At 44.5% G+C, this 122,492-nt stretch overlaps 3 protein-coding genes across 23 annotated transcripts in view; all 3 read left to right on the top strand.

The window, feature by feature from the left end:
- The first annotated feature begins 3,001 nt into the window (after positions 1–3,001).
- LOC119464242 (fibronectin-like) lies at positions 3,002–29,079 on the top strand. The gene is made up of 11 exons (XM_037725145.2): positions 3,002–3,164; positions 4,613–4,673; positions 6,037–6,333; positions 7,455–7,739; positions 9,046–9,333; positions 12,764–13,048; positions 14,211–14,513; positions 15,751–16,014; positions 16,884–17,168; positions 21,002–21,116; positions 28,956–29,079. Exons 1-11 carry the CDS (start codon positions 3,075–3,077, stop codon positions 29,029–29,031), a joined length of 2,349 nt encoding a protein of 782 aa, XP_037581073.1. The 5' UTR covers positions 3,002–3,074; the 3' UTR covers positions 29,032–29,079.
- Positions 29,080–30,651: 1,572 nt separating this feature from the next.
- Positions 30,652–68,530, top strand: LOC119464240 (uncharacterized). 8 transcript variants are annotated; one of them, XM_037725143.2, is made up of 11 exons: positions 30,652–30,924; positions 41,163–41,484; positions 44,131–44,232; positions 45,632–45,787; positions 47,459–47,677; positions 50,063–50,224; positions 52,957–53,001; positions 57,292–57,420; positions 58,104–58,736; positions 60,298–60,325; positions 65,887–68,530. In XM_037725143.2, the coding sequence occupies exons 3-11, from the start codon at positions 44,131–44,133 to the stop codon at positions 66,162–66,164; spliced, it is 1,752 nt and encodes a 583-aa protein (XP_037581071.1). In that variant the 5' UTR covers positions 30,652–30,924; positions 41,163–41,484; the 3' UTR covers positions 66,165–68,530. The 8 variants fall into 8 exon arrangements, with proteins under 8 accessions (XP_037581071.1, XP_037581072.1, XP_037581069.1 ...); XM_037725144.2 differs by lacking the exon at positions 65,887–68,530 and adding an exon at positions 60,439–60,641 and having other exon boundaries at positions 30,656–30,924; XM_037725141.2 differs by lacking the exon at positions 65,887–68,530 and having other exon boundaries at positions 30,657–30,924; positions 45,632–45,781; positions 60,298–64,802.
- Positions 68,531–72,933: 4,403 nt separating this feature from the next.
- The window catches only part of LOC119464238 (uncharacterized), a 92,459-nt gene continuing 42,900 nt past the window's right edge, over positions 72,934–122,492 (top strand). For 2 of the 14 annotated variants that reach the window (XM_037725135.2, XM_037725134.2), the window contains exons 1-11: positions 72,960–73,251; positions 75,896–76,217; positions 79,900–80,001; positions 81,575–81,703; positions 89,571–89,789; positions 92,591–92,749; positions 94,876–94,917; positions 97,139–97,180; positions 107,061–107,138; positions 110,702–110,791; positions 121,483–122,139. In XM_037725135.2, coding sequence (XP_037581063.1) covers positions 75,984–76,217; positions 79,900–80,001; positions 81,575–81,703; positions 89,571–89,789; positions 92,591–92,749; positions 94,876–94,917; positions 97,139–97,180; positions 107,061–107,138; positions 110,702–110,791; positions 121,483–122,139 — 1,752 coding nt within the window. In that variant the 5' untranslated portion in view covers positions 72,960–73,251; positions 75,896–75,983. Of the gene's footprint in view, positions 73,252–75,895; positions 76,218–79,899; positions 80,002–81,574; positions 81,704–89,570; positions 89,790–92,590; positions 92,750–94,875; positions 94,918–97,138; positions 97,181–107,060; positions 107,139–110,701; positions 110,792–121,482; positions 122,140–122,492 lie in introns of all 14 variants that reach the window. The other 12 variants (XM_037725133.2, XM_037725132.2, XM_037725127.2 and 9 more) reach the window with 11 other exon arrangements.

Raw genomic sequence — 122,492 nt, 5'->3', positions numbered from 1 at the left:
ATTTAGGAGACAAAGTTGATTTCTAATTTATGGCCACAAATATTTTGCAAAAAATTGCCGAAAACTGGTAAGTTTTTAAAATTAGGAAGCACGAAGTTTACTAATCCGCAAATTTGCGGCAGAAACACACTAGCCCTCAACTTTTTAGAAACTAACATCGCTAACTTTTTAGCGATGTACCGACTGTCCCAGACATGCATCGCAGTACTGGTAAGTGCCTGTGTTAGAGCATGTCAATCGGACAAATGGGATATACCCTTCAGACGATGTTTGCTTAATTATGTGCATCACGCTATCACACCGAAAGCAATAGCAATGGTGAAAATAATCAGTTTTAACGTGTCTCTTGCGTCTTGACGCACTTTTGATCGGACCTGTGCACTAGCGAGATCGGTCAGATATGTATTTTTGTAAAACAAGGCAGGATGGTTGATGGCTGCGGAGCTCATTATGCCGTCATGCGGTGGGTTCACTTCTTTCTTTGTTCTTCACAGTGTATCACATAACGCCTGTTTTTCCAGTGGCTCGGCTTTCCAAGTATATATTTATATGCTAGACATGAAATAATTGATGTTCTCATATTGGTTGTCCCTATTGACACTTCTTGTATGGTGTGCACATTCTGTAAACAAACTCTTTCAACAGCAGTATGCTTTTAATGTTTCTGAAGATTTAAAAAATGTGGTGGAGGAAAATTTCAATGGACAGAACTATTTGGTGCCTCAAGCGGATGTGTTGACCGATAGCTTACGTAAAATTGTATTACAATGTTTGCGAGGGTTCTGCAAAAGTCACCACATAGAAATTAGTGTTATATTTAGGATCGTGAATATTTCTTAAATTTTCCTAGCTTTAGATGTCTCAATAGGTAGCGCTTACAAAATAGTGACGTGTTTTATGAGTTATGACTTGTAAACCTAATTCTTTAAGTTTCTCAAATTTAGCTATTTTTAACAGTCATAGTAAACAAATCAATGGCCATAATGAAAATGCCACTTTCTGCAGCACGTATAGGTTGACTGTATGTTTTTTTCTTTTGACGGCCACAAACCTCATGAAAGCCGGTGCAGTTTAAGCCGGGAGAAACAATTTCTCCCTTCCCATAAATTTAGATGGGAAGCTCATGATGGTAAGCTCCCTCTGAAACACTTTGGAATCGCTATGAAAATGTTCATCGCAAACTTTTTACCTTTTTTAAGGCGAGTATGCGCAGAGGAGCAGCATGTGCCATATCTGGGTGCCAAGCGCTCCTACATACACGTAATTTTCAAAGCAGTAGTTTTATTAAAATGCTTACAGCATTGTGTAATGGAGCCTTGGGGCTTCATTAGCGTTCGTAGGGAACCCTAAAGGCACTTTTCACACTTTAGGGCTTATCTTTTAACCGTAGCATAAGCCTCATCAATCTTAGGTACTCGTGTGTCGTTTACGACTCCGTCCACGATAGCTTTTCCGTCAGGCACGCTATGTCATGCTCACATACGCGCATGACTTTCGTAGGAAATGCGCGGGGAAAAGATTAAAATTATTTTTGGTACACAAGATTAACACTGAAGAGTGCAAATATTTTTAAAGTGAGCAGATGCGCTGACGAGGCAAGAACAACAACTCGCCCTTTCATCCGCTCTTAGGGCCCATTCGGGAGGTTGACTTCAGAGCACTCTGGCAGCTTGGCAGTGCAGTGAAAGTAGCGAAGTACTGCTTTACAGTTGCATTGATGAGAATGAGCGGGACAATTAGCGCTAAGCTTACTTCAGTGTCGTTGTGAGAACACGCGCTTCAGCATGCTTGCACAAAAGTTGGCTTGCTCTCTTACATCTAAACAGACAGGCCAACTTAGTGACACTTTGAGCGAGTGTCACTTCGAGGGCGCGCTGTCATACAAGCAAGTGTCGTTTGTAATCAATGGCAGTGTGATGGGTAAGTCAGCCAGAACATAATTTGTTTCTTAATTTATGGAGTGTCTAGAGAGTTGCATTACAAGGCAATGTGGTAACTGCGTTCAACAAGTTGTGCTGCATGTGTGTGTAGGTGCTGAGAGTGGCGACGCAATTATGCCTGAGAAACGAGACGACTGGCACCGAAGTTTGGAACTGCGGTTTCCATGACCAGGCACGCTCATAACATTGGAAATCCCGAAAGATAGTTTCAGAATTCATTCCGTCACTGAAATGTGTATGAGTTCATTAGTTTTTGTATCGGTGCTGTAAGTTTGCACACTTGAACGCAGCGAAGCGAGTTCCACAAATACGCTCACTGATGAGTTTGTTCTACATAGAGGGCTCGCTAAATCTTCCGTGTGACAGCCTGTGAGAGATACTAACGGTAACGGGCACTCGTCCAAAGAGACACTAGATTTGCCCGTCTGACAAGGGCACATTGTAAAAATGTTTGCGCCCTTGCAGGTACTGATTCGTCCCATGAATAAACCCTAACCTTTAACCCCCTAAGATTGTTTTATTGTACACGACAGCGAGCTCAACCGCAAGTTCTGTGAGGGAAGCCGTTGTGGAGAACGGCCTAATAATACAGACCACCTGCCACGCACTAAAATATCTCAAGGGAGTGTTTGATAGCCATGGTTATTAAAGCTTATTTCGTGCATTTTTCGTGGCATCTGTTGCTGCTATTGTCATGTTTACTTGGTGCAAAAAGTCGCCAATGAGAAAATCTTCATTGGTTCTCATCAACGATTTCATCTCACACTTGACTGAGGGTGTTAGCCACGGGACAAAAAAGCACCCTCAAGGGTGCAATTCTTTTTTTTACTGCTCATTGCGGCAGTTTTGTAAAGCTAATTATGTAACGCTTTTCAACGTAACTTTTCGAACAAGCCACTTGTTTCACTTTATGGGCGGATGCGAGGTGAGACCTCGCGAAATGTGGCTCAGCTCTCTTTGAAAGAATGTGGGAGACACGACGCAAACTCTCGAAGGTATCGCTATTGCGCTACAGCCTTGGCGTGCGGCCCCACCTTTGCCCAGCAGATAAGGGGCTCCTGCAAAAAATCGCGCCGCGCGTGTCGCAAATAGCGACGATGTGTGGGTGAGTTACACACCGGTGGCGTCATCCCCATGGATTATCAACGGTGTTTGGTGCAGTTGATATTCGTTTTCGGCATCGCCGGAGCGAAATCTCAGGATACCGAAGCCCTTACCGATGCCGTAAGTTCATGTCTTGAAGTTGCCGGCCGTGCTTTTTTGTGTGGACTCGCGAATCTGCAAGGAACCTGCTTTTATTTTAGCAAAACGTGTCCACGGGCTAGTGAGCTCGTACTTATAGGAAAAGCTACAGCGTTAACACGAAGCACGCGAGCAGAGCTTAATTCGGTGCTGTCACCTTCCGTGTTCCCGTCTTGTTGACGCTACGTTTATTGGTTGAACTTTACATTACTTGAAGGTCATCGTAAGCTGCAAGACTGTTTCCTTTCGTCATAGTATCAGGCTGTGTAGAAAATGGCATACGTAATTTTTGCTGTATGCTTCATTTGCAAGTTATTATTCCACGTTTCGCAGCCAGCTGCTAACAACACCTAAGCATTCATTTCACTGATTGCCAACCTTCGTTTATATCAAAATGTAATGCTGCGGAGAAGCAGGGGACATGCTTTATATGCTGCTAAAATTTCTAAAATATTAAATAAGCAAAACGAAAATAAGCGGAGAATACACATAAACGAAGACAATAGACCGTTAAGTTCCTTACAGAAGTGGCATATATGAACTTATATAAAAAAATGCCAGACACTTTCGGGAGCAGGAAATATGTACTGCCTTTTCTGCGATCTGCGCAAAGTTTCCTTACAGAAACACCTCTGTTGCTTTCAACCTCGTCAACTCACTTACTACTGGAAAACAGTTCTATATTTACATAATAGGCCAGATTACACCGGAAACATATCCCCAACTGGGCATATTATTCCCGCGGCAAACCATGCACACCTAGGTACAACGAGTATGCACAAATATGCCTTGTAGTCATATTGTTGTATGAAATTATTGGGCGGTTTTGCCTAAAACAAGGAACAACTTTGAAAGGGAGCGTAACACATAACACAAAGCACTCCGTCTTCTTTCGAAGTCGCTACTAATGAGTTTTGTGCAAAACAGCGCGTTCATTCATACAATGTTGAATAAATTGGCTAAAACGTCAACTTTATCCTTCATAGTCACCAGTGATAATTGATACACAGCGAACCCAGCTACAGGGGTTTGCATAAAGTGTATGCGTCTCGTGCACTCGGAATCGCATTATGCATATTATGAAAAAATTCGTAATATAGAAGCTTCGTGGAACTCGTTGAGATAATAAATACCTGCGTTCTCCAATTTTCTTCCCCTTATTCAAAAAAAGAAGGAAAGGTGGAGGGTCAAGCAACAAAACCCCGTCACTAGTCGCCTATTTTGTTGGTTTCAATAGTATTTTTTTCAGCGGAAGGTATTCTTATACTACTGCAGATTACTGATACTGTCTTCAGATTTTTTGTCTCTTAATTGCCAAAGGAAAGCTTTCTCCGTAACATGCATTCTGCTTTCAATAGTCAACATGCCAAGTGCCTAACGCTGCAGCCTGACAATTGACCAAAATTTTCCTCCTCCGAACACCACCCCAGACATCCACCGGAGTTACTGAAGCATTGGAGCAAAGCCTTAGTTCTTCTCCGTTGGAAAAAGGTGAGCCAAGCATTGCGGAAAGCTATTAGCAAAGTGTTCCAAGATTTCGTAAGGTGCTGCAATACTACTATGGCAGTTTCATCTTTTCTGATGCTTCAGTTCTACTCCGTACGCCTCTAATCGATGCTTTCACATCTCCATTTTTATATGCGTCATTGTTTTTTTTAAGACATACATTTTGCTTGTGCCTATCTTTGATACTACCCCCATGAGGATCTGTTTTCGTTTGCACGTTTCCCAATTTCCTCATTATTACTCCATATGAGAAGCCTATCACAAGGAGGTTCTTCTTTATACTAATCTTCACAGTTGTAGTCACCTTCATCTACCCCACGACGATGTTCAATGGATGTGCAGCGCACTGTTCAAGCATACATTATGTTCCCCGTTTTCACTGAAAGGTATCGAAAATCAACAGACTCGCAAATACGGGTATTTTAGGTTCCTTGAGCAACGCGCTGTTATTCTTCGTACAGCGCATAGCCTGCACAGTCCGATTGGACCTATATATTAGGATATATAATATACGTATGGCAGCTAATATCGGTCACGCGATGGGGCACAAGAAACAATGAACCGTTGGGGAATATCTTGTATGACAATGAAGTGTCCCACTGGTCATATGCGGTTTGGCTTGAAAATTGAAAAATTAGCCATGAGTGTTTATCCAATCATCAAGCTGAACTTATTTGAAGTAGCGCAATCACTCATGTTGTTAAACATCAATTCAATTTACTGATATACTTATGAGCTACACACTTCAGTGCTTCCTTAAAATCTCCAATGTGAGCAGACGCATCTGATTGAGGAAATGGTCACGTGCAGCTGACGTTTCGCAGGGTAACTGAGTTTCTAAGGCGGTATCGGGGAATATAATGTCTTCATCTAAAACTGAATGATGCGCATTCAGCCATCCGCAGCTGGCCACATGAGCGTGAATATATAGTTTGTTGACCACCACAATACAGCCTTGTAGGATAATATGTTAATTCCGAATGATGTTGTTCTGAATATGAGAAACTCTGTGCAGAAGTTTTAGTAGTTAACTATGCCACCTTCCCACCGGTCACGCTCAAACTACTGATGTAGAAATCGTACCTTACAGAATATCTGACCATATTCCTGAAATATATTGAAATTTGTTTCGATGAATACGCTAAAAGATAGCATGTCCAGGAAAAATACCTGTGAGTACCATGGTACAAGTACCCAACTAGTGCTTACCGTTGTATGTATAATTCTAAAAGGAGTAAATAATACTTCCATGTACAACTGTTTCGGGTCTTCTGGTAATGGTATTGTTATTGGTGTTTCACCTTGCAATATTGCTGCAGTCCCAAGACTTACTATCGTTCTTTTTCAGATGCCGAGCTATTTATTAACTTGGAGCGAAAAGTCGCCAATGGCGTTGTTCTGGACATTAAATGGGATGCACCACACGACATCACACCAATGTACAATTTCTCAATCATTTGTAAAGACAATGAGACTGGATACCAGCGTGAATATAAAGACGCAGCACCTTCACGACACGTCGCCTTGTCTCTTTACAAGCCATTGACGACATTCGAATGCTCCATAACCACACTAAAAAGTGACGAAAGTGGCGTACCTGTTGTTGGGCCGTCAACTACATTTAGTGTGTCAACTGGCGAAATCCGTGAGTAAAACATGTGCTAAATGTATTTTTGATGCACGCCATGTCTATTCTTCTGTTAGAAATAAATTTCCATTCCTTTTAAATGAAAATGCAGTGATGCTATTCATCCGTCAAAAGAAATAACGGTTGCCTCAACAATGTAGGTGTGCGAAATACGAAATAATGGGTCTAATTTGTTCTCTTTTTGTGCAATGTTGATGATTCTTTAGAGCACCCAACCTACGAGATCCTGGCGTCAATTATTAAAAGCTTCGTTTCGCCTCAGTGCAGCCATTTCTTTTTCTCTAGGCTCAAGTGTAAATTTGGGTGCTGTGTAAACATGGTATCTGTTACAATGTGAAAAATATAAGGACTATAGAGAAGCAGTAAAAAAAGAAAAATCCGCCACTTGCAATGAATGCAATTCAATCTCTTTAAAGTGGTTTTCGTTGATATGGCAAAAGCAGTGCTGGTAGTAGTCTTCATATTTGTCATAGTGAGTGATGAACTTATAATTTTTGTTTCATATATATCTTCGTTTATATTATGGGGACGCCGGCCGTATGGCAGCGCGATCATCACCATCGGGGCCTTGCGCATGCGCTTGTGCCACGCTGGTGATGATGGCGGCAAAGCGGCGCTGCCATGCGGCCGGTGTCCCCATTATATATATATATATATATGAACGAGAAGAAAGGGAACCGCGGGGCCCGATTTTAGTAATCATATCACAGGAAACTCACAAACAAAGACACCAAGGCCAACATAGGGAAAATTACATGTACTTACCAATTGAAGTAAAGAAATTACAAATTCATGAAAATTAAAGTGGATGAAACAACAACTTCCCGCAGGCGGGGAACGATCCCACATCTGCGCATTATGCGTGCGATGCTCTTACCGTTGAGCTACTGCGGCGCGGTAGCTCAACGAACAATTTATGTTTTTACTGCTACAACCCTGGGAGTGTTAGCCAGCGCCACCACTCACAAACCATGGCGGCGAATATGGAACATCCTTTCTGCCGCAGGCGTCACGAGCACGTGATGTTTTTGGGTGAAGTCAACTGGTGATGATGAACCAACCAGCTCCTTTGGACACGCCGTAAATTTTCATTTTACCTTACTTCGGTATTCTTGCAGTTCCTCCAACAAATGTTACACTTCTTCAACGTACTTCAACAAGCCTTACATATTCCTGGTCTGCTGATACTACCCCCAGTACGTGGAAGGTTTCAGCAAACCTTATAGGAGATGGGGAGTGCGGCATTGATGATACAAATGACCATGGGGAGAGCCAGGAGAAGATGGTCGTGTACAACTTCACCGATCTCACACCGGGATCGGAATACAATGTTTCCATTCGAAACTGCCACGACGTGTTTTGCAGCAAACCGACGTTTGTTATTGGAGCTACTGATCTTCCAGGTGAGCAGTTTCTCCAAAATTCGTGACTATGTCTTTAAAAAATTGCATTACTCGTATTTACGCTAACATGTGCTGAATGTGTGAATGCTTTTTCTAGACAATAAAATAAATGACTAAGGTATTTCAATGTGTATAGATAGGAGTGTATATTCCGAGCTGTGTATCCCCATAAGGGGGTAACAGCGCCCACAGACGGGGATGGAGTGAAGAAACAACAGGACAAAGCGCTAGATCCTGTTATTTCTTCATTCCGTCCTCGTCTGTGTGCTCTGTTATTACCCCCTTAAGATACTTTACCGGCTAGCCCACCACGCCATCCTTGTACCCCTCTTGGGCAATTTTTCCCTGCATTATTTATTTGCACTGTAAGCCGACAGTGCAATGCGTATATTGTCGTAACTATGCTGTGTATGGTATGTCTATGTTCTTGATGTTTTTTTTTTCACACTATATGTTCTGTATTTATCTTAGTGGCGCAACGTACTCCATATGTACGAAAAAGAATTTTTATCGACTGGATTTAGCTTTGCAGAGATATATTCTGTAACAGGCCAACTATGGTCGGGTACAACTTTAGATGGCAGGGGCATTTACCCCTCAAAGGCCGATGCACGCGAGCCTCCACCAATGGGCGCGCACTCTGGACTGACGTCATGAGCCGGACGGCCGGTGGCCCCGCCGACGGAGAACATGGCAGCCCGCGCTTCGAGCTGGGTCGAGTCCGAGGCTATTTCTTTAGTCGCGAAGGCAATCAGCCGCCACGCTACGGTGATCTGGGCGGGGCCTCCCCTGTCTACTTAAGTTTTACCCGACTATAGTTTAAAATGCAGGTGTGGTAAAAGTGGTGTAACGCGCGTAATTGTGAGATGATGGTTTAGGAGAAAAAGACTACCCAACATAGCGAAATCTCGAAGGTTTCTTCGATCGGTCGTGAAGACTACCAACAATGGCATATATGCAACGTTCGTTGAAATCTGAACGTCTCCGGGACAGCGTGCGTTGCAGTTTTAAGTATCAGGCTGGTACTTTAATTGGCACTTTTTCATGGTTTCTTCACGTGCGCATGCTGAAGCTTTTAGAATAGTTCCGTTTCTACACTGCACGAAAGCGAAAGAATGCTGCACTTTAACAGAAATATAACCTCTGCAGCAGTGAGAAAATGTGAGAAAATATCTTTAAGAAATTGCAATTGTCATGGAAAGAAAAGTTATATGTACCAAATACGAAACGAAAATTGTATTTGTGTTGGTTGGCATAAGACAGCGATTTCACAGACACTGCTTTTTTATTTCTTATGCAACTCCAGGTCCAGTTACAGGTTTGAAGCAGAAAATTGTGAACGGCACAGTTCTAGACGTTTCCTGGGACGCTCCAGATGGTTGCAAGGACTTCGACGGATATACTGTAAAATGCCGGGGCCTCAGTACTGGTCAAGAAGCGTCTAAAAACGTCGACAGTGAAACCCAAGTTTTACTACCTCTCCTCAAGCCTAAGGAGACATTTGAATGTTCAATACAGCCATTCGTTTTGAACTCAGCTGACCAGCGCATAAATGCGACGACACTCGATTTTCAAGTTTCCACAGAAGGACTATGTAAGTAAAGTCACCCGCTAATGTCTTGTCGACCACGATTTCGCATATTTCAATGTTTCAAAATACTCACAGACCACAGCGGTGTAACCAGCAGTCGTAGATTGAGGCTTTGCGGCAGAACTTCTTTAAAGTCATGACATTTGCAAAAAAAAAGTTGTCGCAGTTTCACCTGAAAGGCGAAGCATCAATTGCGATAGCAAATTTGTAGAGAGCTATACGAAGTAATGATATTAGCTTTATCAGCTGTATAAACTTGGACATGCAGCAGCGCCGGCAACACGCAGAACTGTTGTCGACGCCGTCGGCGTTTTGCCCGCGTTCGATCAAAATGCGTGCGGCGTTGGTGACTGTTGCCGGAGCCTCTGATATAAATAGGCACTTGTTGCCGCAGCTAAGCGTCGCCTCCCTCCCTCCCCCTCCCCCCCTCCCCCACGGCCTCTCGCGCGTCAGAAGAAGGCGCGTTTGCTCTACATATATGATGATTGTAAAGGAGGAAAGAGACGCCTACTTCTGCAGCCCTCAAGGGAGCACGGCGCAGAACGCGCGTTTGTTCTTCGCCGTGCGTTCACTCCCCGTGAAAGCGCGCGCCCCTCGCGCCCTTTCACTCGCACATACAGCGTTCGGCGATCTGGCGCTGAGCCGTGCTCCCTCAAGGGCTGCAGAAGATAGCGCCAACCTTTCCCTTTCCCTCAAGAACCACTTATCATCGGCGACGATTTCGCTGAGCCGTGCTCCCTCAAGGGCTGCAGAAGATAGCGCCAACCTTTCCCTTTCCCTCAAGAACCACTTATCGACGATTTCATCTCCATTGACGTCATACGGAACCTCACGGCGACGGCGACGCCGACGGCAGAAATCTGCTTTTGAGTGTCCATATAATTGCTATCGCAATAAAACGCAAAGCTTTAAGACCTCAGTGCCTTAAATTTAATCTACGAAGTCTCTGAAACACTGAAAACTCTGTAGGCCGGCGTACGTGACATATGACCGACGAGGTGTTGTGAGTTAGCTCAGAATTTCTGGATAGGTTTTGGTTAAGGAGAACAGACTTCGCGAATAACCTCGTAATACGAGTGTTTTGTTTTTTAGTGGCTTTTGGTGCCTGTCTTGTTTAGTTTATTGCACTTTATGTTGCTTAATTGTATCCTATTCAGGGTCAGTCAAGCATATTCAGTGTCAGTTCCAGTTTATTGTTCATGAACATATAGTGAACGGGTTACAGATAATACACAGACGAGGTCCTCAATGTCAAAGCTACAGCGGGACCCACGGGTAATAATAAAAATGAAGAGGCATATGAGAATATCAGCAAGCTAGGTAAAAGAAAGCAAAAATGTAAAAAAGGAAACAAACACAATCGCGTGCAATTCAATGTAATAAAAATTGCGCAAATAAATATTACACATACGAATCGTACACTCTAATGTACAGAGCTGTGCAGCAAAATAAGAGAGTGCTTGAAGGACAATAATGGGTACTATCAGCGTACTTGTGAGTCAATGTGCCGGCCGCAGTTATTTTTTCGCTGCGCGCATGAAATGCGGAAGGCATGTGCCTGAAAATAGTTTCTATTGCAGCTTAATATAAAGCTGCATATTATTCAGCCCTAGTACTACTGCTCGTGTGTTAAAGTCGCAAACATTGGTTTAAATGAGTCACGTATATGTCAAACAAATAGAAACATATGCATTTACTGGTTAAACACTTTTGTATATGAAAGAAAAGCCGTAAGCTGTACTTGGCGAAAAAGAATTAGGCAGCAGCTCTTAGAGCCTATGAAGGTCCCTTAATAATGCTTCTAGGGGAGAGAGTGAGATATCTATTATGAGAGAAAATCTCACAAGTTGGACTTGCATAAAATGTGTGCAAATCTGGAAGCCTGCCATGTACAGTGATCGTGGCATAGCTGCAGTACGCTGATTGTGAGAAGGAGGCAGCCGATGTACACCCGTGAGCAAAAGTATAGGGACCACAGGGTCGCCGAAAAAACTGAATTTCTTGGTAATTAACAAGGATAAACTGAAATTGACGAGTACACTGGAAAGTTCGCAAAGCCAAGTTTGGACTGCAGTCCTCAATTTCCAGTTTCATTCGCAGGCAGTTGAAAAATCGGCTTTTTCGCGCAATCCCTGGTCCGTATACTTTTGCTCACGGGTGTACATGCTTTCATGCGTTTGGACACTGTGGATCCCGAAATATTTGTGTGCTCAAACCTGCGTCGCCTGTTATAGTTTGTTTCGTCAGAAGTGTTACTGGTTACCCTTAAATGGCTACCTAAAGAAAGTAATTGAATTACAGTGCGCTATACCGAGAAAACAACATAATCGGTATATTACAAAATTACCGCGAAACATAATTGTTTACAAGTTAATAATTACACGTAGTTACGTACAAATCTGAATCTAACGCACACCTTCTGTTGTCATACTGAAATATAGACAACATGGGTGGCGATTTGGGCTTGTCCACGCATCTTGACTAGAGGTGGTTGAGTGCCGGAAAACACAAGGACCAACATAAGGCACATTGGACGCCCATGCGCTGTGCGTTCAACGTGCTCTATTTTTGCCCTCGTGTTTCCCTGCGCTCAAATCCCTTAAGGTAAAGATAGAGTTCCGATAGCTGTCCATCGAGCTGTTGTTACCTCGCGCTTGCGATCAATTACATCATTGAAGTCCATTTGGAGTTCTTTGTGTGCAATTGATTTGTGGGTTAAAAGCAACTGCTCAATCTCGCTTAAATTGGGGGCAAGATTCTGCCGTCCTCCTTTATCTAGCGTTTCGCAGCGACCACGTAGGATGTATTTGTGATTCTTATTTCTGAATTCTGTGAGAATGGTGAGTGAAATAAGAAAATCAGAGGGACAAACATTTCTGGATAACTGAACTATATAGGCAAAACGGACCATAATGCCTTTAAAAAGCACAGGAAGAATTAGTTATGTCCATTCAAAATGTTATTATATTAATATATTAAAAACTTACTAAAAATCTCAAGAACCTAAGGCAAACATTAAATGGTGTGGTTGATGCGCGCCTATTCTGCATCGTCATCTATCGCGCTGTTGCCTACTTCAAGATAAGGGGCATAGCTTAGATGGTAAAGCACGGGATGTTTAGAAACCAGTCACTAAATTGTTTATACTACCACTTAATTTCTTTCATTCGCATTTGCGGTAAAGCCTAACCGGTACAATATACCGCGGGGGTAACGCTTAATATTTGAGTTCTGCTCCCCCCCCCCCCCCCCCCTGATCTGCTGCAACTTATTTCGTCAACTTTCATTTATTTCTTTTTCCTCAGGATTTCCTTGCTTATTTTGAAAATAACGATAATTTTTTATGGTTTTCTCTGGCTTCATTGTCTGTTTACTTCTCATCTGTGAGAAGGCACATGACGTGCACTTTTCTTTGTGCATGCTGCCATTTCAGTTCCTCCGAAAGACGTGAAACTTGTGGAGCGCACAGACACAAGCCTAACTTTCTCATGGTCAATGGACTCCGATGCTCCTACGTGGAAACTGAGAGTGACTCCTATAACGCCGTTGGGCGATAAGCATGGTGATATTCAGTTTGATGGTGAAAGTGAAGGCGGGATGGTCGTGCACAACGTGACGAACCTTGCGCCGTGGACAAAGTACAATGTTTCCGTTCTTAACTGTGATGAGAGCTACTGTAGCGACCCTTTTGTCATGATTGGAGCTACGGACGTTGCAGGTGAGTGCTTCATTGCGTCATTTACTCTAGGTGACGTTACAACGACACACTTAGGGAACAGCACAACTATGTTAGGCTATGTATGCGACGTATCAATTCTTTGCTATGCCTGACGGTCGCCTATAGTTTAAAGGAAAACAAATGGACAGGCGCATCAGCAAGCGGGGGTTATTGAATGTATTATTAGTGAAGATGGATGTATAGGACTAATTTGCGCGTTTTTGGTTCAAGCTGTAGACACTATTCTCTACGCGTGCCTCTTAAAATACAAAATCATAGCCCTCTCCAGAACTTACCTAACTTCGTAGAGAATGTGGACATCTTTACAGCGCCTTGTTATTACGCTGTTGGAATATAGTTGAAATCGAATGTAATCAGCTCGAGTGAAGATTCCTTATATCAAATACGCCATACTTTTTCGGTGATATTTAATTAGAATGGCTGTCTTGGAATGAACTGAACATCCAAAATATGTCGACCCCTGCCATCCGCGGCCAGCCCTTCTGACTAAGGAGCCGTCTCGCTCATCGCTACGAAATGCACTTTCTAGGGCGAAGGTGTTGCTGCGGTGCTGAACCTAACTGTACGAGTGGGAAGTGGACATGGAGCTCGTCTTTACAATTTAGGCCCTCGAGAAAGCCATTCTTGGTGGCGCTTGGAAACAGTTATCATTTGCCGGGCAGAATTACTGCTTATTTTGCGTACTATTGTTGTCGGTAGATCCTATTCCGTCTCTGCTTCTTTTCTGCACCCCAGATAACAATTCTGTATATCAAGAATGCATAAAAAAAGTTCATTTGTTTCGTTATATCTGCGAAGTCGAAAAATGCTAGTTACTTGACATATCGAACTATTTTTTGCGCATAAGCCTGTTTGTCATAACCGCTTCGACTAAGCAACTTATATGTTGAACATGAGTTTTTGAGTCCATCTTACGCAGAGAACCTTAAAAGCCAACAATTTTACTGAGCCATAATCCAGGTCGTTTTTGTCTTAAGCCCAGCTTCCGCCTTTATAACTAAGGGAAATACAATTTCACTACACCTGAAAATAGACTGATTAAAGTGTGTCAAAGATAACAGAAACAATGAGCATGTTCTTGAAGCAGCCACACGTGTTCCGTATTTTCAGATATCCACTCACATTGCACCTTCCTTTTCAGCTCCATCAAACGCACGAAACCTATCATGCATTATCGAAAACGACGTGACCGCTCTTTTTACATGGGACAAGCCCGCCGAGCCCAATGGCCCCATTGAAGGCTACAGCCTTCGCGTCTACAACCAAGACCGGGAGGAAACAAAGCTGTTCTCTGTACCAGGAAATGCAACCAGCACAACTTTGAACTTGAGTAACGAATTCAATCAGTTTGTCGCATCCTTGAAAGCTTACAACGTTGTCGAGCGGAGCGGGGAAACAGTCTACGGTCCTGAGACAGCAGTCCAGTTCAAGACTCTTGGCAAAGGTAGCTCCATGGCATTCTCGTTTGAGGCTTTCGTTTAGAGATAATTCTACTTTGGCCCGAACGTGGCCTAAATGGTATCAAGCAATACGTAAACATTATCTAGTACTCTCGAGGCCTCAAATATTATTTAATATAATTTCTTTTAAAGTGATTCCGAGCCCTGAAATTGTCAGTAAAAGACTCGAAGCAAGCATAAAATCAATTGTGTTTGACTACTGTGAAATTTAGGTTATACATATACACTGACGATATAAAATTGACCTCATAAGACCAATACATATCTGTTTGTAACGAACAACTGTTTGTTGCAGCTTGAAACTAGTTCCGAGAGCTCTTCTTCGTAGTGTTTGAATTTCAAAAATGGTGCCAGAAGTTTACACCACAGCTGGATGACCTACGAGCTGAGCCCAACAATTTCCGGTGTCATCAAATGCCTTTTATCGATGATTTTTGATGAAGGTTGAAATCGGTTTAACTTTAACATAGTTAAATAATTTTACTGTTTGCATGAATTAACTACACTTGTTTTATCAAGTCATACTGCTGCTCCCATGTTCAATAAAAAAGTAGCGTTACCTGCTGTCTGAACTTTCATAGAATCTACAATAAGCGTACTAACTAGATGTTTCATCCTTATGATAACTGTACCTCTTACCCTTAGCACATTTTGTATTTCCTTCTAAATGCACCGAATGAGTAGATTCGGGAAGTTTAATTGAGAGCTTCGATATTCTGATGCCTGTTTCCTTGAACATTAAAGAATGCTTATTGGGAGATTTGCACTACGTATGTCAGGTGTCTCTTGACTTAATGTAGCGAAGCTGAACTTTAAGCACAGCTCTCGTAAACGCCAGACCTTTACGAAATCTTGCGCAGATCTCATAACAGTGTTCTAAATCCACTACACTCATACAATGTTAGAATGAAGCTTTTATACAAACATAAATGAAGTGGCAAAACAGGTAACGATATCGACAGCATAGCTTTGTCGCATTGATACTGTTGTTAGGCCAAGTTGGTGCATTCTTCAACACATAACGATGCAGCGCGAAATACAAGGACGAAGAAAGGAACGTACACTTGCACCCGTCCTATGTACGTAGTTTTCTTCGTACTTGTTTTTCGCGCTGCCCTGTTAATTGTTCAACATAGCTTTGTCGCCGGCAGCTACAAAAATCGTCTGGTCAGGAAAATCCGCTTTAATGATCAAACTAAAACCAGCTATTCTGTATTTCAGGCCCAGCGCCTCCACGTCCTAAAGTCAAGGAAGTAACAAATCATGGAGTCCAATTGTACTGGGAATGGCCACAAGATCCCAGATACCATATCACACACTTCATCGTGAAAGTTGATGGCCAGCGCACTTTGTCGACTGTCGAGCGACAGGTGGCTATCGATAACCTGGATGCATGGGCGCAGTATGAAATACGTGTCGCCGCTTGTGTGAACGAGACCACGTGTGGCCAGGAGGGCACAGTGCAGTTTCATACGGATTTCGGAGGTAAAGTTCCTATAAGTAAAAATATTTGACTAGGCAATTGATGACTCGGCGTCTAAGGTAGCAAGTCCATAAAAATTTATCCACTAATTGCGTTTTCTTTAGCAATGTTGGCTACGGAAGTATATATGAAAAATTCATTTAGCAATGCCTAATTAGCCAATTGAATTAACTTCTTTCCTCTACGGCATGAATTGCAACCATGTGGAATTTCTGGCACATAGTATGTGTTCGGCTTAAGCAACGTTCACAGCACGTAGAATAAGCGATGTGTTGACAAATTTAATGATGAAATTGTGCTCAGCAATCATCTTAAGTATTCTCCTCGATTTCGTGCGACCAAGAGATGTGACAGCAGCGCCATGTTTTGTTGTGATAACGAAAAAAACAAACAAAGTTATAGCAGAACGTGCCACCAGTCCCGTCCTGGTAAGCTCGGTGATAAGACCACACATTCGTGTAAGTGAGCCTGAATAAGATAAAGGCCACTATGAACTGGCTAAGTTGTGTTGTGTCTAGACCGCGTGCCAAACCCAATCTGATATCACGCTTCACTGATAGGTAAAGTTGGTCATTTTTTTTTTCATCTCAGTGCGGCTGAGAAGTACATTCTTAATTTCGTTCCTCATAGCTTTCATATGTGCAAAAATGTTGAACTTACTAAGTGTAGCTTGTGGAACGCTACTAGCTACTACTATATATGTCTCTCTTTATCGCGTTCCACATAAGTTCCCACAAGTGGAGCCCATCTGCGAGAATGTGCGTGCCACTTAGTTGTACTTATGTGGAACTAGATTAGGACTGTGTGCAAATTGTAAGCAAGGGAGCCGTAACCACCAAACAAAATTTACTTTTGCTCCACCACCATTTAGCACCGTCTGAACCACTGAATCTCACGGTCGAGTCAGCGGGCACCCACTGGGTTCTTGCACGTTGGGAGGTGCCGCATGTTCTTGACGGGCCACTGAGCGGATACAACGTGAGCTTCAGCGACGGCATTACCTACTTTGAGGTGACGACCGTGGAGTTATCGTACAACTACACGGAGGCAATTCCTGGAGCGATATACAATGTTTCCGTGTACGCTTTCAACGAGGTCAACGGCGTTATAAAACGTGGACCCACAGCGTCACAGCTTACTTTCAAGGAAGATGACCGTAAGTAGCGCATCCTTTGCTTTTCTTCAAAACTCAAAAATTATCACGAGATCAATTTCAAGAGCCACCTGATCAAAGATCAAGAGCAGCCGGGTGTGTAAAGAGAAAGGACGTATAAATAGGCAGCGAGGTTAGCCAGTGACATACGTCTTGTTGGCTACGAAGCACAAGAAGGGGTTAAGTCTGTAGGTAAGGCTATAAAGGCCGCGTTATTAAAGTCTGTCATGTATTTCAGTAGACCTCCGGACCTTGAGAGGTACTTATAGAACGATGCTACACCAAAACCCAATGCTGATCTATCTTAAAGAAAGCTCCGAAGTCAACTAAAAATCCCTCTTAGTCATGGGATGTAATCTTTACCAACCAACTGACCGAACCAGGAGGCTAGCAGATTGCTGAGGAAGGCCGAACAATTCCGCAAATTGGAACACACCCAACTAATCAGAATACAGAGTGAAGCACAAATTCAAACTAATCAGTAACATAGAAACGCACGTGCGTTTCCATTTCTCGAATGATTTGAAGATTGCGTGTTTTTGAATGCATGTTGTTTTGTGCTTCTAAAATAATAAAATAGGGTCTTATCTGATGAGTGGCGCTTTCTACTAATACACTTTAAAAAAGGTAACCCTTCTACTTCAATTACTATGGGTAAAATTATACCCGACAACAATTTTCACACGGGACGTACTCTGTTTCTTCCTGAATCATGGTGGTTTCTATCTGATTTGAGCACTTGTACAATGTGTAATATAATTATTGTAGGCCAACTAACCAGCTTTCTTGCTTAATTCCTTGGGTCTTTCAATGGCTTTAGTAATTATCTCACAGAATCATCATTTTATGGCCGCATGCTTTATGCGACATTTACTGTGCGCATTGTCCGTACACATTGAATATCTTAGATCTGTGTGTGTTCTGGGGCTCCTTGTATTGATTGGTAAAGTATTCACTCGAGAATTTATTTTCGTAATTGTATTTTGTACATGTAATTATGATGCTAACCTTATTTTATTATTTACTCATTTTATTTATTATGCACAGCAGACTCGAGATCTAAGTAGGGTGGGCCATAATAACGGAACAGATCATATATTGTAAGCAAAATAGCATTGAACAGTAATTTTTTGAGAATGTTTACTGTAAGCGATTCTAGTGAACAAGTTTAACTGAGGAAAGGTCAAACACTAATGTGTTTGTTTTTGGACAGTATGCTTCAATATCTGGTGGAGTCGTGTATGTGTGATTAATAGAGGCTGACACAAGTGATGAGGGCTTAATTGCTACTTCTTTAATTAAAAGCACATGAAGGCACCATATTGTCAATATTTCTCATCCTTCTTCTAGTAGCTTAATTTCCTTTCACTGCATTAGTTCACTGAGAGTGTTGTACGTAGAAAATTCGGTAAATAGAAACCTCGTAGTGTTTCTTTGGATTCGTTCTGAATTGTTAACGTTTATTTTGATGTGAAAGCCCCAAACGGTATACATGCATCCACATGTACACAACACGAGAAATACTAGTGTAAGAACTCGCCAAAGACAAGGCGCTGCTGCTCTCTTTTCCTAGGCGACTTCGATCATAAACAAACCAAACATCACGAAGCTTTCCACTAAATTTATTTAAATTTTTTCCCTTACTGCTTTTTCCAAAAAAAATTGCTGGCCCTCCCATAATCGAGAGTAGATTTAAGCATGAAATGGCTACCATATGGCGTCTTTTTCTGCCTGTGGTGCCACCGCGTTCAACCGCGTTTCTTCTAGCAACAGTCCAGGGCGCTCAGCGTCTGGCGCCACATTGTCTTCCTGTCGCATCTAAGTGCTCAGCTGCAAATTGGCTGCCTTAGGGCCGCTGTATCTGCTTTTTGAACGTCGCTATCGGAAATGACAAATAAAACTTCAGCGTAGAAGTTATGGCTTGAGTGATATTGTGAAGAATGGTTAGGAAGAACTCGGAAGCAATATTTTCTGTAACTTCTTCTTTCTAGGGTTTTACGTGCCAAAGCCAGTTCTGATTATGAGGCACGCAGTAGTAGAGGGCTCCGGATTAATTTTGACCACCTGGGGTTCCTTAACGTGCACTACAACGCAAGCACACGGGCGTTTTTAATTTCGCGTCCATCGAAATGCGGCCGCCGCGACCGGGATTCGATCCCGCGACCACGTGCTCAGCAGCGCAATGCCTTAGCTATAACTGAGCCACCACGGTGGATAACTGTAACTTGCTTGTAGAGTAACTATCGTATGTATAAATACAGCCCTGTACAAAGGGTTGGGAGCCAGAGACCGCATTTTGTTAAGTTTTGACTGGTTGCCCGGATGACCTCGTTCTCGCAACTTACCGGCGTGTTCTCGTTTTGAGTGCGCGGATAACGGCTCTAGCTTTTGGCTCAAGGTCACTTGAAGGCCGCCGACAGCGGGAGCTGAAAGCATTTCATGCTTAAAAACGGATGTTACTCTCATTTCGGTTGTTTGCTTTGCGGTATATTAAGAGACAGGAAGAGAGCGGTGTGGATCAGAGAACCAACGGAGATAGCCGATATTTTAGCTTGACATTAAGCGGGAAAAGTGGAGCTCGGCTGGCCATCGCCAGCGTTGCTCACGCCAGCGTTTTGACAGTGGTTGTCTGCGGTCATCAAGTGTGATCTATTCATGGTTGCTTGTGCGTGCTGACACCAGGCTTGTTATTTCAGTTAGTGCGCGCTGACACCAGGCTTGTTAAATCGGTTACTAAGCGAATTTGTCCAACTCAATGCAGCCGATAAAACTACTCTCCTTGCACCGTATAATTCTTTGCTAATTTGCTATCGCAATTGATGCTTCGCCTTTCGGGCGAAACTGCTACTTCTTTCGTAAATTCCACGCTCCAAAAATGTCCAAAAATGTTAGCGTTCGGCTTACATAACTTACTTTTGTAAATGATGTCCAGCAGGAGTTTGCAGGCTGTTGAGAACACGTTCATATATTTAACTTCAAATGTTTTCCTACAAGCACAAGTTTCGGTTGCCTGGTGCCTTTAGCTCACGTTCGTTTGAATAAGGACGTGCATATTGCAAAGAACGCCTAGTATAGAAAAAAGAAAAAATGAAAAGGTTGAGGCGGTTAACCCAATAGCAACAGCGGGCTTGCTATTCTGCACTGAAAGTAGGACAAAATGACTAAGTTAGAGGGTGTATTTGCCAATAGGTATAACTTGTATTCGATTGCCATTTCTGTATTTATTGGGCAGGTGCCTCAAAGCATCCCTACATTTTTCGCGTGTATTTATGTGGTATACTAATATTGTCACTTGAAATGCTTGCTTCCTGGCAGGAACATTCATGTACACATTCTTTTAGGTCCTTGTCGCGGCCATTGTATTGCTCAACAATTCAACCGCGTTGACGCTAGAAGCTCGTTATGATGTGTATGTGCTAATTTACTCATTTACTCGAGTAGTTGCTGTAGATTTGTTGGTAAATTAAATCTTGTGGACGATCCTGCCATAGAAGTTGCCCACACGGTTTCGATGTCATCATATTAACCCATCTATCGAGATCGTACAATACCGTCAGAGTGAGCATAACACAGGCGCGAAAGAAATAACAATCTGATGTGTGTCGCTGTTTCGCGCAGTGAATAGTTCCGATGAAGCGAATCACCTTCTGTGCTGAAAACCGGTAAAGCCGCCCTTGGATCTTTGGTGCACGAAATCATGCTAGCTTGTGCGGCATTTCTCTGCTCATGGAATGCCAGCATTGCGCTGAGTGTTTGAAGTGTAGATATCGAAGGTGATGCTTGCCGATTTATGCTATGTACACAAAAATAAATACTGCAATATTCATTTCCCTCAGCTCTGAACACTGCTGGACTTTCGACAACGAGGCCTCTTTTGGCTTCTCTTGCTGCCATAACGTTGGTGCTTGTTGTGGTCGCTGTGATCCTGCACAAGAAGTGCCCGGTGACGAGGTGAGTAAAATTATTGCGTTTAACGTTTCGAAACTGCTGAGGAGATTATTGTAGAAGTTGTAGTGGGGGGTTTTCCATTATTTTCTCTGCCTGTGGTTAGTTGCCACGCAATTAAATTTAAGTATGGCTGTTCTTTCGCATTTCGCAACCGTAGAAATGCGGCGGTGGCGGCCGGAAATCAAGCCCTCGAACTCGTTGCCATAGCTTCTGAGGTTAATTACGCGTGGGTAATGGCATATTAACGCGATGGCGTCAAGGGGCGCGTGTCGCAGAAAGTTCGGCGTCGGCGTCGGTGTCAGAGTTGGCGCCGGCTTCCGTGGCCGAGAAAATCATCCCCAACCACGCAGGCCCTCCGAATATATGTAGGTATATCTATAGCGCACGTCTTCTTATATAAAGTGCGATATATGCGGGCTATAGTGCCACACCATTCTATCACTAATGTTGCTCATACCTTGTCTCACATTCTTGACACTGCTATTCCTCTGAATTTTGAGAGTGACAGTCCACAAACAAATGTCATGAAACAAAACAGCCACAGCGCGTTCCTTTGATGTTAAATCTTCTCAGACTGAAATCTTAAAAGTGCGAAACAAACACGGAAACTTGAAAATTATGTAATTTCTTTGGCGCGGTTGTGCACTATCTCCGGGATCGGCCCATGCAAGAGGCCGCGTTTCTACCAGAAAGCTCACCTACGCGCATAGCGTTCGCCGCCAGTGTTTGCCGGTAACCATCATGGTTTCGTAAGCTGCAGTCGTCGGGAACCGTGAGAAGCAGTCAGGGATCTTTGAATGCTATCGCGTTCCACTCCTAAAAGCGAAGCCTAAGCGTCTTCAAATTTTTAATGCTTACACCTAAGACTGCGGCTAATCGTGATAATATAAGTTGAAGTTTAAACACGACCTTTCCAGGGTATAACCAAGTTACAAAAGAGTTTAAAGTTATAAGCTCACAATAAGAGAGTGAATTAGCACTTTGCTCGGCTAGTACTGTTACGATTGGCATGTAACACCTCGTGCTAATAGGATAATCTAAAGACCATGCCTAATCGAATAGCAGGGTGGGTCCCAAATTTTTTATAGATGTCTGGGGTGGTCTCAGGTCTGATTGACGCCCCAAAGTGATTATGGGCCCCTTTGTGTGTGCGCCTGACAGGAGGAGGGAAGGGGGTGGGGTGGGGGGGGGGGGCTTCCGCGAACTGTGCGAGTCAAGGGGAGACCCCTTTCCACGAAAAAAAACAGGACCCACGGGTTGCCGCCATCGCAGGCAAACACATGCCACGTCGCCTAGAAGAGAGAGCAGTCGCCAATCACCGACCGGACTCAGTACGAGTCATGTGACATAGGCGTGAGCAAAATCCCGCCTACAATTTTAGCGGGCCTATTTAGGCGGCCCCGCAATGTATCGTTTAATTATTATCTTCTTTTATTTCCTACTCGGTTACCATGGAATAAACAGTGCAAGTTTCGCACTGGAAATCGTCTCGCCCCTGCTTGTACGCCATGGTCTCCCGGACACCTGCAGCCTGCCGACAACGCAGTACTACCCAATAGTAACGCCGGTCGAGATTCTAGCAACCAGCGTCGCAACAGTACACCCGGACAAGATACTTTTTCACTTTGGTTCATGTCAGCCTTGCCAATTCTTTTCGTACAACTCTTAAGAGGTTCAGAACATACTAAAACTTAATTCAAGTGTCGTCCACAAACGTTATATAATTTCTGAGTACGTCTATAATTGGCGGTATTTGCATACCACAGAAAAAACATCTAAGAATCCGCTTCCGCCACTGTAGCCTGTCGGCGTTGCTGCATTGCGTGCCAAATAGATTTCGTTCATAAGAGAAAGAAATGAGAACTAGTAAATATTAATACCAAACATGCACATCCACTTGCTCATTGAATGTATTTATTTATAATATTTGACAACTTCGTAATTAATTAGTAATGATTATGTAACTAGGCGGAATGCAAAAAAAATATCTCAGTATCTTCAAGCGACGGCAAACAAAATTACTTGGTTCAGTCCAGCTACGTGGCATTTGCACATTTAAACACGATTGTGCGTGATATTTGGGTCACCCTGTATAGACCTTTTCAGCAGGCGAGGAGGAAAGGGCGCGCGACGAGGCTTTCCTCCTCTCTGTTGCAGGTCGACGCCCCGATTTTTTCGCGATGGCAAAGCGGAAACGCGGCAGAAAGTCGTTCTGCTTCACTGGCCAATTCGTGTCACGTGGAAGTTCGCAGCAATACTCGCGATCGTCGCGCGACCGGAGGGGCGGCAACGAAGCCTTGGCGCTTTCGCGCTTTTGTATCCGCGTGTTTATTCATTTTTCTAGAAAACAAGTCTTTCCAGCGCGCAGACTGTTATTCTCGGGCCTGTGTACGGTATGTTGCAGAAAGTGCTGTACGTAGGACGCGCACTTTGGCAAGCCCCAACACAAGAGCCAGCCCGGGTCTGTGGTGTTCCCGTTGCCCCTTTGGTGTCCTGGAGCGCCGACACGTTTATGGTATTACAAAAACTTTAAATAAATAATCACGCTAAGGCACCAACCTGTGTGCCCGTGTGCGGAGAATGGCACCAACGAGGAACTGAAGGTCGCAGATGCTGCGTGAAATGATCCTTTTGAAGTACGTAGGTCAAAGAATGAACATACCACTCGAAATAATGCGAACCCACCACGACAAGTACGCACACTAGAGGATCTGCAAAACGGCAGCGGCGGCCGCGGCGGTTTTTTTGGTCGCTTTGGCCTTTCCGCCCTCTTGCCGCTTCCCAAGTGTGAACGTAGGCATCCGGAGAAACGTGTTTGCGATTGCTCCCCTACGGAACTGTTAATTACTTGTGTTGTTGAATCCCAAACCAGCACACTTGATATTTGCGCCGAAGCGGTCAGCAGTGAAATTCGCATAGAATGCACGAAACAGACAGCCGACAAGCATCGCGCGCGCAGTTAAGTAAACTCTTGTTGCACTTCTAAAACGGCATTACCGGAGTTCATTCTGCAGACCCAGTCGAGATACTGTGAGGTACTTCCCGTTTGCACGGCGTAAGTGAAGCAGAAATGAGTTGCGCGCGCTACTTAAAATGCGTACACATGCCATCTATGCTGTGCGCACAATTCTGGGCGCGACGGCTCGAACAGTTTTCCGCAAGAAATCAGCGCGACGAGGCTTTCCTCCTCTCTGTTGCAGGTCGCGCGCCGCGGAACGATTCGGAGGTGTTTTAGCTAGTTCTGAATGCAATTTACGAGATTTCAGTTCTTACGAGGTCGTCTAACAACCACTGTGTAGCCTTTAGGTGTAGCAGCAGCTACAGTATCTAGAAATTTCTCTTGCATGTGCAAAAATGCGACGCGCATTATCAGCCGCAGTGTGCGTATGTGTAATGAACTGTGTTGAATTTATCGGTTTTCACTCGACGAAGAGTTGTTGTAAAACATTTGCATCAGCTACCGGCATCGTTCTCACGCATTTTAAGTCTAGTAGACTTCAAATCACTATGTGTATGCGTTAGCCTCGTGCAAGGCCGAAGGCTCTGCTCAGCACAGCGAGCACTGCAGTTGGCAAGCCAACATGATACACACAATTGCTTCGTGCTTAGATCGCATTGCCTTTTTTTGCCCTGTAAGGCACAATATACAAAGGGGATCGCATAAAGAGAATCCAACAGCTATTTGTAAGGACAGAATTTCCGTAAGATGGGTGAATGCGTCGTACATGACTGAACTTACGAGACTGAAAAAAAAAAAAAAGAGTTCATATGTCCTCCTTTTGCGGCAAAATAAAACAGAACACAGGTATAACGACGCAATAATACTCCGCATGGTCGTGCCGCATGCTTGGACCACTTGGACCGTACGCTATATAAACAAACAGATCTATAACACAGCATTTAGTACTGCCTCTGGCGCTCGCACAGTCTGTAGCTGGTCGTTCGACCACTCGAAAATTGTGATTCACACTGTACGGTATGCGGTTATTATTATTCAAACTATTTTATTTGTAGGCGGAAACCTTGCCCAGCAAACAAGGCAGTCGCCCAGTGTATTTACACATACCATCTTGAACGCTTGTCAAAGTAAACAGCACGACTTATTCTCCAGCAGAATGGTACCCACGCGGTTAAGATCATCAAATGTTTCGTAACTAATCGTTGCAGCTAAACCAGAGCTTAAAATGATAGTGCTGAGAATGCTGCAGTAAGGTAACATTCGTGAAACGAATTTTCAGAAATACCTAACTGATATCCCAGGCTGATTGTAAGCTCGAACAAAAGCGCACACCTCGCGCTGGGTGCTCCGTCCGCCCTAACACCAGCAATTACTCCAGCCGCTTAATTACTTCAGACTTAAATTCCTTCACTACGCCTCACAGGACCGTTCCCCACGTAGAAGACGCCATTTGATGCTAAATAGACCGCGCGAGTGCGAATAAATCTACCAGAAACTGCCGCCGAGCGTATACCACAGCATACAACACGGGCGTTTAGCCCAAGCCAGCATGCCAACTGCCCATAAATGGCGCTACTGCCTACGCAATGGCGGCGCCCATGAAGAAACGGTCTATATTCACACACTCGCCACGCGCGCATATTGCGGTGGTGTCGTCAGATGGTGCACCGTGTTCGGTAGGAAGTGGGAAGATGAACCAGGCTGCATACAAGCCTCCTAATGGCACGTACACACTAGCGGCAAAACGCACGCGGCGCGCCGCCGGCGGCAAGGCGCGCGCCGTGAAAGCAGCCGAGAAACAGGTTTTTCTTGCCGCGGCAGCGATCGCTCCTGGACCGATTTTTTGCGGTTTGCCGCGTGCCGCTGATGAAGGAGACCCATTATGGCAGGTACACACTAGCGGCAAAACGCGCGCGGCGCGCCGCCGGCGGCAAGGCGCGCGCCGTGAAAGCAGCCGAGAAACAGGTTTTATTGCGATAGCAATTATATGGACACTCAAAAGCAGATTTCTGCCGTCGGCGTCGCCGTCGCCGTCGGCGTCGCCGTCGCCGTGAGGTTCCGTATGACGTCATTTGGAGATGAAATCGTCGCCGCGCGCCGAACGCTGTATGTGCGAGTGAAAGGGCGCGAGGGGCGCGTCTTTCACGGGGAGTGAACGCACGGCGGAGAACAAACGCGCGTTCTGCGCCGTGCTCGCTTAAGGGCTGCAGAAGTAGGCGTCTCTTTTCTCCTTTACAATCACCATATATGTAGAGCAAACGCGCCTTCTTCGGACGCGCGAGAGGCCGTGGGGGAGGGGGAGGGAAGGGAGGCGACGTTTAGCTGCGGCACCAAGTGCCTATTTATATCAGAGGCTCCAGCAACAGTCACCAACGCCGCACGCATTTTGAGCTAACGCGGGCAAAACGCCGATGGCGTCTACAACAGTTCTGCGTGTTGTTGCTACCAAAGCCGCTCACCTTACTTCGTATGACATTGCTGTGTTGCTATCGCATTCATTGCTTCGCCCTTAGGGCGAAACTGTGACATTTTTTTCTTGCCGCGGCAGCGATCGCTCCTGGACCGATTTTTTGCGGTTTGCCGCGTGCCGCTGATGAAGGAGACCCATTATGGCACGTACACACTAGCGGCAAAACGCGCGCGGCGCGCCGCCGGCGGCAAAACGCAGTAGCGGCAGGGCGGCCACACCAACCGGCGGCGCGCCGCTGCGGCAATCACGTGACAGACTAGACTCTTTCCCCCCTTCTCGAACTATCCGTCAGCTTGGTCCGGGAGCTGATGCGTGCAGATGATACTGCGAAACGAATTTCTTGCTAACAGCGGACGCGAGTACAAAACGAGCGGTCGGGCGGGTCCGCATGTAACCAGTTTCCCGCGCCACGTCACGGAAGCGGGCCGCTCTCATTGGTCTCCTTCATCCGCAGCACGCGGCAAACCGCAAAAAATCGGTCCAGGAGCGATCCATGCCGCGGCTACAAAAACCCGTTTCGCGGCTGCTTTCGCGGCGCGCGTCTCGCCGCCGGCGGCGCGCCGCGCGCGTTTTGCCTAAAACCCCTATATTTATAAAAGTAGCGCCATCCACTTCCCTCCTTCTCCGTTCCACTATCGCGCTCGGCGCGACCAGCGCGATCGAGGCGCGATATCGACAGTGGCGTGGCGCCGCCTGCGTCGGGCCTGCCGTGGCAGACGACAGCTAACGCGCTACCAGAGGAAATCCGAGGAAAACTTCGATCGCGCCCTGCGGAGACGTTTTTGAGGCGCGATTTTGCTTCGTCAGTCAGCAACTGGTCTTAATAATGCCGTTTTGGAAGTAAAAACGCGACGATGCGAGACGGCGCAAATATCAAGTGTGCAGCAAGCGTTTGCGCACGCCGGATGGTAAACAAAAAAAGCCTTTTGCCCTCGCCTTGTCGGTTGCGGCAACTTAAGGCGCAGCAGCATGCCATCACAACGAAGTTCTTGTCCCTAACACGTTTGATCCGTTTGTGCGTACAGCACTTTCGTCGCACAGGCCCGAGATTGGCAGTCGGAGCGCGCTGGAAAAAAATATATATATACAAAAGCGCGACGCGAACTTCCACGTGACACGGATTGGCCAATGGGGGAGCGGAGGAGGCTGGGGCGACAGGAGGCGGCTAAGAGAGGGCGAGGAGGAAGCGCCGGGGTGAGCGCGGTGGCGGCAAGATCTAAGAATGGCGCTACTTTTATAAATATAGGGGCTTTAGTTTTGCCGCTAGTGTGTACATGGCATTAGAGCGACGCGCTTCCATGACGTGCGCGCGGAAACTGGTGTCATGCGGACCCGCCCAACCGCTTGTATCTGTACGCGTCCGCTCCCAGACGAGCTGACGGATAGTGGCATCTTCGAGTGGTCGCTTCAGAGCGCTCTGGCCGTGCTACAAAAGTGGTGAAAAACGACTTTAAAGCTGTTTTACGACAATAACCGGGTATGAAAGTGATGATACTGCTTCGTTATCATCAGAGGGACCCATTTCTGCAAACGGTAACGCTTAGTAACCGTTTTACACGACCAATTGTAGCGCTACCAGAGCGTTCTAACAAGACCAGCCGAAGATGCAATTAAAGAAGGGGCACGGTGTAAGATATATGAGTATATATCTTACACCTTGAGAAAGGGGCAGGATTCCATGCTGTCACGTGACTGCCGCAACGGCGCGCCGCCCGTTGGTGTGGCCGCCGTGCCGCAGCTTCGTTTTGCCGCCGGCGGCGCGCCGCGCGCGTTTTGCCGCTAGTGTGTACGTGCCACAATACATCTTTCCGAGCGCAATATTGACACGTATACATGTTTATCCTCTCACCGGTGACCGCTTTTCACCGGCTGGTAAACGTTATCGCTAGGTACAGGACGCGCCTGCATGTATCGGAAGTTTCTCGAACGTTACCGATGCTTTTATCCGTTGTCTCCTGTCACCGACGCTCATGTAATCTGATTGTGTGAGCGACGCGAATTGTCTAGAACTTTTTGGAAGACACACGGGTACCAGGGATTAATCTCGAACCTTTGATGACTCATGTATAAAAACCGACGTGTTTCGCCGCTGATCAGATTTCGACGATCATCGACTGTGTTCGCCGCTATCGTTGTGCTTCGAGTGTAGCTTGCTAATTTGTGGGCACAGGTTCGCCCAATAAAGAATCAGTTTCGTCATACACAGCTTTACGACTGTTTTCTTCAGCGTCACTACTACGTGACAATATGATGTGTCGCTACAGGGCTTCAATGCAAATAGCATAACCTGGACCTTAATATGCGTTCTGCAGGTTGTGCATTCTTTCTTTCATTTCGGAAGTCCTACTACTTTCACGCGATCTTTGAAAAATTGTGCCTGCTATTTTTGTTTTTCATTCTTTTTCATTTGCAGGCATGCAAGAATAGAGAAGAACGTTCGCATGGAAGAGAAGCGGCGGCGTCTGTACATGGACCAACTTCGAGATTAAATTTGAAACTTGTGAAATGAGTGAACGTTTGCTCGCCTATATTAGCAATGACATTGTTCGACCTCACAATCATTTTTATTTTTTTGCATCTTCGCTCTTCAGGGCTGCGGAAATATCCACAATTTCTAACGTGGCGAAACACTTTCACGCCACGGGCGCACGTCTGAGCCTTTTGATCGTATCCGTATTTCCCAACAGATTATTCAGTGAGAAATTCAGTGAGCAGCGGAACAATTCTAAATCTTCTTGTCCTTGAAAAGCGACGCGTACCCATGCTGTGAGACATACTGAAATACTCAAGTCGGCATCATAGATGGTCATTGAAGAGGGGCACCCATAAGAAGCGACCCAAGTTGGCGTGAAACAGGTTTATCGAAAAGGGACACATAGCTTGTGGCACTTATCCAATGGCGCATACCCAGGGATCCACAGCGAAAGCTTATCGCCGGAGCCGAAAGTGCTGCCACCGCCGCTGGGGCCCTGGACTGAAGGCTCCACCCACCACGGAGATCGACGCTTCTCCGTGCCCCATCAAAATAAAGTTTTGTCTCTCTCTCTCTCTCTCTTATACCCAGGGATCCAAGAAGGCATTTCAGAGCTTCGTTGAAGCACTGCGCATACCCACTTGCACACACCCAGTGACATAACTTGACAACAGAGATGTTCACTGAAGTGTGGCACATACGTGTAGTTTTACTTGGCCAGTGATCCAAGTGGCAATTGCATGCCAAACCGTACTGAAATTGAGGCACACTGTAGTGGGGAACTCCGGATTAATTTTGACCACCGGGGGATCTTTAACGTGCTCCCAATGCGCGGGACACGGGCTTTTTTGCATTTTGCCCCCGTCGAAATGCGGCCGCCACGGCCGGGATTCGATCCCGTGACCTCGCGTTTAGCAGTGCAACACGTTAGCCGCTAAGTCACCACGGCGGGTGACCCAAGTTGGGATGAAAGAAGTTCATTAATCAGCAGCACGTACTCAATGCCATACTCGGGAACTCCAGTTGGTCCAACAGTATGTTTGTAACCCGGTTCCTGTATCACAGAAACCAGGCGCTCTAACTATTAGACCATGGACCCCACAGTGACCCAAGTTGGAGGGAAAATGGTTAGACACACCGAGAGATAAACAGAAAGATCGTCCGCGGAATGTTTGATAAATATCCTCAGAATGCTAGTCACATTAATAAATTTTGGAGTCTTACATGATAGAACTACGACATGATTATGTGCCACGCCGTAGTGGGGGACTCACGGTATAATTTTTACCACCTGGGGTTCTTTAACATTGTTGTGCCGCACTGCGGGCCTCTCATTGAGGCAACAAGAGTCCGTCTCTCGTCCTTTACCCCGGAGTCACAACATGCATCTGTTGCAGGATACACGGGCGCTCTTGCAATCATTCCACCAACGGAATGCGTCCGCGGCGGCCGCATTTCAGTGTTCATTTCCAGACGCATCGGTGCTCTGAAAACAGCTAAGCTAAAGCCTGGTAGATATGAAAATAAATGAACTCCTCAGATTATACTTGCCGCTTTTCTACCGGTAGGTGTAATGGTGCCAGTAAAGATGCGCCGAAAGAAGAAAAAAAAATTATGATCAGTCGCTCTACGAGAAACGCCACTGCCGCAAGGCCAACAGATCGACAGCCACGTTCTTATCAAAACGGTCGGTTTCCATGGCGACAATCAGGCAGACCGACTGGAAACGCCAGGCGCGGTTGTTGGTGTGCTCGTTTCCGCATCGTGCTTCGTCGAAGCCCGCCAGCGAAGGAAGCCGTAGCTTCACCGAGGGTGCGGACGGTGATTGCCCCTGGCAAATACGTTGTGGCGCTCGAACAGTTGTGGATACATCTACCCTGGAAAGGTACCCAAATCCTTTACCGCAAAGGTAAGTTAGTGGAGGGAGCATTTGTAATGCGAAGCCATTGACTCATTGTACCGTAGTCATGCTTCGAGGCAACACCTAATTTGTTTTGAAGCAACGATTACTTGTGATATGCGCATTCCAGTCTCACATGGTAGTATGTAACAAGAAGCTTGTTCGTAGATCATGTGGTTTCGCTGAAGAGTGGTATGCCGGACAAGTATGTCAACAAATAGCCGCTACGGCATCTTGAGGGAAATTTGTGCGTTCAACTTCATAATGTTCGAGAGGTTACAACCGTCACCCGTCTGTCCAAAGCGCTGGAACAACGCGTCGTACGCAGTTAAAGCTTTTTCGTACTGAATTTGACGAGGATAACACGTAATTGCGCGCTACTTCAGTCTTGTGTATACTTAATATGACGTCGCGGTCGGGTACGAACGTGACGAAACACGTTAGCCCCAGATACTTGCAATACAATCGTGCCACTTTGGTGAAACCAGGCGCTAAATGCACTCTAGCAGCTGAACTATGCAGCTGTGGCTGAATCATGTCGGTGTCAAGCACACGCAGCCTATTGTAGGAATGATTTAAGAGATTGTTCTTGCGTTTGCGCTTCGTTGCAGCAGTAACACTAATTTTAGCGTGCCAGTAAATGCAAGTTAGAAACCCACTTTCACTGCCTCAGATTTGGTGGCTGCGTACGGATTGACGTCTGGCCTTGTTGGTGTGACGTGGTTGATAGTGTTTCAGCAGGAATAATTTTTCAGACGGACACACGAAGGGATACACTCAAGCGCTAACTTTCAACAATGGTTATCGTAACCAGCCGCAGTGGCTTAGCGACTATGGTGTGGAGCTGCTAGGCATGAGGTCGCGAGATCTAATCCCGGTCGCGGCGGCCGCATGTTGCTGGAGGCGAAATGCAAAAACGCCCGTGTCCCATGCATTGGGGGCACGTTCTAGATCTCCCAGTATTCAAAATTAATCTAGAATTTCCTACTATGGCGCGCCTCATAATCAAATCGTGGCTTCGGCACGTAAGAACCCCAGAAATAAATTCAATTCTATGTTTATTGGAAGCCGGGTCACTCATGCATGCGCGAACAGAGATGAATTCAGATACGATAATAATTTACTTGGTAAAGATAGTGAAGGCGTGCTAACACAGTCTTGACTAGCTTCTCAATAGTTGCACTTTCAATTATTAGTCTGGGTATTTCATCTTTGTACTTGAGCACAACGAAACATTCTTGGAACAGAGGCGAGCAACCACACGTGCGGCAGTGGGCTGCTAACCCGCTAAAACCACCTTTCTTTACTGTTGCAGTGCTCTCTCAGCCTATCAAACATCGCCCGGTTTGCCAGATGTAGTATTATACCACACGATAGTGGTATCTCACATACGACGCCTTCTTTGCAGAATACGAACCATGTTCAATGGTTCTTGTCACAGCCTACCCTTTTATCAGCAACTCGGTTGCTGTTCTTGCATAGTTTATTCAGCTTGTTCGGGGCCGGGAAAACCACACTAATGTTTGCCCCCGCACCCACCTTTTCGATGTTGTGGGATATTTTGCGTGTTTTCAAGTTACATTTCACGTGTTCTGAGGCTTTTGGTTTAGCTCATGTTTTAAAGGGGCTGTCCGAAATATATTTGCACAAACGTTTGGCAAGAACTGGACCAACGTACGTAGTACCGTTAAAAGCTTTATACAAGCAAGGCGCTTTAGCCAGAGGCTGGCGGGCTCTCGTAGTTCGTACCTTTAGCGGACGCACTGCCTCCTTGTGCTTGATCGCGCGGTTGCCGGCTGTGGTAGTTACGTCTCTGCATCTGGAATTAAGAGCGCGTGCGCATAAAGCCCTTTTTATCACCCAATCGCGCAGCAAAACAGCAAGCGGTTGACAATGCCTCTTGACAAAGTATTTCTTTCACAGTGGAAGTCCTGTGAGATGTGCATCCTTTTCTTTCTTACGAAGGAAAGGGGGTAGGGGAAAGAGAGTGTAAAGCACACCGTTCTTCACGAATGCCCGCATTATGATTAACTGCTGCAGACTGATGTGTGATTGAACGCTATCGGGGAGTGGGTCCGCCAAACGTCCAAACTATGAGAATAATCCAGCCCCTTGCTAGACTGCTCGGCATTTACCGAGCGGCACGTGGTCCCATGTTTACATAAAGCTTTTGATTGTAGTAGGCCAATATTGAGGTCCAAGAGAATGGAAGCGCTGTCGAGGTGGACGGCAGAGAACTAGGACGCGGAGGAATTAAGGAAATTTGCAAACACAACTTGGAATCGGCTAGCGCAAGACAAAGGTAACTGAAGATCACCGGGTGAAGCCATTCTGCAGTGAATATAAATAGGCTAATGACGGCGATGAACTGCAGGATGACATTCTCTACGCCGTGCTGTTTGTTGCCTCAGTCGTATGATGGCGCGTTTAGCACCCATCGATCGTGTTCGCATCTACAGGATGGCGCATCTATCATGTGTCGTATTTTTAGAACAGACGGGCCATTCTGAGCAAATATAACCAAGTGAACATTGTTGACAGGTAGGGCAGAGTAGCCGCTAGTAATTTTTCTGTTGATGCCATTTAGTTTATTTATTGTATTTAGCTAATTTCTAATTACTGCTATGAATGGCGTGTTGTCGATGATGAACTTGTAGAGAATTGAAAGAAACTGAAAGCTGGCATGTTTTCAGCCAGGTACATCTTCACTGTTTATTTTTTCCGGTTGATGAGGAATGCCCGTGAAGAATGAAAAATATCACATGACTAACCGTTCGCCTGCATCAAAACGCAGAGCCCTCAAACACGCTCCAAAGGCGTTAGTGGTCGATCCGTCACGCTCTTGTCACGACCCAGTGACGCCTTGGTGTTGCTGAGGGACGAGCGCCGGCACTTATGCAAAGTGCTATACAGCCCGCTTGAGGGCGCTGCTTTTGGATGCAGTTGGACGGTCAGTCCCGTGATATTTTTCATTTTTCGCGGGTTTTCTTTATCGGCCAGGAAAAAAAGTATACTGGCAAGAAGTACCTGGCTGAAAACAAACGAGCTTTAATTATGTGCCAATTTCCTACAAACTATTCATTGACAGCACGACATTCATAGCAGCAAATAAAAAATTGATTAGCTCGTGTTGTTTCTTTTTTTGAGAACGTTATGTATGATAGCTCGGACACTGTATATTTGCTATGCTTTCATGCGTTCAGGCAACCCAGACTTTATTAAGGCTCGGTGGTGGCTGAAAAGGCGTACGAACATTTTTTAAAGGGGTCCTGAACCACCCTTCGGGCTTGGCCAACAAACACACTCCGCGTATAGCCTACGCTGCTTTGAACAACTCAGCCAAGTTTTGCAGTCGTGCGCGCTGTGTGGAGCTCGCTAGCGGAGCGCGCAGTAACCTTTTTCTCAGACGCTCTCTTTTCAACAGAAGCCTCCGCGGGGTGCTGCGATGAGTTCGCTGGCTGAGCGCACTGCCGCTCGCTGAGTACAACCGCGTTTGGTTAAAATCCGTATAACTTCCGTAAAGTACCGCCGTCCTTTGAACCAACGTTGCTAGAACCAACTCAGTTCCACAGCTCCGCTGAAAACACGGGTCCCGTGGCGGTCGCGAGAACTAACGGCGCTGCGATCGAGTCGCGCTTAAGGTCCCTGTATTATTCAAAGGTAGCGCAAACTCCTCCTCTCCGCGCCGTTTCCTCCTCGCCCAGTGAGCGAAGCGCGCGGCCGCTACCGCCCGCTTCATACCGTATCGCATGCGGCGCGTTGAAGCGCTTGCATGAAACGCGACTGTTGTGGGCGCAATTTCACAAGGCTGTTCGTACGTGAGATTTCTGCGTAATATATGTAGTACCTTCAATTATTAATAGAATCTGCATCGCTCAGACAAGGAAAACGAAAGGTAGAACAAGTTAAACGCAATCCTAAGCAGTCTTTACCACTGCTGATTGTTTCTCGGAATCGAATGGTGTTCTGTTTACCTGACGCATTTGCGAAAACAAAGAGGTACATCACACTATGCACACACAACACGGCATGTGCTAAATACCCTCAACGTATTTTTTTATTTCTGAAATGCATCCGCGCGCTTTTCTTTCTCTGTCAGTTATATGCCTTGGTTTTCGTGCGTGCGCGCGCTTTCTGCGTTTTGCTCTTTAATTGTGGACTCTTTCATTATGCTCATTTTATTAGAAGTCATGCTGGTATTCATATTGCCAAAATGCGCCCTTTTGTTCGCCGCAGAGCATAAACCGGGACTTTTTTTTTTTTACTCAGTTCTTGGCTAATGGTGAACTCGCGAACGCACCCATCTTACCGCGTTGATCACTAACTGGGTGAGAAGAGCGATCAGAAACCTCCTCAGTAATGACCTCCCTTGGTGGCAGTCAAATTCCTTTCTTCCGATACGGTGCCGCCATATCGCTCGCTGTTTGACGTTTCGTTTGCCGCGAGGAACCGCAAAAAGCGAACATCCAACAGCACAGCAAGTCGGCATCGTGCTGCAGCCGAGCGCGTCTTCAAACATGTAAAAAGCCTACGCTCACGCACAGCGCACATGTGTCCCGGTGTTCCTACGCTCACTAATGGCGCCCTTTTGCCTCGATAACGAAAGCCGCGTGGGTTATTTGTCACGTGTCAAGCGTCATCCAATGGGAGAGCGGAAAACGGCGAAGTCAGGAGAGGGGTAGAGGGCGGGGAGGAAATTCTCCTTTCCTATTTGAACAGTGGTTTGCGCTACCTTTGCAACATACAGAGACCTTAGTCGCCCTACCGGCAGCGCTTCCGGTTTCGCGCTTTCTTCACTGCGGGTGCGTCCCGTCCGGTGGTTGTTACGTTGCTGCGCATTTGTTGCGTCCTGCAGAAGTTCGTTCGGAGGTTTGAGTGTTAGGAGCTCGCGCTGGTCTACGGCGGTGTGAAGCCTGGCCTGTGTCGAGCATGCGATAAGCTGACGTGTTTTGCATCGCGTTGAACAAGCGGCTATCAAGTCGACAGCTAAGCGCTACTTTTAATGCCTAAACAGTCTTTGGCGAGTACCACAGGTCCGTCACGCGAATAGTGTAATGCCTTGTGTCTGCACAAAAAGGCGTAATTTGGGAGCATGAAAGCTTTAATCATTATAATAATACAAATTTAGATGATTGGTATCTTTATAAGAGATAAGGAACGCTGTGAAAATTGATCCGAGGGAATACTCATAGGGATACATAGGGCTCTATAAAAAATGCATGGGGAAGCTAATAGTAGTGGTGGGCCAAATGAAATTTGGGGGTCCGCCAGTGCGCAATACGACTAACTTTCTCCAAGGAAATGTCTCAACCATCATCCACCAAGATTTAAAGGGACACTAAAGAGAAACCGGAAGTTGAGCTTAAATGGTAGATTATCCTTTCACAATCACAGCCATACCATTCTTACTGCAAACAGATGTTTAATAGGCGAGAAAATAGCGAAAAACTGAAGGATAGGTGCTGACGCCCCTTCGAATTTCCCGCACTACACGTTCTGACGTCGGAGATTACAAATGCAGGCCGGTCGCGATTGGTCGAGAGCGATTTATCGCTGTTAATAAAACGCAAAATGAAGTACACCTTAAACGCACATAAACAGCATTTGCCAACTTTTTTAACAGTTTCAAGCGAGGAAGTACAAGTTTAGCACAAAATTAAATAAATTAGAAAAAATGGCATGGCGATACATCCGGTCGTGATAGTATCGTAGTTTCGTTTTTGGTCAATGCATCGTCGCGCACGCCTGTTCCGCTCTACGGTGTTTGGTTGCGTGTTGCGTGGCTCGAAAAACGTTGACTTCGCGAGAAACAGCCAGCAAATGCCTCGTGTGTGTATTGTTGAGGGCTGTATAAATGGACCAAGGCGCTTGCTCAGGGGCAGCGGCTGTGTTGACTCGATTGTGTCCTTTCATGTGGTGTCGCGCGGTGAGCCCCGGTTCCCGGCGTTCGCAATAGCTCAGTGCTCTGCCGATGATAAAACGGCAAAAGAGCCAGAGAAACCGATGGTGTGCTATCTGCATTTCTCGCCCTCGGAAAGTATCTTGGCGTGCCCCAGAGGCCAGTCCTTTCTCGAGCAGCTGTTCCCTCAATGCGGCCTTCATCAAACCCCCTTCCGGTGCCCCTGCAGCAGCAAACTGGCGGCTCGGTGAGTGCTGAATGTCATTAAATAAAGCCACGAAATAACCATACCGAGTACGTGCGCAACTTTCTACGCTTGTTCTGTCGGGAACATCGTCGCCTGGCGGACTGGACGCTTCACCTTCCGTCGACGAAAACGAAGCTCTCCGCCGGCGCGGCCGGCGGCTCACCGCCATCGCACGCGGAAACACCTACCGCTCGAGCACGGAGGATAATTTCGCGCTCCGTTTCACTGAATATCGCTGAAATGTAGTCCTGCTTCCCTGGCGAGCTCTTCGTTGCAAGGTTTAGCTGCAACAACGGTATCCATCGCGGCGAACGCAAACGCAGCGACCATGCACGCAGCCATGATGCATCCAGTGCCTCGGCCGTTACGCAAGCGGTGACGTATCTTGGCGCATTCTGATTCGCCGAGAGCAATGAAATCTGTGACGACACTGCTTCAGCGCCAAATCTGGGGTGAGAGAAATTGAGGAAGAGATATTTGGTCTTTGTTTACGAATTTCTCCGCTAATAACTTATATTTTTGCACCCAACAAAAACTACATACATTCCTGAAGGTCCCTCTTTTATTCCAGCTGAACTGCCCGTTTCTCTTTAGTGTCCCTTTAAAAATATGCAAGTGCCGCGTAGCTGGAAAGAACCAAGATAATGTTGTTTGTCATCGCTTGTAGATACTCAGATTATTTTTGCGTGCCGTCTGATTAGATAATTAGTAAGTAAATAATTAGCTTCTCAAATTTATATAAATTAGGTGGTAATCAGAAAATTGTAGAAGAACATGAAAAACTCCCGATACATCTTTCTGTTGCTCAATACGTGCTACATAAAAGTGTTTTTCCGAGTGTTAAAGAAGCCCGCGAATATATCCAAAGTGCCTCCAGCGGCCAGTCGGGCGGCAATATTACGTGTATTTACGGGCTTCTTTAATGCTCGGAAAAACTTTCATGAAGACGTATTGACCAACAGAAAGCTGTATCGAGATTTCTCTCATGTTCCTCTACAATCTTCTTATCGACACTAATTATCTATTTATAATATTTGAGAAGTTGATTACTTATTTGAGGCTAATTATGAATTTAGCAGGAATGCAAAAAAAAAGTAATCTGAGTGTGTCCCCGTTCTTCTTCTACGTCCGTGTGTTTTTTGCGCTACAAGAAAATCTGCAAACTTGTTACACCAACAAGCCTAAATGTCTACACTGATGGATAACCAGTGGTTCAGGGCCCCTTTAAATGGTACCCAATTGTCCCCGCATAGCTTTTTTGGAATGAAGTCGATGATGATAGATCGAACCGTGAAAGGCAAGTATTGTATGCGTGCGCAAGGCAATAGGGCATTTCTGTGATGTCACTTAGATTGCCACTGTGGAAAAAAAATACAGTACTTTGTGTTAAATGAACTATGAATGCGCTTCACCAATGAATTTGAGGACGTATTGTATAATACGGGTGTCAGGCGCCGGTTTTCTGCAACATCTATCACATCATTACAGCTCGGATTGCATTCCTGAAGATACAACGTGCGCTGAAATTTTTAAAAAATGTACATATAAACGCTGAAACAATCTTTAATCCCTGACTAGATAAAAATTGCGGAATATACCACAGATAACTTTCAATAGTTATTTTTTCGTTAAAACAATCATGTCGAGTGACATGCCCTGGATGCAAATCACTGGTTAGTACTTCCCTAATTCCTTTCGTAACACATTTAACCGAAAGGGATGTGATTGTTTTTCATATCTTGTCATTTCGCAAGTGAATAGGTTGACGGAACTTTCGTCACGTTCGATAATGGGTGAAAGGGGCTGTTTAAAACACGCTTCATACATATGAGCCTCATAACAGATATGTTACGTGTTCAGCATAGCCAGTCATTGAAGAAATTTATCAGTTGAACACCGCTTTTCTTTTCCAAGATAATGCAGCACCAATAACGATGCTGATGGTGCTACTGCTGTTTTCATGCCGAATTGCTCACAGGTAGGAAAGCACTCACTAAATCTATCGTCTTATATGTCGTCATCTGTATTACTCCTTCAAATGAGCCGGCTGCATGTTCTCTTCTGTACGAATTACGCGGCAAAGCTACAGAGCGCAGGTAAATATCCTCAGTGCAATGAATATGCGGCTTGCAGCGCCCAATTTCTTTACTAAGTAGAAGCTTTCCTTATTGCTTTTTCCGACGTGGTTTGATGCGCCTGCTCAGTCGGATTCTTGCCGAGTATGTTGAATGAGCCCTTGAGATAACGCAATAGTAAACTGGCCTGATTCAGTACACGGCACGACGGCGCTCAGGCTAACTTATCCGCGGTCACTTGTATCACGTAAATCGCATAATGATGGTTTCTGCGTCCTGTTGATTTGCCGAGCAGGAACGTAACGGCTATGTTGCAAAGGAGTAGCAAAACATCATCAGTTTTATGCACACAAATAACCACTTCTCAAAAGCTCCGTGAAGCACAAATTAGAAAATGCGCTTTGGATGTGCATAATTCGTCGCTGGAATTCCAAAATCTCTTTGCATGAAAATCACAAAGGAGGCTCTGCATTGTGGCTGGAGATTTCTAACATACCACCAATAGATTTGCAGTGCAGGATTCTACCTCTAAGCCACTCTACCGATGCTACAGCAGTGGAGGATACAAAACTGGAGAGGGCGATCGCGCCAGCCGCTGACACGATTGGCTAATGCCCCCTGAACATGCCCCCTGAACAGAGCTGGCGCGCATTCTCGTGTTCTAGCACGTCAAAATCCCAGTTGCGGAGGCGGTCCTCAAATCTTCTTCTTTAAAGTCTAATGACAGCGACTCAGCGCGTACGTCTGCTTCGTCTTGCTTAGTCTTCTACTAGCACTCGGCTTCTTATGTTTACTAGATGGCGCTGACGTATTTCTGTTGTTATTAAAGACAGCGTGAGCCCCTATAATGAGGCAGGTCAAATATAAATTTGAGGAAGTCGAACTAATCTAGCAGTTATAAGCAACCGGGTTGATTTAGTAGATACCAGTGGCTAAGTCTGGATAGGTAAGGGGATGAAGGAAAGCCGAGCCTCTGATTTTCAATAACGGGACGTGGTACTCTGACAAACGACTACGACTTCCAATATACTTTTACTCCTAGAGTGAAATTGCACGTTCTCGCCTGCGATTTTTCACGGCAACAAACGCTGCACGAAGCTGTGAGGCTTACTGCGCACTATATTTCTGCAGCTATTGCCTCATGGGTAGGATTTTTTGCGGCAGAGTCAACTGCAAAAAAAAATTTTTTTTTAAATGGGGAAAATGCAAAGTGATCGGCCACGAATATTTCCATGCTCCTTGCTCAAGTCCGGATAGGGTGCAAAAATATTTCGGAACCATCTATTACGGCCTCTCCTCTAGCTGATTTGCGAAGTGCGAGCTCTGAAATCTTTTTCGGGCAGCTTTGGTAACTGATTTTTGTCAATAATGTCCAGCAGGAGTTTGTTCTTGGTTGTGAATAATCACTTCACATGTTTTCCCATCAACAAAATTGTTGGTAGTGCAGTGCCTTTATCTCACTTTCACGTGCACAACGAGGGGCTTTGCTCAGAGAGAGAGAAAGAGAAAAGAGAAAGGCAGTATAAGGTTAAGCAAAACCGCCGAGGTGACTTAGTGGCTAGAGGCGTGAGGCTTCTGAGCTCGAGGTCGCCGGTTTGACTTCGGCCTCAGCGGCAGCGTTTCCGAGGAGAGTACATGCAAAAGCACTTGTGTACTTAGATTAATGTGCACATTAAAGGTGGTGAAAATTAATTCCGATTCTCCAATTACGGCGCGCCTCATAGTCAGATCAGGGTGCTGGCACGCAAAACCCCGAAATTTAATTTACGTAATTTAACCAGATGACAAGATTCTGTACGTTATCCTACAGTAAAGAAGGCGAAAGAAAGAGGATAAAATATAAATGACGTAATAAATGGGAAGCATTTCTTGGCCTTTCAGCTTCACTGTTGCGAGGGTACTTCAAAACATCGGATAAGCATTGTTTTATGTCACTCATGTGGTGTTTATGTTAAAGATTTGTTTGCGCATCGACTTCTGCTTCTTTGACGTGCGAACGGTCGCCGATTTTTTCTCTCATTCAAAGGCCGCAATCTTCTAGTCGCGCAAGAAGACGCACAGCCATAGGCCACGTCGAAGAGCACGGATAGCCTCAGTGCCCACGACAAGCATTATGGGCACGTTGCTGATGTACCGGGACCTTCCCGGTGGCCCGACTAAGGTCAAGTTCGCGGACGAGATATCCCGTCACTGCCTTTGCGTTCAGTGCGGCATGCTCTCGCTGTCCATGTTTCATGACCCCGGCGGCCACATGTTTTGCGAAGCCTGTCTGCACGAGCAGAGCTTGAAGCATAAAAGATGTCGACATCTACTGCACGTACGAACGAAAGAGGATCGATATTAACGAGGTAAGTTTCCACGGTGTACATAACTGAACAAAGGTACTTACATCAGCTTAATCAGCACTAACAGAACTAAATGTCGGAGAGAAATATAAAGCAGGGAAGACAAGCGCCCACTTATGAGAACGTTTCAGTTTATCGACTACCCTCAGGGTTAATGCCATTACGCAGAGGAGTGGTTAACATCGCGTAGTAATACCACGTGACCTTAATTAGCAGTCTTAATCCTGTGTATCTATGCTTCCTTTCTCTCTCCCCTCTCTCTGCTGTCACTTTATCTCCCCCTCGCCTCTCTTCCCAGCATAGGGTAGCGAACCGGATCTTCCCCTCGAGTTAACCGCTTTGCCTTTCCCCTTTCTTTTGTCTCTCTCTCTCTCTTATCCATGCCTTGGACGAGGTGGGGTCGTCCACGCGTTTCTGGTCTAAACTTCTAAGGACGAGCTCAGCTCTTCAGCAGTAATTAGCATTTTGTAGCAATGCCCCGAAATAGCATAGTTCAATCTAAGTGTTTAGTCGTGTTTTTGTTAGATGGCAGCACACAGACCTATGGAACAGCGCAAGTGGAAGCGAATTTATTATTTATGATGAGCTAAAGCTTGTCGGTAATTATTTTTAATAGGATGTCTTTAGGCATGATTTGCGAATATTTAAACGAGAGATACAATTAGGACAATTAGATTCAGCCCTTATAAACTGGTGGTCGTTGCGAAGCGAAATGAAATATGAGGATGCTGTGAAAAGTGAGTTGCAGAGGACGGGGTTGAAACTGTATATCTTTGGGAAAAGACACAGCGGAGCTAATTTACATCGGATTAAAAAATCGAGCACAAGAGACGGTTTCAATAACCTGAAAATCACGGTGCGACAGTAGTTAGACAAAATGAAAGGCGCAGGACGATTTTGGTGGGCTTTAATGCAGAGTAATAAGGAAGTAACATGCTGATTCGCTGTGGCAAATGAAAGCCAAAAGTAATTTTGATTGAATCCACCCAAAAATGTAAGACGTTACTGCTACGCGTGGGCTTGTTGCAAAATTATTCCCAGCTTGCCGTCGCTTTTTATAAAAGCGATACGCCAGTGGTTTATTTTCTTTCCTGTTCTCGTGTTGTTAGTGTGCTGGCGTACGATGTTATTTTTACGCAGAGTCCATGATTGCGTGCTGGCACAGAGATCACTGTTGGTTGCAATTCAAAGCAACAAAACATATTTTTTGTGCGTTTGTTCCGATATGCCTTCAGCGCAGAGCTGTTTCCAAAATTCACTACTCTTGTATACATGAGACTTCAAGCCTCTACAGAAGCATGTACATGGCCGTACTTCAACTATAAGTTTAACAAGATTTTCGGCCCAATTACGTGAAGTTTAACGCAAACTCGTCCCATTTACTGGTGAAGAATACGCAACGTAAATGATTCAATAAAGCTTAGATTCCTTCGCCAACCCCGTAGAAGAAGAAATATCACTAGACAGTGATCTGCGACGTGGAAAAAGTGCGCGCCCGCTCGGGCTTCATGTGCGCTGTGGTTTCGACGTTTAGTTCGCGTTGAAGCGAGAGCCGGCACAAATGTCAATTCGCTCGCTGGCGCGCCTCCGCGCTCCAGCGTTTTGACAGCGAGTTTCCGCGGTCATCGAGCGAGATGTGTTCATGTTTACCTTTGCAAGCGTGACACCGTGCTTGTTAACTTAGTTAGCAAGCGAATGTTTACAAATTTACACGCGGCCGATAAAACTACTATTCTTAGTTCGTTTAGCTGTCTATTTTGCTATCGCAATTGGCGCTTCGCCTTTCGGGCGAAACTGCGACATTTTTCTTCTCACGCTGCGTTCCGCGTTCGTTTTTATCTTTCGCTAGCTGCACACGGTTACGCCGTGGGACAAGGCCGACGCTCGCTGGAAGAATGGGCGCGTAAGAACTGCGCTCTAAAACACGCCTGACGGTAGCTTATGGCAATGCGCTGGTGAGCTCAAGGCCACGCGTTTGGTCCCGGCTTAGGCGACCGCAATTCAATGAGTAGGCATTCGTAAACAGTCGTGTATACCTTAATTTAGGGGCACGTTAAACAGCCCCCGGTGGTCAAAATTATAGCGTAAACAGTCGTGTACCTTAATTTAGGGGCACGTTAAACAACCCCCAGTGGTCAAAATTATACCGAAGTGTCCCAATAAAGCGTGCCTCATAATAACATCGTAATTGTTGCCATGTTATATTGCGGAATTTACTTAGGTAATTTTTTATGTGCAAGTTTTGGTTGGAGCCCGACCTTCAAAATTGGCCTTTACGTACATTCAGGTAAGGATTTAAGTACATAAATATGGTTGCATAAAAGACGCAAGTTCCAGCAGACCGACCTGTGGAAACACTGCAGGCTGACCTCAAAAACACTCAGTTAGCGCGCCTCTCTTGCACGTAATCAAACAAGCAAAATATAAAGCTTCTACAGGTAATGCCACACCATAAGCGCTTACTTATAATCGCTTTTTATTGTTGTCTTTTGGTATCTGTCTTCAAGGAAACATATCGATGTCAATAAACGACGCCGGCCGCTCATATTACTCTGACAGATAAGCCACAGAATTATTGAAAAGATTGAAACATCCTTCTTTAATTGAAATTTACGTTTCGCTTCATCTTTTTTTTTTTTTCTTTTGCAGATGTTCGAAGCTCGTGACCTCATCATTATACTCCGCGAACAGTACGTGGACTGTCCGAATCAACGAAATTGCAAAAGAAAAGTGCAACTGCAAAATCTACCAGTAAGATTTCGTATGACCTAGAGAGTACGATTACTAAGCGCATCTTATCACTCTTTGCAGAAGCTCATAGAAATACGTTGCGTGAGTGCCTGCGTTGGCTCAGCGTGAATGGGCTCTTTGAAACTGCATGATGGTAGTTCAAATCCAGCGCTAATGCAGCTCCACTAACGTGAAACCTGGGGAAGTGCGAAGCAGTGATATGCCAGAGTTGTCGCTCGATGGGCGCCTGCGCGTTGTAATGCACGTTAAAGAACCCCAGGTGGTCAAATTAATCCGCAGCCCTCCACTACGGCGTGCCTCATAATCAGAACTGGTTTTGGCACGTAAAACCTAGAAAGAAGTAAGATGTCCGCCTGCAGCTCGGCGTCCATGGCACAAAGGAAGTTCCGGAGCGCGCTAACTGCTTATAACAGTTCCTGTTCCTTCTCTCTTGCTACACGGCGCGCGCGCTGATCGGGTGCTGGAGTAGCGCTGGAATGAGGAGGAATGTGGGGAGGTGGCGCCCTCTCTTGTGGTGCGCTGGTACCAGACTGGCGTTTGGGAAACGATTCTCACAATTTTCTGCTAATTAATGCGCCTAATACTTGATTATTCATATGTTTTAAATTATGCTGAATCATGTTAATTTATTTCGAACCAGTTTTCATCAATTCTGCACTTGTGTTGACCCTGCTTTGAGAACTTGTTCTTGGCGCGACGACGATGACATGAGGTCATATTACGAGATTTTCACGAGTCCCTGCTAATAATGGGCTTAATGCTTGATTATTCCTATCTTTTACATTATTACGAATCATGCTAGTTTATTTTGAACTGGTTTTGATAAATTCAGCACTTGTTTTGACCTTCTTTTTGCGCGTGACCACGACGACATGAGATCACATTGCACGCCGACAGCCTCGGGCCCCTAAAGTGCTCCGCACTTAATAACAAGTGTGCTAGGTCAACCGTGGTTATATCCATTGACGGGCATTGCCGTTGGCCGTTTTTTGCATTCCCAATCAACAAAAAGTTGTAAGTTCCAATAAGTAAGAAGTAGGTATTTTTGTTGATTCTGTTTTTTTTTTTAATCTGAACAGCCCTAACAAGAAAGAAGACAGAAGAAAATGAATGACAACGCAGCATACAACCTTCCATTCTTGTCATATAGATTCTTCTGTCCTCGACATTTGTGGCGGTGCTAAAACATATTCGTGGCACCGCGTACCTGGGGTAATCACTTTATTGGCGGTAGCAGCATTCGCTAAATAATTGCCTCATAGCGCAACCGTGGCTTGCACACGCGCCAAAATGATAGTACTCAGTGCAGCATTAAAAAAGGTGGTGTACAGTATGTCGAAAAAGCAATGGAAAATTATCACAGAAAAAAAATTCTTTTGAACTTTTTTTTGTTTCCCAGGATCACTATGTTTTATGCAAGCAACGTGTTCAATGCCCCAGCTGCGACCAAAGCATCGAGACCAAAACGTGGATGGATCACCGCTGCGCCTTCAATACACAACAGGCTATAACCGAAGCAGCAGAGAAATCCAGCGCTTCAGAGAAGACGGTAAAGGTAATAATAAAAATGACATAATTTATTTATGTGGGTTTTTTTAAAGATACAGGTAATTTTTAACAATAATTTCGGATGAGATACTTTGTCAAACGCTTTCGCGAAGCCTAGAAATATGTCGACCTGTCCTCGGGAGTTAATTGCGGAAGAGCGATTGTCAACAAGTTCTACGAGCTGAGCAATCGTAGATAGACCTTTTCCGAATCCGTGTTGCTGTGAGTATATTGTAGTCGTCAAGGTATGTCAAAAGATGCTTAGAAACAATACGCTCATGAAGCTTAGAACAAGTACTTGTAAGCGAAATGGGACGGATATTTTTACAGTCTCTACTACTACCATCTTCGTGTATCGGTATGACCTTAGCTGAACCAAGAGATAAGTAATTTATGATTTAGCCTTGAGAGGCATTGTTCTTATCTATTGAACATTCGTTATTCAAATTATGACAATCATAATGATAAAACACTAGCTCAACAGACGAGAACGTGGGACGCGTGCTCATCACTATCAGAGCCAGCAAAAAATAGCAGAGCACAGCTGCACTGGAAGGCAAGCGCTCAATTATATTCAGCTTTAAGGTGAATGCCGGCTGTGCCTGCAAGCTTCCAAACGTCATCATCCCGATCCTCGTCATTGGCCCTTTTAAAACCATTACTTCAGGACAAAGCAAGGACTGTGATCCGCAATAACGCATTTTTTGGTAAGCTAACTATATCTAATGCCTACCGATATCCAATATTATCACACAGCATAAATGTCTGCCTTCATCAAAGGCCGTCTCCCTTCTCTTGACAATCTGCTGCTGCAAGAGCTCACAGGGTAAATCTCCTCTAACGATTTCTAGATTTGCCCAAATTCTTGCTTTCGTTCAATGTGGACTAGAAGATCTGATGACCGCATCCGAACATCACGCCTCTATTTAATCCTCCTCATTTGTTACCTTCCCGTCTACCTCATTCTGGGACCCTAATTAGCCATGTATGTCTTGTTTCATCCCCTCAAAATTATCATCCTAACCATTATATTCACCACAGTCACCTTGCATTTCGGGTTACTTGCAAGATGTAGGTGTGTGTCAAATGGTGTGTGTCCGGATCCAGCAGGTCACATAAGCCCCTATGCCAACAAATTTCCATTTTGGATTACTCTAACCATCAAACGATGTATAGTGCATTTCCCTTTCATTGGCAGCTACTCTAGTACTCCTGTAATAAACCTGTTACATGTCGAATGATCTAAAGGCTGTAAAGGCCTGCCCATCTTCAAACCACAACCCGAACGTTACCTTTACGTATCCTTTATTCTCTAGCTTTTACTGCTGCCCTTCTATCCTTTAACGTCACATCCTCAAATTTTCCGTTTCAACAGAGCAGGAATATTCATTTCAAAATTTAGGCCCCTACAGGTCATGTCAAAAAATTTTCGCAGCTGAAAGAGGCTGGCATTTCTGAGTAGCGATTATGGTACGGCGCCTGGCATGTGGCGTGTAGCATTATGACTGTCACACCCCTATTGCACGTTTGTCAACAGATACTTGTGAAAAGTTGTCACATTGTCGTCACCTCATCTCTGGCGTCAAGGTTTCTTCGTATGCACTGGCATTTGTAAGATCCGCGCAATCATTTCCACATCATAATTACCGCCATGTACCGCAACGTTTCTATCTCGCAGGAAGAAGGTCATCAAGAGGAACAGAAAACTCTAGTCTTACGTTCTCACGATCCCCGCACATCTAAACCAAGCGCAACCCAGAAATATTCTGACATTGAAAGTGCAGCAAACTCTAATTATCCTCCTGAAGAACGTCGGCGTGAAGAGTCGGATGCCGCGGCTATTCAACCCCGTCATCAGGTTATGTCCGCAGCTGGTGCTGCCTTGGCACCAGTGCAGGTACGTTTAGCTCTTACTAACAATTTCTAGGTTCGTGCAAGTTCTTAATTACATTTAATAATGCTTCCCCAAAGATTTCTTGAGAAGCACGAGTTGATGGCCTAGTTGGTTCGGCAAACTTAATGCATCAAGGCCGTAAAGACATGAGACTCAAACCGAGAAACTGACGCAATAAGGGATTTTCTTTGTCTTTGCTACGCTGCTGCCTTAGTAGTTGACAATTCATGGTTTTGTTTGACTGCGCTACTATTGACAAAACAAACATCATGAGAGAGGATGAGAACACTGTTCTATCTATCCGCTTTTTATTGACGAGAGAGGGATTCATAGAAAGACGTATAGGCTTGAATCGTTCCACCCTGGTCCAGCAATGTGTGTTGCTGTAGCGAACGTTTCGACAAGGGGACTCACCTTTGTTGCGGCAACAACTTCTACTTCACAGCGTTGCTATAGATCCATCTCGCATCCGCAATGGGTGAGATAATGAAACGAAGTAGATTGAAGTGTAAATTTTTTTTAAAGCGTGGGAGAGGGGGGAGGGGGTTGTCGACAGGTTGTGCTAGGTTCAATAGGGTGGGGTGAATGGAGCCCGTGTGAACTTTAGGAAATGGCGCGACGTGTGTTCGATTCCACCCAGCCCCGGAGATATTTTATGATTTTTTTTATTGAAGAGCTGCGTTAAAGAGCCTAGAGATACAGATAGATAGACAAATAATGGCGGAAGAACTTGGAGCTAAGATTTAATAAACACCGCGAGCAGTGGACTTGTTTTAGCGTTAACAAATTCTGGGAATCAATTTGCATGTGAGATAGACGGAAGACTGTCTGAAACGTACCTAGACCCTCCCGTTTTCGAAAAATATTAGTAAATATCAAGAAATATTTTAAACATGTTAGCAATATTTGTTGTTCTGCCTTCCATAAACTTTGCTTATTAAAGCACAAACTGAGAAATTCACCTGCCAGCATTTAATTAAGTTAGTTGACTTAATTAAGCTATTGGACAAATGACATTCCCTTGCTCGAGACACGGAGGCAGGTACATCGCCTGAATTTCATAAAGCAACTAATTAATCGTGAATTAACATTAGACCCCGCGGTATACGTGGCCCCTTTGTCCACAAGGCGTACACGTCATGATCACACATATGCATTAACCCCTCACTTTGCCATGACAAATGCATAGAAATCTTCTTTCTTCCCCAGAACAGTGTCTAAGTGGAACTCCCGACCCGCGATGTAATAAAACCTTCCTAATGAAGTGCGTTGCTCATATGTTCTCCGTTGTGTACATTTATTTGTATTGTATTTATATTTGTATATTTGCCTATTTTTGTACTGCTTGCCTTGTTTCTTTGTCTTTGTTTACCTACTCAATTTAATTATTTGCCTTGTACGCTTAAGTGCACTTCCTGCAAGGACCGATTTGTGGTCCGCAGTATGTTATAAATTTAAAAAAAACGAGTTCTCCCGTTTTCGAAACACTTTAGGTAAGTATTCTTCATTAGGAGTAACCTACTCGTACGTTCTTGTTTCTTTTTTTTTTCATTTTCTATGTGTTCCTATGCTCGGCACTTTCTGCACTTTGCATATCTGTTTAGTTGTTTTGAGTGTACCTGTTCCACTCTAATGCTGCCAAGAAGTGAGGGTAATAACAGATAAAATGAAACGAGAAAAACAAAAGGCAAGCAGTAAAATGTAAACGTTAACAAGGCCCAGCAGGAAAAGCAGAAATCGCCGAGTTATCCTCCTCGGAACCTAAGCCCACTCAAGGTCATAACTTTTCAAGCGGGTTCTTATTACCCGCTAGTATATTATGAACGCGAGGACACCATTTTTTGTTTACCTACCCCGGTTAAGTGCTGGAGGCACCATCTCCACGTAAATATAGAAAGCAGCCGTCTTCTTGTGATTCTTGTCATAAATACCGTTTGTATTAGCCAGAAGATCTAACACCATGATGTGGGGCTTCCAAACCGCCGGAAGGCGCGCGCGAAGATCGGCGCCATAAAAGACGATGAAGCGCGTAAGGTGCATGCTCTTCCAGTTATATAAATTCTAATAAACATCGTTGAAACCGCCTGCTTCTTGGTCAACCCGCCGTAGTGGGTATGAGCTAATGTTTGGGAGATGAGATGAGATGATCCGCCGTTAAAGTGACAGCGCCTTTTTTGCCGGCCTTCGTCTTTAACCTAGGTTACAATATTTGTTTAATAAATGGGAAAAATCTGCGATGCTGCCTTCTTGTACAGCGTTCAGATTATTGAAACTGCTGGTATGGGAAGTTCCAAAAGTGCAGATGCTGTGTCAGCGGTCAATATTAGTCACTCCGCATAATCGCACAACCACTAAACGCTTGTTTTTTATGGCCTTCTCTGGTTTCAGCACAGCGAAGGAGAAAATGGCGGCCCTGCCATGATGCAGGTATGCGAATTTTGCCAGAGAAACGTTAAGCAAAGCAACATGCCACGTCACCGGGAAAATTGCGCCAAAGCTCCGAAGCTTTGCGTCTACTGCGAGAAACAGTTTCAACCCGAAGATATGTTGGCAAGTTGGAACATTTGGTGATTCGTTATTGCCGTGCAATCATGCCTTCTCACCTTGTTGATTTTATTTTAATTCGTAGGCCTGAAGGCATTGCATGAAAGCGGATGGAGGGGCATGTCCAGAGGTTACATGCGTTTTAATAACTCGGAAAACAAATGGCAAAAGTTGAGATTAGGTAAACACGAACAAGATATTCACTAAAAATGTGAGTGCGGAGTATGTCAGTTCCTCTCAATATCCCATAATTATTCAATTTATGCTCAATTTTTGTTAGTTTATATCTTGTGCCAAATATTACCGCCTGAAATATAGCGCGAAGTATTTTGCGGTCATTGCAGGACAACAGACTGTCGGTTACAGTGATTTAAAGCGCGCCATCCCGAGGAGCAAAAATGGCCCACGGGTATGCCGGAGCTAGTTAAATAACACGAAAAAACAGTGTTCCTGTGACCAACATTCGCGCATTACAAGCTCATATTTATCATGCTAACAAGCTGTCTGACTTCGAAGCGGAGCAACGTGCATTTAGCGACGATTGTGAGAAAACTGGTTAGGTATATAAGGTAAACAAGGTCGACTAAATTCGATTTTTTCCTAGCATGTTTATCCCAATGCTATGCTTACCTAATTCATTCTGTATCTCCAAATAAGAAAATGTTGGCCTCGACTAATGCGGCAGAATTTGTACTATGCAGCTGGCAGTAGACTTAGAATGCCTAACAGCTATAACCCTACCAACGCTACGGACTTGAAGTACGCTTGCAAGGCTTCTCAGAGGCTTCAACCCTGCATTTAGTTTTCATTGGCAAAAGTATATTTTTTTTATTCAAATTCAGGTTGGCAACACAATTACAGTACTGCCATCAGATGTGGCCACTGCAGCACGGACGCATCAGACGGTGTCACTGTACCTTGTTCAGACGAATAACAAGTGAACGCCATTACTTTTTCTAGAAAGACTAATTCTAAATGCTAATTTGAGCTATTTATACCAAATGGAGCCATGCTAGTTAAAATAACTAGCTTCAGTGTAAGCGCTCTTTATGTTAATAATTTCATTCTATGTAATCATCATTATCATAGCTCTCATATTCTCTCGTGGGCTCTGTCTGGGTGTTGCCGTGTAGAAGCTTTCAATGGGCCTCGGTCTTACAATATTACCATGGGGCCCTTTCGCAGTGCCAACATTCCTTACAGAAAGAGAAAAGATGCTGACCAGGCAGAAGTGGGGGATGCCACGTGCAGCTACTACATTAGCTCACCCTACTTCTGCATACTGTGGCCCTTGCCTATCAGTAGAAATATTTATCACATAAGATTATAAATACGGAAATGGCTTAAACTTGTCAATTTTGTTCACTTCGCTCTCCGAACGTGTGGTCACCATAGCATTAATATAGTGATCCCTCACCCACCGATGACACCAGTGTCCCACAGCAAGACGTCGAAATTTTTAGAAGCTTGGTTTTAATTTTCTTTGTCAGTAAGCGGCGTTCAGTTTTTTAGAAGAAATGGAAGAATGTATTTGAGAGAGGAGCCCTGGGGAGGCGCTGAATTACTTTTATTTTGTTTTGCTAAGAAAAAGTTAGCTTGGCGATGTCGATAGTAGTTGGTAGTTTATTTCGTCTCTTCGGAAACTTCTGTAACAAGTGCCTTTTTAATTCACTAGAAAGAAGCCTTATTTTCTGGTTCAGTAAACGTGCGGGCGAGGGGTGAGCGAAGGAACACATCCTCCGGCCACTAAAGACTGTTTGGTGGTTAATTACCCGCCGTGGTTGCTTAATGGCTATGGTGTTGAGCTGCTAAGAACGAGGTCGGGGGATCAAATCCCGGCTACGGTGGCCGCATTCGATGGGGTGAAGCGCGATAACACCCGTGTACTTAGATTTAGGCGCACGGTAAAGAAACCCAGGTGGTGTAAAAAACTCCAGAGTACACCGCTACGGCGTCTGTCATAATCAGATTGTGGTTTTGGCACATGAAACCACAAATAAAGTTTTTAATTAATTTTTGGTTATTTGTTTAATAAGTTACGGTATTCATGACTATATACATATGCCTTATACGCAGGTTGCAGTATTTTTGGAAGTTTCTTTCACAATTCTATGTTTGTGAAAAAACCGTAATACTCTACACTTGAAACGACCTAAAGATGCCATTATTTACCATACAGATCTCTAAAAAAAATCAGAGCACTCAGAACACTTGCAAACAGTCAGCACAAATTTCAGCAAAAATGCTCAATTACGGTGCATTCGGCGCGTGTGAAAACTTCAGTAAAAATAACCAAGCCGGCATTTTAATGAGGTAATTCTTTGTCCGAACTGCCCGAGATTGGATGCAGGGCGCTTTATATCTCCCATCGATTGTTTTGACTCGTCTTTGTAATGTCATCATCATCATCATTTCCGCCCTTTATGTGCCCACCCCTCATGCGATGTCTTAACGGGACACTTGAGGCATCAAAAAACAATAAACAAAAACCAATAATTTTACCACGTAAATATCTCATACTATAATTTTAATCTTTACACCACATTTACCTCAGCTTTTGAAGTCTTGGACGGCCCTCTTGTCGGAATAATCACGCAGATACCAAAGTTTTCGCTCAAAATCTAATTTCCGAGTGCGTCGCATAACAGGGAGCCTTAAAGCATGAACTTGTTTCCTTATGCCCCGAATAAGTTCTCGACTCAAGGCTGATTACTTCTTCTCTTTTTTTTAATTTATAGTCGCATATTCAAGAATGTCCTGTCAACCCCGACAACGTAACCCCGGTAAGCTTCGATATTTTTTGGATATGCACAACACTTTTACAACAAAGGCAGATGTGATTGTTGAAACATAGCGCTTTGGCGACGTGTATTCAGACAACAATAGTGATTTGCATTATAGAGCGTGTTGTCAAGAGCTGTGCCCCTTAGTCCGTATCAAGCCAATTACACTCTCAAACAGTTTAAGTATGCCTCTTCGGCCTATTTAGGCTCTCAACAATTGTCACCGGTCTTGCTGTAAAACGTTTTAACAATGCAGCAGAAAAGATTGTACTTATATAACACGATGTTTTCAGTGGGCTACCGTTCTTTTTTTGTAATTTTTTGGTTGAAATGGAGGCGCGTGTTTTGGGTTACTCTTTCTTAAAATGCCACATTTACTCGTGAAAGACCTGAATAGTTGTTTAGGCTGCCTAAATAAGTGCGGTGATAACCATTTCTTTTGTACTTTATTTATTATGTATTTATTTATTTCGTACTGCCAGCTAATAACATGTGAACACAAAAAAAGAATGTAAAAAAAAGAATGGTGGAAACAAGCAAAGCGTAATCTCGGTACAAAAAAAGAAGAAAAAAAACATTGAAAAAAGAAAAAAAGAAAGCAATGAGGATATCGAGGAATTCTGCAATACAGTACACATTTACACAATGGCTTACACACACACAACAGTAAGGGTGCCCTTAACATGTTTTGATCTATATCACACAGTATATGGAATAGGACAGAGATCGTGGGAAACGTTTCGGGTCATAGATTAACGAAAGCCTGGACAAAGGATGATAAGGTTGAGCTTTGAAGAACGTTTTCAGGCAGAGCGATCCAATCATGAATGGTTCGAGGGAAGAACGATTGCTTAAATAAAGTGGTATGGTGCGGATACTCGTCTAACCTGAATGAATGTGATGAACGCGTTAGGCGCCGGCTACAAGGTGTAATATACAATTGCTTATCTAGTTTTACGCGCTCCCGATGAATTAAATATAACATTTTGAGCCTCTGTCGATATCGCCTTACCTCCAGGGTTTCCAGGTTCGCCTCCTGTAAAAGAGCGCTAACTGATGTATGACGGCGGTAGGAATTAAAAAAAACCTGACTGATTTCCGCTGTATCATTTCAATAATATTTATGTTTGCTTGGGTGTAAGGGTCCCAGACAGGAGTAACGTATTCTAACAATGGTCTGATGAAAGTCTTGTATGCTAGTAATTTTATGTTACTTGTAGATTTAGCCAAGGTCCTCCTCAGGTATCCGAGCTTTCTCATGGCTTTTTTTTATGTAGGCTACATGGCTATTCCACCTAAGGTCCGAAGTAATTACTACACCAAGATATTTATATTCTGTAACAGAGGATAAGTTATGGCCACTAATGCTGTATACAAAAGGTAACGGCTTCTTTTTCCGTGTAATGATCATTGATACTGTTATCATGTATCGGTATCATTGATACTGATACCGGTATCTTGTTATTTACTCTAGCATGCTTAATTCTTTCATTCCTATATTCTTTGCTAGCTTAGTTTGCATTCAGTCTTACGCCATTTGTGTGCCTGCGCTACTTTTTTATATTCCTTGTGAACACAGTGTTCTTTTTCTTTCGGACGATTACCTCGATTAATGATGCTTGCATGCTCGGCAGGCGTAACAGTGAGTCAGGTAATAGAATGTACAGCCGCATTCAAATGTAAGTTATATGCGGAAAAAAAGTCATTGCAGGTTTACAAATCTATAGAAACACTCAAGGTCGTTAAAATCACCTGCAATGTTTCAACTTAGACACCAATTTTAGATGAGTTGCATCCTGGGCACAAGAACTGCTGAATAAACAACTAAGCGTCCACAAATATCACCACAAACAGAGCGATTTAAATACCTAGCTCTTTCTTTAAATATCAAGCACAACATTATGTCTGCAGCATGTCCCTAATGAAACGTTTAAGATTGTTCATGGTATCATCGCATTTTTATTGACATTCACAATTAGTGTCGGAAGCCCGACCAGCAATATAACGCATTTCACTGCTATTTGTCATTGCTCCAAATGAATGCGCTTTAAAAAAGGATTGCCCCACATTTTCTGACAATAAGGCAGCGCGTTTTCCTTTCCGTCTCAATACCGGAAGCAAGCATTGCAGCTACATTCTTATATATGTGATGTTTCCTATCCAGAAGTATAATTTGCTAATTTTAGTGCATGTTCCGTCCACAGCAACCGCACTTCCGCAAGAAACAATGTACAGTCCAATAGACGACGAAAGGGACTGATTTTCTTGCGTAGGAACGCGAAATTTTCTCTCACCGGCTGGTGACTGACACCTGATAATCTAACAAGCTGCGCCTCATAGCTTGAGGCCAATGTACCTGCTGCTATTTTTATCCGCACCTACAAGCTAGACACAAATAAGCAATTGCAAATCTTTCGCCGCGGTGGTATTTTCTGTCTGTGAAGCGAGCATAAAGGCGGGTCTCTCAACACCAGAAAATGCCTTTGAATGGCAACAAACAAATTATTGCTGTCTTCCATCAAGCAGCACTTTCTTGTCAAGCTTCGCTATTGCAAATACAGTTAGCTTCTAAATTCTGGCGGTCAGTTTATGCCTATAAGCTTTGTGAAAGTGAAATAGCATGAGGTCTACATGAATTATTTCTATGTTTGTCACGGTAATCAAACTTGATCTCTTACCTAAGAGATATATTGATCTGATCTGTAGCAGTTAAAGTTATTAAATTATTGTTTGTAGATACGCCATGCAAATAAACGGCACCATCGTGCGAAAAATTTATTGTATCTCGCGTCACTCTTCCGAGCAACGTCACTTCAAAAACAATAAAATTGTATGAATACTTAGTTCAGAAAAAGCACTTAGGTTAAGCCCGTCCACTTTCACTGCGCAGCATGTTTCGTCTGTAATATTATAAGTTGCGCGAAAACAAGGAGTACCTACTGAAATCAGTACCGAGTGATTACAAAGTGGTGTCTTCGTTTCAGTCGAGGTGTAAAATAGGCTTGGGCGCTTTTACACATGATCGCCTCACACCCGAGACACGTTGAAAATAACAGAAAGCTTTTGTTCAGTTTACAGTCAGCAGTACATGACTTCGTGTAGCATTGGCTGCCTTTAATCAGGACTAATTTGTTGAACAAATTCACTAGCGACAACTTTCTGCAACCGCTGCGAGTGCAATGTTGGCACTGTTAAGAAGTATCAGTTCAAAATTGCTTGCCGAGCCGCCACGTGAGTCATGCTTGAGGATAGAGAAAATGTCGAGGAACCCCAAAGTGTCGTTTTAGAATACGTGAACTTTACGCTTCACGCGAATACGTGCCACAGCGACTAAGTGGCTGTTGTTTTGACCTGCTGATCTGACTGACGCAAGCACGACAGTTTTGATTGCAAGTCGAGCTCTGGCCTTTTTTACGGGCCACTGAAGCAGACATGTGACACAACGTTATTGTCATGACAAACATCAATCATTTCTGTCGTCGTTCTGCTCCTCTAGCATACAGATGCAGGCCAGATCAAGATATATCTCGGGCCAGTTTATTAGCCCTAATATCCTATGTCGCTCTCTTTGTGTTCACAATACATTTGGAGGTTAAGCTTGTGGCAACAAAGCTGGCATAAAAACGGCGCTACAAATCCAAGATTTATATTTCAAGGGGACAAGCTAGTATAAAAAAAAGCACAAGAGCCATCCAACTTTGTGGCACCTAATCAACATTGTTGTCCTTGTCGGCTAACTTTCGTCCACGACAAATAAATTTATAATAAATCAATCTACAAATCAGCCGATCAGCACGTTTCCACGGGTTCATTTCCAAAGCATGCAGCTGCAGTTTGATCAGAAAAGAGTGCTAATCCATTCTTCTGTTCAGAATGGCCTGAATGTCCAACAAGTAATTGTGCGGAAAGGCAGGCGTAGGAGGAAACATGCACGCAAGAGCAACGAGAAACGCTACAGGAATGCCGGTGCGACGTTAAAAGCACGTCAGGAAATCGAGCGTGGTGACAATCTTACACGGTGAAACAAAAAATTCGGGTGAATCGCATTATGGCATCTCTTGTAGCCCACTTTTCTTCTTATAGTTTTTATGTTCCATCAGAACGTGGTCAGGGGACAAACTTCGCTCGTTGAAACGAGCGCCCTCTAATACCTCTATGCATCCGTAATTTCCATACTTCACTATTCTTCGCCGTGCTTATCCTCTCTTGCGACGCTCAACTTTTAAGCTTTAAGCATTGCCACGCACAGCTTTGCTAAATTGTTTGGACACGAGTATTTTTAAATTTCAGGAACGCGAAACAAGACGTCTGTTAAAAATCGTGACAAGCCAGCCAACATCACACGGGGGTGTTGCAGGAAAACTATGCGAAACAAGTGAACCACCTTTCCGTGACCAACTTCAAACGCCCAACAGCAGGGTTAGTTCCTGGTTGGAAGCACTGGTCTCTTGTATGATACACTGCAGTTGCTCTTAAATACGAAGAAAACAGTGACATTACAACACGCTGACTTTTCTTACAGATATTATTTTGTTTTATTTCAGCGCATGTGGGGCACCCTCATGGTGAAAAGCAAACATGACTGTTGCACTTTACCGTTCTCACTACTTCTAAATGAATGGAGTGTTTGACGATGCGGAAAGTGAAATCTGACAGCTGTGGTAATCATACGCTGTACCCTCTTAAAAATATATGCCCCTGATTTGCCACTTGGAATTTTTCCTCACGTTCAGAGTCACAATTTCACAAAAAAACGCAGTGATGCATCGTAGGATTTAATGAATTCATCTAGTACTGTCCGCTCTGACTTGGAATTTCTAGCAATAAATTTAGTCTTGACTTTTTTGCCTCATTTTCTCTCAACATAAATCTCCAATAAACACCTTTCAGAATGTGCTCCGTTGACAAGAATTCCTCATTCATTCAGTTAACCGTCAGTCATCTCGTTCGCGTTGTTGGCGTGCTTGAGATTTCAATGAATATCTACAACACCACGATATTACGATAAGAAATTGCTAGACATTAAGAACACCGAAGAAGCGTTATTGCAGTCTTTGGCGGCCACCTAACCGCATTCGTACTGACGGGCTTTCTCTTCCCAGTGCAAAGCAGCAGCAGCAGCTGCAGCAGCCGTTCCCGACCCCGTAGACCACTCATCAGCGCATTCTCCCTTGTATTTCGACCACGGCACCAATGTGGGTGGTACACCAACCTGGTTCCAGTACTTGGCCTCAAAAGACTGGCTGAGCGCCTTCGTGGCTATGGAAGAATCGTTCAGTACCCAAAGATTGGAGGAGCACGACAGATACGCCCGCTTAGCTCCCGCACTGGTTACTTTAAATCAGTACGCCTGCGTGCAGGATTTCTTGGCGCAGCCTTCTCCAGTGCAGACGTTCGACTGTCTGTTAGCGGCACTGTTTGTGCGGGTGTACCTGCCACAAAACGCATGGCCGAGAACGCAGGAAGTGACGTGGATGCAAGCTCAACAATACCTTCCTCATTTCCTGGCATCCAGGCTGAGTGAAGAGGCCGTAGATTACCTGCGTGCGTTCCCTGTTTTCCTTGAAGAAATTGGCTCGCTACCGGTTGATGAAAACTGGTCGCGTACTACGGAAAGTCAGCCGGGCCCTAATGAAAAGCCAGTCATCCTGGAAGAAAGCACATCCACCACCACTGCTAAAACTCTTCAGGGAGAGAAGAGAGCGGAAACGGAGACATCGGAGAGAGCTTTACGGGTGAGTTGCATGAATTTTACACACGCGATCCCGGCGTGCTAAACCGTGACGCGATGCATCCTTCTAAAGCCGAAAATGCCCCTTGTCCGGCAAGTTGCATAAAGCTACGTTGGCACTGAAACACTTTATGAATATGGTGTAAGAGAAGATTCCCAATCGATGGAGAATGATGCCGTGAAGATGCGTGCCAGATATAATTCCGCTGCGTGCAGCATTGAGCCAAGTGTCACGCGTAATAGAGCACTCTTCGCAGGGAAATTCAGAACCCCGCTCTTTTTCCATTGACGACGTTACAATCCGAGAGATGGCCCATGGGCGCGAGCCATATGGTGATCGTTCATGACACTGGATTATTCGCGAGCAGAATCTCGCGTATACCTTCCCACGATTGCACATTTTTTCTGAAACGAAGAAGCGGCAGCTCTTATTGCGTCTTGCCACCGCACATTTTTCAATCTCGAGCACCTTTTTCGGACACTAGTTTCGGACGACTGTCATAAGCGCACTTAGAGGGAAAAAAAGAACAAGGAACGCTGCAGCACGTCATTGCTATCGGTGCCACTCCAAATTAGCGGTACAGATCAGTTGAAGGAAAATGGATAAGAAATGCATATGAATAACATTGAAATTAATATATTTCAGTGCATTGTAGGTACCTTGAGTAATATGCAGCCATTTTCAGTGCGCGAAGTATGTCATTTGCAAACAGCTTAATGTCCTCGCTACTTTTCCCCCTGTCACCGCTCTGCAGGTCTTGCGCAATCCGCACTTTCATATATATTTTCACCGGGACGAAAGGCGACAGTGTAGCAATTAAAAACCATTCGCCAAGCTATTGTTGTTGTTGATGTTCTTATAATTATTCTTATTGTTAATATTATTACCCACTGTGGTTGCTTAGTGGCTTTTGCTCTATGCTGCTAAGCACGAGGTTCCGGGATCAAATCCCGACCACGGCGGCCGCATTTTGATGGGGGCGATATGCAATAACGTTGGTCTACCTTGCATTGGCTACACGTTAAAGAACCCCAGCTGGTGAAAATTAATCTGCAGTACCGCACTACTATGTGCGTCGTAATCATATTGTGATTTTGACACGTGAAATGCTAGAAATTAAAATACCGATTCTTATTAATAATCATGTAGGCATATATGTCTGCCGGACACTTATAAACAAAAATAGCGGGCTAGAAATTGACTCGTTCAAAGTAGAACACGCCCCCCTCCTCCCCTTTAAAAAGGACAGAGAAAAAAAAATCGAAAGACAAGTGGAATGAGGAGAAACGAAAGTGAAAAGGAAGGCCCACCAACACAGATCCCATTACACAAAGGGTATTCATCGCGTTACACACAGCGTATGAACACTGCAAATGATAGTGTAGCCCCGTAGTTAGGACACTAAAAGCCGACATGAGCCCGGAGTTAGACTGTATTCTTGTAGTTTTTGTTTTCGTAAAATCCCAAGCGCTCTCTACGTCTCTCATTTCCATTTTTCATCTGCATACTCACCGAAATATTTGGCATTATTTCAAATCCTGAAATAATTCCTGTTATTTTACAGGGAGAAGCGGCTGCATCGGATGTATTGGGTAAGAAATATTCTGCTCCTCTACAGGATGAATCAAGCGCGAAGCCATGCCACTTACTAGCGGATTTTGGTCCTTATCCGATGAATACTCTACATCTAAGTGCCCCATTTCAGAAAGACACGGAAAAGCTAAGCGTCGACCCAAAAAGCGACGACAGTGCAAGAGGAGAAGACGCTGACTGCACTATATACTTGAATGTTCCTCCGACAGCGCACACGGAGACCTCTCAGCAAAGCCGAAGTCATTCGCATCCCATGGCCAACGCGCACCCATTGAGCAACAGGGAATTGTTGTATTCGGCCATAGAAGCATCCTCTAGACATCGGCGTGGCTTGTTGAGTGCATCTTCGCCCAGCTCCCTACAACCAAACCCAACCTACAAAATTCCCCCATCTGTCAGCTCCATCAGGGGCAGCAACCAATGCACAGCTGCATTACATGGCATCAATAGCACAATGGGAATTGTGACCTCGTCGGCCGATTCGACTGCATCTGCAGGAAGCAGTGAATATACAAGCACCGAGCAGCCACCCAGAAGGACTGATAGCATAGAAAGCTCTTTTGGAGGAAAAGCAGGGCGTGGTGTAACATGCCGAGAATTTGCTGCTAAGCTCGAAGAAAGGACCAGCAGTGAGTGCGCCACTTTCACGGAGCCTGAACATTCCGATGACAGAAGTCTTCATCAGCTGTGTACGCGTGGTCCTCCCTACAAATGCAGGTCAGCCACGTATGTGCCGAAACAATATCGTGACACTGAATTAGGCACTGGTAGTCGTGCGGAGCGTTCGAAACCATATCCGGGTAGAGCAAGGCTTGTCTCAACCGAACTGCAGGCACCTGCATTCGATGAAAATAGTTTCACTTTCATACACAGCCTCGGTAGGGGCTTACTAACATCGAGAAATGGAACACGGAGGCCCTGGGATTGTTCTGGTGTGACCGATCAATGTGCATTTAACGTAGATGGAGTCAGGAATCCGAACTTTGAAGATGCTCAAGATGTACAGGAGTAAACATTCGTTGTAAAAAAAAACTGCATCTTGAATATACTTTGCACAATTCTGGAAACACTTGACAACCGTTCAAGTAAAACTCCATGGATGGGCTGCTCAATTTCATAAAACGCACATGTTAATTCGCTTGCAACAAGAATCAAGCCACTAACAAAACCACAAAGGTTTCTCAGGAAGCTTCGAAAATAAGTTTGCCCTGGGTCGAGTACCGAATAAGGGACCACCGAGTTATAAGGCTTGTCTATATCCACCTACGTAGCTTGCCTGGAGACAATCAAATGACCGGGCAACATCAATGTGATCTTCAAGAAAGCCTCCAAAACAGAAAATATGCAAATAAGTGTCTTAAAGATCAGTAAGATCGGTTCCATCAGCTGGCTTCTCAGTAGAGCAATTGCCTCTGAGGTGTTAGTGCTGCTTGCAATTCCGCGACGAAAACCAATCTTTGTGACATTGAAAACGTCGAAGCGCAGTGTGCGGCATCCGTCGGTCCTTTTCTCTAGAACGACGGGTCGTCGTTTTCCGTCAAGACGTTGTTTTAAATGTCCATACTCACCGTCGCTCCCACCTTATAGTAAATAAAAAAAAATCATAGAAATTGTGTAATCGGGATACTTCATGACGCTGCTGCATTGCTTACGCGAGGTATTGAGCTGCGCACTGGCAATGGGAGCGCCGATGTTTCTGCGCATAATTCGTATAGCCACAACAAGCAATATTGTAGAGTGCGCAAACAAGGTTTCGTACATCGCAAACGATCCTCCGTGCAAATGTTCTTGAGGAGATGACGGTGTTCACAATGAGAGAATGTTTCTGTCCAATTAAATGAGTTTAGAGGAATGACTGAAGGATGATTAGTTTGTTTGGACGACGAAGGCCTTTGTTTCGAGTAATCCGCACGAGTTTACTTCCATGCTACCTGCTACTCAAAAAATCTGGCAAACGAGATTGTCCTCCAGCCCACACTACTACGCGGAATGTTATCCGCCATTTTACATTTACAGTCCAGCTCTATTTACGTTCAACGAAGATTTGAAGAGGATAAATACTGAGTGCAATTGCCAAGCCATCGTGGAATCAATGGTCAAATACTTCACAAGGCAAGCCAATTGATGTTGCGGAAAAGGGTTGTTCTTTTTTAAGTTCAGTGCACATTTATTTGGTTGCACCTGGGTTAGTTAGTTGCCACTGGCCCTCAGTTATTTTTTTATGTTAGCTCAGGCGACATTCCAAGCCTGATTGTTTAGTTGCCTGGACGAGGTATCGAACTTGGTATCTCAAGTATCCAAACCCAAAGTTCTACCTTTACTCTATACCGTGGCTACCACATAGACCATATGATAGCTAGTCTATTAGAGTTACGGAGTGGATGCTGGGCGAAGGGAAGCGTTGGCTGGGATGGCCGAAACTAGATGGTGCAATGAAATTAGGCAATTTGCTGATTCGTGGTGGTGTCAGCTTGCAAAAAAACTGGTTTTATTGAAGATTGCCGGGAAAAGCCTTCGAGCTGCAGGCAACATGTGTAGCCTAATGGTCAGGATTATACGCAGCGCTGGTTGTTCTGCCTTGCCTCACCCGAAATCACGGGTTGATATCTTGCCGGGGAAGTCACCTTCCAGTGGCAATGGAAAGCAAGAACTCAGTTGCATGCTTATATGCACGTTAGTGGCTGCGAATTATCGATAGGGCGACGCAAAAAAGGCTGCCGCCACAACACCTTGTTAACAGAAATGGACAGGGTTTGAAAAGAACTATAGTCGTTGCGAGACACATTTTTGATTCTTGCATCATTGGAGTGTTCTGCTAATTCCCGGGAAAATGTAGTATTGCTTATCTAATTCTAAGGATTTTTTGGTAATGAATTGGAACACAAGTGAATAACAAAGTAAAATGAGGGTGGAAAACAAGGTAATTGCAATAACAGAAGCTAGATGTATAGTACTCGTCTTCGACGTCCTTGTCAGCCTGCTAGATGAAATTCAGGCGAAACGTCAACTTTCCTGACGAAAGTTCTTTGAATGTTATAGAAACGTGGCAAACGTTCTTTTGAATGCAATAATATGTGTAGTGGCGTAAACGCTGCAGTCGGACAATGTTATGATCAACCACAAGGCAGTAGGGCCTATATGGACAAGGAAAAACGCGAAACAAAAAATTTTGATCAATTTATTATAATGACAATCTTCGATAAGAATTCACGCCGGGACTGTCACCTAATATAGACGAGATTTCCCAAAAATGGCTCTTCGCGAACGAAATCGCACGCGGTATTGTCAGCGGTCTTGAACAAACATTTATCGTTAAGAAACATGTCTAATATGATCCAGCAAATTTTTAGGAATTTGAGGCATAGTATGATCATGAACACATGAACATGCATTGCTTCCCGAGTCTTCTGTGGTTACGCGTTGCAAACTTTGAACAGGAACTCGCTAAATACTACGAAATCACAGAGCTTTTCCTACTTCCTGTTCAGATTGCGCCGCTGATATTCGCGCTTTGAAAGAACAGGTCACGAGCACGCAGTGTGCTCAAAGGAATTACGTCAGCACAACTGTGCGAAGGTAGAAAGCGACCTTGCCAGTGGAAATGCTCATAAGTGGTAGGCCGCTTGCGAGTTATCGCTGTTCACATAGTTACCTTGCACATTGCCTTTTCTTGTAGCCACTGAGGCAGGACTGCAATAAATATTTGGGTTACATTTCATTTAGGCACGGCTAGAATAATTGCAGCACTGCATTAGTATTTTCCTGATGGGTAAACGTTTAGACCAGATGCCACATCGGTAAGAAGTCAACAGGATAAACACAAGAGTAAAAAAATCCAACGGTATTAACGATCGACCCATTCAATTCGCAATTTGATGCAAGCACTCGGTCTCATTTGGCCATTGGTGCAAGGGCGGGGCCAGGCACAACCATTGCCAACGCTACGAAGGGCCTGTATTTGTCTTTGCACGTGCCTTCTAGCTAGAGCGTTGTTCTTTTTACATCGCTACTAAAACCTTATTGAGGCTGTCGTTAAGTACTCAGCAATGCCTTGAGCTTAACGGTAAACTCGCAGCTTTTTTGACCGTGAACACTGGAGAGTGGACTGCTCCGTAAAGGCGGTTCACTTGGCCGTGCGATTGGCGCATGCTTGTAGTTTGTAGGTTTAGGTAACTCACTCCGTAATTGCACTCTCGTGTCTTCTGGCAGAACCTGCTGCCCGATCACAAGTCTACGCGTATTCGCATGAGATTGCTTTATTTTACATCGAAGCTCTTGAGCTCTAGCCCCCGTACTCACGCCCTTCATGCGTTCCCAGGGGGCTACCCGGGCCTGCCTACGTCCATATAAATGGCGTGTGGGTCGAATGCTTGTGTTGATCTGGGAGATAGAGCAATACCGCGGGCCGAACTGCGGCGGAGGTGAAGCAAGCTTCAAGCACTCCGCCAACTTCCAAACATAAGTTTAATATCTTCGGCATTGCAAGAGAAACGATATATATATATATATATATATATATATATATATATATATATATATATATATATATAAAGTAGACTTTGTGGAGCAAGTTGGCCTTCATGCGGTTTATTTGTTTTAAATTCTGTATGACGAATAATGAGCGCGGAAAGAGTGTGGGGACGGCGCCTGTGCACGTGGCCTGTGCTTGTTCGGTTACAACGTCAGGCGCGTCGGAGGTGCCGGCACGGCTGAAGCAACGGTTGCGGCAGCTGCATAGGGGGTGCGGTGACCGCGGTGGCGCTTCTGTCTGCGGCGCAGTGTTGTGCCGTATGGAAAAAAAATGTATGATTGCATAATGAATTCAGCCCATGCATGTTGCCAGACAGCTTCGTTGGTAATCCGTCCCCATATGAATGTTGTCGACCCAGGAATTTTTTAATATCCAGACGCTATTCTGTAGGGACGACAGCAGGTTACTATGTGCCTCCGCAAAACGAACAAAAACCATATTATTTCTTATTAATACAAATGCAGGCAAAGCTGACATTGCGATCGTTCAGCTACGGTCAAAATGGTTAGCACATGGTCTGGGTCATCTTCCAGATTGTATCTTCAAATTTTTGGTGACTTTGTTTACTACGGTTCATCTGTTTATTCACCTAATTTCTGAAGCAATCCAATATTTCTTCTACACAGACGGCAATATTGCGCTGCCTGAATGCATGTTCGCTGTGAATGGCATTGATAGATGCAATATTTTGCTTAAAATGGGCAATATTTTAAGCCACAAGGCCGTTTCTAGCTAGAAGGTTGGAGTATAGGCAAATCCATGCACTAACCATCATTCTCATGTTGACTGAACCGCCACGGACACTAGCCCCAGAGTTCTGTCTAGTAATTTTTGTAAGCAACTCTATATGTATATTGGCAAACTACGTGGTTGTGCCCGCCACTCACCAGAGCGCTCTGTGTGCATTCAGTTCACGCGTTCCTTTGCACTTGGTCAGAAAAATTGCGACTGCAACAGTGCTACATTGAGAATACGTTGATGACATCCAACGGCCATTGGACTCAGCACTGCATAAAACTTGCAATGCAGACCGGCGATGCAGCGGACGACCGCCGCTGCGTGGCTCTCGATGCGCTGAACGGGGTCGAAGGTCACAGGCAACGGGGTGCCACCGGCGTGGAGAACCAGCGCGAACTTCTCGCGGCAGACGCTCCAATGTTACCGATACTGGACGTATCACTCGGAGAGTTGCGGGAGTGGCACGACGCCGTAGAAGAATACTTGGCCAAGCTCGGCGTTTCCGACGACTTGCAGAAGTTTCAACATTTGAGATTATTCTTGTCTCCTGGTGTGTTGAGCCAAGTTGACGATATACTTACGTTACCTCCCCCAACGCACGCATACGAGTGCCTTCTTATTGCTATATTCAAGAGAAGCAAAGCAGCAAGGGAAGGCCTTCAGGATGAGTTTTTTAGTGACGAATTTCTTCAGGAATTGCCCCGTCAACTTAGAATGAAGTTTTCCGACTGTTTTGTGGCGTTGAAGTGCCTCTCACCGACCCTTTACTCGGAGGAATCTGATTTTAGTATTTTTAGCGATAGGACAAGGCTATTTGGAGACGCCGATATGTGCTTCGAGCTCTAAAGAATGCCTTATCAAATTAACTTCTCTTCATAGCACGTGCGTGAATCGTGCTGGTGGGGTAATCTGATTGTCACCTCGGCGGGTAGAACTGAAGTGGTGTGCTTCAAAATTGAAGCTGATTCTTTTCTCACATCAAACTAAATCCTGCAGTCTCGTTGTGCTCTTGAACCTTTGAGCACGTACTACCCGTCCAAAATCTTGAGTTTCGTAATTCAGCAATACCCTAAGTTGCAACATCTCCGTTTAAATATGTTTTTTAGGTAACCTTGATTGCTACACATTGGTTACAACACTCGTTGCAGGCGCCTTGATGAAATGCTCTTCGCGTATGTTGCGCTTTCGGTTCTTAGCATGAAGCTGTCTGTATCTTTTCTTACTGCAATTGGCCTTGACAATGTTTTCAAATATAATTCTTCTAACAACATTTCATGCCATCAGACAGCCCCCGAGAGGACGCACGAAGACAGTGACCAGGTCATTCACGAGGAGATTAAAGTCATGTATCAGCCGTTCATTTACTAAGAGGTGCATTTGGTCTTGTCCCTCTTCAGTGAAGTCATGCAGAACACACAATTATGTCCGCAGGTAACAGTGCAAATCAGCAAGAAACGCACTCGTCGCATGCTTCCTGGAAAAAAATGAGTATCGGCTGGGAAAGCAGATGTTCGCACTAATATTTCAAAACCGTCAGAACGACACTTCTCAATTGCGGCAAAGTGCCAAGTGACTATATTGCGTTGATGGTGGTACCCCTTTGTATCTGCAATTTTCGGGCTGTGTCTTAAGTCCTCTTGATAATCTTCCTAATGACTCCTACTATAAGCATGGGCTATGGTTAGGAAAGCCGGCACAACACTGACGCATATGAAATCAACAACATAACTACCTTTCGCTGAGCTGCCGTGAATACTAGAAAAGTGGACTGCCCATGTCTTCCTAAAGCAGCTATGCAATGATGGTGTAACCTAAATGTTCAATGCAGCGAGTAATGCAGCAGATATCCCAACAAGTCAGCTCTTATCAGTCACAGCAGCAAGAAAGGTTGCACACGAAAGCGCACACAAATGCATGAATGCTTATGGTGCCAAAACTCCGAGTAAATAGGTCTTCTAAAAAAGTTTAATCATGGTGCAAAAAATATGGCATAGGGAGTGATGGGAGGGGTAGGGTGAATCTGGGCTTCGAGCATTTGAAATCAGATGTGCTGTGTGGATTGCAACAACGTTCCTAGGTATGCATGAAACGCTGCGACATTCATATATCTGTGCCATAATAGATGCTTACGCGTCTGTACTATCCTGCTAAAGTACCAATGGAATGCAACGCCGAGAATAACATTTGCCTGGCTGTTGAGAGGAGCGATCACTCAAAGCTCCTGACAGCATCACAACAATACTAAAAACGTGCGTGAAGTCAGTCGCCTAAGACCTCCACATCTCTGGTTCGCCCACAGGGCCACCCAGGATGCGATAGTTGAAATAAAGACCTCGGTAATTTTGCCATGATGTGCATGAATTCTCAAAGCCAGGTGGCTGTGGTGATAAAGAAGAAAGCTGACATATTTGTTTTGATTTTACGCATATTGTGTTTTATGTTTTTATGTTATTAGTTTCTGTGAAAGTAAGAATTGTGCGAAGTTTATGACGGGGGTCAATAAGGGTTGGGTACTTGCGGTGAGCAATCTCGCAGGGCAGATGCAGCTAACTCAAATGCTAGGTCTGGTAAATCACCAACGAATTAGAGGTTGAGTCACTAGCTTAAGTACACAGTTTCAGTCATGTTTACACGACGTTCAGCTTTTGAAGTCTGTGCTGCTAAGCTGCGACTTCGGTGATATTCCTAGAGTTCTAATATTAAAAATATTTAGATAGTGGTATAAAAGGATTCTGTCATTCTAGTAGCCATCAGCACCTCCGTGTTTTATCAGTGCCCTAATGAGTGACAATAATTTCGGAAATAATTGGGAGGGTGAAGAAAATATTTGGCTGGCAATTATGGGCGCTGGTTAATTTTGCGGGAGGCTCTTTACGGACATAGACATTCGTTGTAATAGTTACACACCTCGAGGTTTTTCGAATAAATATTACTTTTACTACTTTTATTGCACATATTCACTGTGTCTGGCGTCTCTCTTACTTTATTTAACCTTCACAAGTGTTTGTCTAATGGTGTCGTCACATATAGTGCCGGCTGCCACTACCGTAAGGTCATTATCCTCTCGTACGTTGCCGTTCTTCCCTGAATTTTTGAGAAACTGCATCATGACAAACTTATGCATGAAAAGTATCTCTCATCATAATTTTTGTCATTTGTTTCAAAAGTAGCGACGACGCTGACGTCCCACAAACGCAGCCCAAATTCTCTGAATTAATTTTTGTGGGCCACACTATGTCCATTCAGTACATATTCTCAAGATGCCGCCTGTGTTTAGCAATCTATTCCCAGAGCTCGCTGTCGAATACAATAAATTGCTGATATTATTTTACTATGTTGAATAACATGACATTTTGGTAAAGAAGTGAATAAAGCACCATTGTTTTACGGCCAATTTCATGGGGCATATCTCGAAGCTGATGCATTCCTGCAAATTATTTTTGCATATGCACTGCAAACTCACGAGCTACAACTAGACAAAGGCAATATGAGCTGTCAACCCTATTGAAAAATCCATGTGCCCCATAACTCCCATATCCAAAAATACGATACCGATCATATGGGACCCCATATAAAAACTCGTTTTCCCAATATGCGATATGATGCTATTGCATATAGGAGTTAGGAGGAATACGAGGTTTTTTTTATTTCAGTACAGAAAAACGCGTTATAAGTTTGTTAAGAGAAATTATGTCAGTCAACTATGCCTGAAGATTTATTTCAGCAATCCATTTCAGCATAACTATAATTGAGCTATATGTGTCGGGCAACTTTCTAGCATCTGTATATTCTAAAACACCTGGTATAGTTCGCATTGCCTTGCGGACAGCCGTAACCGGGGTTGGTAATTTGGTCACTATCTATTTGCCCCATGTTGCCGAATTCTGCCATGTTTACGGTTTATGGAAATCACGTAGAACAGAGCCGTCCATTCAGCACTTAACGGCTTGCAAGATGGAGGATCGAACACTATGGCGAAACTTCACGTCTCCTGAATATCACACTAGGCAACAAAATCCAAGGATATTTTTTAGCAATGGTCGACCAGTTCATCATCACCAGAATCTAAAGGAAAGAAGGACGAAGACGAAAAACAGGAAAGGTAGAGAGGACAAACACGCGCGTCCAGTTATGTCTCCTACGATGCCAGAATGGGTTTTATGGTTGAAAACAGAAAGAACAGGGAGAGAACATTAGTAGCACACAAACACGTGGAGCTGCCCCTCACGCATACAAGTGGTGACGGACGTCAGTTGATTTTTAAAGAAAAGTAACGTACGCGTTATTCTGTAAGCCTTAGGCACACAGGATCATTGTCGAAGCACCTTTGTCTCCGAAAATAGTCTACAATCTAGCCTCGCTAACGCTGTCCGAGGAACGTCACGTTCGATGTTATAACGATGACACAAAAAGAACAAGAATTCAGTTCTCTCTTGGAAGTTGCACAAGTGACAGATGGGTGTGTCTGGCATTACAATATCGAATGAGTAGGCGTTTCTAATAGACACCCCGAACCAGAGGCGACACAGCAAAGTTCCATTAGCGGAGAAGAAGTGCGGCAGAATTCGCAGCCTGAATGAAGGATTTGGTGAGTGGAAGCCAGAGCTCGATGGTTGCGTCTTTGTTTGAGTGAGCAACCGAAGACCCCTTGACATGTTTGTTTTGGACAAGGGTGAGACTGTGTGGTTTGCTTTATGGGCTGACCGGGCAGAACATTGCCGACATTACGGCAGTGACTTGGCAGGCGTTGGAATATATGTCCATCAGATTGTCTTGAAGAACAATACGTCTTTCAAGAGTTACAAGTTGCTCGTGAGTTCTGCGTCATAGACCTGCTGCTCACTTTGAAGGGCTGCCTTGTAGTAATAAAGAACTACAGGTGTTTTGAGGTTGATGTTTTTTCGAGGCTTGTACGATGTAAATATGGCAAATCAGTTCTGCGCAACGCCGCAAGGTGGAGGAACTATAGTCAAAGTGAAAATTGGCATCCATTCGAAGGTAGCACGAACCTACAAAGGAAATCGATGTGATTTTCTTAGAAAGAAAGCTTCGCAGTTGAGGGTAAATTCGTCCTGGTCCGGGATTCGAAACCGGGACCAGCGTCTTTCCGGGCTCTACCATCTGAGCTAACCAGGAGGCTAGAAGATCGCGGTGGGAGGTTGAATTAGGTCCGCGTGGCTTCGTGCTACATTCGGAAGGATGACAATTTTCTCATTTAGGATGTAATTAATAGCAGTACGCAAAACAACAAGTTCTGTTGCTGTAGACATTGTCATGTGAAACACTTCGAACTTGCTTGTGACTAGAAATATCAATATGAGAACATCGCCAGTAGAGTGGGTGCCGGAGGGTAATCCATCAGGGTAAAGGCGTTTTTTTCGCCATTTGCCATCGTGCAGTTACAAAAGTCGTCTGTCGTAGGGACAATGTTGAGCGAATAGTCTTCTTCGGAATTGCAGGAATCGTGAGGCGCATGTTGAGGCTGCCGTATGCACCAAAAAGTTGTCATAGGTATTGCGGCTGGTGTAAAACCGGATGGAACACAGTTTTGATGCGTTACAAGCTGAAAATGTGAAGTACAGAAATATATGGATTAGTATCTCGACAAAGCAGTTGAATTCTTCCAAAGTCTAAAGGCTGGGTGCCTGGCGATTGAGTAAAATAGTCATCTTTCGTCTGCATCGCGTGGCTCGTCGTCATAGGTAAGTACCTCTCACAAGCTGCAACTTAAACAATTTAAACTCTCCGCCGAGTATTTTGTTCTTATCGTCACCTATTTTACGTACCATTCCTTTCTGTGACACTTTGCCCGTGATATCTTCCTGTCAGGAACGCTATGCCACGCTGATAAGCGCATACCGCTATTGACTCAATGTAACGCGATTGCAGTGGCAAACTAAAAAAATAACGCATTCAAGTTGGCGTTCATTGTTTGGTGACACTAAATTTGGAGAAGATGAAGTGTACTGAAAAAAAGACAAGCTGTACTTATCAAAGCAATGGCTGCCGACAAATGACAAGAATTGCGAGGCAAAAATTGCTTCATCAGCCGAGGAGTAGTAAGCGCTACACCTGCTGTGATGACTTCGCTGGACTAGGCTGGTCGTGCCAAATATGCGCATTGGCGGCAAATGTTTCTATCCGTATGGCCAAGGTGCTAGTATGTGACATTATGCATCGCAACAACCAAAACATAAATGCAATGAACACCTTCACCGTTCGGTGATTTCCTCATGCACTCTCCACTTGAGATAAATGGTCACATTAGTACCCTAGAGAGATTTGTAGGCATCAAGAATCGCGTGCCGACTTACTCGAAGACGTCGATGATTTAAGCCACACGGTATCATGGTAAGTGTACTCGCGGAAATGCGACTTCAGTATACTTGTGTGTCGACGTTTATGCAGTTTTGGAAATATGGGTAGTGCATACAATTTCCAACACTTTCTCCTCCAGGCTTTGCACGACCTTATGAATTTATAATGTAAAGGTTAGGTCTCAAACATTATTTTTCCTCATAAACTATTTGAACGACTGCATTCAGCCTGATTTAGGAGAGTTTTAACGGAGCGAGTTAGTTTTCGTTCAGCTTGAAAAACACGCTGATGAGGAGACAATTAACATTGAACAGTGCAGGTGTGCTGTCTCCTTCGTTGTCCCACTATCTCGGCTGTTTCCCATTTCTGCTATTCGATGGTTCACCCTGAATATTGGTTTTACGAGATTATCCACTTGTGCGCGTGAGGGAAGGCCTGAACTATACGAATATAGATTTTGGATTTGAATTTAATGCAGTGCAGCATTAGCAGCTCTTACTACTGTTTTTCTAGCACCTTGTGCCTGAGGCCGCATAGTCTAAGCCTCTTTGACGCAAATAAATCTAACAGAAATAATAATTTTGATCAGAAAAATACGAAGACATGGGCTCCTATCCCACCAGTAGGCAGTCAATCTTCGTTCTTCCGCCCACTTTCATTTCTCTATCATTTCCACATTGCATAAAAACAAGTAATTCACAATATGTTTTCCTTTGTGACATTATCTGATGGCTTCATGTGACAACACATTGTATGGGTTACTTGCCGAGACCAAGCAAAACAGACACTCGAATTAGTGACACATATTAAAAGAAATGTTGTGATTTATGCTGTGGTTTCTTCAATGCTTTTGAGAAAGGTGAAGAGCAAAACATCGCATGGAACGTTCATGTACACCTGTGACCCCCCTGGTAACCAAACAATTCTCGCGCCAGATTTTTCGTCCAGTACGTAAGGCCATAGTTTTAACTAAACTTTTATTTTCTTCGGTAGTAAGCGCCACTGTTTCCTTTCGACAGCTGATGACGTCGACTGTCGGCGCGGCGGCCTCCCGCCTTTCCTGATCATCTGCGCGCTGCTGCTGGAAGTGCCGTGGCAAGCTGGCTTTATCAAAATGCGTTTCCATGGCAACAATCTTGTTCACCGATAGAAGGCTGTCGGCGGCGGCGGCGGCTGTTCGGGGTGCGTTCCGCTTCGCTTGCTCTCGGAAACCAGGCAGGAATGGCCGTCATGGCTTCTCGAAACACATCCCCTATATCGTAGACGAGTGAATGCGAGAGAATTCAATAGGTGCATGCGGGCCTGCTTGGTGGAATGTTTCCTTGCTTCTGAGAAAAGGTAAGCAACTGTTTTGCAGAACTTTGGGTGTTGTGAAACGTGGTACTCGTTGATCAATCTGTGGCTGGCCCTTCATGTATACATGTTATCAGGAAGGCTGGCCAGGTACAGCCTGGCGAGAAATGTCACTGGTTATTACCGCATACCTAGCAAAACGTACTGGCGGATATTGCTCATGTGGCGTTGATTTTGGAATGATTGGTTTTTTGCGTACCTGCCATGCATGCAAGAAATGCGTGAAAAAGTTTATTTGATGGTGCCCACGGTAGCTCTAATGGTACGATACATTCACAATTGTCGCAACTAATCTGGAACAACAGCATAATTAGTAATATTTGTGCAACGCACTTGGACGGATTTCGCACTTTGACGTCCGGGTTATCATCCGCATAGTGCCTGCATTTCGGTTTCCACACCAGGAAATGAAATTTCGCTTTGACCGTCTGTTATGCTTAAAGGGTGGGTCCGCACTTCACCGCAAAAATTATCATTCGTTTCTATCAAGTCCTGCCAGCTCTCAACGGCTGATCAACATCTTAACAGGAAATGGTCCCTTTTGTTTTTTGGCGATGACCCCTCATATGATCAAATCAGTAACTCGGTCCTACCTTAGCAACTGCGTTTAGCATATAAAATAAATCCGCCTTGGAGTACGTTCTTGTTAGCGGGTGATCTACAAACCTAATACTCGAGGTGTTTTTTTTTCATACATTTCGCGAATAAAATATTGACCCTCCACAAAAAGTTTGATATCATAATATATTCACGTTTCAAACAGTCGCTGCTAAACGTCGAAAGAGAATATTCGCACCTTATATTTTACTACACCAACATGCTTAACCGCTCATTACAATAACTGAACAGCGTTGTCAACAAAATACGACTGCATGGCAACATCACTTGAGTTTGCGAGCCGAGTGTTTATGAGAACGTCATCACGTCCGTTGAGCTTAAGTGACCTAATACAGGAAGGATGATATCCGATGTGGTGTCTCAGTAGTAATAACGTTGCGTTACTGAGCACAAAGTAATCGGTTTGATTCCACCAGCTTCAACAGCACTGAGATATGTGTGAAGGGCAATAACGCTGGCGCACCTAAATTTAGGTGCGCGTGAAAGAACCTCGGATGGTCATAATTGACCGCGAGTCCCACACTAGGGCGTGCTATATACTGAAATTCTAGTTTTCGCACTTAAAGTGCCAGAACTTAATGTTTTATAGAATGCAGGCTGGGGCAGTCGTTACAAGCTCCGTCATTTGGGTTGGTGGTACAGCATATGATGCCCCTGCGAACTGTCCAAAGCATGCTGCTCCAACATATGCAGCCAGTACTGACCTCTTGCTTGTGAATCAGCTCAATAACGAGTGGTACCCGACAAATAATACTAAAGGCGGCTTAGCTACGAACCAATGCAACAGATAGTTACAGGTGCTGGTTCATGGAAGACAATTTTGCTAAGCCACCACTCAGATTTCTACATAAGAGCCTCAACGCTTTTATATAAACATACGTATATAATGCAGGACAAGCTGCACGAAAAAATGTCACAGGCCTGCGCGGCACACGCAGCACAGTCACAGCGTAAGCTGGTGGAGCGGCTTAAGAGTAGCAATTTCGGCACCACGCACAACAGGCTCTTCGCGGCAGTCTCTTCGCCTCGTTTTGACGAGAGCGATCTCAACTGTCCGCCTGGCGTCGACAGCGAGCGGCGGTTTGTAATGCTCTCTGCACAGCAGTCTGCTGAGCCCGATGATGCTTTGGTGTAGCCGCGCACGTAGCTCTACAATTCGCTTCTTCAGCAGCGATTCGTACCTTGCGAGGAGACGCCATGACGTGTACCGAAGAGGTACCGAGAATACGTAGCGCACATCTCACATCGGGATCGCGTTTATTGCACGCCTCGTCTGAATCGCATCTCGTCGTCTGCGCCTGTGCATGCGGCTTTTGCAGGCGCCTTAACTAGATGGCGCCACCATACTGGCGGAGGCTCGGATCGTATGCGCCTACGCACCTGTCTAGGGCGCGTTTATAGGGCCTTTTTCTGACGCTGATTGCAAGCGCTTGCTTGGCTCAGTGGTAAAGTATCCGATTTCCACACAGCGGGCCTGGGTTCGATCCCGGTGAAGACCGGGTACTTTTTTTCGCATTTCAGGCGATAGCGGTTACGCGGCGGCGGCGGACAACAACGCAAACCGAAACGGCGATTAGAATAAGCCCATAACAACTTATGCTGTAAAAATGCAACTGCAACTTTTTACGTTCTATTTTTACGTGTATTATTGTGCAAGTATTTTTATTTTTTTTTATTCTGCGTCACCAGGCGCTTACGGCGCTTACGGTGTTTTGTTGTGCTGCTTCCTGTTATATGTTAAGATCAGTATGTTCTGTCAGCTTTCGCAATAACTAGTAGGTTCCCTGTGGCTTTTGTATACAAGAACACTCTTGTACTGCATTCGATTAAGCTGCTAACCCTGTATGTGAAGGTTTGCGCGTGCAAATTAAAGCTTCAATCGGTAGACATCGCCTGTTACCGCTAATTACGTCCCCTTGTCTTATTATATTTGTGCTGCTTCGAAATCATGAATGACAACCAACCCGCCCCAATGAATGTCTCACTTCGGTTAAATTATCCTTACATCCAGGGTTTGCCCATTGAAAGCCCATTGACGGACAGCGGAACGCTCACCGTAGTGCGGACACCCCGTTGCCTGGGAAGTAGAAGACTGCGTCATGGGCACTCTGGTGACTTACCGCGACCTTCCCGGAGGTCCGACGAAGATCAAGTTCGCGGACGAGATATCACGACATTGCTTGTGCCGGAAGTGCCAAATGCTGTCCCTCTGCATGTACACAGATACTGCTTCCCACATGTTTTGCGATAACTGCCTCAACGATCAGAGCTACAAGCACAAAAAGTATGAAATCTACTGTCCGGATGAGCGCAAGGAGGTTTCCCTCGCAGAGGTAACGTACTTCCCCTGGGCCCATTTTCTTCAGGTGCCATTGAATTCTGTCGTTTGAAAATTGTTTCGCCAAATTTCCTCCATCACCAAAACAGCATAAAGATACCGTACGGATTACCATTTCCTTATAGCGAAGCTGTCTTTGCAATCCCTTAGCGGACTTTTCTGGCAGGGGCAGTTTGGTGCTGCGCCTATCTAGCCAAAAAGCTGACGCTGAAAATCTTCAAAAACCTGCCCGAGGTTCACCCTCAGTCCCCAAGCATAGCAGCCCGATGATCTAACCTTTAGGTCACAATCACACGTACAATGACCTCTTCGAGTTAATTACCACATGTGTCACATTAGGTATCACGGTGTCGCGAAAGAACATGCATGCGCCAGTGTAGCTTACACCAGAGAACTAAGAATGAAATGGCCAAATTTATAGCACTTTAATAATGACTTCAGGAAAGATTCGCTTCAATTAGATTCCAAGATGTGCGTTGTGTCTGCATTGTCGTGAGGTCGTTTTGTCAAGCTTAACGAACGTGAGCTCCAAGTGAGAAACCTCGACAGGAATGTAATATACCCGGTGTTTCAGCAGGCAGCTTCAAAAAGCTTTAAAGGTTGCCTGTGGCAAGTAAAACAATTGTAGTTGATGATCTGGTCTACTCGAAGAGGAGGACATTACTTGCAGAAAAAAATTAAAAGCATAATCGGCTAATTCACAAAAAAGTCACTAATTATGTTTTACCTAATTACCTTCTGGCCCACTTTTCAATTTACAAATTCTAGCTGGAGAGTTCGCGAGGCGGATCCACTTGTTACGAACTCTCAGGATGACACCAATTTCGAGATATTAATTCCCGAACTTTTGGGAGAAATGCATTTAGTTACTTTGTGCTTCAACACGCAAAACGACTTTTGTTAAGAAAGTAACTGGAACGCCCATGCATTTCGCCAGAAAGTTTGGAATTTAATATCTCGAAATTGGTGTCATCCTGAGAGTTCGTTCCAAGTGGATCCACCTTGCGAACTCCACGCCTGGAATTTGTAAATAGCAATATAAGCCATAAGGTAATTTGTCTAAAACCTAATTAGTGAATGTTTGTTAATAAGTTGATTATGTATTTCATTTTGGGGGGAAAGTAATGTCCACCTCTTCGAGCAGATCAGCTCATGAACTAGAATTGTGCTATGTGTTACAGAGAACCTTTAAAAATTTTGAGTCTTCGCCTAAAGTTTATTCTCTGTGATAAAATAAAAAAATTTCGGGCCTAGCAACTAGGAAAGCACATACAGCCACTTGAAAAATATGCCCAATTTTATACATTGTGAACAAATAATAACGTTATTCAAACCCCTGCACGATGACATATTGAGACCAAGTGCAAAGACCAAGCGATTATCTTCCAACCTGTCTTACTAAAAAATAATTTAGGCATGTGATTCAAACTTGCAGCATGCGTCCACAAAATAGTGTTTGATCATGTCTTCAAGAAGTTTGAACTCTCTATGTTTTCATGAATGCTGTTGTTTTTGACGCACTGTATTGCTAAGAGTGCACGAAGCGCCCGAATGTGCTAATAGGCGAAACGCACACTGGCTGACACTAAGGAGTCCTCTCTCTCTTGCTCAGTGACTGTAGCGTTCTTCTGCTGTGCACGACATCATGGGTTCGACTCTCGGTCGCGACGGCTATATTTCCGCAGGATGCATGTTAAATTTAAGTGTATGTTAACGCCACGAGTCAAGATTATTCCTAAGCACTCCACCACGGCCTTCCTCATAACCCAGAGTGAAGTTCCTGGACGCGAAACCCCCAAATTTCAGATGGCACTAAGGCTCGTTTCAATTCTGGACAGCCGTAGAAGAAAGTACAGTGGGGCTGCTAGTAAGACAGTTCTAAGACAAAGTAATAAAGTGCATTTGGAAAATGCCTCAGCGATCTGACGCCAGTTCGCAGTCGACCAAATAATTCTGAGGAAAAGAAGTGTTATTGCTGGTATTTCTCACTTTTTCTGTACGAGCCTTTGAAGAACAAAACTTAGCTAAGTTCAAGTGCCTAAGTGAGCGTGACAATTTTTTTGTGCCCAAATGACCTTCTTGCCAGCTTCTGGGCCAGCTGCGCAGCCGCTATCTTTTTTGGACAGCAAGGTAGTCAGTATCATTTTTGCCTTCGTGGCTGTCTTCGCGATAGCTTTGTTCATTTTCTGGCTTCTCAGAATTGAAACGATATCTTTGTTGACCGCTGTCTGCCTTGCTGTCTCTTTAGCTGTCTATGGCACCGACTTCAGCTATGCTGTTGATAGTTTAAGTAGACCGAGGAGGCAATAGAAAGTCAAGGACATAAACAGATGTGCACAGTTGCAGCGCACTTTATATACATCGATTAGCTATCATGGGCAGTAATCTTTTCCTGACTGAAACGTCTGTGTTGAATATATCCTGCGGTAGTTATAGGGATTCTGTCGCATCAGCTGGATGAGGTTTCGAGGCGGGCGCTACTTGCAAGAAAAATCGCACACGGACTTTAGGTTGGCGCCATATTGCTCTAAATATACTTAGTTCATAAATATAGAGTACGTAAATTTTGGAATGAAATGCGAGCTATAATAAGGGAATATCAATTTAGCGAACATCCCTCCTGAGCAGCAGTTGCAATAAGTAAGTCTTCAAAATATGACGGAATGAATTGACGTTCTATTTAACAGTCATCAACATTACATTTCGCGCAGCGCTGATAAATATACCAGAACATGCCCAAATACAGCTTAAACTCTCTATACGACAACCCTTCAGGGGATCCTGTATAAGGAAACACGGCATTTCAACTGTCTTTTAATATGACATGGTGCATTAAAAATTACGTGGTTTCATACTCTTTACAAAAACGTGTATATAAAATATTTACACGAGGTGCAAGCATACCAGTAGGCAAAATGGTGTGGAAGATCGTTCATCTCCTTGTCGACCCGTTGATATTTTCTCGCAAGATTCTCTTGTCTTCACTCTCGCTACACTACCCCCGCACCTAATCACTGAAGCGGGGATGGCCAGCATGCTTTATCTGGGGCCGGGTTATATAGCTTGAGTCGAATGACGTGAACAATATCACTCAGTGGGCGCTTAGACGCCACCATAGGTTTGACTGGGTCGGTCTCATGAGTGACGTCTTTATGCTGGGGCAAAACAATGTATAGGATCGCTTCAGCTGGTAGGAGCTTCTCTGAAGACTATTTTTCGTGTCCGGACCAGAGGAGCAATATGGAACCAGGAGAGCTATGGGTGTTTCCCTGTGCGATCAGTGACAATATGATCAGATATGACCTCGATATTCGTAAGATGGCACGCATAATGCCTATTTGTTGTCGGGGAGAGCTACACAACACTTTCTGATAACCTAGCGGTGGCTTGACAGTATTGAATCCTAGAGAGTATTATGCTTTCAGAAATGAGTGCCAGATGATATTAACCTGTGTACCAATTTCTAAATGTGAAATGCCCCAAAAAGTTGAAAAAAAAGCGAATGTTCCTTTATGAATACCCTAAATATATTCGATAACATTTTCTTTCATAGGCTATTCTCCACTTCGGCATCAAAAGTCTGTGCACGTAATTGTGAAGCCTTGTATACTGAATTAGTATTAAACGAAAGGGGAAATGTGGTCTACGATTTATATGCACCTTTCACTTTATTTCAGATGTTTGAAGCTCGTGATCTGGTCACCATACTTCGTGATCAGTATGTGGAATGCCCTAACCAACCAAAGTGCACTGTTAAACTTCCTCTCGGGCAACTTGAGGTATGATTAGCATGTTCTGTTACTTGTGGCTGTATTAATCTATTTTGTTTTCTGGAGAAATGTGGAAACTATGAGAGCCTCGTGTCTGACATAACTTGGCATCTGAGACATCTTCGTTGATAAGGTAAGAAAGCAAAATGTTGAAGACCCCAAAAGAGGACAGGAAGGTTGCAGGTCTTCAGCTAATTTTACCGCCAAAAAGGCTCTAATCTAGAAACCTAAAGTGTAGCTTGACGCACTCAACAAGCAGAGCGTTGCCATTTCAAACTACGTGCCTGACAAATTTCCATAAAAGCAAAATACATATTAAAAAATCCTTGTTTTGCAAGAAATGCGAAATCAATCCTGCTTTGTACCTATATAACATCTTGGGAAATCAGGAGGCACGACGCAATGTTTTTAATGTGACACATTTTGTGTGTTTTAGCGCTCATAAGCTCTAAATAATGTGAATATACTGAATGTTAGCCCAGTTTGAAAACTTGAGTAATGCAACCCTACAATAAAAACAATATCTTAACTTTGATACCAACAAGATCTACACTGAGGAAATTCTTTCTCAGAATTTCAATATCTCAATGAGGCCCTTAACAAATTTGAATTCATGTATTAAAATGTTATAGGACTCGTATTTGAAGTGTGTTTACAGGCTTAGAGCTTTTATGTCTGCTGTGTAGCTCTCCTCGAAAGCCTTTCTTAACATTCGCAACTCTGCAATTTAATCTCGGATTACTGCTACTTACAGCCAGATGCTGTGAAGGAAATGAATTGGTATGATTTGCAATCAGAAAGACAAGCTTTCCGAAGCATCTCGCTCTTTAATGGTAGCTAAAAAAACTACACGAGCAGTAAAGACTAGAGATGTATTAGCAGTGTTTGGGCTTTCGCATTTAAAGCCGAAATCAAATATACACACCAGAGTAGACCATATTTTGAAATCTTCGTAGTTTGAACTAAAGACTGAGTTGGCCCTGTGATTTATGGCCCATAAATGATAACCGGTGGTGTCTTAAACGGACTGAGCGAGTGTTAAGTAAGAAAGTGACATTGAGTGGCAGTGGAGAAGCGCAGCATAGACTGTTCATAAAGGAATATAGTCATCCAGGTTCACAACGTATCGGTTTGGTTGCCACTGACAAGGTGTTTCATTTGTAACTAGAGTTGCTCTCCAGTATGCTGGCGATGGCTACTTCTTTTACGTAGGGTGTTTTGCTGGGCGAGGTGGGACCATTCGCTGCTTCTTTTGACTAGCTAAATAATATTAAATTACAAACAAACAAACAAACAAACACAAATTCCTGCACTTATAGCTAAATAAAACTGGAGGAAATGTAGCCAACCTGTGGGAGGAAGTTTATCGCGAAAAACTACAGCTTTAGATAAAACAAAGTCGGCGAATGTCGGAGGTGAAGAAACATGTTCCATGCGTACGCAGAAGCTAGACATTCACACCTACGCACGGTGCTGTGGAGCCAACGTTAAGGCGCTATTGGATGCTTTCAAGAAAAGCATTGATCTTACAGTGGACTGAGAATGATATTCTTTGGTACATCATTGAATTCGTCCATTACAGAATCATTACATAGAATGCAAGGAGATATCAAGCATCAAGTGTACCAAGTGTGGCCAAGAAGTACCATCCACATTGTGGATCGAGCACAAAACTAAATGCCAGGTGACGTGCGACGAGTTCACACTTAAGGTAAGCTTTACAGTGGACATACTACAACTGTCCTCTTGCTTGCTCAATAACACGTGCAGACCATGAGATTCCGGGATATTTATTTTGAAAAGATGTTCGAAACAACTCGTATTGCAGAGAATCTATTCTAGCGTCTTCGTTTTATATAAAGCATTGTATCTGAAAGAGGAACCATCACACAGTCCGACGCAAAAATAGTTTTATGTACAATCAAGATGGGCGCTATCGTTTTCCAAAAGTGGGAAAGAAAAACAAAAGAATTGAGCAATTGGTGGTAAAATCTTATTCCGGTTTAAAGAGATATAAATCGGAGCGATAAGGGAAAGGCAAGGAGGTTCACCAAATAGGTTTGCACATTGGCGCTGGTATTGATAGGTTTCAGAGTAGCATAGTTCCTGCTTTTACGATAGTAAATTATTGCACCAAATCATTATTTCCTTTAATACCTTAAATCCTTAATGTTTTAATGCCTAAACTATTTTCTTAATTGCCTCAAAGAAATCATGCGTTCATCTGCTGCGAAAGAGTTTCGACGAGCAAGTTCACCGCCTAACTGAAGCGGGATACCCGCAATAATGCTCTCACCAGTTGCAGAAACAATGCTTCAGGTGAAGAAGCAAGGCACTAATGCCAACCGTGCGGGAGCACAGGAAGGTACAAAGAATGTGCCCGCTATTCCTTGCATACATTTTGTTTCGCATAACCTGAAGAAAGTTGTCGAAAGGGCGGAAGTAAAGACGCTTTTTATTGCCGCAGCTGACAAGATAGCAAAAATGTGCAGAGTGGTAATGAAGGAGATAAGGAATCTTTGTGTACTAAGAATCATCGCGATAAGCCTGTACAGTGCGCTGAAAACGTAGTGTAATCAATTACTTTGGATTGCGGTTCGTCTTACATAGGCCAAATGGGGAGATGCCTAAATGACAGATTGAAAGAGTATAAGTACAACACAACAAAATAGTACCAGTACATCTTGGTATTCGTTATAGGGACTGCGGCTGCGCACAATTATTGGAAAAAACTAGCCTCATGTCCAAATTAATAGAAAGGCTAACAAGGGAGATTGCTGAAGCCCTAGAAATAAAAAATCTGAGTCAATGCTGTGTCAGCAAGCCGTCCATCATGCTCTCACAGAAAGACGTCACATCCCCTTACAGGAACCGTTTTTCACACGTAGTAGGCTTGAGCATGTTATGATCCTTCATTTCTCTTATATTTTCCTATCTTCTCTTTAATCATGTTCAGCCAGTACTTCTTCTGCGCACCCAGTGAATAACCCTTCAGTAATTAGTGCGCCCCGTGTACGTGACGTTCTTGTTCGTCTGGTCCTTGTTATCTGCATGGCGCTGTTTTACTCCGGATATGAACAACTAGCTCAAAAATACGTCTTGGCTAAATTAATCAGCGTTATAATAACCTGAAAACATCAAACAAAGCGTTCAAAACGGTTCGGTGCAATTACAGTGCTGTACGATAGCACTGCTTGGTATTTTAGAGTGACAACCGATATGGTCTCACTCCCGTGATAATATTAATGGCCGCTGGTGTCAGTCTCTAAAAAATTACAAAAGCAATATTATCATCCTGCTGTGAGGATTCGAAATTATCACCAACATATGCGAATTACAAGAGTATTTACAGCCTCTCTGCCACTTTTTGTTAATAATTTTAATTAGATTGCGTTAGCTATATAATAAGGTTTATGGTTTCAGGAGTGCACATCTTGAGCACATTTGCATTGTGTGTGGATGTATTCTGTATCTCAAACTCTTCTCAAAGAGAAAAAAACTCAGCTACTCTGCTGATCCTGGAATATTGATCCTGGACTAATCGAGATGATGCTCAAATGGCTCAAGCCCGCTCAACATCTGTGTGCTGAATAGAGCTAGCATCTGCAACTTCTTCGTGTTCTATAATAACTTTCCGTCTTCAACATGTTCTGACAATGATTCAGTGTGTCAGGTACATCCACATTATTTATGTTCTACCACTCGACATCTTATCATATTTACGGGATGGCACTCACGTCGTCTCGTTTTCTTCAAGGACTTCATGAAGCTTAATAATGGGCTAGACCAAATATAAATTTGCAAAAGAAGAAGGTCACAGGATTCGACCCATAATAATCTAAAACGTCGTTTTAGTAGAGACCAGTGGCTAAGTCCAGATAGGTAAAAGGAGGAAGGAAAAACACCCCCCAAGCACTCCGTACTGATGGTTAACCAGCGAAACTGAAGCGTGCGGCCCCGGTGTTTAGCAATGGGTTAATCCCGGCGCTGTATTGAAGCGTTTCTCAATTATTGGTTACGTGTTTGTGTTTCTAGTGGAACGCAAGCGCCAATGGCGGGTGGATGCTGCCAACCACGACGCCGAGCTAACTCGAGATATCGAACGCATGCGACAACGGCGAGTCGAGGAGGCGGGGTTGCGGGCAGAGCAGCGTCAACGTGGCAATGGCGGGAACGCGTTCGTAACGACGTCACTAACGGCACTGCCAATGGCGCACGCGCTTGGGTGCGACGTAGAGAACGACGTAACTGACGGTGTAGCCAATGGAGACGTTTATCGAAACATGTGGCGAACGGTCGTTTCGCCTAGCCATATACAGCTTTCGCTGTGAAAAAAGATCACACATTCACCTTTACCGCAGGGGGCCGCAACTTCCACGAGATAATCTGTAAATAAAGGGGAAGCGCGAAGCAGCCATAATGAAACGTAGAGCACTGTGGGGCCACAACAAGTATGCGATGGTGCGTGGAATAAGGAAAGCAGTAAAATTGATGGTGCCAGCACTAACGTTCGCAAATGCCATTCTAACTTAAAATCGGATATCTTGGCGGGGTTGGAAGTTGAACAAAGATCGGTAGGCCGGTTGGCTTTGGGATCCCACTGTAAAACCGCAAATAAGGCAGTGCAGGGTGACATTGGTTGGGCCTCTTTTGAAGTCAGAGAAGTGAACAGCAGAATTAGTTTTGAAGAAAGACTAAGGAACTTGGATAAAAATAAATGGGCGGCGAAAGTGCTTAAGTATCTGTACCTGAAAAGCATGGACACAGAATGGAGGAAGAGGTCAAGAACGTTGACACCCAAGTACAAGATAATTGAAAGCGTAAATAGACAACCGGGAATCCCAACAACGAAAGTGCGAGAAACGGAGACACTGACTTGGATGCAAAGAACGGAAACAAAAAAAAATACAATGGAGGTTTACAAGAATGTGAAAAAAGAAATTAGACGGTAAAATCTGTGCGATTACACAAAAGACAGTGCCTTGCTATTTGAGGCTCGAGCCGGTTGCCTAAGGACAAAAACATACCGGAACAAATATTCGGAACTAGCTGAGGCAAGTGTATGCTGCAGCAAAAGTACGGAGACATCTCAGCACATCCTAATGGAATGCGAAGGGAATAACCGAGTGAGAACCGTAGGTAACGTGCACTTTCCAGAAGCGCTTGGATTTAAAGTTGACGGAAGCATCAACCAGTCAGCAGTCGAGATAAGCAAGAGACGGCATTGGTGGAAAAAAAAGCGGGGAATAGATTGGTACGACCGGATCTGTTAGTCATAGGTAGTGGTACAAGGTATATTTCGAAGGAAAAAATGAAAGATGAAGGAGATGTTTAAAAAATAATAAATTAAAACGTATATTGCTTACCTGATTAAATCAAGCGGGCTAGGCGACCTTTTGTCACCGCCCCATTACAAAGAGGAGGCCATTAAATCATCAGTATCGAATACAAATCAAACGCTGTTTTTTTTTACTTCTCGGAAGACGACTGCTGGTTCTCAGCTTCAACAAACACCGCACGACACAGGGTAACGCTTGCTGTGCGCCTTATACTTCGCCTGCTCTCGCATCACTGATTTGCACTACAGTCGAGGCAATAATCTTTTTTCTTTTCTGAAAAGTCGAAGCACTTGATTGTCGATAACAGCAGCCACCATAAAAAAAATTGCTTCAAGAAGCTTATGAGACAGACCATCACACTCTCGGAGAGCTTCTTCATCACAGAAACGCATCCAACGTCTCAAGACTCTTTTAGCACACTATTTCACTATGTAGCTGCATCAAATGGCGTCATTATTTCAGCTACACGCTGTTTCTCAAATACCAACTTATACACAGGGAAGAAAAATCGTGTAGCCATCGTCAATGCTAAATTTTCTTGAGGCGAGTATTTGACGTCACTTCGGCAGTGGTAGAGATGAAACTATGCTGTCTCTTAAATAGATACGCATAAATATTCTGTGCAATGTTCTTGAAAAACAATGGGCAGCTTAAGGGAAAAATCTTCCTTCTGAGCTTCGATTTCCTTCACTTGAAACAGAAATGTAGTTTTTTTTTTTCTTGAGGGAGGGAGGGGGCTGCACTGGCGCCGATTTCGATTTCGATGATATCTGTTGCACTTAAAGTTACCTGTTTATTATTTTCCGACTGTGGGGTATTAGACTTTTTTTATATTGGCTATCAATTTTTATATGCAAATTATTCAAAGTAAAAATGTAAGTGAGAAAACTAGTCGACAACTTTGCAACTCAGGTATTAAAAACGATACATTTCTGTACACTACACCAATTGAGACGTGTAAAGCGGATAAATTTGATTTACTATGCACGCCTCTGTAAAATACCATTGATTTATTAGTAGGACTTCTCCAATACATTCGTAAGCATTCTAGAACTTCACCGAAGTTCTAAACTCAACAATGAAGTTGGTCCGTTTTAGATGTTCTGACTGCCATATCTCTTCTTTTTCCGCGGAGTTATGAATACGTTCACTTTGGGCTTCAGTTTCTTAAGTGAAACATTTTTTTTATCTTCGCCCCATTTCGCCGGTACTAGGTGCTGTCTTGCACAATTGGCCGGTACCAAACATTGTGAAAACCAACACAAACATACGCGGCATGGGCTGGCACCTGATGCACTTAATCACGGACGGGAGCAAGAACAAAAGACGTAGTCGTCGTCACTCCGTCGTCGTTATTTCATCGCCTTTAATCCGTAGTGATCAATATTTTGTTCTCATGTCGTCGTCATTGTGCTGCCGCCATTGCTTTCTCATCGTCCTCGGTGCGGCGTCATCGCGCCACTCTCGTCCCGTCATCATCGTCCGTCACCATCTCTCGGCGTCGTCATTCATCGCCATCATTCTGTCAAAACCACGATGTTGTAACAATTCCGTCGTCGTATACCGCCGTCGTTATTCCGTCGTCATCGTGCTGACATCGTCATAATCCTCTTGTTCTCATGCCATCGCCTTCGTTATTTCGTCATGCATGCTGTGCGCATGCTTAAGCGCCACAAGTTTATGTCTACCGACGCGTTTCCCGGTGAAAATGTGTCCAACGTGGTCTTGTGCTCCATACTTCCAAATGGGCGCTAAACAACAAAAGCGTTCATCGCGAACACCAATGCAAGCTTCGCTTGAATCTGTTCCCACAGAGAATATGACCCACACATCTTGCAAGGCGATAGCTCTCTTTAACGACTTCACGACTTTAGATGGATGTCGCCCAATATCGCACATTGAAAACTAGAAAGGGTAGCACTAGCGACGAGGAGACGTGTAAAGAGCAACGAGAAAAACAGGTGTTGTTGAGCCCTGAATCGGCCGGGTGCATTCTTTGGTTGTTTACATCGAGGCAGGCTCTTTCATCAGCGTCGCCCAGACGGCGACAGTGCCCGACACCGGCTGGGACGTGATGACAAAGAAGCTCGCGAAGCTACCACAACCACCACCCTTCGTGGAAGTGGGGACCAGCACGAAGGTCCCTTTCCCGACCCTGGCAAAATGACCGTCACGAAGAGCAAGAAACCAAGTAGACGACTTTCTTGAAAGGAGTGTGAATCCCTTGTTTCCAATTGCCTCTTCCTTGCTTCTGAGGGTGCAACATCAGAGGCGGAGCTCTGTGAACAATACGACCCCTCTGATTGGCCGCACCAAGGTCATCAGTTTCCCTAGAAGGATCGACTAGGGAAGACAACTGGTTTATAAGCGGACACCTTGGATGCAGTGGGGGTGTCCTGACGTGTTCTGATGTGTGCTGAGACATCTAGTGAGCTGAGACTTTCAAAGTGCTTCCCCATGGAGTGAGCTTCCATATTTGGAGCCACTGTAAGTATGTATAATAAACCTTTTTTTTCACTCTGTATTTACTCCCGGACGTACTCATCCCTTTTTCTGAAGAATCACCGGCCTAAACGCTACCCCGAGTCCCAACAGTGTGGAGACACGGGGGAGCAAAGGTTTCGGAGGGCGCATGTCCACTACGAGTGCCCAATCTGCAACAAACACCACAGCAATTTAGTGTTATCGCGTGATTCTGTCAACTGTGGTGCTGAGTGTCGTGGTAGCATTTGGCACTGTGGCTTCCATTGAGTTTGCCACTTCCTCGGTCTGCTGGTGTGCTTATAAGGTTTCGTGATGCACGGATGGCACGACGATATGGATCAGGTTACACAACAAAGCCATCACTCTCTGACAATTATCCTGCATGGTTACTGCCGCAATTTCTCAAGCTTTTTTTAACCCACCTATTTTTCATTCTTATTGTGAAATATTGCCACTCTCAATCAACATTCTTATTCCAAAATTCAGTTGAACGACATTTTTTTAATGCAAGTTATTTTTAACTGGTTCAGTGGTTATTTATTCAGAACATTTATGCGTTGTACGTGGACTCGAAAAGGGAGATCCGAGTTGGCACTGAACCGAAATACCTCCTAAATATAGAGTAAATGTTGTGAAAGAAAGAGCGAAAACATAGACTTCAACCAATTGACTGCCTTCATTCATTTAATCATTCATTCAATCATTCATTCATTCATTCATTCTTTATTTACAACATACTTTACAAAATGCAAAAGCATTACTGGACACATAGCCATCGGCTAGTCCCGGAGAGAGAGAGATACGAAAACGGTTGTTTTTGTACTGTATTAATTTTCTCGTTCTTAGACAACTAAGTTTACTGTTGTAACAACGCTGTTTTAGTTTATCAATTTATTTTGTTTGCAACCTTTGACCGGAGGTACCCTTAAATCCCAATGCTCTCGGACCTCCTTCTGCATATTTATTAGTATGTTGTTTGCTGCTTTGAACAAAAAAATGCGGTTATTCACGTACACTAGACAAGGCACAATGGCTCCACAGTCGGCCATACAAGTCTGTTATCTTTGCGTCGCAAGCACTTGTGTTGCTTTTTCTGTTGACGAATGGTATATCCAGTCTTGGAGAAACATATCTTCTACTGAAGGGCATGAAGCAGTAAAGAACAAAAGATAGGCCGGTCGTCCAGTCTGCTTAACAAGGTGTGTAGCTAAGTAACATTTAATTTTTCTACAGCATGACCTTCCTGGGACGCCAGATGTGAACAGCTATATTTTTAAGGATAACATGGCACATTACCCAGGAATGTGAGCAAGGCGAAACAACTTGAACGCTAGCTTGCAACATAACACCCACTAAGAAGTCTCGCATGTGTATATTAAAATTTCTTGCCCTAAGAGATTTCTTGGTTGCAAAAAAGATGTGTGAAAGAACACAATGTACGCATGCGTGACTTTCTGACAAAGGGAAGGCTTTTCACAGTGCGTGTTTAGTCACAAGTTAGCGCTCTTTGTTCTCTGTCCAGTGTATTGAGCTGTCTTCCTTGAAAAGGCAACATCAACTGGCCTTCAATTCTGCACTTCCGAAACTGTATCCTTCAGCAAAAAGCCTGCCTAGAAAATTTTCCATGGTCTGTAACAGCGTCATTAGCAGAAAAAAAAAACAGCCTTGCCTTTATCTGTTTTTCTTGCAGCCGAAGGAGACCACGCGAGTGAATTTGTTTTTAAATGAATCTGAGGCAGCGAACTTTGGTTTCAGGCATCCGACAACCGCGGCGCTAAGCGAAAACCTCCACCGGCATCGTCAGCGAGCCCACCATTCTCCTCCTCAAGAAAAAACAAATCAACTAAAAGTACAACAGCTGCCGCAAGCCTCCCCTATCCTAGCAGTCAACGTGCAGATGCTACAACAGGCGAACTTAATCAACAGTTCCCGCAAATCGGGCATGCAAGCACTTCTACCCAACCGTCAGTTAAGGTAAATCTTTTCTATTTTTTTTGTCTCTGTATTACTTTCTATCACTCATTAACATTCTGCAGTATGACATGTAACAGGAAGAATCTCCATAAAGTCCTGAAAAATACATTTAGAAGTCATGCAGGAATACTGGACACAACGCTCTTCAGGCTTTATCAACACATTCTGAACGTGGGATACGCATCCGTCTGCGGAATTGACATTAACTTGGCAGCTCTACTGTTCTGGTATACTGCATTTTCACCACAGCCAAGACGCTGTTACGGTGGAAGGAGGCTTGGTAAGGCCGGAAAGTTGGGAAAATGAAATACCTCTCGCGATGCCACCCTGAAGTTTTCGCACCATCCTCCCGTGACGTCATGAATCTTGACATCACCTACGTGAGTGCAGCTGAAAGGTTATTGGTAAAAACTGTATTTCAATATGGACGGAACCGAAGGCTCAACTTGGCAAGTTTCGGGAACTCTTCCTGCTCCTGAACGGCTCAAATTAGGGAAAGCTTCTTGAGAACCCTGACGGTCACACTGATGAACAGGTTCTAAAATTGATGGCGCAAAATTTAAATAGGGCACGTTTCATCCAAATTCTGTCCACTAATTATCAATATCCTACCGCCTAAAGAACTTATCTTCTGAATAAAGAGACCTAATGTTTCTATTAAGTTTCGTTTTAAGATATGCACTCGGCATGATTGCTCAGTGCGTGTGTGCGTTAGTAAGTGCCTTTGTGCCAGTTTTAACGGGATAGCGTTAAGGGCCCCGTGTCGCAGAAAATCTGGCGTCGGCGTCGCCTTTAGCGCCCGCGGCCGAGAAAATCCCCAACCACGCAGGACCTCCAAATATACTTACGCATGCCACACCAGTCTATCATTAATGTTGCTCATACCTTGTCTTGCATTCTTGGCAAAGCTATTCCTCGGAATTTTGAGAATGACAATCCACAAACAAATGTCATGAAACAAAACAGCCACAGCGCATGCCTTTTATGTTAAATCTTCTGACTGAAATATTAAAAGTACGAAACAAAAATGGAAACCTGAAAAATTGTGCAATTTTTCTTCGCGCAGCTGTGCGATATCTCCGGGATCGCCCCAGGCAAGAGGCCGTGTTTCTACCAGAACGCTTGCCTTCGTGCATGGCGTTAGCCGCCAGTTTTTCTCGGTAACCATAACGGTTGCTTAAGCTGCAGTTGTGTGGAAGCGTGAGAAGCAGTCAGGGATCTATGCTATCGGGTTCCAATCTTAAAAGCGAAGCTTAAGCGTCCTCCCAAATTTTTTTAAGGACGCTAGTCTTTCTTGGGCTACCTGAACGCGAAAAACTGTCAATCGATTCAACCGTCCGGCCAAAACCGACCAAGCTATTAGCACTGGTGGCATGGGTCATACACGTTAACATTATACAGCACCAATGAAACCACGGGCCTACTTGAGGCAAAATATATGCACATAACCGTGATCCGCAGCGTTCATTTAATTAAGAATACACATTGGACTGGTTTTTACGCTAGCAAATGAAAATTTGATGCGTTATAAATGGTGTTAAAAAGACGCTATGAGTTAAAAACAAGCCGACTGAAGCCGCGGCTTTGTAGCCGGCTTTAAGCCAACAAAAGGTCTCAATAGATGGCGCGAAAGCAGGGCGAACGCGGGAAATTTGAATTGAATTCAGCAGAACCTCCATTGCATCCATCATGGGAGGCGTGAGAGGGGAGAAGAACGTGAGGGGTGGAAGGGTGGAGAAGAGAGGGTGTTACGTAACAGGGGCGGCAGAAGGCTATCGTCTTTCGACGTCATTTGCAGCGAAGCAAGCAGATATGTGGCCAATTTTTTTTCTTTTTTTTTACGCGGGCTTGCGACCATGCTGTAGAAATTTTGTGCGTGTGCATCCACACATGCACTTTCGCAGAACCTGTATTGTCCTATGGATCCCGGCAATGGCGGCCGCATTTCGAAGGGGACGAAATGCGAAAACACCCGTGTACTTAGATTAGGTGCACATTAAAGAACCCCAGGTGGCCCAAATTTCCGAAGTCCCCCACTACGGCATGCCCCATAATCAGATCACTGGTTTTGGCACGTAAAACCCATAATCTAACTATTTTATTTTATTGTCCTACGGAGTCACTTCTACTAGCACTGCGTGAACGTTTATGCACCTTGTGTGAAGTTGCGCGAGTAGTGCACATTCCGTACGTAATAGAAAATGCGGTCATGTGGTCCGAAAATAAATGATTTAAATATATTACAAATAAGTATACTCGGATCATGGTCATGCAGGGAGGAAGCGCATTTAAAGCGCATTAGTTTTAGTTCATATGCACAGTGTTGCTGCAACGTTGACATGTTGCAATCTATGGGAAGCGAACCTTTGTAAAATGTGTTTTACAAAGGGTCTGCCAATAAATCATCATCATTATCATCCATCTTCTTCTCTCTTCTTCTCTCGGGGGTTTTTCGTGCCAAAACCAGTTGTGATTATGAGGCACGCCGTAGTGGAGGGCTCCGGAATAATTTTGATCATTATCATCCACAACAACCCGTATTTCTTAATATGAAAGGCCTCCAGCAAATCTCTTGCAAACATGTGACCACTCCTACCGAGCATGGTGATCTTACGACGCAATGCCTCGGCGTTGAAGAAGGAACAAAGGTAATGCTCGCAAGCGGTAATTGAAGCTTCTTGTTAAAGGCCTTCAACGTGCAGTGGGCATAAAATAAGATCGTGATCGGTACCAGAGGCATTTAGCTTCGTTTCAATGAAATTTCTTTACACAAACTCAGACTTTGTTCTCTGTGCTTACAGCCGAAATTCCCAACATCAGCCGAGCCTGAGAAGACCACGTGTAAGCACTGTGAGAGGAAGGTGAAAGAGTCGAACATGCCACGTCATCTGGAAGTATGCTACAAAATTCCAGTTCCCTGCCCATACTGCGAGAAAGCAATCAGCAGAAGTGATTTGAAGGTGAGCGTAAACACTGCATTTTGTTTCTTAAGGGTTCAAATTAAATAAAGATTCGATATCAATGCAGTCACAAGTGTCTCAATTGTATTTGCTGGAAAGTGCATATAAGTTGTGCGCGCACAAATCCAACATTTATGATTTACACTTTCATCGCACAATTGCACAATTCAGATGCTTATAAAGGGAACCGGTACTGCGTGCTTTATGTAACTTACATATGCCACAACTATCATTCAAAGTTTCTTGCTCTAGCGTTTCTTCATACTGCGTATTTATTTCATGTTTATCAAGTTTACCTACAGGCAACACATTTAATAAATGACGCAAACGCGCGTTCATTTATTAACCCTATCTCACACTGGACTAGCGAGCGATACCTATCAGAATTACATATTTCATATCTTATCTAGCTCAGAAAAATACCGATGGTATCAGTTATTTTGAGAAAGTGAGGCATTGGCCATTATAAACGATGGTGATTTAAATTAGGTATAGGCTATCCTGCAGTTTACACAACCGCAAAACACAGGCACGCACACACACACACACACACACACACACACACACACACACACACACACACGCACATATATATATTATACAGGGTGTTCCAACTACCATGCAGCAAGATTTAAAAATATACAAATGCCACGCAACTAGACAGAACCAAGGTTGTATGCTCTTTGCCTTCGCTTGGTGATACTCGGAGTACTTTTTGCATTCCACCTAATTAACTATTTAGTCATAAGTAGTCGTAGCTATTTAGTCGTAATCAACTTCTCAAATATTTTAATTAGATGAAAAGTGCCAATGAGAAAATTGTGGAGCAACAAGAAAAACTACCGATGTAGCTTTCTGTTGTCCAATATGTGCTACATAAAAGTGTTTTTCTGAGCGTGAAAGAAGCCCGCGAATACACGCAAAGTGCCTCGAGTGGCCAGTAGCCCTGCAATATTGCGTATATTCGGGGTTTTCTTTGACGTTCGTAAAAACACTTTTATGCAGCACGTATTGAGCACCAGAAAGCTGTATCGGTAGTTAGAATAGCGCGGGGGTGTGTCTCCCTGCTTGTCTGTCGTGTTTTTTTTTTTTTTTGCACTGTTCCCCTGTCGAGTTTTTACCGATTAGCCAAAGCCTCTACGGTGATGACCATTAAGCTTTATTTCAAATAACGTTTAGTGTATTTGTCCTGCAAACACTCTCCGTGGCTACAAATTAGGGTGAGTTAACTGTTCTCATATTTATTAATGTGTATTGGTATTTGGATCGTTATCGGGATATATATATATATATATATATATATATATATATATATATATATATATATATTCTTAACCAACCCACTGCGGTAGCTTAACTGTGGCGTTTCTCTGCAGAGGTCGATGTCGTAGGCAAGGCCACCGCTCCCCCCCCCCTCCCTGGGTCCCTTCCCTATATGAGATATTAGGAACACGCCGACGTACTTGTATTTTGGTGCACGTTAAAGAATGCCAGGTGCTCAGAAGTATTCTGAGGCCCCCATCACGGCGTGCTTCCTAAACGGATTGTGGCTGTGGTGCCAAAGTCCCACAAAATTATTTCCTAGCCCAGTAAATTCGTATGTAAATTGTGGTTCATTACTGTGTGAGCAATATAATTGCGCACCGGATATTCTGCATCCATTGAAAAAGACATTATTTTACAAAGGCAACTTTTGACAAAGACATTACTTTGTTATGCCCAGCATTTTACAAGCATTTGCCGGAAATATTTTTCTGGATCGCACGACTGCTGACGATAAGGCGTGATTGAAACGTTCCAAACCAGTGCGCATTAGATATGTCGAACAATTCATCTAAGTAATACTATAGCTTGGTTAAGCAATCGCAAATTCTCAGTATTCTCAGTATATATTACAACATATAGAAAAAGTTGCAAAGTTATTGAAAAACATCATAGCTATTCCGGCAACTTCACTCCCAAATCGGCAAACTATTATTTTATTCTTCAATCGTTAACATGTTCTTTAATATGTGCTCAAGTTTCAAATGTTGAGCCCTCGCTAGCCTGTGTCTGAGAATATTCTGCAATATACATCGCACTTTTTTTTTCACAATTGACAGTTGCATCATTTCCTACATTTGCAGGCGCATGTTGAACAATGCGAGCGTGAATTCGAAGCCAGAAAGGTAAGACACCTGAATTTTTCTTATCTTTTTCTTCCGTGGGCCTATAGGCATTTGGGTAGCTCATTTTTTTATCATAAACAGTCAAATGGCGATTTAACAAAATGCGATGTGCGAAGTTCTCATTTCAAAAGAAGTGTTTTCGCGATTCTCCGAAAAGAGTACATGTAGCCATATTTTCGAAAACCTCAAAGCAACGAAGTGAACTGAACTCGTTGCCTGACTTAATAAAACTTAGGGACGTAAATACGTATACCGTAAAGAAACAGGTAACAGGAAACTTAAGTGCTCAAAATGCCTCCAAATTTATTCACGTTTTCCTATTGCATGACAGCTTCAGCCAGGTCATTTGTCCATTAAGAAACAGCCCGTTTCGGTGTGAACATTGAATAGCTTCGCGTCGACTTTACCAGATTGCACTCTCTTCTCTCTCTCGCAGACTTGTTGAAAAGGGCTCGCCGTCTACGATAAATGCATACACAAACCGGCTAAATTTGTATTTTTTTAATTCTTTTCATTACATACACGTTATTTGTATGATTGTTGCAAGTGTTCTCAACTTACCGAACTTCTAGACTTTGCGAAATAATTCTCCGGTGTAATTTGTCTCGTTCAACATAGGCTGAACCGTAATTAGGATCTAGAACGTCAAATATAAATCGAAACTTAACGTCGTGTTTACCTATTAACGTCAAAGCAAGAACCAGAATTTAGGACCTCATTTTGCGTTAAAATTTGGTGTCGCTATGATTTAACCGCCTGATAATATAATAGTTACATGCTGCACCGTTTGGAAGCGAGAAAGAACGGTTGAAAAGGCTTAATAGAAAAACACAGCTGATAGGTGCTAATTCATAGGTTATGTCCAATCAGAGGTCTCTCCTGTCGGTTCATAACCTAAACTGAAGGCAGTCGATTCACTTGGATTCAACTATGTGTGTTCGCAATTTTTATAGAACATAGTGTTCGTATAATTAACAGCCTGCGTTTGTCACACTTCTATTATTCTTTGTACAGCTCTAGTGAGTGAACGGCGCTCACATGCATAACGTAGCCTGCCCTCTAATATAAAACATCTTGCTGCTTTTGGAAAGAGCTGTTATTCCGCCATTGAGTAAAAGCTCATGAACCAGCCCTCGTGGGTGTATCATATATGGCTGAATCTTATACGCCAATCACTAATATGTGTGTGATAAATTATATCGCAGTAAAAGAAAAATGTTGTCCTCGTCTGGGGAGAGAACCTGGGACTAGGGCCTTTCACTGACGGTCGCACTTCCATCCGAGCTATTTAGGGCGCTAGGAGATCGCAGAGCCAGATCGAAGTAATCTACAACACGCTCGAAGCGAAACGACGTTGAACAAAGCAAATCAGTCATGCCGAGATCCGCAAGGTTGATCAGTATCATGCCAGTAAAGTATTGTCATCCACCCATGAGTTGCAGGAAGCCACACACAAAAAAAAACACATAGTTTTTCTCTTTAGGAGGAGGAGGAGAGAAAGAGAAGGCAGGGATGCAGGCAGGGATGCTTTAGCTTACATCTGTACTCGGGTACCTGACATTTCCGATGACGATGACGTTTCACAGGCATTTCCCTGTGAAACAGGGTGGCGACAAATAGTCAGCTAAGCCGCCTGAGCTAACAGGTTCTGCATCTATTGTACTCTAGCATTTTTCCTGGCTGTACTTTATATTCTTTCTCTTCATTAAATCATATATATCTACATTGTAATGCAACTTATGCCTGCAACGACCTTGGCATCATCGATCTCTTCATGATATTTTTTCGCACATTAATACTCCCGTAAAGTTAATATTCCATTAATGCTCCCGTAAGCGTTGATTTCCAGCACTTCTGGAAACTTGCTTTACACATCACATCAGCATATCATCATTACATATCTTAACAGCACATCATGGTGTGCGTTATAGTGTATGACTCCAGCAGCTTAAGTAAACTTTAAGGAGGAACAATGAATATGTTGAAGCGTATATATGCATAAATGTTTGTAATCCGTATCGTCATTATGTTCCCCTCTAAAATGAAATGGCCACTTCAAGCATATTTGCTTTCACTGGCACGGTGTTACACAGCTATATACTTTACAATAAGTGGGCGATGTTTGCTGTTCCATGAGTGATATCTTGATTGCGTTCAGCTATCACTGGTACGTGGCTAAGCTCTTGTAATCATAGTATGTGTAATTTTTTATTAATTCCAGACAAGCGATGCTACAGCTGCAAGTTCTGAAAAATTAAACAAGGTAAGAAAACATAACGTTTTATTCTTTATTATTAGTGTGCTGCTCTAGTGCTCTAAATCATAATGGTCTATGAAGCGAACACATGCAAAACACACTCTTTTTACGCTGGCTGAAAAATGAACCCTGCAACAAAATTATCCGCGGTAGGTGTAGTTTCCAATCTCAGTTAACCAAATCATGTTGCGTGTGCGAAGTACCTTGACCGCGTTATCTTGTTCTGTTGTGGCGGTGTTTAAAACAGACTTGGGTGCTGCCTGGTACTAAAATGAAATTTGTCTGCTTTAACTTAGCTGAACCTTTCTAAACAAAGAGGAGCCAAAACTGGGCTGCTAGCCCCGTTTAGAGCCCGTTTTTTCTTTCTTTCTTTCTTTCTGGTCAAGTTATCACTGAACAAATTACTAGCCTTCCTTCAAAGCGACCACTGCTACGCTTGACGAAAGAGCGTTCCATTTTTATTTTTCCTCAAGCAAGTTTTGGTGTTAGATTTCACGGGTAAATTTGATGCTGCCTCGACCTAGGAAAACTTTTTGCCAGAATTGCTTAACTTAGTACTGCTATGAGCAAGCTTAGTCTTCCCGAAATCAAAAGTTCTGCTAAGTGTGGCTGAAAGACCACGATCGCGTGGAAAACTCTGGCAACATACTATCGACTAAAAACATTTACGGACCAGAGGATCTGACAAAAAGCTGAATATCTCCGCAGCCTCAAAACGCAGCGTGGTATTCCCATTTCCGGCCTCTACTGGCATATGCCAACAACATTGATATGTACGGTTTTACTCGCTGCTTTTAAATGCTGCTCGGATATTTAGTGTTTTCTGAGATCCCGTGGTCCGTAAACTCTTTTGGTCGATAGTACGCTCAACGCATCTTACAAAGTACAAGGGCCATCTGGTCACTTTCGGGGAATGTTTTCAGCTCAGGTACCAAACGTCATGCTACGATAATGCATGGCGTGAGAGCAAAGCTGAATCTTGAGCCGACGCAGCATATTGGTTTAACAAACAGGAGCAGCATGCCATGCTGCATTATCAATCAACCAAATCAATTTTATTTTTATATTTACACATGCTGGAGAGTCATTTTCGAATATAAGCTACATAAGCAGCTTGACGTCTATCGAAGACCTTAATAGGTAAGAGCAATCCATTCATGTGTGCACAATTACAACAACGCATAATAATGACTAAGTGCATGTGAACGCTGGAATAGCTGGAAATCTGAATGCAGTCCTAAAAAATGAATAAGATATTTTAGCATTGTTCTGTGTCAGCGAAAATCTAACAACATAAAAGGAAGCTATTATTAATTTTAACACCGATCACGACGCCGAATAGAACTAGATTCAATGGATAATTTAGCTCAACAAAAGACTGGAAAGGAACGTCGTTGAAAAATGCAGTGAAATTCGCTGCTGAGCCTGCATTTATGATGTTATACAACAGACAACATGAATATATAAATCTGGCATGCCGAGCACATTGCCATATTTCTTAATATAGCTGGAAGCGTGTAGCAAACATGTTCAAATGCCCACTGTGATTCGCATTATTAAGGTGCATTTCGAGTGCTCGTGAAAATACGACGTTATCACCTGTCGCATTCCCCGCAAGTTTAGAGCAGTGATGCACTTATAACTAATAAATAATCAGCGTCAAAGCGACATCAAATATGTACTCTGTGTTATCAAACGAGTAGGAGCTTTTCTTTTTTTAGAAACTTCTTACACCACATTTACAATACGAGTGCCTCAAGGTAAATAATGGCATCCAAATCTTGTGGAAAATTGAAGATTGTGATTTCCAGAGGTAACCCCTTTATGCCATCCCAACCCTGAACTGTGCGCTGTGCTGCTGGCACATTTCTTTATCATTGCCGCTTTTGTTTTCGGCTTTGTTAGTTGTACTGCTCTACGTGACCGCTAGCTGTCATTCGCATGTAAAATTCTGCGGTAGGCCGCACAAAAGCAGCGCCTTGGATGACGCTGCAGAACGTAAGTAATTGCAGAAGATGTGGGTAACTGCAAAGGAAATGTTCATTTCGCTTTTTAATCAAAAGAAGCGGAGTCTCTTAGTGCTTCCTTAAAGGGCAACTCCAGCAAATTTTTTAATTTTTTTTACTGTGTCGAGGTAATGAAATTTTTAGGTTCCCGAGACGGCCCTGTCACGCGTCTGATAGAATCGTTCTGCAAATTCAAAAATAATTTTAAATAAGCAAAAAAGCAAAAGAACGAAAACAAAAACTGACAGAGCAGACCAGCGAACCTCTTCGTGTGACGTCATGACCGCCACAACAGCGGCGAAGGCGCGCAAGGTATGCCGGTCTCGCCCACGCGAAGAACGGCACCGGCTAAGAGCAGAAGCACAGCTCATTTATGACCGCGCCGGACCTTCGGGTGGCAATGTCAGCTGCACCAGCTCTTCGAATGTGTCAAACAGTGACAGCTACGATTCCGACGAATTCAGTAGCCAGAAATCACCGTTCCCATTCGAACCACCACCTCGACAGCCAGCGCCCGTGCATAACATGTCGCGCTGCAATACGAAGAACAAGGGTAGTCCTAACTACTGTTTTTTTTTATTTATTCATTTCAAAATAACTTACAGGCCCCATGAGGAGCATTGAGTAAGGGGGGGGGGGGGCATCACTGCAAGACAGTTGTGCACGTGATTATCGAGACACGAGAACTGCAACAATGACTAGAAGTCATCGCTACAACACAGGTTTACAAATGAAGAAAGATGCGGTAGCCTATAAAACATTGGCTAAATTTTGCCACGCACATTGCTCGCGCACACATCTAACATCTTGTAAGAAAATGTGTAGTTTAAAGGCATAAAAATAGAATACAAACCATACGCAGATGAACACAAATAACCGTTCGGGGTATAGCGTACAACGTACTGACCGCTATTTTATGTGTTTTACCCTTTCCCAAAGAAGCGTTTCGCATACCAACTATAAGATGTTGTGGCGCACTGCCTTTCGCATTTGTATCCCGAAAGAACGCCGCTGAGAGTCCAAAGCACCGACCGGTGCATTTGTTAGCATCGGCAGCTACAGTGATGGCTCGATCGTCGCTCGCTTGAAATATAATGCTAGCTGCAGCATCAGTGACCTCCCATAATTTGGGAACATAGCAAAATACACAGATTTTGTGCATTCAAACACCGTTGCATGCTGCGCAGAACAAGGCGCCAAATCTGATTCATCACTCCTAGAGAACAGTATTGAGAGTAGCTCTGTAGAGGTTAGTGCTGAACCAACAGCGCAGTCAGCATGTAGATTGCCTGCTACTAAGGCAGCCGATGCAGATTTATGCGGTGCTACACACCACAGGTTTACGTATGCAAGCAGTTGACGTACGCAACCTGATTCCTGGGGCGTGGTGACTTGAGGGATATCAGGGCCACACAGGAGTCTCTATACATGACCCAGCATCTCACTAGCTGCTTTAAAATTTAGCTGAAGGCTGCTCGCAGTGCAGCCAGCTACGTGGCAATAAGAGGTCCTGCGACTGAGCTTCGCTGAAATAGCGACACCTGTTGACGGAATACACTTAGCTATGGCAGATGGATCAATTGTCACAGAGTGGTCAGTGTAGTTGAGAAGGCGTAGTTCACAGCAGCATGCGATATGTGGTAGCGCAAAACACTTTAATGCTGGCTTGGGGGTTCTGTGCATTTCATGCATGGCACATTATAACTGTGTCCTCCGCAAAGATACAATCCTCCGCTGTAATGCCACCGGCTAAATGTACACACAATTACACATGTCGCAGTGCTTATTTTTGAAAGAATTTATACCCTCCTACGTCAGAAGCATAAAGCGCTATATAAGTCACAAAAGCTCATCTCGGAAACCCATTTGACCTATATTTATAATAACCGTATACCTATATAATTTCTTTTAAACAAACGGTTGTTTATATAGAATCCCGTATCATAATATTGCTTTTATGTATATGGCGCATACACGCAGCATATGATATTTAAAAAATTAAGTGATGGGGTTTTACGTGCCAAAACCACGATCTGATTATGAGGCACGTCGTAGTGGGGGACTCCAGAAATTTGGACTCCCTGGGGTTCTTTAACGTGCACCTAAAACTAAGTACACGGGTGTTTTCGCATTTCGCCCCCATCGAAATGCGGCCGCCGTGACCGGGATTCGATCCCGCGACCAGCATATGATATTAATGGCGGAGCTGTTTAAGGTCGAGGTTGATCCCCACGGAGCGATGGTGTTCGCAGTTTCAAGCCAAGTGGACAGAGTGTGAAATGACGAGAGGAGGTGCAGAGAGAGAAAGAAAGAGAGACAGACAGACAGAGAGCGAGAGAAATAAATTAATAAAAGAAAATAAACTTTCTTGGCGAGGCGGGATTCGAACCCAGGTATATTCGTACCGAAGGCGAGCGTCATAGCCACTAGGCTATAGACTTATTTTTTCATTAATACATGGAAAATAAATCTGAAGATATATTACAGTGCGAACATAGCTACACACTTTTAACTCGGGCAAACACACACACATGCGTCCAACAAGTGCATGCAGTCAGGCGGAGGTTCCTGCGTACAGACTTCTTACATAAGCTGCCCTTTCATGAAAGAGTGATCTTGTATAGATCGCGGGCTTTCGGCATGGCAATAACACATTCTAGCTCTCCGTAGGCTGTATAAACCCAGTACTATGAACATGACATGGGCAGGACCGCCAGTAATCTTAAACGGTAGGGACCTAATTGCGTATGGAATGATGTCAATGTCCTTTTTAACCGTCCGTTAGAGAATGTCCCAGAAAAATATAGCATTCGTACAGTCTATAAAACAGTGATCTATGCTTTCAGCCATATAGTGGCGGTTTCAGCACGTGGACAGACCATGACTTCGCGGACCACGGCACGAAGCAGCCCCTCGCGTTCAACCAGGCTTTAACACGAAGTGTTTCGAATGCAAATTAAAGAAAAATGTTTAAACTCCAGGAGGCATACACATTTTACGGACCCGCCTAAGTAAATCCAGATAAGGCCGATTTAAATAAGCTGCACGATACGAAGGATAAGCGAAAATCGAGTTCACCAGTGCAGCAGAAATTGCTTTTCGACTCGCAGTGAAATTGTACTCTAGGCTAAATCCAACTTTCAAGAAAAGGAATGAATCAACGACCTCCTTGAGAAAGCCCCAAGGAGCCTGTGGGACAACTTTGGCATGGGATGACACTACTATATTAGGAAGATGATGAGCTAATCGGAGCTGTAGCGTTTCACGCAAAAACGGATGGTCACTGTCTCGAAAGAAAAATAGGCGCGAAACAATTTGCCTGACGAAGGCTGCTTGCAGAACACGCGTTTATGGTAACCATATCATTGCGTTGTACCGACGATTGTAACACAACCTACCATGGGCGAGAGAAAGAGAAAGTGAGAGCGAGAGAGAGACAGACACAGAGAGAGAAAAAGAGAGAAAGATCGAGAGATAGACAGAGATTGAAAGAGAGTGAAAGAAATATACAGAAACACAGATATATATATAGAGAGAGGGAGAGAGTCGGGATTTGAATTCGGGTACTCACGGTCCGAAGGCGAGCGTCATACCCACTACGCTATACACCGACGCTTGCAGAGCTCAGCTGTTTCATCAGATTTCACAAGTGTGGAAGTGGCTTAGTCCACAGGCACAGGAGTGCCTGTGGACTTCTATTCCTAAATAACGTATTAGTGTTGCTCTTTAGCAACAAACACTACATTTTCCATAGCATTCCTTGACATTCTCCTGACGAAATATAAATTTGTACATTAGCAGCGAGTCAGGTTGAAGACAATCTAAAGAGGTCAAATAAAAGAGGCCAGAACAAGTTTCTTCTGAAATATTAATGAAAACATCATAAATATATTTACTCGGCATATTCTATAAGAGCCAGCGACGCCTTCTAAATTTTCTCCGAAATTTTCAAAGCTTAATTGCGAAGCATCTGGCGCTGAATATCATTTACTCTAGAATTGTGACAAGCACTTTGTTTTCATATTTCAAGCGTATTTCGTATATGCAAGCAATCCCGAATGACAAAAATGATTTTTTTGTTATTGGGCACAATATTGTGGGGCTCAGGGACTTTTTGGCATTCTTTTTTGGCATGCTTTTTGGCATTCCGATGGTTCCCAGTATAGTGTTTTGCTGCTCAACAGACTGCTGAACGACACTGCTGGCCAACAATGTTTTTTTTTTCTTAGGGAAAGCTAAGCCTCGATGTAACCACCGTTAACACTGTCGTGAATGCTTCGGCAGTATATTTCTCACATTGCCTGTAAAATTTGAAAACTCCATTGTTTCAGAGTGAGACTTGTCAACAGAAACAGCAAAATGGAGTGCACCAGCCGATTTCGAAACCGAGCCGAAGCTACGCCGACGCTCTGATACATGGAAAGGGCCCCAAAAGTAGCACCGCTGCCGATTTGAAGAGGTACAGATAATAAAATTATCCCAGGAAGCACTATGAATATGTGCGCAAAAGGACAAAGTTGGGTTGGAAATGAGCTGACATTCTTCCATTCCGGTTTCTTGGTACAGAGGCGCCGCATCACCACGTCAGGAGAGCGAATCATTTACCCTGCATCGAAAGCAACCCAATTCTACTAGAAACACACCGATCTTGAAGACAAATGGAAGCAAACAAATCAGCCCTAAGTCTTCTATCCATGGATTGAATGGAAGAGCGTCGTCTCGGCATCGTAATAACTCCAGAGAAGGAACCTCGGTTGCGCAGGAGTCCCGACATGAAGAACGCCCACGCTACATGACACGTAGTCAAACGAAGAAGTTAAGAGATGAAGAGAAAGCACACGTTCGATGAACAATAATCAGCGCTGAATACGAAGCATGCTTTTCAGCAGCACTTTCACGTGGCAAAATAAAAATACATGACTGCAATCATCCCTAAGCCGGGTAAGCCACCGCACATCGACAATTTGAGGCCCATCTCTCTTACTTCCTGCATCGCCAAGGTCGCGGAACACGCGATCCACAACAGAATTGTTGCACATATTGAGGACAGGGAACTCTTTAGGCACAACCTAGTTGGGTTCAGACAGTCCCTATCAACACAGGACGCTATGCTTCTTCTCAAGAGGGCTATTTTTGATAATAAGACCCGTGATGTAAGGGGAATCCTCGCGCTGGACCTCGCCAAAGCTTTCGACAGGGTCAAACACAGGCACATACTGCGAGAAACTTCTGCCCTTAACCTGGGAAGGAACTTTCACGACTTCACCAAATCCTTTCTGGCAAACCGCAAGGCGCACATCAGGCTAGGAACGGTTTCGGGAGGTCCATACGAGCTGGGAAACCGTGGCACCCCGCAGGGCTCGGTCCTCTCCTCGCTACTGTTCAACATAGCCATGCACAGGCTTTCCGCTCGCCTCGCCGAGATTCAGAACGTGGGACACGTCATTTACGCGGATGACATATCGATCTGGGTGCTGGGAGGATCAATGGCCACAATTGAACACTCATTACACAACGCGCTAGAAACCATCGAAGGATTCCTCTCCGACACGGGGCTCGATCTCTCCCCGTCCAAATCGGAACTCTTGCTGTACAGACAATCTAGGCAGGGAGTCAGAAACCTCGAGCCTCTGTAAAGTCTTCCGATAGTTATCAAAGCCAAAAACGGACAGCCAATACCGAGGGTAGACTCGGTCAAAATTATAGGTCTGCTCATCGACGCCAAGGGTTGCAATGCGACGGCTCTCAATAAGCTCTCTGGTCAGGCTGGAAACCGTCATCAGAACGATCACCCGCACCTCCAACCGAAGAGGCGGGCTAAAGGAGGACAATCTTATCAAAGCTTTCCAGGCCTTCTTCCTAAGCCACATTACCTATATAACCCCTTACCTTAATTGGAGCAGGGTAGAGAAGGCCAAATTAGACGCGCTTAAAGAACGAGCCTCAAACGTGTGCTGGGACTTCCCCAGTCCACGAGCACGGAACGACTACTGAAGCTAGGGCTCCATAACACGATAGACGAAATTATAGAAGCCCACTTGGCGGCGCAGGTTTATAGACTGTCGTCCAGCAAGGCAGGAGTTAGAATACTAAACGAGGCAGGCATTCGGCCCAGGCACGACCCGGAGGATAAAGTCTGTCTACCCAAAAACGTTAGTTCCCTAATCAAGGTAGACACGATTCCGTGCAACATTCACCCAGTACACAATGAGGGTAGAAGACGTGCGAGAGGTCAGGCAATCCTCAAACAGACCACTCGACAGGGACTACACGCTCTATTCGTAGACGCCGCTAGATACGACAGTGAAGACGCGTTCGCCCTATCGGTAGTGGATGCGAAAGGAAATCTGGTGAATGCGGCCTCTGTGCGCACCAATTCTCCTCACGAGGCGGAGGAGGCGGCTATCGCCCTGGCCATACACAGCGCACATTCTCCCCTCTTCGTCTTCTCGGATTCCCGTACAGCCGTTAGGTCCTTTTCGGCGGCGCGCGTATCGAAACGGGCGAATAGAATTGCGATCAACATGCTCACTAATTTCAGTCAAATTGGCACGGAAGCATATTTCCACATTTCATGGTTCCCGGCCCACCTGGGAGACTCAGTCCAACCGCACGGCTGCAACCCCAACGAACGGGCTCACCGGCTGGCGCGCGATTTCACGACCCGCGCAGCCGTCAACGGCCCTCCTCGTAACGAGGCTAGCATCCAGAAAGACCCATTGGGCACCTTTCACGAGATCGTCTCACACTACCGCTTGGTAAGGAGGTGGTTCTCTCCTCCTCACCCAAAACTAAATAAACCACAAGCTAGCACCCTCAGAATGTTACAAACCCGCACGTACCCCACTCTGCGGTCCCTTAGCAGGATAGACCCGCACTTCCCGCAGTCGTGCCCCAAATGCGGAGTCGACTCATGCTCTTTCGATCACATGCTCTGGCTGTGCCCAGCCATAGAAAACTCTATACTTGCCACGAAGGAACAGTGGGAGGAGTTCCTAAGAAACGACCACCACCACATCCAACTCCAGGCAGTCCAGAGGGCCCACGACATCGCAACGGGATTTCGCCTCCCGGTGCCATCGTGGGCGGAGCCACCCACTTGACCTGAGGGAGCCTTCGGCTCCCCCCTGGCCAGTTTCTCAGGACCAATAAATGTTCTTGTCTTGTCCCTGCAACAAAACCAAAACAGTTTCGTCGGAATATTTTACGTCTATAATTTTGATATCGCAACAAAGGCGCCTCAAGTCCACCTATTGAACCGCTTGGCTCTGCAGTCTTCTATTTATAGGTCAAAGTATTGTTCCGTATATGAATGCAATTAAAAGGACAGAATGCTGCTGATTGAATCATCAGTATGCAAGTTTTGTATTTATGCAACTCTAGGTACGCTTTACTACAGCCATGTAATAAAAAGTTGAACTTACCAGCAGTTGCCGAACAAGAGAATGCTCATCCTGGAGCAAACGTTTTGACAAGTTTAAGGCTTCCTTTGCCTTACGAAGACAACTCGTATTGTCGAGCTTTTGGCTACGGGCTTATAATTTCATGGTTGGTCTACTGTCGATCAGTAATATGGCTTGTGATTTTTCCACTGAAGTAATCAACGCGGCCGCACAAAGAAATATTTACTCAAAGCCAAAGGTTGGACGAGGCGACGTTTCTTCGCCAGGTTGGCGAAAACAAGTTTATTTGTCGGAACGGTGGATCCAGACAGACAATTCCTTTGTTCAGTCACAATTGAACCGTAAGCGGCTAGTTTCGGCTTTGTTGTCAATCTTTTATCGGCTTTCTAAAGTGTGTTGCGTTTCTACACGTCGTTCTGTGGCAGGTGTATTACAAGCGCAGTCTTCAAGTTGGTTCCTGTTCTTTTTCTATCACAGAGCAAAAAGACAAAAGTGGCACCACCAAAGCGCGACGAGAACCCACCACTTCCAAGAACTAACTCCAAAGCTAATAAGGTTGTAATCAATGTCAAGTTCCTTTTTTTTCTGCATACAGAGAACGTGTAGTGGTCAATCATTTACACATATTTTTCGAGGGACTCATCGGCGCCTAACATGCATTCAGGAAATTTTATGAGTTTGAGAACGAAGCATTTTTTGCGAACCCTTGCAAACTTTCCTGCCTGTGACTGAGTGCCTTTGGCTTTCCCAATAATTCATACTGAAAAAAAAATGAAATATGTGTCTGATGGTGGAATCAAACCCCAGTCCCACAGCACAAGCAGTCCGATGCTCTAACCATTCGGCAACAATATTTTTTTTTTCTTTCACGATATTTAATAGTAAGCGTTGCACGTATACTCTACGGTTGGCCCGACAGAAGTATTCGTGCGATAGAAGTATACGGCCACCACCGCGCGTACACTTTGAGATTACGGCCGCGTATGTCACAATGCGTAGCATGGGTGCACGAGCGCACACGAGCGCGCGCCACTTTCCTTTACGACAAAGACGCACGAAATAAATGGGCAAACTTGCCACAGTCGAATGACCGCTACACCAAGACTTTGCTTCACATAAATTCGAAGATGTGCGTTGGGTCCACAACATGTTTTTTTTTTTTTTTTTAATATTTGGAGTTACTATACGGCGCACTTTCAATGTCAGGGTCATGGAGTATAATATACAGGAGCTCCAGCTCACCTACCTTGCAATGCACATGGCGCGGCCTACTAATGTCCCAGTGATAACAGGCGCACAGTATTCCACCCTGCTCTCGGCCTTCGCTCACCTCATTCCGTCTTCATGGCTTTCCAACGCACAATCCTTCCTTTCTGCCTTCCCTAGCTGATGGCGCTAAATATTCGCACCCTGCCGTGGTCAAGATGAGAAAAGAACTTGTCGACGATGCTTTCAGCTACCAAAATATTAAGTGGAATTGAGTGGATGGATAGTGCGCTCTCACTGTTGTCGCCGCTTAAAGCGGTATATTATCACGTGGTGCGTTTTTCAATTGCGATTGTGACGAGCCGATTTCGAAGACTTAAAAAGTATCATGTTGCCGAAGTTAAATATCGCTGTTATACTAGCGGAGATAAAGGCGATAACAGTGCGACGTTTCAACGTAGCAATAGCACCATATTGGCGTGTGATGGTACTTGTAGGCACCAAGCTAATCTACACATAAATCAATATGAAATGCTTTGTGCGTCGGTGCCAGTCTGCTACTGCATTCGCAATGATCACTCGAGTAATATCGCACTTGTTCAAAGCAGAGGTCTAGCATAACACAGTGAGCTAGCGTCCCTGCGGGCCAGCGTAGTGCCTTAATATTAGAGCACTGCTGCAACCAGTCACCAAACGACATGATGTAGTATGTGGAAAACATCTTAAAGCTTTAATGGCAGCTGGTGATGTTAGCCTGGTGGCCGGACTCGTATGATGTATAGCATGCCGGCTGAAGCATGCCACGACACAGGCCGAAACATGCCGTAAACTGACGTTTATGAACACGCTTGAGTAAGTACATCTATACATCAAGATTTCTGTCCCTAAGGTACTGAATGTGCACAAACGTGAAGCAATTTACAGCTTTACATTTCAGTTTTTTTTTATTCACAAATGTATTTTAGTAAAACCATAGCGTACAAAATTCGATTGTTAACAGCTGCGACAATCAGACTGGCATTTGCAGTAGAAAATGCTTATGCATTTAAAAGCAAGAAAAAAATTCAGAGGCCTTCCACTAATGTGAAGATGGGAGCCGGCGAAGCTGTGACTATGGTGCGTCTGTTGTAGTGAATATTGCTGCAGTGAATTTATAAATTATCATTATTTACTACATCGAGCGTCTTCGGCATGTTCGTCTAAGAGCACGGACACCGGCGTATTGTTTTTGCCTGGCGCGATGGCCATGTAATGCGTTTCCTGCGCCAAGTCCGCCCGTGACGCCGTCAAGATTTCTCCCGCTCCTGCTTTCGGTGGCTCATGCCCGCATATCCAACGTGGGTACGACCCACACCTGATTTCTTTATATCTTTCTTTCTTAGCTTCTTTCTTTCGTTCCTTCTTTCTCTGTTTCTGTTGCTCTATCTTGATTTCTTTCCTTCTTTCTTTCTTTCTTTCTTTCTTGTCCCTGGCTCATACCCGCATATCCTTAGCTCATACCTGCATATTCCATGCGGGTATGCGCCGCACGTGATTTTATTATCGTTAATCATGACATAACTGACGAGCATGTAATGTGATTGACGTCATTACCTATGAGTCATGTTAGTCATACATTGGTATGACTAACGTGACGTTTTGGTAAATACCGAGTGAACGAGACGCCACAAAATGCTTGCCCACTTCCGGTGTACACGGACGCGATCTCCTGGAACCCAGCCAATAACAGCTTCGCTGTAATATCCCCCAAACTTCAGCAGGGGACAAGCGGTACTCGCTAGAGCACGCACACCCACACTGCGCCGCGTGACCAACCACGGAAATGTGTGCTCTACTACAATTGAATTAATCAACAAAGCCCACTACGCATGACCACACTCCCCGCCCCGCTTGTACCACTGCGGACGAAGCACCTCTGGGTGCTAGTAACAAGTTTCCGAGCCATTTATGATTTGCGCCAAAAAGCAGCTGGCTCGGAGGGACTCTAATCGCAATGCCTTAGAAGGCGAGTCGGCGCTCCTGATTATCTTACTCCGTGGCCACAGTCCCCATGTACAGTCGTCAACACGCTTGTTTATAGCGCTAGAATGCCGTGTTTTGGTTTGCACGGGGTGCCGTCTACTAGTAACGCTCGATTCGTGATTGCATCTGAGCATGCGCAATAACGCTGGAATAGCATTTAGCATTTAGCAATAGCGAATAGCATTGCACACCTTGACAGGTGTTTAGCTGTCTCCGGCTGCTACTGCCTATGGCGCAGCCGCGGTAGCCCTATCTTGAAAGCGATATGCGATGCGGACAGTCTAGACGTCTATACGCACTGAGGGCCAATAGGTTAGTGCGCGTCTTCCGCATTCAAACGTCACTAATTTTTTTTATTATACGTAAAAAAATTTGTTAATTATGCATAACACGTCCTATCAAATGGGGAAGTTTTAGCAGTTCTCTCGACGTCGCATGACACGGGTGAAGTGGGCGTGACCCAAAAACTGTCGTCCAATGATGGAGGGGTAACATCAGAACTGGAATAATAACGGATTGAAATAGCTTTACGGTATATCGCTCCAGTAATCTGGCTTGTGTTTGGAGAGTTGAAGTGATAAACAGGGGCCGAAGAAAATCTTCAGTCAATGCTGCAGGTTTCAACAAGAAAGTTCTCTCCGCTGCCCTTACTAATTCGAGTCCCCTTAATCGCAGGATTTGTGGCTTCAGTCTAAGGATTTCTTTGTTCGCCCAATGTTCAGCAGTAATGCGGTTATCTTTCTCTTTGTCGTAAATCTCGTATTGTCTCTTTACGCTCCGTGCGTAAAGAGACAATAGCGATATACTTAGCGATATACTATAACAAGGGTGTCTATATTTAAAACAGCAGGGTAATATGCTGTTCTGTTGCTTTTCTTTTTCTATCACAGAAACAAAAGAAGGAAACAACTAAGACAATGCGTGACGGGGACTCATCGCATCCAGGCACTTATTCCAACGCTCAGGCGGCATACTCGGGGGCAAGTGTTACCTCCTTACGGGCGAGTGGCAAAAAATGCAATGCTGAAAAAACCTCGCGCTGCAATCGATTGATCGCAGCTTCTATGGCGCTAGGACGATTATTCCGCAAAATTTGTTGTTGCTGCCGGTGCTGCTGCAGCGTTTCTCGCCGCGATGATTACACTTAGCTGCCTTATGAAGCTCACGTAGACAACCACGTAATTTTGATCTGATTGTGATCCTTTTTGGAGTCCTCACTCCGCCTGTACCTATGATGAGTAGAATACTTAGGTGCAGTTTGATGTAGATTTCGCTTGACAATCAAGATTAGAATGAAGGGTGAGGCTGTGTGTCGATAACCAGGTGTGTTTCAGCGTCGTGACTTTCTTTTCTTTCCCAAGGAGCAGCACTTAGTTTACAGTGCTGTATTTCAAGTGAACGCGTGAAGTATTTCACAATTCTCGTACATAGGCCAAGCAATGCCGTGTTCGCTCTTAAAAGAAATCATCAATTTCATTTAATAAAACAATGTTGTTTTTTATTAAGTTATACGCGTATTTTCTGTAGCGGGTACATAAGCTGCTGTAGAGCTGTGATAGGACTGGCCATGTAATGGGTTGCAGGAAAGTTAGATCTCGTCCCTGGCTTTTCAATTTTCTGCACCAGAGCTATTTCTTGATGTTAAGTTTGCTATTAATTCCGCATACCCAATGTTCTTATGGCACATCTCTCAAAAACATCACCACTTTTGGCTAATATATATATATATATATATATTGTGCGTGCGTGTGTGCGTGTGTGTGTGTGTGTGTGTGTGTGTGTGTGTGTGTGTGTGTGTGTGTGTGTGTGTGTGTGTGTGTGTGTGTGTGTGTGTGTGTGTTCGTAAATCGAGGTATATTGTCGACGTCGGCAACTGTGAAAGTGACATTTCAGTTTCACACGTGATGGCCTGTGTGTAAGCTAGAAGGGGCAGCACTCGTCCTCCAGAATGTCTTGCCCCGAAGCTTGCCACAGTAGTGAGATGAAACACAATTTCAAGCTCCTGCCTCGTATTATGTCGCTACGGCTCTTTAGCTTAAACAAAGCTGTACATTGATAGATAATTTTAAAGATATCGTGTGGCTAACTAATACGCTTTTATTGTTCGTTCCTCATTTCGGCTTGTACGAATAGCTGCAGTGATTTCGGCTTGTACCGTCTTTTGCAGTCGGGTAAGGAGCAGTGCAAGATCCCACTATCTAGCCATTACTACGAATTGGGGTTCTATTTTGCAATTTCCTGTTTTCGTATCATTTGTACATGACTGTGCGTATTATTTCTTGCTCAGCGGTAGTAGAAACTCGTGTTTCATGGTGCCGCATCATGCGTGAAATATTTATTTTTCTCTAAAATTCTACTCAGACCAGCCTTTGTTTCACAGTTAGAATGTGTGAACGCCAGCGTGAAGTGGTCTTCTTTCTTTTTTTCTTGTCGCCTTCTCTGTTTGCGCTACTTTTCTAAGCCACATCTGGTTGTGCTTCGCGCCTGCAGAAGACTGCTTAACGATACTTTTCAAAATCGTAGCCAGCAAGAGTAAAGCAAAACTCCGTTCTCTGTTTTCCCCCTTCAGAGCTTCTATGGAAGTAACAGGTCAAATACCGCGGCGACGGCTTATATCGGCCCCCCTGAAGACCTTGGAATGCCTAAATCCATGAAGATTCTTGATTTTATGTTCTCTCTTGCAGTTATGTGGCTATTGTTATGCCTTTATCTTGTGTGCTGCACATATTGGAAGACATTGGACCTCATTCGTGCAGTTCTTTTCAAATGGCTGTGAAACTTGGTCCTTTTTACTAATCACTACTAAAGTTGGCAATATCCATGTTGAGCTAAGAGGGAAAGTCGGTAAAGCTCTGAAAAACTACTGAAAAAGCACTTTAATTTATTTGAAATTGTACGGTAACACTAATGAGGAATGAAACCGTACTCTGTAGTTCACCTTCGTTCAAGATTTTCTTCACTGTAATAAAGGGAAATGTTCACCAGTCATCCTATTGTGTGGAACTTTGGTTGCTTTCGAACGGCCGTAAAGAGAACATTCTTTCCAATTCCTGATCGTAATAACTTCAACCGCGTACAATAGGGAGTTTTAGTATAGCGGAAACAGCAAACGCGAGGATTTAGCGTTAGCGTTGCGTGCTACAAACTGCGCATGCGCAGACCGTAAACGTAGCCAGAACTCTTACGTACGTACGCTATTTTCGGAATATAGCGTTCAACGCTAACGCACGCAAGGGATTCCGTACGTAGGCCAAGATGGCGGCGCCTGTTGAAGCGAGAGCCGTCCACTTCAGATCTGTTTGGCTCAATCGTTCCCCGCTAATGCTCATGTTTGGTTTATATTTGTGCGATGATGCTTCGACAGCGGCATAAAGGTGACAAATGGACGTTGTTTTCGATATACGTTCTCGATTAGTGGCGGGGTAGGCTTAACGAGAGGGTTTGCTCATGTTTGCTGATGTTTGCTGTATCCGCCTCAAGATGGCGCCCCAAGTGTATTTGCGTTAGCGCTAGCGTTTTGCTCCGTTCCGCTATTCTAAAACACTACATTGTACCGCGCAGTGCAGCCTTTCTTTGCGTTAGCGTTCCGTCGCACGCTAATGCTAATGTAAGCGTTTTCCGCTATACTAAAACTCCCTAATGATCTCGGCAGCCTCCGCAAACCTAGTTTATAGCAAAAAATATTCGTAACAAATAAAAAAGCAAATACAAATTGAGGCCTCATGGAGTGTCACTGCGGAAAAGACTGGACATCTCGAGTTGGGGTAACAGTTGTCATAATTTCGCCGTGGCAGGCTCATGTGACAACTCCAGCGCACAGAAGACGCACTATTGAGAAAGCAAACTCAATAGGCCTCACCGTTTCGTGCATCAAAAAGCGCGTTAACATTTCCGGTAACTCGGCTCAGTTTACTCATTTGTTCCAAAGTGTGTTTTATTTACCGACCTAAATAATGACATAGGAGACTGTAAACACAGAAATACAGGGAAATGTGGCCGAGTTTTTATGACTACTATTACTAGAAAGTAAACGTGCGGTATCTCAAGTCTCTGCCAGTGTTGCCGAAGTATTTCGCGCCTTTTCAATGGTTATTAAATTTAACTTATCGCCGTTGATGGCCACATGAGAAAATATCTTAGAACTATAAAGTAACAATTTGGTTCATTTTGTTGGCAGTAGATTTCGGTTTGCATTCTTGAAACGAACACATCCATGTCGGCTGTTTGCACCACCGCTGTAGTATATCTCACACCGAAAACGCATTTGAATGATCACAGAAGTCCTGTACCAGAGCGCTTTATGTACACTTCGTCGTCGCTGTCCTTAGCCCAGCTTATATATATACACCTTGAAGTCCGGCATTGCACCTGTTTGTACGAGTACAATAAGTGAAATTTGTTACTGTATTTAGGTATCCACTTAATGCGTCTTCTTACCGCTCCACCGTGATGTCATTCCTAGCTGAAATCGCGTTTCCATTTGAGATATAGAGCTGTAGATTAGAGGTATTGTAGTTAACTCTCAATCAGCTGCATAACGTGGAGCTAGTTTTTTGGCTATAGTGTTACTCTGGTCAGCTCAAGGTGGCGGGAGGGATCCTGGTCGTGGTGGCTGTATTTCTACGAGCACGAAATTCGAAAACGCTCATGTTTTTAAATTTAAGGGCACGGTAAATTAGACCCAATTAATCGGTAGCCGCCCACTTCAGTGTGCCTTGTAATAATATCGTTGTCTGAAGCGTTGAACCGCAAAATTTATTTTACCTTTTTCCACCTGCCATGCGAAGAACTTATACTGGTTTGCACACAAATTAAGACTACTTTTGCGCATTTTAGAGATTGTAGAAACACTACCAGGTGTCCTTATTTTTTCAAACTTAAAATGATGAGAATAAACGAACAGGAAGGCTACCAGAAACTTATAAGTAGGGTTCTGCGTTTCCGAATTAAAAAAATTGAAAAACAGTCGCCGGTGAAACAAATTGACAACTTACATCTATGCTACACGTTTCAAACGAAACTTTTGTCCGAACGGTAAAACATTGACTCAATTACATGAATAGTAAGGTTGCGCTAGAACTCCACGGACAGTCTTCAAATATAGGAGGGTGGGACATCTTGGGGCAACACAGCCCGCAAGACATTTCCTGGAGGGCATAAGAAGCAGCGCGCTCGCAGCTAACAGACGTCTCACGTGGCCTCAGAGAGCGAACGGTGCGCGCTTTAACACACACCCTGCTGTGTCTGGCGGTCGTTTGGGACAAAGAAGGCCTCACCGACAGACGTGAAGCTGCGGAGTGCTCTTCACGCTTGTCGTTTCTCGCGGCTGGCGACCGTCACCGTCACCTGCGACTAATGGATGAGCAATTAGTCCCTAGGCTTAAATGGGTCATCGGCCTCGTGCGTCGCTAGAACGGCAACGTCGCTCTTGGTGTGTTTCCGTGAAGCACCAGTGCCCGCCCAAACTTGCGATGAGGCCCGGCACCGACTGTGACACGCCAACCAGGAGCTCCTTCCGAGACGACAGCCACTACCCTCCCTGGAAACGGTGGCTTCCGCGAAATGACCGTCACGTAGGGGCGACTAATTCTTGCAAGGGGCCAGCGTCGACCATTCCCGTGAGAAACACATCAACGCTCGGCTGCCAAGGTGTCAACCGTAGCCTGGTGTGCGGGGGCGATCAGTGCAACATTGGAGGCGAAGCCCAGTGGAACGGGTACACATCATTGGTGGGATATGGCGAACAGGTCGAAGATGGTCATTGGCCAAGAAGAACTAAAGTGCATTCCCTCATCGAGTGAAAGAGGGAAACGAAAGGGAGAAAAAGCGGGACTTGAGTGTGGTGGAGACGCTCGGAGATGTAAACGCTCGGACATGCAAATACGTTGTTAGCATGTAGACGGCTCCAATATCATGGAGCCTTTCGGGTAATATATAAGGTACATTTGTATATAAAACCGTTTTCTGATCTCACTGGACATCTCCTTCTCCCGGCACCTGGCACGGCACCATCCATGGAACCTTCGTGGTCGCTCGGACCCTCGGACTTCGCAGCAGCCCCCTATCTCGGACGCCGTCGGTCTCTAATTGGTGGCGCAATAATAGCCGCCATTGGCATTGCAGACGTCGCACCTCGTTGCTTGGGGGCGTGCGCCACCACCCGATTTAGAGAGTTCAGCCTTATCCATCCATCCATCCATCCATCCAATCTCGATGATGCACGAGAGACCAACAGAAAACAGTTGGTGTTACGCAGCAAACAGTGAAATATAAGACTGTCTTACGATAATGTTTACTTCTCAGACCCGAGCATACACGTAGCAGAACCCGCCGTGGTTGCTTAGTGGCTATGGTGTTGGGCTGCTAAGCACGAGGTCGCGGGTTGGCGATAGCAATTATATGGACACTCCAAAGCAGATTTCTGCCGTCGGCGTCGCCGTCGTCGTCGCCGTCGCCGTCACCGTTAGGTTCCGTATGACGTCAATAGAGATGAAATCGTCGCCGCGCGCCGCCGAACGCTGTATGTGCGAGTGAAAGGGTGCGAGGGACGCGCGCTTTCACGGGGAGTGAACCCACGGCGGAGAACAAACGCGCGTTCTGCGCCGTGTTCCCTTAAGGGCTGCAGAAGTAGGCGTCTCTTTTTTCCTTTACAATCACCAACGCCGCACGCATTTTGTGCGAACGCGGGCAAAACGCCGACGGCGTCGACAACAGTTCTGCGTGTTGCCGGTGCTGCTGCATGTCCAAATTTATACAGCTGATAAAGCTACTATCATTACTCCGTGTAGCTGTCTACAAATTTGCTATCGCAATTGATGCTTCGCCTTTCAGGTGAAACTGCGACCACTTTTTTCTTTTGTTCTCTTTTTCGGTCGCGCAGACATCGCCGCTGGTTCTGCGTGGTTAATGTCACGTAGAATGGCCGTGGCTCTCTCTTTCTTTTTTCTTCGTCTACTTTCTTGTAGCACAGGAAAAATGATAGGGACACGGAAAGGCACAGTAAACAAACACGTCGTGCTAACTTTCAGCAACAGATTTATTTCCCGTTCTCGCAGGCGCACTTATGATCCTCAATACGCCATAAGACAAGTGTACATTGCTCGGAAAATATGAACGAAACCGGGAAAACCACACGCAGGCACTTTTGCGGCCGCACTGATTATTTAGAAGGTTTTTTTTTTTTAGTTATGGGGTTTTACGTGCCAAAACCACCATATGATTATGAGGCACGCCGTAGTGGCGGACTCCGCATTAATTTGAACCATCTGGGGTTCTTTAACGTGCACCTAAATAAAAGTACACGAGTGTTTTCTGCATTTCGCCCCCATCGAAATGCTGCCGCCGTGGCCGGGATTTGATCCCGCGATCTCGTGCTTAGCAGCCTTATTTAGAAGGGTGTTCGTTCAACGGGAACTGAGGTAATCGAGCTCTTTTATGGGTAAAGAAATTGATGGCTTTCTGCCGCATGCCTCACCAAATGTGGCTATGTTCGTAGCTTCCATAGTGATTTCGAATTGCTTCTAATCATGATAACAGTTTCTTTAACGTGTATGAGACGTCGCCTGGACGTCACTTGAATTTTGTTGCCATAATGCTGCATGGTCGTGGGATTTTTCAACTCATGAGCCATTTAAGGTGTTCACCCTAATAGAACCACAGGAATGATAAAACTCAAGTTCATGTCATTCGGCCGGGATTACGGGCCCGTGGTTCGTCTACATTTGGGGAAGGAAATGCGATAAGCTATATGCGTTTTTCGTGACACGGACTGCGCACAATAAGTTCAGCCTGATCACCAAGCGGTGCATCAAGCGGCGTGCGAACTGCTCATCAGGCTTACCTGTCTAAAGAAGGATTCAGGCCAACTGATACCAATAATTACGGATTTAGAACGAAGCTGAGTCCACTAGCTGTTCTGCATGATGTACAGCATATCCTCCCGTGCACCTGCAGGTGCCGCTAAGTCGAAGGACTGGCGCATCTGAGACAGCCTGTACACAGTCGTTGATGCATGATTGACACTGGGGAAGAGCAGCAGCACGGTGGATTCATTAACAGCTTCCGAGAGTACACCACTGCTGTTGGAAGGAACTGGAGCCATGCCTTGCAGGAAAACGTTCCGCACTAATTGTGGTACACCAGCGAATCATTCTACTATACCGCACTCTGACAGCGAATACCGCAAAGTTTCGCACGAAGCTTACTAGAAATAACTTTCGTGGTAGTGTCCACCGAAATTAAAAGTATGCCGCTTCAACAAGCCTGGGAAGAATGAGCAGTAGAAGGATTTCACTAAACCATGTCTTCATGGCTTAAAGCCTATTTGTCACTTAGTAAATTGACCATTCTAAAGAAAATATTGCCGTGTAATGCACCAATTTGCAATGACTACGCATGTACTGAACGACTAATTGTCTTGTTGTGTTGAGGAAGGTATCAACAATTAAAATTTAAAAAGAAAGACCGTAATAAGTAACGTCGCAAGAACCTCAAGCCCGTATTCAAAATGGAACTTAAGTAGGGCGTCAATAAGTGCGGGAAAAGTACAAGTGTGTAGGAAAGTTTTAGGAGAGTACTTCAAAAACGACACTTAAGTATCACTTTCGAAAGCCACACGTTTCGGGCCAAGTATGTCGTCTGGTGTCGAGGATACGTGAATAATTTACGTGTACGATCTGTTCAATTGTATTTTTTTTTGCAGCAGAGTAATGCGGATATAAATGTTGGAGTGCTTGCACGCGCATTCTGCTGCGTAAAATACAAAGAACTACTGTGTTTTAGCGCTTTACTCAAACTCGTCTGGCCACAAGTTCACATTGGTTCTGGCAGCCACTGCGATTGTGTGCGTCGCCGTCCCGACTTTCTTTATTGCGATAGCTGTTATAGGGACACTTCAACCGGATTTCTGCCGTCGCCGTGAGGTTCCGTATAAAGTCCAAGGACGACGAAATCGTCGCCGCGCGCCGTATTCGCGAGTGAAAGCGCACGGGGGACGCGCGCTGTCACTGATAGCGAACGCACTGCGGAAAGCAAACGCGACCTTCGTTGCGCGAAAGGCCGTTGGGGTATGGGAGGGAGGGAGGTGGGGTGACCCTGTGCTGCGGCACCAAATGCGTATCTTGCAACCGGGCGCAAGGGGAACTGGCCACTATCTCCCACGCGAAAGCAAGAAAGCGGGAAGGCAGCGCGGGAGGGAGGGAGGGGGGTAGCTTCTACTCTGCCAACAACTGCGTTTGTAGTTTGCCCGTCTGTGGCGGTCGCCCGCACCGTCTTTTAAAAGCGATCTCCACACGGCTCTGACCTTTGTATGCGCCGTGCATTCGCCGTTCAGTTTCCGTTGAAGCCATACACCGTACGAACCTTCCCTCGCTGCGGCGGCTGCGCTTGCTGCCAGCGTTTTGACAGTCATCTGCGGTCATTGAGTGTGATCTATTCATGTTTGCTTGTGCGCGCTGATACCACGTTTGTTAATTCAGTTAGTAAGCGAATGTGTCCAAGTTTATGCAGCCGATGAAACTACTATCCCTACTCCGAATAGCTCGCTGCTAATTTGCTATCGCAATTGATGCTTCGCCTTTCGGGCGAAACTGCGACATATCTTTTTGGCTGAAAACGCGCGGTGTTTGTGTGTAGAGAGAGTGTGTGTGTGTGTTGTCTGTTTTCAACCCGCGCCGGACGATGGGAAAAAAACTTTTCTGAAGAAGAACGCGCCTTGCTCCTGGAGCTCGTTTCGCGCATCAATTAAATTAATTAAACAATAACGAGGTCCCATGCAGTGACAACCTGAAAGGTTCCGGCGACGTAGAATTAGTAGAATCGCAGCGCGATCATGAAGCTAGAGCAGCGGCGCCGTGGGGTGACCGCGTTCGTTGTCTTTTGGGGCCAGTGGCAGCATTTCCAACAGCCGCAGCATCGCTTCCTTGCAAAAGTGGCACCGCCACGATAATTCCGCTTCATTGTATGCTTCCATGGGATTCTGTCGATCCCTAAGGCGGGACCGTAGTGGCGATGCGTATCGGTATGCCTCATCCTCAGTAATATCGTGCACGCGTCCGGCAAAGTCGGCGAGGCTGCCATAGCAGTCGACCATCTTGCTTGCTGGGCGAGAGCGAAAGTCGCACTTAAGGTTTCCAATAGCTGTACGTCACTTTCCAGCACTCAAGTGTCGATTAAAGTTTACCTTAAGTACACGATTTGTCTATGAAACGCCTTAAGCATCGACTGGCTACTTAAGTCACAAGTTAAGAGTAAGTTCCGTTCGTGAATGCGGGCCTTAGACGCGAAAAGCAGGAAGATTATAGGCGTCCATGATCTGGCGTCATTCCGTCGGCAAGAGAATGATCGCCGCGCCAGAGTTCTCTTTAGTGCCTTTTGCAGGAAACTTAACGCTGAACGCAAACATGTATGAGAAACCGCCGTAGTGTTGGACGCGCACGAGCAGTTCTTTTTTTTTTTTTTGCGTCTTACTACCGTAGATGTTGAGCCTATATTTTTTTGCAAGATGCATACCTCAGACTGGCCCGCAGCTTTACGCACTGCGCTGGATATACTGGCGTTTCCTGTATCCAGTGCGAACGGTGAAATGGAGTTCTAGATATTCTGTCCCCTAAAACGAGAACGCGAAGAATTACCGATTTTAACATTGTTAATTAAGCTTGAATATATTACAGCCACTTGCGACTGTGAGAAACCCAATTGTATATGCTTAGCGGAAATAAAAAAACAAACATTCCTGCGGCTAATTACATTGCCTTGCTTTGTTTTATTTTCTGGTTACTAAGAGGCATGTAAAAGTTAAACAGAAAAGGAAACTTCCTACTTGATTCCGACGGAATGTGAATGTGCGATAAACTTTGTATTTGGCGAAAGAAATAGTCTAAAATACAACCGCTATATCTTCCCAGTAATAATCCCGAAAACGCAGAACTCCACCTAAGATACTTTATTTTATATTAAAACTTGCGTTGAAATTCCGGACTTCGCGTTATTGGCATTATTGTGACGTCAGGACGCAGAACTAAATCTTCTGGCGTGGTTTAGCAACAAGGCTAAGTGTAACAACATTACGCATTAAACAAGAAAGCAAAAAAAAAATAAAGTTCGGCAAATGTGTTTTGCACATTTATTCTGGCTACGATACTTCGTGGCAGTCAAATCAATCGCCTAAACTGAGCTCTCCAGCGTAAGATCACGTCCCGACACATCCATACCCGGTGTACCGTGATCGAAACTGGTTGGTAGAGTAACCAGCAAATTAGCAATAACCAGGTAACAGTAAATTATTCGTGGCCCTCCGAAACTTGCCAGTAACTTTTGCATGGTCACAGGGGTTCACACCTTCATCTAACAGAAGAAAAAAAATTGAAAGGGTCACGCCAGTACTGATTTATTAATGATGGTTATGAAGCTTCTAGTTATGAAGCTTTATGTAATTGTTATATCTGTTTTGTTTCATTTCCATATCTTTACAAAAACATTGTTGCCGAAGTGTGGTGTGGAAAGCTATATTCGTTTGATTTCCCTTAAGCACTCTTGACCAACGGCAACAAAAGCAAAACCTTTAACGAAGGGCCCAGAGCAGCTGTGTATTCATATAACGAGATCATCATCACTTAACGACCCTAAAGCTTTCAGAAACCAACCCTGCATGTTGACGGCTTTCTCTTCCCAGAGCAAAACTTCAATCACAGTTGAAGGCAGGGGAACTCCTGGAGAAAGCTCCTCGCATACCGGACAAGAACCGCAGCTATGTTCCGGGTGGTCTACGAATGTCGACACTTGGCTTCCACACGCGACTGCCGGAAACTGGTACGCAGCGTACGTTGCCATCGAAGAACAGTTTAAAGACACCAGAACCAAACAGGCAGCGAGGTACGCCCACTTCGTGCCTAAATTGATCACGTTGAAGCTTGATCACATGGTTCGCGACTTTATAGACGCACCTTACGAACCGCAACCCTTTGACTGCCTGATTACTGCCCTCTTTGCCAGGGCTTGCCTCCCGTTGAATGTTTGGCCACAGGGGTCAGAGGTGACTTGGGATGATATTCTGAAGTACGTGCCTTCAGTGCTGCATTCACGACTAAGCGAAGACGCTAAGCTGTACCTGCGAAGGCATCCGGTTATTCCTAAAGATCTCAATTATGTCATGGTCGATGAAGTTGGCATAGATGCTGCCGAAGCTGATGTGCCCGGGGACACGTCATCAGTGACATCGTCCAATCGTGCGATAACGGAAACGGAGGCCTCAGATGCACCTGAAGAGGATATGCGGTATTTGGCAGCAGCGAAGCAGCCGGAGTTGGACCCACTTCAAGCTCTTGGAAAGGTAAGACTGCCTCCAAACGTATCCATGCTATAGCACCTACAATATTAAAGCGAAGCCTTATTTCCCTACCCTGCCGGGTTTGACGTGGGTATCTCTGCGAATATGTTTGTGAATATATGTACAAAATAATATGTGTGCCGAATGCAAGTACCAGCGAATTAACTTATATGAGGTGTTTATTTTTTTAATAACGGAATTTTAAAAATCAGCCCTCCCATGTAACACAATTGCAACTCTTGAGCATGATTACGCTCAGTTGGGGATATTACGTGCAATCAAATGAGGAACAAATATTTGGTTAGTTACCTAAGCTTTACTAAAAAAAACTTCTGAACTAGTTAATTTAAGGCTCA

The sequence above is a fragment of the Dermacentor silvarum genome, chromosome 9, assembly GCF_013339745.2.
Source record: "Dermacentor silvarum isolate Dsil-2018 chromosome 9, BIME_Dsil_1.4, whole genome shotgun sequence".
NCBI lineage: Eukaryota > Metazoa > Arthropoda > Arachnida > Ixodida > Ixodidae > Dermacentor > Dermacentor silvarum.
Note: the sequence above shows the minus strand (reverse complement) of the source record. Positions and strands in the feature narration are given on the sequence as shown.

Coding starts and splice junctions, on each gene's coding strand:
- LOC119464242 (XM_037725145.2), top strand. CDS start 3,075: ATGGATTATCAACGGTGTTTGGTGCAGTTGATATTCGTTTTCGGCATC. Junction 6,334..7,454: donor TGTGTCAACTGGCGAAATCC/GTGAGTAAAACA, acceptor GTATTCTTGCAG/TTCCTCCAACAAATGTTACA. Junction 16,015..16,883: donor GTTTCATACGGATTTCGGAG/GTAAAGTTCCTA, acceptor ACCACCATTTAG/CACCGTCTGAACCACTGAAT.
- LOC119464240 (XM_037725140.2), top strand. CDS start 44,131: ATGTTCGAAGCTCGTGACCTCATCATTATACTCCGCGAACAGTACGTG. Junction 45,788..47,458: donor CTTCAGAGAAGACGGTAAAG/GTAATAATAAAA, acceptor TCTATCTCGCAG/GAAGAAGGTCATCAAGAGGA. Junction 50,225..52,956: donor TTCAACCCGAAGATATGTTG/GCAAGTTGGAAC, acceptor TTTAATTTATAG/TCGCATATTCAAGAATGTCC.